This window comes from Lethenteron reissneri, chromosome 62, assembly GCF_015708825.2.
Source record: "Lethenteron reissneri isolate LAM-NWPU_2019-01 chromosome 62, ASM1570882v1, whole genome shotgun sequence".
Lineage (NCBI taxonomy): Eukaryota > Metazoa > Chordata > Hyperoartia > Petromyzontiformes > Petromyzontidae > Lethenteron > Lethenteron reissneri.
In genome coordinates this window covers 493,861-638,039 of record NC_083840.1, presented here as the reverse complement: position 1 = coordinate 638,039, position 144,179 = coordinate 493,861, and the positions used below count along the sequence as shown (strand labels likewise).

The 144,179-nt window shown below is 50.9% G+C and overlaps 2 protein-coding genes across 4 annotated transcripts in view; both read left to right on the top strand.

The window, feature by feature from the left end:
• Window positions 1-34,561: 34,561 nt before the first annotated feature.
• Window positions 34,562-100,338, top strand: LOC133358597 (solute carrier family 2, facilitated glucose transporter member 5-like). 3 transcript variants are annotated; one of them, XM_061576965.1, is made up of 13 exons: window positions 34,562-34,719; window positions 39,379-39,453; window positions 39,975-40,073; window positions 42,285-42,445; window positions 50,494-50,618; window positions 60,237-60,366; window positions 68,701-68,861; window positions 80,368-80,663; window positions 83,169-83,279; window positions 94,112-94,213; window positions 95,661-95,736; window positions 95,856-95,983; window positions 96,511-100,338. In XM_061576965.1, the coding sequence occupies exons 2-13, from the start codon at window positions 39,421-39,423 to the stop codon at window positions 96,751-96,753; spliced, it is 1,665 nt and encodes a 554-aa protein (XP_061432949.1). In that variant the 5' UTR covers window positions 34,562-34,719; window positions 39,379-39,420; the 3' UTR covers window positions 96,754-100,338. The 3 variants fall into 3 exon arrangements, with proteins under 3 accessions (XP_061432949.1, XP_061432951.1, XP_061432950.1); XM_061576966.1 differs by lacking the exon at window positions 34,562-34,719 and adding an exon at window positions 34,744-34,845; XM_061576967.1 differs by lacking the exons at window positions 42,285-42,445; window positions 50,494-50,618 and having other exon boundaries at window positions 34,562-34,845.
• A 25,776-nt stretch (window positions 100,339-126,114) lies between these two features.
• The window catches only part of LOC133358568 (golgin subfamily A member 6-like protein 2), a 74,408-nt gene continuing 56,343 nt past the window's right edge, over window positions 126,115-144,179 (top strand). Inside the window, exons 1-3 of the mRNA XM_061576938.1 lie at window positions 126,115-126,180; window positions 135,862-136,640; window positions 138,038-138,164. Of these exons, the coding sequence (XP_061432922.1) occupies window positions 135,868-136,640; window positions 138,038-138,164 (900 nt within the window). The 5' untranslated portion in view covers window positions 126,115-126,180; window positions 135,862-135,867. The remainder of the gene's footprint in view (window positions 126,181-135,861; window positions 136,641-138,037; window positions 138,165-144,179) is intronic.

Here is a 144,179-nt window from a genome sequence, read left to right as displayed (position 1 = left end):
ATTTTGACGTGGTACCCATCTTTGCCTTGCGACAGGAAAATGTGTTATTGTAGGGCATCGTATGCTGTGTTAGTGTCATAAAATCGTGCAATGGTGTTTTCTTGGTATGGAAGTACAATATCTCTCACAATGTTCCTCCCCCACCGTAAGAAAGCAAGGTCAACAATATTTGGGGCATTGAACCTCCCTGCGTGCTCACCGTTTTGGTGGAAAGTAAAGGTGCGGTATGGCAAATATAAATGGGTGATGTTCCCACGAATGTAACAAAACGATAGACGAAATGCAATGGGCTGTAGCTAAGAAAGTCCAACGTATTTAGCAGTATAACATATTAATCAGCATCGCAGTACTATGTATCAGTGAAAAGCGTGACTTGAGCAATCGAAACAATAGAAATGCATAGTAAACAATGAACCTGAGTTATCTGCACACAAACATTATTATTGTATTATTTGCCACATTATTAGTTTCATAATAGTGTAATATGAGGATGCACCCGGGGGTAACTGGGCAATGGTGATATTCTCTGCCGGCTTCAGCCCGCAGCCAATGGGACGTCGAGCCAGGGGCGTAGCCCTGGGGCTGCATAGCAACATCTAGAAGGTTCCAGGGGAGAGGCTTATGATTGGCTGCGTGGCATCACGTGAGCCAGGTGATTTAAGGGGTGTAGAGAAACAGTTCGTGGTCAGTGTGAAGAGCTTCGAGGACAGACCACGTCTGTGCCTCCGGCACGCCTGCGGCCACATGGCAGACCAGAGGATGTCTCCTGAATGCAATTAGCCAATGGTGTGAGGGAGTGAGGAAAGCGAGTGAACGCCATGCTCGAGTAACGTGAGTAACGTGAGTAACGGGAGTAATGAGAGTAACGGGAGTAACGGGAGTAACGGAAAAAAGGAATCCAGCAGTGTGAGAGAGCTGTGTAAAGGAAGAACGAATAAAGACAAGACAAGAGAATACGATATCGTCCAAAATGGGTTTATTACACTGGTGTCAGAAGTGACTATTGAGACTGCTTGGGCCGAGAACAATGATGTCCAAGCACCTCAAGAAAAAGAACCCACCAGACCCGCCTTCGGACGATGACTCCCTCGACCAGAGCTTGCTGCATCAGGGGGCGACGGCCCCGCTTGCAGTGACCGCTGCTGCGCCGGGCGCCGCGCTGTACGGAGATGCTGGCTCGACTCCGGCTGCGGACGAGGCTTGGCGGCGGGTGGCGGAACAGATTGAATCTCTCCGCGCGGTGCTGTTGAGCCTCGTCACGTTGGTCGCATCGTCTGCAGCCCCGGGATGGCCTCAGGATGCGATGCTGAGTGCAGACGACCAGGGCCTCCTTCGGGGGGGTCTCGGAGGAGACGGCCGCCATTACACTCGCCGCTGAGATGGCAGAGGTTTACGAGCTGCCGTCGGCTGCTCACAGGAAATTCATGCAGCGTCGTCGGGGCCCCGACAAAATGCCTCTTGCGTATCGCGGTGCACTGTTAGCGCTCGCGATGGCTACCTACCCCGATTCCTCCGCCGACCTTCTCGATCCTCTCATCTTTACGAGGACGGTCAAACTGTCGAAGAAAATGGGCATCTCGCTGCCCGTGTGCGGCCATGGGCCGCTGACGTCCCGCTGGGCAGCTTGGTATCTGGACGCCAAATTCAACTTACGCTGTTGGGAGCAGATGGCTGCGTGGACAAGGGACCCGGACAAGGACGGCAAACCGCTGGGGTGGGCCCCGTCTCGTGTTGTACACATTTCGGACGGGTCCAGCGACGATGCCCTTGGCAGCCGCCGCTCCTCAATGGGTGTCGCAGCGCCGGCCGGGGATGCGACATAACTGTGCCGGGATGCCGCGGGCCGGTGCTGAGGCGGCTGGCCGTCAGGCGGCCGTGATGTGCTTCAAGTGTGGCTGCTTGGGCCACTTTTTTCTCGACTCTCCCTCCACCCTCTCTCTCGGAGACGGATCACCATTCTGCTCGGGCAAGTCGGCATGCATCAGACACCCAGCATATTCCGACACCTCTGCATCCCTTCACACCCCGGGGGGTCCACCTGATAACAATTGTGGACACGTAGATTCGGCACCTCGCACTATTACCCAGTGGAAAAATTTGGCTTGGCCGGGTGGTAGCAGCTGCGTTGGGGTCTTTTACGGTGCCAGGCACCATTCAAGGGGTGGACGTCTGTATTTTGGTGGATACCAGAGCGTCGGCCACCATCATTTCCGATGTTTTATTTCACCTGCGGTCCATCCCTGCTTCGCGGGTTCAGCCGACTTTTGACGCATGTATTGCCGCTAATGGGGGTAGCATGGGTATCATCGGACGTGTGGAGGTCCATATTGCCATAGGGAACGTTGCCGTGTCAGGATCGGTCGTTATCTCACGGTCATTGGCGGTTCCCTGTCTGTTGGGCACTGACTTTCTTTGTCGGATGCCTGTTGAGATCTTTGTGGATCAGGGCTGTTTGGAAATGGCTGAAGGACGTAAAATGTTTTTCCTACCGTCCTTGTTGGGCCGCCCACCTCCAGAACACGCTGTTCATGTGCTTGCCGATGTCGCGGTAGAGATCCCTCCTGGTACGCAGATGCTCATGCCATTGCGTTACCATAAACGGTTGGAGGTTGCTGATGCGGCGGCAGGTATTTTGCTATCCCCGTCGAACTCCTTGGCCAAGGCTTTCTCTCTTGTCACGGCTCAAACCATTATTCGGGCCGGACAAGCCCCAATCTTGCAAGTCTTGAATGGGGGCCCGGAACAGGTAGTCATTCCGGCAGGTACAGTTTTGGCCCATGCCACTACCGCCTTTACTGGCCTCGATGGGGCTGCCTGTGTGGGTTGGCTACTAGCGTATCTCGTACCGCTGATTTGGACGATAAATGGATCGCCGGATTGTGCCGGGAGAATTCATCCTTGTTCTTTCAGCAGCGTGATGCGCTGCGTTCGCTGCTGTAGCAGTACTCGGACGTCTTCAGCAAAGATGATTTTAATTTGGGTCGTACCTCGCTCTTGTCACACCACATTAACACTGGTGCAGCAAGCCCGATACGTATGAACCCACACCGCATGAGTCCTGCAGAAAGGGAGCATGTGCGTGGCATGGTGGATGACATGCTAGCTGCTGACATTATCTCGCCGTCCAACAGCCCTTGGGGTGCCCCGGTTGTGTTGGTTAAAAAGAAGGATGGCGGACTTTGGTTCTGAGTTGATTTTCGCCGGTTGAACAAAATATCTATGGCAGATGCTTACCCTCTGTCGCGGATGGACGATTCTCTAGACGCCTTGTCAGGGGCTAAATTCTTCTCTACCCTGGACCTCTCATCGGAATTTTGGCAGCTTCCCCTCGATGATGCGTCGAAGCCAAAACGGCGTTTCGCACGCCTCAAGGCTTGTTCGAATTTAACCGCCTCTCCATGGGCCTGAATGCCGCGCCCGCCTCATATACAATACTTGGACGACGTTATCGTCTTTATTCGCACTTTCGAAGAACACCTTCAATGGTTGAAGGCTGTTTTTCAAAGAATGCGTTCCGCCAATCTCAAATTTAAGCCCAATAAGTGTCATTTATTACAGCATTCCGTCCGTTACCTTGGCCATATCGTCATCTCTGGTGGTGTCTCCACTGACCCGGACAAGACTTCTTGTGTCCGTGAGTGGCCGACGCCCACTTCCATAGGTGACGTGCGACGGTTCATTGGCTTTCCGTCATATCGTCGGTTCGTTCAAAATTTTGCCACACTGGCAAGGCCTCTGCATGTCTTGATGGGCAAGAATCGGAGGTTCAAATGGGGATCGGAAGAGGAACTGGCCTTCCAGTCCCTCTGGGATCGATTGGCTACCGCACCGACGCTTGACTACCCGGATTTTTCACAGCCTTTCATCCTTGACACGGACGCTAGCGACATCGGCATCGGTGCTATTCTGTCTCAACGTAAAAACGGCATTGAACGAGTTGTGGCGTACGGCAGCAGGGTTTTATCCCCCACTGAAACTCGTTATTGTGTCACTCGCCGGGAGTTGCTGGCGATTGTTCATTTTGTTCGCCATTACCGGCCCTATCTTTACGGTAGAAAATTCCTCGTGCGCACTGACCATGCGGCCCTGCAATACTCATTGAAATTGGAACAACCGTCTGGACAACTGTCACGATGGTTGGAGATGTTGCAGGAATTTTCTTTTGACATAACTTACCATAAGGGTACCTGCCATGGGAATGCAGACGGACTTTCCAGGTTGCCTCAAGGTCCTTCCTGTGCCTGTTTGTCAGCCACACATCGCTGCACGGCACCGCCTACCCCACCCCGCCATATTATGAGCGCGGTACCGGAGGTTGACGGACAGGCCGCGCCGGTTGTGACCGACAGCACGCTGCACCTGTCGCGCTCGGTGTGGCAACGTGAGCAGATGGCCGACGCCTCGTTGGGTCCTCTGCGCGATCGGGCAGAAGGGTCGGGGTCTCACTCGTCCTGTGGGAACTCACAGCTGATTACCACCCGGGGTGGGTTGCTTATGTGCAGACAAGGCTTGTTAGGCTGATCGCGGCTGACATCATTCCATCATGATCATATCCGCGCGCTGCATGCCGAGAAGTTGATGCATCTCGGTGTGCAGAAAGCTTTGCTGACAATGCAGAGGGATTTCTTTTGGCCTGGCATGATGGCGGATGTCGTCAAGGCTATCCAGACATGCCAGGAATGTGCGAGGCGGAAACCACTGCGTGAGAAATATATTCCGCCCTTGAAGTCGATTGAAGTGTCGCGGATTAATGAGCTAGTTGCTCTGGATATCCTTGGGCCGTTCCCCCCTTCTGCTAGGGGTAACAATTTCCTCTTGGTTGGAGTTGAATATTTTTCTTGCTGGCCGATGGCCTGGCCCCTGCCCGACCAATCGGCTTCGTCCATCACCGAAGCATTCCTCAATGGCTACGTGATGGACAAAGGTGCTCCAGAGAGGTTACTCACGGACTAGGGCCGTAACTTCTCCTCTAAATTGCTCCGGGATGTATGCGCAGCTTTGGGCACAAAGAAAATATGCACTTCCCCTTACCACCCGCAGACGGATGGAATGGTGGAATGGTTTAACCGTACCTTGTCGGCCATGCTTTGCCACACGGTGAGTGAAAAGCAGATCGACTGGGACTTGCATATTCCTGGCATTCTGTCTGCCTACCGCATGGTCCCGCATGCTTCTACAGGATACTCGCCATTTTTTCTTATGTATGGGCGGAAGAACGTGCCTCCCATTGAAGTGCAACTGGCTACCTCCGTGAAGGAACCCCCCCTGTCCTTGCCTGAACACGTCTGCGAGTTGCTTCGCCGCGTCACGGAGGCACGGGAGGCCGCCAGGCTCGCTATGGCCCGGACGCAGGCCCGGAACGAGCAATATGCTCGTCGGTCGCGACGCGACATTCCATGGGCTGTGGGCGACACGGCTTGGCTCCATTGTCCGCAGGTACCTGTGGATACATCTCCTAAACAGCACAGGCCTTGGCAAGGGCCCGTTAAATTGATAGAGGTTCATGATCCCCAATGCATTCGCATCCAGTCGGGGTTACGTGGCTGGTATGTACACTCGTCGCGGTTGAAACCTTATTTTGCACCATGCACTGGCCCTTCATCCCCACTTGCTGACCTGCCGAGGTCTGATGTGCTCGACGTGCTACCTGGCTTGCCGGTTGATCCCCAAGGGGGACCTGTTCTGCCTCCCACAGACACACAGGCCTTGAAGGACACCGCACCCCCGGACGAGCGCCCTCCAGCCGGACCCGTTCCTTCCATGAAGGACGCTGAGCCTGCCCCGGCACCGCTGCCCTCTCCTGCTGTGCAGTCATCAAGACGACCCCGTTCTGCCGCGGGGGACGGACCGGCATCGCGCACGCGCTCTAAATCACTTCCATTCTGTTAATGTTGATTGTCATGTTGCGCCTTCCTTTCCAATTCTGCATTGGTGTTCCTTATGTTCTCTTAAGTCGCGCATTGTTCGGCGCCCTAATGTTCATTCGTGTTAGTGTTCCTTATCTTCTCTTAAGTCGTGCATTGTTCGGCGCCCTAATGTTCATTCATGGGTTTACACATCTCGGTGGTTTGTTACGGTGCATCGCCCCATTTCCCAGCCGAGACTACTGACTTTTCACACCGGAGGGGGGGGGGGTGATTTAATATGAGGATGCACCAGGTGATATAAGGGGTGGAGAGACCGTTCGTGCTCAATGTGAAGAGCTTCGAGGAGAGACCACGTCTGTGCCTCCGGCATGCCAGCGGCCAAGTGGCAGGCTGGAGGCTGTCTCCCAAACGCCGTTAGCCAGCGGTGTGAGAGAGCGAGGAAAGCTAGCGAACGCCACACTCGAGTAACGGGAGTAACGGGAGTAACGGGATAAAGGAACCCAGCGATGTGAGCGAGCTGTGTAAAGGAAGAACGAATAAAGACAAGAGAATACAATATTGTCCGGAGTGGGTTTATTACAATAGTAAACAATGAACCTGAGTTTTTATCTGCACACAAACATTATTATTGTAATATCTGGCAACTTATTTGTTTCATAATAGTAAACAATGAACCTCAGTTCTTATCTGCACACAAATATTTTTGCAATATTTGCCAACTTATTATACCTACATGACTTTACCGAAAGAACCAAAGAGTATAGTTTCATAATATTAAACAATGAACCGGAGTTCTTATCTGCCCACAAACAATATTGTAATATCTGGCAACTTATTTATTTCATTATTGTAAACAATGAACCTGAGTTGTTATGTGCACACAAACATTATTGTAATATCTGCCAACTTATTAGTTTCATAATAGTAAACAATGAACCTGAGATCTTATCTGCACAAAAACATTATTGTAACACCTGAAACGTATTAGTTTCATAATAGTAAACAATGAACCTGAGTTATTATCTGCACACAAACATTATTATTGTAATATCTGCCAACTTATTTATTTCATAATTGTAAAAATTAACCTGAGTTTCTATGTGCACACAAACATTACTGTAATATCCTGCAACGTATTAGTTTCATAATAGTAAAAAATGAATCTGAGTTCTTATCTTCACACACACATTATTATTGTAAGATGTGCCAACTTATTTGTTTCATAATCGTAAACAATGAATCTGAGTTTTATGTGCACACAAACATTATTATAATATCTGCCAACGTATTAGTTTTATAATAGTAAACAATTAACCTGAGTTATTATCTGCACATAACATTAGTATTGTAATATCTGCCAACTTATTAGTTTCATAATAGTAAACAATGAACCTGAGATCTTATCTGCACAAAAACATTATTGTAATATTTGCCAACTTATTAGTTTTATAATAGTAAACAATGAACCTGAGTTCTTATCTGCACAACAAACATTATTGTAATATCTGGCAACTTATTTATTTCATTATTGTAAACAATGAACCTGAGTTGTTATGTGAACACAAACATTATTGTAATATCTGCCAACGTATTAGTTTCATAATAGTGTAATGCGGGCGCGGGCGACCTCCCGGATGTGACGTCACGGGGAGGTGGAGTTAGGTGACGTGGGAGCAAGGTTAAGGTTCTTAAGAGATGAGACCGGAAGAGGAGGGGAGAGAGAGTGAGACCGGACCAGAGTAAGGCCACGTTGGGCGAAGCCAAGAAGGGTGGCACGGGCGGCCAGCGGTGGCCAGCTAAGGGAGCAGCCAGCGGAGCTGCGAGAGAAGACAGCAGTGGGGTTGCTGGAGAGAAGGCGGTCGAGGAGCTGCAGTGAACACAGCCGGCGAGGCTGTGTGTGGGAGAGGCTACGAGAGCGACGAGAGGAGAGAGAGGCTGCGAGAGCGACGAGAAGAGAAACTGCAGAGAGAGCAGCCAGTGGGGGCTGCGTGAGGGTAACAGCCAGCAAGGCTACGAGAACAACGGGAGACCAACAGGGGAACTGTTGGCGTGACGGGTTAACAGCAGTATCAGTGTCGGTATAGAAATCTTATAGAAGGACAGCCGTGTGGGTTACGAGGAAGAACCGAATAAAGGACACCAAGCCAGACTTCGTGGTCGAGTCCTTTATTACATTGGTGTCGGAAGTGCAACGGCATGTCGAAACAAGTGAGAAAGAAAAATGTTCCAGCGCCAGCATCGGCTTCTTCGTCCGAAGACGAAGACTTCCCTCCAAACATGGATCCTGCCGGGGTGGTGGAGGAGAGCCCTGCTGAAACGAGTGCGGGGACGGGGGTTGAAGATGTAGCCGCAGTGTCAGGGCCGCCGACAACATCAGACGCTGATCTGCGATGGCTGCAGGTGGCGGAGCAACTGGAGACTCTCAAGGACGTCCTGGGCCAATTGTGTCATCTCGTCACCCCAAGGACGGCGACGGAGAGAGCGGAGAGTGCTCCACAGGCCGCCACGGTATCTTCGCTCCCGGCGCCATCGGCCACGCGGCAGGAGGCCGCCATCTTGCGCGTTCCGCGGCGGGAAACCGCCATCTTGACCACGCCGCGGTTCGACGCCATTTTGAATTTGCCACCGGAGGAGCCATCAGCGGAGGGCGGAGTAAAGCGAAGTCGGAGTCGCCATCTCACCACGGTCAAAGAATTCGCCATTGGGGGCGACTGGAGCGCTTTCGCCTGCAGATTTTTGGCGGCGGTCCGTTCTGCGAGATGGACCGATGCTGAGGCCTTAGAAGTGTTGCCGACTCTTCTGGACGACGAATCTGTTCGTTTTTTTCGCTCCATCAAGGCCGAGAAGAAGAGGACATTATACGGAGTTTTTCAAGAAATGGCCGACGCCTACGAGCCACCTGACGACGCGCATCGGCGATTCGCTCAATGACAACGAGCGCCCGAGGAGTCGCCCGTGGCGTACAGGGGTGCGGTGCTTGATTTGGCTATGGCCGCGTATCCAGATACAACACCTGACCTGCTCGAGCCTCTCATCTTGGGCAAGATGCTCGAGCTGTCGCGGGATCTTGGGATTCCCATGCCGGTGTGCGGGCATGAGAAGCTCACCTCCCGGGTGGCGGCGAAATGTCTGGATGCACAATTCAACCTACGACGGTGGAAACAAGTCGCGGCGTGGACAGGGGGGCCCGTCGCAGAGGGTGGCGCTCTGGGTTGGGACCCTACGAAGTCGGTATACGTGCCGGATGGGGGGGGCCCTCAGGAGCTGACGGCCGCCTCGGGGCCATGGTCAAGCCGCGGTGGACCGGCCTCTCGTGCTGCACCACCGATACGAGGCCGGCGCGATGCAAGGCCTGCGCTTCGGCGCAACGACGCCGATTGTTTCCGCTGCGGACGGAGGGGCCACTACGCGAAGGACTGCTGGGCCCGCATCCCGGGTCCGCCGCAACAGGAGGCCTCATCACCGGCCAAGCCGACCAAGGAACCACCGAACCAGGCAAGTCGGCACGCACCAGACACCCGGCAAGGCTTTACACCTCACCCATCACCTTCGTTGTGCGGTCCTAGTGTTGTTGTTAAAGAGAGACCTTCGACGGGGCCTTGTCGCTCTGTGACGCAGTGGCGCAAATTGGCACGGAGGGTTGTCGCGGCCGCTACGGGTTCGTCCACCGTGCCGGGGTCTATACAAGGGGTGGACGTGCGCATTTTGGTCGATTCCGGGGCGTCCGCGACTATTATTTCGGATGTCATTTTTCATCTGTTAGGCATCCCACCCGGGGCCGTGCGTCCGGTTTACGGGTCGTGCGTCGCTGCGAACGGGGGTAGTATGGGCATCGTGGGCCAGGTGGACGCTAAAATATCTATCGGGGATGTGTCGGCCTTGGGCGTTGTGCTGATTTCAAGATCCTTGGCAGTTCCTTGTTTATTGGGCACTGATTTCCTGGCTAAGATGCCTATTTTGATCAAAATTAATGAGAATTGTATTGAACTGCCGGGTGGCCGTCAAATTTCGTTTCTGCCGTTGCCCTGGGGGCGACCTGCTTCGGCCGTACAAGTGCAGGCGCTATCCGTGGCATCTGTTGACATTCCACCTGGTTCACAGATGCTTATTCCCCTGCGGTATCGGAAGCCCCTGCCTAGTCAGCTAGGAGCGGTTGGGATCTTGTTGTCACCTTCAGCCTCGATAACGGCCGGGTTGGCGCTGGTTGGGGCACAGACCATCGTCCGGCCAGATCAATTACCGTTTTTGCAGGTGCTCAATGCGGGTACTGAAAATGTTTGCGTCCCGGCCGGCACGGTTGTGGCACATGCCACCACGGCATTTACGGCTCACGATTGTTCGCATAGCCAGGAAGTGGTTGCTGGTGTTTCCGAGCCTGTGGCTTCGGATGATCGCTGGATTGCTAGCTTATGTGACAGAAATTCTTCCCTGTCTGTGGATCAACGGGGTGCGCTTCACAAATTGTTATTGACGTATTTGGATGTGTTCAGCTTCAATAATTTGGATTTGGGACGCACCTCGTTGCTTCACCATCATATTGATACAGGCGACGCTGCCCCTATTCGGTTGAATTCGCACCGAATGAGTCCCGCCGAGCGAGAACACGTTCGGGGGGCAGTGGAAGACATGTTGGCTGCGGATATTATATCGCCATCAAACAGCCCATGGGGCGCGCCTGTGGTTTTGGTTAAGAAAAAGGATGGCAAATTGCGATTCTGTGTTGACTTTCGAAAATTGAATAAGATATCGGTGGCAGATGCGTATCCCCTGCCGCGTATGGACGACTCCCTCGACGCATTGTCGGGGGCTAAGTTCTTCTCTACACTGGACCTCTCTTCGGGATTTTGGCAGCTTCCCCTTGACGAGCCCTCACGGGAGAAGACCGCATTCCGTACGCCGCAGGGGTTATTTCAATTTAACTGCCTTCCGATGGGGCTGAATGCGGCCCCTGCCACATTTCAAAGGCTCATGGAGCTCGTTTTGACGGGGTTACAGTGGGAGACATGTCTCATATATTTGGACGATATTATTGTCTTCAGCCGCACATTTGATGAACATTTAAGGCGGCTGGAGACGGTGTTCACGAGGATGCGCTCCACGAACTTGAAATTTAAACCAAAGAAATGTCACCTACTGCAACGGTCCGTCCGTTATTTGGGGCACATCGTGAGTGCTGAGGGGGTGTCTACGGACCCGGAAAAAACGGCGTGCGTCCGAGATTGGCCAACTCCGGCCACCGTGGGGGATGTACGTCGCTTTCTGGGATTTGCCTCGTATTATCGAAGATTTGTACCGAATTTTGCGACCATCGCGAGGCCCTTGCACCTCCTTACGGGTAAGGGACGTAAGTTTGCGTGGGGACCGCCAGAAGAGGCGGCCTTTCAGAGTCTGCGTAATCTGTTGGCTACGGCCCCAACATTGGATTATCCCGATTTCGATCAACCGTTCATTCTTGATACAGACGCGAGTGACACAGGTATTGGCGCGGTGTTATCTCAGTCTAAAGGGGGCGTAGAGCGCGTCGTTGCGTATGGTAGCCGGGTCTTGTCGCCCGCGGAAACCCGCTACTGTGTCACTCGCAGGGAACTCCTAGCCGTTGTTTTTTTCCTACGTCAGTTTCGACCGTACCTGTACGGCCGTTCCTTTATCGTACGTACGGATCATGCGGCCTTGCAATATGCCCTTAAAATGGATCAACCTTCCGGCCAGCTGTCACGTTGGTTGGACACGCTACAGGAATTTTCTTTTCAAATTCACCATCGCAAAGGGGTGCGCCATGCGAACGCAGACGCACTTTCCAGATTGCCGCAGCGCTCCCCTTGCAAATGTGCGTCGGGGACGCATAGATGTATGCCCAGCCTATCCCCCCCTCAGCCGCTGGTGTTGGCTGTTGAGGAGTCGGATGCTCCTGTGGAACCGGGGCCGACTGATGGGGTTTTGAATCTGCCACGGTCTGTTTGGATACGGGAGCAGATGATGGATGAGTCGTTAGTGTCCTTGCGGAAGCGATCTAAAGTGGAGATTGGGGGTCCGGTTACGGAGGGTGCGCCGGAAACCGCGATCCGAGATGGTCTGCTCATGTGGAGGGAAGGTCTCCAGGAGCGCTGGCGTCTGGTGGTGCCTGCGTCCCTGCGATACGAGTTGATTAGAACTCTCCATTGTGACACGCTATTACATCTGGGTGTGCAGAAGACCTTGTTGACGTTGCAACGTCATTATTTTTGGCATGGCATGGCGACGGATGTCGTGGGGCACGTCCGCGCGTGCCCTGATTGTGCCCGACGTAAGCCACCTAAACATCCTTATGTGCCGCCTTTACAGTCAATTCAGGTGTCTCGGGTTAATGAATTGGTGGCACTGGACATTTTGGGACCTTTCCCACCATCGGCGAGGGGTAATAAATATTTGCTGGTCGGGGTTGAGTACCTCTCCCGTTGGCCGATGGCCTGGCCGTTGCCTGACCAATCGGCCTTGGCCATTACCAACGCCTTTTTGTTCGGATACGTTATGGACAAGGGTGCGCCGGAGAGACTCCTCACGGACCAGGGCCGAAATTTCTCTTCTAAATTGTTGGCGGAAGTGTGTGCGGGCCTAGGGACTAAGAAGGTCCGGACATCCCCATACCATCCGCAAACGGATGGTATGGTTGAGCGGCTAAACCGGACATTGTCTGCCATGCTGTGCCATACGGTGAGTGAACAACAATCGGATTGGGACCTGCACATCCCGGGGGTGCTTTCGGCGTACAGGATGACTCCTCATGCGGCTACGGGTTATTCGCCGTTTTACCTTATGTATGGTCGGGAAAACGTGCCGCCGATGGATGTGCAGCTGGGAACCGGTGTGAAGGGACCTTGTAAACCGCTCCCTGACTACATTCGGGACACTGTTCGCCGGGTCTCGGAGGCGCGGGAGAGTGTCCGTGTGGCTACGGCCAAAGCCCAGGCCCGGAACGAGCGGTATGCGCGGCATTCCAAGGGGGAATGCCCCTGGAAGGTTGGGGACCTGGCCTGGCTCCATTGCCCGCAGGTGCGGCCGGGTACCTCTCCCAAATTTCACAAACCTTGGCAAGGGCCCGTCCACCTCATTGAGGTTCCTAACCCTCAGTCGGCGCGTGTTCAGATTGGTTCTCGCCGCTGGTTTGTTCACACGTCGCGCTTGAAACCGTATGTTGCTCCCCTACATGATGCTTCATCTCCCAATGTTGCCTTGCCGGGGTCTGTTGCTGCCGACTCTCCCCCGCCTGCGTCCATTGATCTTGCTAGAGCGCCTGTCATACCTGTTCCAGGCAGGCCGGCCTTGACACCAGAGGGGACGAGGCGCCCTGCTCGGAGGGTGCCTGCCAGATCTGCGGGAACTTCAAGCCCTGCAGCCCTTCCGACCCCGCTGCCGACACATCCGCGGGACACGCCCGAGACTGATCCTTCAGGGACACGGGACGTTGGTGGACTTCCAACAGCGACAGGGGGATTTCACCCTGTCACTCCTCAAACTCCATCACGTTCCCGTTCCGCGGGTGGGCCGCCGACCGTCCGGGACGGGCCGGCGACCCGCACACGTTCTAAATCCCTTGTGTTTCGTTGATTGTTACGTTGCATTATTGCTCTTACTGTGTATTTATTGCCTGCTTCTGCTACGTTACTTGATTATTATGTTGTGTTGATTGTTCTTACTGTTATATTGCATGCTTGGTGTCCTTTGGTGTGTCAGGGTCGGTTTCGCCCGCATTACTGTTGGTGTTGTTCAGCCGAGGTCGGCTGGGTTTTTCTCCACGGGGGAGGGTGGTGTAATGCGGGCGCGGGCGACCTCCCGGATGTGACGTCACGGGGAGGTGGAGTTAGGTGACGTGGGAGCAAGGTTAAGGTTCTTAAGAGATGAGACCGGAAGAGGAGGGGAGAGAGAGTGAGACCGGACCAGAGAAAGGCCACGTTGGGCGAAGCCAAGAAGGGTGGCACGGGCGGCCAGCGGTGGCCAGCTAAGGGAGCAGCCAGCGGAGCTGCGAGAGAAGACAGCAGTGGGGCTGCTGGAGAGAAGGCGGTCGAGGAGCTGCAGTGAACACAGCCGGCGAGGCTGTGTGTGGGAGAGGCTACGAGAGCGACGAGAGGAGAGAGAGGCTGCGAGAGCGACGAGAGGAGAAACTGCAGAGAGAGCAGCCAGTGGGGGCTGCGTGAGGGTAACAGCCAGCAAGGCTACGAGAACAACGGGAGACCAACAGGGGAACTGTTGGCGTGACGGGGTTAACAGCAGTATCAGTGTCGGTATAGAAGTCTTATAGAAGGACAGCCGTGTGGGTTACGAGGAAGAACCGAATAAAGGACACCAAGCCAGACTTCGTGGTCGAGTCCTTTATTACAATAGTAAACATTGAACCTGAGTTATCTGCACACAAACATTATTATTGTAATATCTGCCAACGTATTAGTTTCATAATAGTAAACAATGAACCTGAGATCTTATCTGCACAAAAACATTATTGTCACATCCTGAAACTGGCGCCAGTGACAAGAAGTTGTGGGGAACAGTGAATACTGACCTTACCTTGACCCTCGAGAAACTTCGAGGCACAGTGGAGAAGAAGTTGGATAGGATGGAGGACATCATCTATGAGTACTGGGCAGATAGCTTTGGAGTGCAAGAGGCAAAAGGCGGGAGAAAGGTTCCAACCCCACCAGTTTCCAGGAGGCAACAAGAAAGCAAGCGCCTCGTTCAAGAAAGGAGACAGCTTAAGAAACAGTGGAAAAAGGCTTCGGAAGTGGAAAAGGAGGGCATAGAAGCACTTCAGGCTGACATCAAAACCCGGTTGGCATCCCTCCGTAGAGCAGAGAACCTACGGAAACGCAGAAGGCAGAAAGAAAAAACTAGAACTCGATTCTATAAAGATCCTTTCAAGTTCCTTAAAAGTGTCTTCACGAAGGAAAAAAGTGGAGCTCTAAAAACAACAAATAAAGACCTAGAGGAGCACCTGAGAACAACAAACTTTGACTCAAAGCGACATGAACATCTGACCATCCCATCAGATATCCCACCCATTGAACCCCCGGAACATCATATTGAGACCAGCTCTCCGATATGGAAAGAGGTGGAAAACACAGTTCGACGGGCAAGAACAGCATCAGCCCCGGGGCCAAATGGAGTTCCCGTACAAAGTGTATAAGAATGCACCAGACATCCTGAGGTTCCTCTTGAGGCTTATGAGAACAGCTTGGCAAAAGAAGATAATACCCAAAGTGTGGCATAGGGCAGGCGGGGGAGAAGGATGCAGTGAACATCAGCCAATTCTGCCCAATCTCCTTACTGAATGTCGAGGGTAAAATCTTCTTTAGGGTCATTGCCCAGAGGATGGCCGAGTACCTGCAAAGGAATGCGTACGTCGATACATCTGTACAGAAGGCAGGAATATTGCAACATTCCAGCATGATCTGGCACCAGATCCAAATGGCAAAGGTGGAGAAAAGGGACCTCCATGTAGTCTTCCTCGACCTCGCCAACGCATTTGGCTCTGTGCCCCATGAACTCCTGTGGTCTGCCTTCAGGTTTTTTCACATACTGGACGCCATCACAACCCTGGTGAAGTCGTACTTCCAGGATCTGCAGTTCTGCTTCACCACCTCAGAGTTCACCACCTCATGGTAGTGCCTGAATGTAGGTATAATGGCGGGATGTACGATTTCTCCGTTGGCATTCATAATGGTAATGGAGGTTATCATCAGATCCTCAAAATGGGTTACTGGTGGACAGCGAGTCGACTCTGATTTTCGCCTCCCTCCACTCGGAGCCTACATGGACGACATTACAACATTGACCACCACTATCCCATGCACCAGGAGACTGCTCAGAAAACTCGAGGAGAACATCAGCTGGGTCCGTATAAAGATTAAACCATCCAAGTCACTCAGCATCTCGATTGTGAAGGGAGTACTCTCTGACCTGAAATTCTTCATCGGAGATGACCCAATCCCAACAGTATCTGAGCAGCCGATAAAAAGCCTTGGAAGGTGGTATGATGCAAGCCTGAAGGACAAAGACCAGGTGCAACAGCTGCGCAAAGACATCAGTAGTAGCCTACAGTCCATCGACAACACCCAGCTACCTGGAAAGTTAAAGGCCTGGTGTCTGCAGTTTGGTCTCCTACCCGGGTGTTGTGGCCCCTAGCAGTGTATGAGGTTCCAATCTCAACAGTGAAGAAGATGGAAAGAGGAGTCACAGGGTACTTAAATAAGTGGCTCGGAGTGCCACAATGCCTTACCACCATAGGCCTCTATGGAGATGGTTTCCTCAAGCTGCCCCTCACCAGTCTAACAGAGGAATTTAGGTGTGCAAAAACCAGGCTCAAGATGACACTGAATGAATCTCGAGACCCAGTGGTGAGCAACAACGCGCCGACTTTGATAACTGGGCGCAAATGGAGGCCAGGAAAAGCAGTCCAAGAGGCAACAGCAGCCCTCAGACATGCTGACATTGTGGGTCATGTTCAGCAAGGGAGAGGAGGCCTTGGGCTAACTAGCCGCGCTGCTTGGAGTAAGGCCACTGCACCAGAGCGGCGGAAGATGGTAGTGCAGGAAGTACTCCATCAGGAGGAGGCTGCAAGGTGGGCCAAGGCAGTCTCTCTTGCCAAACAGGGACAGTGGACTCGATGGGACAGTGTGGAGAAGAGGAAGATCAGCTGGAAGGATCTGTGGGCCATGGAAGCGAGGCGGTTGAGCTTTTCCATCAGAGCAACATATGACGTCCTTCCAACACCAGTTAATCTTCACCAATGGTATGGTGAAGATCCGGACTGTGCCCTCTGTTCCATGCCAGCCAACTTCAGGCACATTCTCACAGGGTGTAAAACAAGCCTCACCCAAGGACGCTACACTTGGCGTCACAACCAAGTCCTTAAAAACATTGCGTCCGCCCTGGAGGACAAGCGAGCTGCCACCAACTCCCTACCACCCCCAGCAGCATCACACCCCTTACAGACGACCTTTGTCCGCGAAAGGGCTAACCACCGAAGAATGGCTCTACACCATCAGAGCGAGACCAGCTGCGCTTGGCCCGTGACTGGAAAATGCTAGCTGACATTGGCCGGCAACTTGTGTTTCCTCCGGAGATCGCAACCACCACCCTAAGACCTGACATGGTGCTCTGGTCCCGTTAGCTCAAGAAGGTCTTCATCATTGAGCTCACAGTACCCTCGGAGGACTCAGTAGATGAGGCTTATGAGCGAAAACATCTGCGCTATGCCGATCTAGCTGCCGAAGCACGGCATAATGGCTGGAACACAGAAGTCCGACCAGTGGAGCTGGGCTCCAGAGGTTTTGTGGCAACATCTACAACCAGACTGCTTAGAGACCTGGGAATTAAGGGCCAGAGCCAGCGTTCGGCAATCAGAGCTGTATCGGAGGCGGCAGAAGGCAGCAGTCAGTGGCTCTGGATGAAGAGGAAAGACCCCAGCTGGGCCCCGAAGTGAGAGGGCCAGGAGGTTTGCGGTCAACAATGCTTGACTCAGGGAGGAGGACGCCCCTGCCATGCATAGTCCCATGGGATGTTGGCTTATCAACAACAAGGCAACTCCTATGACTAATTGAGAATGGGATGCAAGCGTAGGATCAATCACCGCTGTGCAGCGCTGCCGACCTCGCCCTGTCTGGTTATGGGGGCAATGTCGAACGATGAAGGCCAGGATGTACCCGTTGGCGCCGACGATACACTGCGTTTGCCGCACTCGGTGTGGCTACGCGAGCAGGAGGCCGATGCCTCTCTGGCTCCGCTGCGGAAACTAATCGGGAAACCGAGAGCTCATTTGGCGGGATGGAAATGGCAGATGTTCCGGGGCCAGGACAGACTATTGATGTGTACTGATGGATTGTCTGACCGTTCATGCCTGGTCGTGCCGACATCTCTTCGCCACGACCTGCTCCACGCTCTGCACGCTGACAAATTGATGCACCTCGGCGTGCAGAAAACGTTGGCTGCGATGCAGCAGGATTTCTTTTGGCCCGGCATGATGGCAGATGTCACTGACTTTGTCCGGTCATGCCATGATTGTGCGAAGAGGAAACCGCCTCGGCAATATTATGTTCCGCCACTACGTTCGATTGAGGTATCCCGTATCAATGAACTAGTTGCTCTGGACATCCTGGACCCGTTCCCTCCATCGGCTAGGGGAAACAAATACCTTTTGGTCGGGGTCGAATATTTTTCTCGATGGCCTATGGCCTGGCCTCTGCCTGACCAAACGGCCGCGTCCATCACCGAGGCTTTCTTGAATGGTTACGTCATGGATAAAGGAGCACCTGAAGGGCTGCTCACGGATCAGGGACGTAACTTCTCCTCCAAATTGCTCAAGGATGTATGCACTGCGCTGGGCACAAAGAAAATCTGCACTTCCCCTTACCATCCGCAAATGGATGGCATGGTGAAGCGGTTTAACCACACCCTTTCGGCCATGCTTTGTCACACGGTAAGTGAAAAACAAACCGATTGGGACTTGCACATACCGGGTGTCCTGGCGGCATACCGCATGGTTCCGCACGCGTCCACAGAATATTCGCTATTTTTTCTTATGTATGGCCGTGAGAATGTACCCCCGATTGATGTGCAACTGGGTACGGCGGGTAAACAACCGTCCCCTTCCTTGCCTGATCATGTACGGGACTCGCTTAAATGGGTTACAGAGGCGCGAGAGGCCGCCAGATGTGCGACGGCCCGTACGCAGGCAAGGAACGAGAGGTATGCGCGTCGATCGCGAACTGACATGTCCTGGTTGGTGGGCGATCTGGCATGGCTCCATTGCCCTCAGGTGCCAGTGGGCACGTCCCCTAAACTGCACAGGCCTTGGCAGGGGCCTGTGAGGCTGGTGGACATTCGGAACCCCCAGAGTGTTCGCATCCAGTACGGCCAACGTCATTGGTATGTCCATTTCTTCGCGACTCAAACCCTACGTTGACCCGCGTACTGGCCCCTCATCTCCACTTGTCGACCTGCCGGGGTCTGGCGTGCCGAATGTGCCACTTGCCTCGCCCGTTGATCCCCAGTGGGGCTGTGTTGTACCCCCTGCAGATGAACAGGTTTTGAGGGACAACGAGACCCCGGACGTCCCTCTTCCAATGGGACCTATCCCAGATACGACCGAAACCGAACATTCTTTTTCTTCACCACGGCAACCACCTCCTGAAGATCGGGCGGCGAGGCGACCATGCGCGAAAAACGAAGAGGGTCCTGCGTCGCGTACGCGGTCGAAATCTCTTCCGTTTCGTTAGTAATGATTGCCTTGTGGTCTGTTACCCTGTTGTTACTGCTCTACAGGGGCGCCCTAATGTATGTCTGTTGTTTAATGTTTTGAATTCCTCGGCGCGTAGACGCCTACTCCCCCCCTTACCTTGTTAATGCGTCTCAGACGCCCTAATATTTATCTAAATTGGATTCGGCTTGTCACCCTTTTCCCAGCAGAGACGGCTGACTTTTTACACCGGGGGGGGGGGGGGTGATGTAATATGAGAATATATCCGGCTCACTGACGTATCACAACTCGTCATGGTGATTGGCTCTGCCGGTCCTGGTTTACAGCCAATGGGGGGAAGCCTGGGGGCATGGCCCTGACGTGATGGAAAGGTGACAGCTATAAGGATTGGTTCTGCTGGCTTTGGCTACAGCCAATGGGGAGATGGGTCAGGGGCGTGGACCCGGGAGCTGACGAGGGAGCCTGGAAGATTCGATGCAGGCTAACGAGGATTGGCGGAAACGTACCTACGTGACCCGGGTATTAAATAGGGGTGGAGACGAACGACACGTGGTCAGAATGGGAACGAACAGAGGAAGGGGGCCACGCGGGAGCGGGGCTCCGAGTTGCCACGTGGCAGTGCGTCTCTCTCTGTCTCTCTGTCCCTCTCACGCTGCCTATCAGCAGCGTGAATTAACTGTAACATAAGTTGAATAAAAGACAGATTCCAGAAGTCGTCTCAACGAGCTTTATTACAGTAGTATCCACTGACTCTAGTAGCTACTCACCGTAGCAGTATCTACTGAGTATATAGTAGTATTTAATGACCGTAGCAGTATTAACTGCTGTAGTGATAGTGCATACCGTCGATGTCTGTGTGCGTAAGTCGATGTGTGTGTGTTAGTCAATGTGTGTGCGTGGTGTGCGTGTGAAGAGAACTACTATTTTTAAATTAAGTTACTTATTTTCACACTTATAATGCCTGCGTCTAAGGCCATGTGTGCGTGTGATCGATGTGCGTGTCTGCGGCGATGTGTGTGTGTGTGTAAGTCGATGTGTCTATGTGTCAGAGTCGATGTGTTTGTGTGTGTGAGTCGATATGTTTGTGTGTTTGTGTCAGTCGGTGTGCATGTGTGTTAGTCGCTGTGTATAGCGTGGCTCCATGTGAGTCAGTGTAAGTCAATTACTTTGTGTGTGTGTTTTGGTCCATGTGTGCTTGTGAGTCCATGTGTGTGTGTCTGTACGTACATGTGTGTGTGTGCGTAAGTCCATGTGTGTGTGTCAGTCCATGTGTGTGTGGCTCTATGTGCGTGTGTGAGTCCATGTATGAATTGTGTGGGAGTCTATATGTGTCAGTTGATGTGTGTATGGAAATGTGTGTATGTGTGTGAGAGTCCATGTGTGTGTGTGCGTCGATATGTGTGTGTAAGTTCATATGTGTGTGTAAGTCTATATATGTGTGTGTGTGAGTCGATGTGTGTCTGTAAGTCGATGTGTGTGCGTTGGTCCATGCGTGTGTGTAAGTCCCTGTGTGTGTGTCTTAGTCAATATGTGTGTCTTTGTAAGTTCATATGTGTGTTTGTGTAGGTCATTGTGTGTGTGAGTCTATGTACCATCGGATACTCCACGCGATGCTTACAACGAGCGGAGCGACAGTTGGCTAAAGCACAGCAAGTTGGCACAGTAGGGGGCACAGTTGGTGCATCAGCCAGTCGTCTCAGTCAGTCGACCCGTAGCACCTGGGTCTGCCCCGTGACCTCCTGCCAGCGGGCGTTCGACACTTCACGTGGCCTCAAGGTGCACATGGCCTGGCACGAGCGTCGTGGTGATGTCACCGCCACTTAGTGGCGAATGGCGGTTGTTGTTGTGTGTGCGTGGAAGTCGATGTGTTTCAATGTGGGTGGGTCGATGACTGTGTGTAAGTCCATGTGTGTGTCTGCCTTTTCGCCCGGGCAAACGCCGTGCATACCGACTGTGGTGTGACCTGCTATCGCCACAGCAGCGCATACCGACTGTGGTGGTACCTGCCATCACTACAGCAGTGCATACTGACTGTGGTGGTACCTGCTACTATGACAGCAGTGCATACCGACTTTGGTGGCACCTGCTTTCACTACAGCAGTGCATACTGTGTTGGTCACTGCTATTATTACAGCAGTACATACTGACTGTGGTGGTATCCTGCAATGACTACAGCAGTGCACACTGACTGTGGTGAGACCTGCTTTAACTACAACAATTCATAGCGACTGTGATGGTTCCTGCTATCACTACAGCAGTGCCTACTGACTGTGGTGGCACCTGCTATCACTACAGCAGTTCATACTGACTGTGGTGGCACCTGCTATGATTACAGCAGTGCATACTGTGGTGGTACCTGCTTTCACTACAGCAGTGCATACTGACTATGGTGGTACGTGCTATGATTACAGCAGTGCATACTGACTGTCGTGGTACTTGCTATGATAACAGCAGTGCATAATGACTGTGGTGGTTACCTGCTATGATTACAGCAGTGCATACTGTGGTGGTACCTGCATCTCCTTCATCATCCATTGGCTATCAACTGTTGGTTGTCTTAACATGTTTATAAATGTAAAAGTGACTTAAATTGTTGTGTTGAATGTGAGTTTAATTCCAGTTGCACCTTTGCACAAACATGTTTTTAAAGGAAAATGTCAGGAGTGGGGTTCAAATCTACGCCTCCATTCGGAGACCAGATTTCCCGCGTTGAGCGCGGAAGGCTTCCTCACCTTGAGCTTGGCACGTTAGACAGCTCAGCCATCCTGACCACGCACGCCTCGCTGCATTCACAAACAGCCCTTACGTCGCTTGAGTCTCAAGCCCTGGAGGAAGTCCACCACGGAGACGGAGCTACGAAATCACAAGACGAGTTCAGTAGCTCGAAGGAAATCCGTGAGACATGGCGATGACTTAACTAAATATGCAGTAAACACGAATTGAACAAAACAAAAGACCGTGCAAACACGTTTAAACAAATAAAAAACAATTCAAATTATACTAATAAAATGAATTAAACGAAATAATATTAGTTGAGCTTTCATAGTCCATTGAATCGCTGGCGTAATGAATAATTATGTTTGTAATGGAGACGACCTAGTTTTAACTGATTATATAAAATAAACTGCTTTGTTAGGAGTGGGGTTCGAACCCACGACTCTATTCGGAAACCAGATATCCCACATTGAGCATAAAAGACTTCCTCGCCTTGAGTCTGGCACCTTTGACTGCTCGGCCATATTGACCACAAACACCAACCTATGTATTTGTTCATTAGAGATGGAGCAAACCGTGGGTCACCTTTCATTTCCACTCCGTAGAGTTTTATCAGCCCTGGAGTTTGGTTGAAACTGTTCAGTGCTATTTCTGCATGATTTACTCATTCACAATGGCCAGAATATCGTAGTGTACCCCTAATGCACAAATGCTCAGGTTGGTTTTAGTGGGTGGTATGGCCGAGCGGTCAAAGGCGCCAGAGTCAAGGCAAGGAAGCCTTCCATGCTCAATGCGGGATATCTGGTCTCCGAATAGAGTCGTGGGTTCAAACCCCACTCCTGACAAAGCAGCTCTTTCTCAATAATCCGTTAAAACTAGGTAGTCTCCGACACACGTAATTATTAATTACACCAGCGATTCAAATGACTATGAAAGTACAAATGATATTCTTTTGTTCCATTCGTTATATTCGTATAATTTGCATTGCTTTTTATTTGTTTAAACGTGTTTGCACGGTTTTTTGTTGTTATTCAATTTGTGTTTACAGCACATTTAGTTAGCACCATATCTCACGGTCTTCCTCTGAGATACTGGACTCGTGTTGTAATTTCGTCGCTCCGTCTCCGTGGTGGACTACCTCCAGGACTTGAGACTGAAGCAACGTGATGGCTGTTTGTGAACGAGATATGACGTGTGTCGTCAGGATGGCCGAGCGGTATCCCGCACAGAAAGCTTCTTCACCTTTAGTCTGGTGCCTTAGACCGCTCGGCCATCTTGACCACAAACACCAACCTTGGCATTTGTTCATTAGAGGTGGAGCAAACCGCGGGTCACCTTCCATTTCCACTCCGTAGAGTTTTATCAGCCCTAGGGTTTGGTTGTAACTGTTCAGTGCTATGTCGGCATGATTTCCTCATCACAATGGCCAGAATATCGTAGTGTATCCACGAATTAACGAATTCTCAGGTTGGTGCTTGTCGTCAGGATGGCCGAGCTGTCTAAGGCGCCAGACTCAAGGCGAGGAAGACTTCCGTGCTCAACGCGGGGACATCTGGTTTCTGAATGGTGGCTTGGGTTTGAAACCTTCATCACCTTCATGATCCTTTGCCTTTTAACTGTTGGTTGTCTTAACATGTTTATAAATGTTAAAGTTACTTCAATTATTGTGTTGAATATGAGTTTCATTCAAGTTGCACCTTTGCACAAAAATGCTTTAAAATAGTTTCATTAACGTTTTTGCCGAGTTTGCAAATTGTATGTATTTATTTAGGCTAATGTTTTTTTAGTTCCCTTCTCCGCGTGCTGGCTGACAACGCAGCCAGCTGCACTTGCGCACAATGCCCACTAGGTTACCCCCTAGTAACCAACACACGCCATCGCCTAAGGTAAGTCGCACATTTTTGTATTCTATGCATTTATACAAGACGTAAGTCGCACAAATTAGTATTATAAGCATTTATCTAATTACACTTTGCACTGCTCACATAGTTTGCCCCTAGCAACGCACACACGATCGGCACCAATTTTATTCGCCTTACACATGTGTAATAAAGGACTCGGTCAGGAGATGTAGGTCTCCGTTCGTCCTTAATTTGGGTTCGTGTCTCGCACCCCGCTTGTCCTCGTCCGGACCCGCGCCGCCTCTACCGTGCGCCCCGCGCACGCTCCCTGTGGCCCTCGCCCACCCCACGGCCGCTCCTCTTCCTCCGTGTGCCCCACGCACACCCCGCCAACCACACCGCTGGTCTGTGTGCCCCCCGCACACTCTGCTAGCCGCTCGCTAGCTACGTGTGCCCCGCACACTCTGCTAGCCCCTCCACACTCTGCTAGCTACGACACCCCACGCACACCACGTGGCAAATGGCGCCATTTCTCCGCCACTGCCCAGCGTGGCTCCCTCTCTATTCTCACTCTCTTCCCAACTCCCGATCTCTTCCGGCTCTCTCCTTATATCCTCCCCCTCATGTGACCCTGACTCCTCCTCCCCGTACTGCCCCCGTCCCCGCCCCCGCTCACCCCGTCTCCCATTGGAGCCGAGGTGAGCAGTGGCTCCTCCCACACGCTCCACCGACTAGGCTCCGCCCCCCAATACTCCGGGCCGTGTGAGTGGCGCGGAGGCCAGCAACCACCCTGTTCTTGCTCGCATTACACATGCAACAAAAACACACAAAACACATTAATTTTTCACAGTGCGATGTCCTCTTCTCCTCACCCCACCCCAATGATACCCCAATGCGTCCTGAAACTATTATAGAGCCCCTACATATTATTCTTCTAGCGCTTACATGCCATTATTGTAGCGCGGGGGAGCGGCCCAGTCCCCAGCCTGCCAAGGTCACGTCTCGGCGGGCTGGGAAATCTAGGTGAGGCCTTGGGCTCTGCACGGGACTAGGCCTCACCACGCACTCTGTTTGTTTACTACTTTGTGCTATAGATTCCATTTCTACTACTATACAGTCAGCATGTACTACTGTAGTGCTAGCAGGTACCACCACAGTCACTATACACTGCTGTAATTATAGCAGGTTAGACCACAGTCAGTATGCCCTGCTGCTTTCATCGCAGGTACCACCACAGTCAGTATGCACTGCTGTAATCATAGAAGGTACTACCACAGTCTGTAACCATTGCAGGAACCACCAGTCAGTATGCCCTGCTGTTTTCATCGCAGGTACCACCACAGTCAGTATGCACTGCTATATTCATAGCAGGTACAACCACAGTTGGTATGCACTGCTGTAGTGATAGCAGGTACAACCACAGTCGGTATGCACTGCTGTAGTGATAGCACGTATCCACCACAGTCGGTATGCACTGTTGGGATGAAAGCAGGTACCACCACAGTCGGTATGCACTGCTGTAGTGATAGCAGGAACCACCATAGTCGGTATGCAATGCTCTACTTAAAGCAGGTACCACCAAAGTCGGTATGCACTGCTGTGGTCATAGCAGGTACCAACACAGTCGGTATGCACTGCTGTAGTGAAAGCAGGCACCACCACAATCATTTTGCACTGCTCTCATCATAGCAGGTACCACCACAGTCAGTATGCACTGCTGTAATTAAAGCAGGTACCACCACAGTCAGTATGCACTGCTGTAATCATAGCAGGTACCACCACAGTCAGTATGCACTGCTGTAGTGAAAGCAGGCACCACCACAGTCAGTATGCACTGCTGTAATCATAGCAGGTACCACCACAGTCAGTATGCACTGCTGTTGTTAAAGCAGGTACTCTTTTGTTCTTTCGGTAAAGTCACGAAGGTAGAAAAATTATAGATCACGACGTTTTGATCGCAACGCAAGCATTCGTCATCAGGAAGAGAGGGTTAGCTTCTAAAGGTAAACTGTTTCTAAAAGTTTGAAATGGACGTAGCCCACATGTCCGCAGCCAAAGTTAACGTAAGTGGTGGGCAGTGGCCGCGACGGTGGTGGGTTTTTGTTGTGTCTATACCCTTTTTTTATTAAGAACAATTACAAAAAAAATTTTATATATATTTTTTTATATCTATATATATATTTTTTTTAAATAATGGAAACAACCCACTTCTCCTCACAAGCACACCAGGAATCTATGACGATAAGAATTCGGTCACAGAGAGGTCATAGACATCCAGATGGACAAAAAGATGGATGGACTAACCTCCCAAGACATCTGGAGATGTACAGATAGGGTGCAGAGCATAGATACAACAATTTTTGCAACTCGCGTTTTCCTTAAACGTTTTCCGTACCGAAAAGTAGAAACTTAACAAAGAGAATTAACCAACAAACAATAGTTTTTTTATTATTATTAGTAATTCCCTTATATTCACCGCATACATATTATTTAGAATTATATGTTTCCTACCTACATGACCTTCCTAAAAACTAAAGAGTACGAATTCCAGAAAGCTTAAGTGGAAACATAGTTACACTTAACCTCAGGACATTAAAAAAAATAACTCAGAATAAAACACCAATCTCTGGGGAACTAGACTTGGCGAAACCCTCAAAATAATGATGTGACGAGGATCATTACGAATATTCATTAAACATAGACGAATGATTACCACGATACTAAGACCGAAGGAACTCATAAAAAAATATCAAGAATAAATGTAACACACAGGACCACATAAGGATCGCATACATCTCCTCGACCACCTTTGTCTTCCAGCGGGGTCTGACCTCAGAATGACCCACGCGGGGCAAGCAAGAAGGGAGCAGAAAGGTCACAAGGGGGGGGGGAGGTTGTGCTGACATTCGAGAACATCTGTTTTTTTTCTGTTTGTTTTCTCTCGCAAGGGATGCGCAGAGAGGGGAGTCACGTTTTGAGTTAAGCACAAGCACATATAGCGAATGAGCAGTCTGTCCGAGGCGCGCTGAGTCTCGCAACTCGGCTTGCGACGCGGCGTTGCGACGGGGCTCGCAAGGGAGCTGTGGCAGTCGTGCCTCGAGGAGAGATGGGACGACGAGACGTCGTTAAGGTGACAGTCTGAGTGCAGTCTGTCCGAGGTGTGCTCAGTCTCGCAACTCGGCTTGCGACGCGGCGTTGCGACGGGGCTCGCAAGAGAGCTGGGGCAGATTGTGCCTCAAGAAGTGATGGAACGAGGAGGGGTCGTTCGAGTCGCAGAAGTCTGAGTTCAAACTGGGTCGGGGCTGGGTTTCAGCCGTGCTCCGGCTGGCGGAGCGTCGTGAGGAAACGAAACACCGATGTCGATAGCAGGTGTCGCTTCTCGCAGAACGAAGTTAAGTGCGAGTGAAGCTGGCAGCTGCACGAACAAGGGAAGCACGGAGAGGAGAGAGTGACGAGTGACGACAAGCAATCAACCTGTAAAAGGGCGTAAATCGCCGAGCGTCGATCAAGCGAGCAAAGCAGAGAGCGCGAAGCAGTGGAGAAAGCCTGGTCAAACGGCTGTGAGGAAGAGGACAGCAACATCGAATGCGCAGTGTGTTTGAGGCGCACACCGACCAACGACCCAGTGAGAACAGACCAGACGTCCAGAGCGACGGCGAGCATCGTGCCGACTCAACAATCAATCGAGCAGTGGAGAAGCCGGGGGCTGCCACCAAGAGAGAGAAAGCGCCATCGAATGCGCAGTGTGTTTGATACTCAGACCGACCACCACCCAGTGAGCACAGCCGCGTCGTCCAGAGCCACAAGCCAACACAGCCTGAAGCAAGGGCGAGTGTCCGTGTGAAGTTGGCAGCGATCAATGAGAGAGCGACAAGAACAGCACGACCCGGGCGTCACCGAGCGTCGTGCCAACTCGTCATCTAGCAGTAGAGGGAGAGAGAGCGCAAGAGCAGCACGACTCGGACGTCACCGAGCGTCGTGCCGACTCGTGGAGGAGCTGCGCGCTATCCGGCGACAGAATCATCGCGCACCACGTCGGCGAGTGTGGTGCAAACTCAATCGAGCAGTGGAGAGAGAGAGAGAGCGCACAAGCAGAGACACGCCCGAGCGAGGGAGCAGCACGACTCGCTGCGGCCACGCCCAACCCAGAGAAAACCTCTGGCTGCTGTTTGTATCCTCCCACACCACACAAGCTAACGACACAACTTCCGGCTCTAAGAATTAATTAATTTTACAAGGGGACAACGCACACACCGCACGCACACGAATAAGACTTTCAAAAAAATTATCTTTGCGTTTCAAAAAGGGTTGCCATTTCGAGGTGGTGCGTTCACTACCAACTGATCGTGCAAAGCAGTTGCTGCCGTCGAGTTACATGAATAAGAAATGTTTTAGTCATTCATTTTCGTTAATTGCATAATCTTGCCCATGAATTTATTGACGTATACTTGCTTTTGCATAAGAGAGTGTCATGTGTTTGTTTAGAATTAAAATTGCTTAACACCAAGTCTCGAGTGTTTCTTCCAAGTCCATGCAAAACTGTCTTATTCTTGAGAACTGTATCCTGTGATGAGATCTGAAACTGGAGACCTAAAATAACATAAACACAACATAATAATCGGTAAACGTTTAATCGATGATAATCGTGTTATCCTGATTGATATAACACTGGATAAACGAAGCTAAGCCTAATTATCATAACTGCTCACAGTAACATAATCGCAAGCATCCGCATAAATGACTACGATTATCTCTGCGATTAGCATAATATATGCACATAATTACACACATTATCATAATTTATGCATGTTAATACATATATTAACATAATTAATGCGATTTGCGCATTTTTCGGACAATTATTAATTTTTATTATTTTTATCAAAATTTCATAATCCAACACATACAACATTTTCCCACCAATCAAAGGGCTGCCCAGTAAACATTTGCATGATAATGTAAGATCGTTGAGCGGCCTCCACGGCAGGCGCTCTGAGGTGGCTATGTTAATGTGAGAGATTAGCATGTTAATGGCAGATCGCAAAGCAAAAACCTCGAGCTCGGTGAACAAGGTGGCTGTGTTAGGGTGAGAAATGTAACCTCTTAATGTAAAATCAGAGAACCGAAAATAACAATTAACATCGGAAAGTGGTAGGATGGGAACATCACAGCCAATTACGACTTAAACTGGTTGATGTCCTTCCAATGATTTCTCAGTTTATACCCATCTTCTCAATGTAATTTGTGTCTGTGTCTACATATATAAGGATGGCTTCATGAACAAATCTTTGTTGATAGCCAGTGGGTTTGCAAAGTACCTTCGTCTTAGAGAAATAAATTTCGTCTGAGCCCACCGCATTAAAATAATGATCAGCCACGGCCGAGTTATTGGTCCTACCGTGTTTCAGATCCGCCTTGTGTTCACGAACACGGTCCGAGACATGTCGTTTAGTTTCCGCAATGTAACTACTGCCGCAGACACAACTTAGTTTGTAGACTCTGGGGTATTGCATGTCAGGGATCACATCCTTGACAGATGGGATCAGATCACGAATTTTACGTGCTGTGTTAAATCGAATCTTGTTTGCTCATGATTTTGGAAATATTTTGGTGACCCCTGCTATGTATGGCAAGGTGATGGATTTGATTGGGTCCTCAGATGGTTCTTTCCCAACGGATTGTGTAGTCTGAATATCCATTCATCTTGAGAGCTTTGTGTACGTGTTCCAGTTCACTGGCTATGTGATGATGGTCAGAAATACATCGAGCACCATGGTGTAAAGTTTTTATGAGGGAATTATTCTGGGAAGGATGGTGGTGGGAGTCAGGTTTTAGATATGCATCCGTATGGGTGGCTTTCCAGTAGACAGTGTCTCATTGAGCCATCTGGTCTCCTTTCGATTAAACATCCAAGAATGGTTGCTTGCCATCCTTTATCGAAAGACCAAAAGGATATGAATTCCTGCAGTCACGAAAGCTTTAAGTCAACACATGCAATGTTCAGTGCCACACACAGGACAGAGTGCGATACACATATACAAAGAGTGCAGTATCAAAACCCACCGTACAATGTGACACACAAAACGCTGCAGTGTGAAAAATAGTAAAGTGTCAACCACAAAATGTGGACTGTGACACTGTGCAGTGTGATACACACACGCTTCTGCAGTATGACACAACCTGTCCAATGTGACACACACACAACTCTGCTGTGCAGTTTTACACAAAACGGTGCAGTTTGTCATATACAATGTGCAGTTCGACACACAATTATGGTGTAGTGTCAGATAGACACGGTGCAGTGTGACACACACGGTGTAGTATCACACACATGGTGACGTGTCACACAATCGACGCAGTATCACTCACACACGGCGAAGTGTGACACTGTGCAGTGTAACACACACGGGTGCATTGTGACACGCTGTTCAAAGTGGCACATAGGCTATGCATTGTCACTCACTCTCGACGCAGTGTGATACACATACAGACAGTGCAGTATTAATAATTCATTGTGCAATGTGACAAACAAACCCTACAGTGTGACACACAGTAATGTGAAACACATATTGTGCAATGTGACACACACACGCGGTGCAGTGTCACATACAGTTCAGTGTGCCACATATTATGCAGTGGTAAACACACACTGTCCTTTGTCACACACACGGAGTGCTGTGACACATGTCACACACACGGAGCGCTATGACACATGTCACACACACGGAGCGCTGTGACACATGTCACACACACGGAGCGCTGTGACACATGTCACACACACGGAGTGCTGTGACACATGTCAAACACACGGAGTGCTGTGACACATGTCAAACACACGGAGCGCTATGACACATGTCACACACACGGAGCGCTGTGACACATGTCACACACACGGAGCGCTGTGACACATGTCACACACACGGAGCGCTGTGACACATGTCACACACACGGAGCGCTATGACACATGTCACACACACGGAGCGCTGTGACACATGTCACACACACGGAGCGCTGTGACACATGTCACACACACGGAGTGCTGTGACACACACTGTGCAATGTGACAAACACAGCGCAGTGCTTCGGGTGGCAGGTCGGAGGAAAAATTGTACTGTGGTGGCCAGGAGCGAATCCTATGTGATGGTGTTGGCACAGCGTTACAATTTGACATTTATTACACTTTATAAATGAATGAGTTTTCCAATAAACAACCTCATCACGACTGCCCATGGCTAATTTCCTATTTTAATTGCGCTACTCTTGAATCTCTGGCCTTGTTTATTGACGCTGGGAGAGCAGTCGCGCAGTGAATTGGTGCACTGCATTATTTCCCGAATTCGATTCTCACTCATGGCTACCATCAGTGATGAATTTCGAACAGATTCTGGACCTCCCTTAGCTTGATTCAGCCCCAAATAAGTATCTGGTGTGGTGTGTAAACATCAGCACTGGGGAGATAAAGGCGGCCGGGTGTGGTGATGGTCACCCACAGTGGCGGCTCCTGCAAAATCTCTCAGGGGGGGCAAATGTCTGGATGATTGATAAGGATAAAGTCCACCCATGCAATGGATAAATTAACAGCTTATGCATGTAAAGGCAACTTCACTTCTTTAATATTAATGAAAAATAAAGTGACTCTTACAATACATCTTGTTTGTTTCTATACTCACTATTAATAAAATCCACTCAAGTTTCTTTTATTAAAGATTCCACTAGGTGGCGACAAATTATATTGTTGGATGAAACGTGCTTACGTATGATGACGTAAGCACGTTAGGGCGAGCCCTCCCGGAAGCCATAGAAAATGCATTGCAGCGCCCCCCGGTCGAAAAAAAACATCTTTGAATGTAAGTCTATGGGGCCACTCGGGGCGATTCTCAGCCGGAGTTAAATCGCCCAAAAAGAGGCGGTACTCCACAGAACGTGACATGACGCTGATTGGACTATATCCAGAGGCACAGTGACGGCAAGCGTGACTCTGTGGTTGAATGACATTGGTGGTGCGTCGCCCAATCGCCCTAATGAAGAAACCGCCCCTGGTCACCCACCCATTTGGTGTGCCGCGTCCGCTTTCATAAATACTGCTCGTTAGCAGCACTTTTCCCAACAGTCTATTAAGACTATACGGGGGATCTTTGTATTGTGTGTAAATCACTAGTGGGGGTGCAATGGTATAAGCGAACTGTGCTATGAAATCCGGGCGTGCTGAAATCTATTCCAGGCAACAACTAACACCAGGGGTAACCACAGTCAGGTCTGTCTCAATGTCAGTGACACCGAATAAGGAATTGCTACACGTGGCACCTAGCCACTGTTGTTTAGGCTATCAAGTGAAGTGACATCGCGGGATGTCACTGTGTATGCGCATTTAAAAGAGGTCACGTGGTCTGGGTCGAGATCCTGCTAGAGGGTTCTGGACAGGGGCGGTTTCTTCATTAGGGCGATTGGGCGACGCACCACCAATGTCATTCAACCACAGAGTTACGCTCGCCGTTACTGTGCCTCTGGATATAGTCCAATCAGCGTCATGTCACGTTCTGTGGAGTACCGCCTCTTTTTGGGCGATTTCACTCTGGCTGAGAATCGCCCAGAATGTTCCCATAGACTTACATTCAAAGATGTTTTTTTTCGAACGGCGGGCGCTCCAATGCATTCTCTATGGCTTCCGGGAGGGCTCGCACTAACGTGCTTACGTCATCACACGTAAGCACGTTTCAGTCAACAATATTATTTGTCGCCACCTAGTGGAATCTTTAATAAAATAAACTGAGTGGATTGTAATAATAGTGAGTATAGAAACAAACAAGATGTATTGTAAGAGTCACTTTATTTTTCATTAATATTAAAGAAGTGAAGTTGCCTTTACATGCTTAAGCTGTTAATTTGCCCCCCCTGAGAGATTTTGCAGGAGCCGCCACTGGTTCTGGAAGGTTGTCGTGGCCGGTGGCAGAGCCAGCCACGCCGCAGAGAATATAAGCCGAGTTCCCCAGAGGGACCGGCTGCTGTTTTTCATCCTGAAGAAACCTTCGTCTACGTTCTACCGAGTCTCCAACACGTGGACCTGGACCCGAGCTGTGGTCCAGTCCGTAGTAGCTCGTAATTAGTGTAGTTAGCCTGGTGGTCACCACCATCGGTTGTTATTCTGTTAAGGGGCAGTTACCCCGTGTGTTGGTATTAATAAATGTGTTGCCTCCAAGTGTGCGTCTGTGACTCAGTTGAACCCACTACACAAGTATAACCTCATTGGGCGTCTCATTATCATCCAGTAGAGGTGTTTTACTATCCGGAGCACCTTATTACAATCCAGTTAAATTGGTTAATAGCAGTAATGGACCATCCGGGATTGTGTTACGCACCGTCAGCCATGGCCTGTCCACTGCTGCAGTGGATATGCCATGGCTGATAGTGATGGTGGTGGTGGGGAGCGGTGGTGTCGCAGTAAGTGCAGTGACTCGAGTTCGATTCCTGCTCATGGCTAACACCAGTGACTATCATCTCAACTGATCCTGAGTCTCCTAGGTCGCTTGAGCCTAAAATGAGTATCTGGTGTGGTGTGTAAACATCGTCACTGGGGAGACAAAGGCGGCCCGGGCGTGGTGCTGGCCACCCACCCCCTCGTGTGTCATGCTGGCCTTCATCAGTGCTCACCAAAAGCGCTTGTCACAACAGTCTGTTCAGGCTATAGGAGAGATATTTGTCTTTGATGATGGTGAGAGTTGCAGTCATGTCGGGGGATTGTCGAATCTCATGGCCACACTTCCAACCGCCCGTGTTTTTGTATCGCGCATCGGAGAGTTTCACAGTTTCCTGCAGAGCTTGCGCAAGCTCTGGGCCGGGGTTGATAGAGGGAGAAGCGGAACAGACAGCGTGCATCCCTGTGGGGGACTGCTGAGCCTGACCATTAATGTGCCTAGCTAGCAAGGGTTGTTGTGATTAGTGTAGTTAGCCTGGTGGTCACCACCCGGTTAACTACACCAGTTACGTTGTAATTAGTGTAGTTAGCCTGGTGGTCACCACCATCGGTGTGTTGGTGTTAAATAAATGTGTTGCCTTCAAGTATACGTCTGCGACTCAGTTGAACTCACGACATATGTACAGGTAACAATACTCACAATTAAGTTACCGTGCGTCTTGATTTCATTCCGGCCCCATCGGTTTAGGATTTCATCAAAGGGGGTGGATCGCGCAACTCTATGGGGCCGTCCATAAATGACATCAAGCGATTTTGGATGATTTTTGACCCCCCCCCCCTTCGTCACAAGGCGTCACAAAAAGTCAACCACCCCCTCAAATATGACGTCACAATGCTCTGCCCCCCCCCAAATAAAACATGCTTCAAATCGCTTTAAACTATTGCCATTGTAGCGCGTATTTAATGTGGCGCTGTACTGATGTTGTCGGAGAAAACATTTATTTAAAAGTCTATTTAATTAAGTAGAACGTGTTGTTTATATTTATTTAAAGTTATGCATTTTGATGTGACGTTACATTTATCACCCCCCCCCCTCGTCACACATCGTCATAAATGTCTGACCCCTCACCCTAGGTGCGTGACGTCATTTATGGACGGCGCCATTGATATGACAGCCAGGATGCGTTTAAATCTGGCTTGATCATGGTAGAACGCAAGTAATTTTAATGAATAAAAAATGAAAAAAAAATTGTACGTGTTTTACTTGTTTATCTGTTGATTGGGGGCCCCCTTGTGACTGACTGGGCCCCTATACATCGCGTAACAATGCCACATGAGCCCTGAAATTGCTTTGCTCCCGCAACCGAACGGCCGTGGTGGTAACCCATTGATACTGATGGGTGGATAGAGAGAAAAAGCGGCGTGGGGAGCGATTTAATACATTTGCATCACTTTCAACGGCCACAGGGAGATCGAATCGAATCAGCGACCTCTGCTATTGCAAGCCCAGCCAGGGCTGGCGTGGGTGTGTGTGGCGTTAACTGATGGCCAACTTCCTAATATGGGGGCTACATCGCCTCGCTCCCGTGGCCTTCAGAGTGCACTGGCAGCAGCTGCGCGAGCCGAGTGTGCGAGTGAGGAGTTGAGGCTGCACAGGAGGTAAGGGAGTCATGGGACTCAGTGCGGAACCGCAATCGCTGCTGCTGCTCTTCTGTGTGTGCCGTGGTGGCTGCAGCGGTCACCTCCATGCCATGGCTAAACATAGAGCAACATGGACACAATCAGGTTTGCGACACAGCGTGGGAAAGTGTGAGACAGAGACACGGTGTTAGAGTGTGTGTGTGATACACGGTGTTAGAGTGTGTGACAGAGACACGGTGTGAGTGTGTGTGTGTGATACACGGTGTTAGAGTGTGTGGGTGTGCGTGAGACACAGTGTGAGAGTGTGTGACAGAGACACGGTGTGAGAGTGTGTGTGTGACAGATACACGGTGTTAAAGTGTGTGTGTGAGACAGAGTGTGAGAGTGTGTGTGTGGGTGTGCGTGAGACACAGTATGAGAGTGTGTGTGTGACAGAGAGACAGTGTGTGAGAGTGTGTGATAGAGACACGTGTAAGAGTGTGTGTGTGCGTGAGACACAGTGTGAGAGTGTGTGGGAGTGCATGAGATACAGTGTGAGAGTGTGTGACAGAGACACGGTGTGAGAGTGTGTGTGCGTGAGACAGAGTGTGAGTGTGATGGGCGTGCGTGAGACACAACATGGGAGAGTGTGTGTGTGATACACGGTGTTAGAGTGTGTGTGTGTGTAAGACAGAGTGTGAGAGTGTGTGTGTGTGTGCGTGAAACAGAGTGTGAGTGTGTGCGTGAGACAGAGTGTGAGAGTGTGTGTGTGACAGAGAGACGGTGTTAGAGTGTGTGTGTGACAGATACACGGTGTTAAAGTGTGTGTGTGAGACAGAGTATGAGAGTGTGTGTGTGGGTGTGCGTGAGACACAGTGTGAGAGTGTGTGTGTGACAGAGAGACAGTGTGTGAGAGTGTGTGATAGAGACACGTGTGAGAGTGTGTGTGTGCGTGAGACACAGTGTGAGAGTGTGTGTGTGTGCGTGGGACAAAGTGTGAGAGTGTATGGGTGACAGAGACACAGTGTGAGAGTGTGTGCGTGAGACAGAGTGTGAGTGTGCGTGAGACAGTGTGAGAGTGTATGGGTGACAGAGACACAGTGTGAGAGTGTGTGTGCGTGAGACGCAGTGTGAGGGTGTGTGTGTGACAGAGACACCAAATGTAGTGGGTTCGAATTAGGTGCACACACACGCAGCTTGGAGGCAACACTATTTATTAAACGGTAAGTAATATAACACTGTACATAAGGTGGTGACCACCTTCCTCAACTCACTAACACTCTGGAACACGACACAGACTGGACCAGGCAGGCAACGGCCTGCCTGGCCCAGGACGACGACCCGGGACTTAACGACCGATGATGTCTTCACTTCGGAGTACAGTACAACAGCCTCGCTCTGCGTTCACACCACGCTTATATCTGCTTTGGCGTGGCCGGCTCCGCCCAGGCGTGGCTGGCTCTCTCCAGGCCACGCCTCCCTTCCCAGGACACGCCTCACTTCCCCCACCTCTGGGAAGGTCCGGATCCCTCCACCACGTGACCCCCCAGGCACCCCCTTGGGGCCCCCAGCCCTCGTACGGGCCGACACAGTAGTGACCGTTCTATGTCACTACACTAACAGTGATCAGTGGGCTCACATGATATTGACTTCTCCAAGACAGAGGTTCTCTGCAAGCCATCTGGCTACCATGAGAGATTCGTTCACGAGATGATCCACATATACAAACACAGAGACAACTTCAACCGAGAAGATGGATTCTGGCTTAGCAATCATTGAAAGGACGTAATAAACCATTACGGATCTTAACTGATTGTGTTCACGTTTACGGTGACTTTCAGACCGCGTTCCGCTCACTGGCATTGTATTATCCGCAGGGAATGGATTATTTTCTCCGCTGCAAGTTTCCTCTCCCTATTCTCCCATTGACATATTTCGTTGCTTCCTCTTAGTGTCTTTCACACGACGGTCAATGGTACAGTGTATAATAACAAATAGTATCAAATTTATATGATTAATACAATGTACAAAGTAATATATAGTATCATAATTGTATAGTGAATATACAGCAGTGTGATATACATTAGGGTGGGTACAATCATACATAGTGTAATATTACAATGTATAAGGTATAGTGTGGTTTATAGCAATACAGTATATAATTTAATGTTGGGTTTGTCTATGGCAGTATATAGTACGGTGTAGACTCGTGTGATATAAGAAAATAAAGTTTAGATGGAAGCATATATTTTTTACGACGTAGAATTGCAATGTATTACTTACTGTTAATAACTCTGCTTATTGTAGAGTATATTTAGTATACTGATGATACTATGTAGTTTATACTTTTTACGTGGTGGTTTTAGTTACTGCAGCTACATACTATTAACACTCCTTCCCTTTATTAATGCTACCCCTATCCCCTCCCTTTGATGCTGCTAATCCTGCATAATGCACGGGCATAAGTAGTACTAATCACATAGCTGCATTCCCATATCCCCTCCCTTTGATGCTGCTAATCCTGCATAATGCACGGGCATAAGTAGTACTAATCACATACCTGCATTTCCCATAAATATGCTGAATTCCTCTTGATATGCAAATTCTTTGGTCAAGGCGCCCTTTCCCCCCCCTTCCAACCCAGCTTAAATATATGCTCCAAGCATGGTGCTGTTTCATTCAGACGCTGTCGCCTCGACAGACCTGGTTTTCACCTGAGGACGGCTGCTTGCGTTGTGGCCGAAACGTCGTGAGAATTATTTTATTATGTTTTATTTCTATTATTGTATTACTTCCCTTCTACGTGACTTTACCGAAAGAACCAAGAAGATTTTCTGTACTTTTGAGGCATAAGCTATTTGAAATAACACTTACTACCCAGGAATAAAAAAATAATAAATTTGTTACATAGTGTTATTAATGGAGTTTATTATTAACTTTGCTTTTGTGTCCTGGTCACAAAAGCAAAGTTTGTGGGGAATAATAGCCATTTTCTGTACTTTTGAGGCATAATCAATTGGAAAATAACACTTACTACCCAGGAACATGATTTTTTATTACACTGTGTAACATTTTATTTTTTGCTACACAGTGTAATACCCGGTGCTGTGTGTAAAACATCAGGGTTGGGGAGATAAAGATGGCTTGGCGTGATTCTGGCCACCCACCCCCTCGGGTGCCATTCCAGACTGGTGCCCTCTAAAAGTACTCGTCTCAACAGTCAATTAAGGCCATAGCGGGAGTATTTGTCTTTTTGCGAATGATGGCGAAGTCGTTAATAAACACGATTTCAATTCTCGACTCATGCACACACGCAAACGGCTAACATGAGTTGGGAATTATATCTTAAATTGAAACGCCACGCCTCCTTCACCTTTTATCTGCACTGATCAGCACGGCAAAGTATGGTCGAACAAATTAGTCCTTCATCCATCCAGCAATGAATTAACACAGGGGCTGTGAGTTGCGCCATTTGTGCAAACGATTTTATTGGCTAATGAATGGTGAAAATCAATGACTGCCAAGTTACCGGTAATACATTGATGCGTTAATCATTGTTATGACTAGAAGTACGTGGTGTTATATCCATGGGCACTGTGAGACCTTCACACACTCACACATACTAAGACCGAGATCCCCCAAATAGCCTTCAACAGACTGTTTGGGCAAGTGCTATTAGCGAGCACCTATGAAGTCAGGTACGGCAGCGGCCCCCAAAAATGTTGCACCAGGGACCGGTTTCGTGGAAGACAATTTTTTCACGGACCGGGGGGGGTCATCATTGGGTCTTTCCCCCTTTTCAAAGAAGCTCTCCAGCGACGTTTGTTTTTTTACTTATTTTGGCTAGGGTTAGCTTGTGGGCTTACCAAAACTGTGACTGAGACAAGTGTGCAGTGCGGGAAAGAGGCGCGGATAGAAAGTGGTAAATAAAATAATGGGCGGCCCACACGCGGACTCACCGCTCACCTCCTGCTGTGTGGCCCGGTTCCTAACAGGACACAGACCGGCACCGGTCCGCGGCCAGGAGGTTGGAGACCCCTGCGGTACGGCACATGAGGTGGTGGCTAGCACCACTCCCGGCTACTGTTGTCTCGCAAGTGCTGATGTTTACACACAGCACCAGGCAATAGAGCTGCATTCACTTAGGTGAGGTGGTCCAGGGCCGATTCAAATACTCGCAACTGTTAATTAGTCTGGTCACTGGGTTCGTAGTGCAACGCACTTACCACTGTCATGCACTTACCACCTCGTATGGTGTTCCAGCCTTCATAGGTGCTCGCTAACAGCACTTGCCCCAACATTCTGTTAAATGCTTACGGGGGGAGGGGCGTGATCCACACTGTTCTCTGTCTAATATGTAACAAAGACAAAAGACACAAATTCGCTACGAAGTGGTAACAGTGGTGGTAATGTCACCACAACACCTATGCCAGGCTAGGTACACTTTGAGGCCATCACATGAAGTGTGAAAAAGTCACGGGACAGACATCGGGTGTTATGTGTGGATTGACTGGCTGAGATTACAGATTTACACCATCTAGGCCCCCACTGTGCCACCTCGCTGATTTGTATCCGCATGGCACTTCGCTCGTTTTTGGGAGCGTCGCTTCTCCTGCCCTCCGTTGTTGTTTTCGTTGCAGTCCATGGCGCAGTGCACTAACCATTGTGTCAACACTCCACCCCGTGTGTTTGATATAGGTAGAGGAATCTTCATAGTGATCGTCAGCATTATCAGCAGCGATGGAGCCAAATACGCAAACTCCGAAGCAACGGGTAATGATATGGCTACATTAATCCCCCTCTGGTCTTCACACCTGATTGGCTCACAAGTGACGTTATCCAATTCACCCCTTCTATTTAAGATTGAAACAGGAGGAATTTTCCACATTCTGGCTATTGCCTGATGAGGATAGTTGCAATTACCGGCAAAACGTCGAACTCGAATTATAAATATTGTGGGTTTACTCTATAACACACTGGCGTGCTGAACAAGTAACTAATTTGCATGTTTTGTTTATGTAACAAACTTAGTAATTGGCTGTGTTGGGTAATGGCGGGTTTAACAGTACATATTTTCGCAATCTAACCCAAAAAAACTCTTATGAATCATCCGGATCATCAGCATTATTAGTATCATCATCAGTATCATCAGTATGACCACCACCATCAGAAACTTCAAGACGGTGGTAGTCACACAATGGCGTGAGCCACCACTTACCCCACAGGGCTACACCTTGACCTCTGACCTGCCGTGGTTACTCCTCCCCATGTGTGGTTGAATGGCGATGGCCCAGACTCCATCTCCCCGCCTCCTGCTCATGGCAGTCGCTGCGGGGCTCGGTGGCAGCTTCCAGTACGGGCTCAACCTCTCCCTCATCAACGTCCCCACCAAGGTGCGTATTTCGTTTCGGGCAATAACGCCTTTAATCAATGACGCAGCCTCAGCGGTGCGTTGAAGACGTTCACGGTTCGAATCCAGCAATATCCCTGATTATTAATAATAGTGTATATGTTGCCATTGCTTCACTTGCCGTGGATGTTAAATATTCTGCGGCGTCATTCACAAGATTAGGACATTGTCTGCCAGGCATCAGGGGTCAAATTTAGCCAAATTAAAAAAATTACACCACAAATTACTTAATTGGGTGTGTAGTGGTGATAACTACTCGCTGTTCGCAAGCTGTGAGAGAGCAGTTGGTAAACAAGGTTTTCCCGCTCAATCAAACAGTTAGGGTCAAATGGGGGGTGAGGTAGGATCCAAACGCCAGATTGGGAAGGACCAATCGGAGGGGTCCAAGAGGTGGCCGGGGATTGGTTAACCCGGCCACGAATAGGTATAAAAGCCGGAGCTGCTGAGAGCTCTTGGTTAGTTCTGCTACACGAAGACCCAAGTCGACTGAAGACCCTGGACCAAGCCTTCCAGCCCTTGTCAGGGCTGGGGCTCAGTGTAACCAGTGGTCAGGGGAGATAGGTCCTGGATAGGATCCTGGCTCCCAGCCTTCCTGCCCTTGTGAGGGCGAAGGTCTCGAGCGACCAGAGGACGGGGACCCGCCGGACCAGCGGCGGGTCAGTGTGCCTCCCCTAGGCCCCAGCCGGAGGATGCTAGGCTAGCGGGGGAGATAGCCGGCAAGTCCGGAGTCTGTAGCTCCTCAGGATAACGGGTAAGGGGACCGTATACCCCTTGTGTTAGGTGTAGTAAGTATTGGTGAATAAAAGCGTGTGGCCTCTAAGAAGTCTCCTTCAAGGACGTTACAGGTGTATAAACAGCAGCAACAATCGTTGGTCCCCTAAGGGAAGACTAATGTTCCGGGCCATTATTGCAAATGAGACTCATCCTGGCCTCTTGAATTCTCATGTTGAACAACAAAAGGAACTAACAAAAAAATGTCAATGTCTTTTGTGTATGGTGAGTCCCTAACAGAAACACAACTTTACACAAAAGCTTCGGTCATATTAGATCATGTTTAGAACGGTTATCGTGATCCCGAGTTTAGTTTGTGTGTATAATCGTTTGTGTGTATAACCCTTGATGCAGCTAATCCGGCTGTGACGGTCCCACATGATGACGGAGACTTGTGTTGCCTCCGAAACGTCGTGATTTTTGTTTTATTTTATTTTTTATTAATTTTGATGTTTTACCTACGTGACTTTACCGAAAAAACCTAAGAATATGAATCCTTGTAGTCACGAAAGCTTCAAATCTAGAATTATAATCGTATAGTTCACATACATAGAAGTGTGCAGGAGATGCACCCTTACAATTACATTGAGAGATGCAAAGAGCAACACATAGATTACCAGCACAGTTTAACGACATTATATATCCTGCTAGGGGAGCGGGGCTTAGGCAGGAGACGTCATATATATGTAATAAAGGACTCTCTCTCAGATGTCGATCTCCGTTGTTCTTTATTGGGTTCGTAGAATCTCGATACCACGGCGTCCTCGCTCAGACCCGCGTTCCTCTCGACGACCTCTCCACAGCCCCTCGGCTGCTCCGATATGCAGTCTCCCTGCTGCTCTGTTAGGCAGTCTCCCTGCTGCTCCGCCTTGCAGCCACACCGCTGCTCCGCTCTCTAGCTTCACTGCTGCCCCATATACAGCTAGCCTCCCACAGCCGCTAGCTCTCTGCGTCTGACACCGATGGCTAACGATGTCGACGTCTCCCACTGCGTGGCGACCGCGCCACTCTCTCCGTCCTGCCCAGCGTGGCCTCCTCCTGTTTCACTCCGTCTCAACTCCCCCTTCCCCTTCCGGTTCTCTCCCTAAATCCTCTCTCCCACGTGACCCTAACTCCACCCACTCCCCACGTGACCCAAACTCCGCCCCCCCTCAATCCTTGCTCGCATTACATATAGAAGGGATTATGGACGATGGTCAATAATTATCACGGAGTCGTAGCCAAGGAATGGAACGCATCCAAAGTACATGTAGTGTGGAGATGGAGTGATGAAATCACGTGCTGGTATTATACGGATTGCTGCATCTGCGGATTATAATACATGGCGGGTGGCTTGGCGGATGCATTCATCCAGCAGTGGCTTGAGCATGGCTGCTTAGTAATGACGCCTCATAACACACAGCTGTGTATGTGGGTGTCGCAGGTGGTGCAGGGTTTCATTAACAGCACGTGGGAGTCGCGCTATGGGCACCCCGTGAGCAGTTCCGTGCTCACACTGATCTGGTCCATCATTGCGTCCGTGTTCGCCGTGGGGGGACTCGCGGGGGCCATTCTCGCGGGGCCCATGGCTCAGCGACTTGGCAGGTAAACGTACACGTACACACACATTCAGTGTGTGCACTCAATCACTCACCCACTCACCTAGCCACTCGTTCACACACACTCACCCATACTCGCGCGCATTTAAATGCTCACACATAATAACAAAGACAAAGATCTCCCGTATAGCCTTAACAGACTGTTGGGGCAAGTGTTGTTAGCGAACACCTATGAAAACCGGAACGTCCCACGAGGGGATGGGTGGCTTTATCTCCCCAGTGGCGACGATTACACACTTCACCAGGTAGTGCAGCATGCTTACCGCTACCCTACCACTGCCCACTAACCGCTACCCTACCGCTCCCAACACAAACACACGCACACATATATACATACAGGCATACACCCATGCCCTCACTCACACACTCACTAGCTCATTGTTTCCCACCCATATACTTACCCATTCACCCATTTACCCACTCACTCTTCATTCACCCACTGTTTCATACTCTGACTCACCCACCCACCCATGCGCAATGAATCTGACGGCCTGAGTTTAAATCCTGGCCATGGCTAACCTCATTGACGAGTGATATCTGAACCGGTCCTTGGGAAGCGCTTCGGACGACTCAACCTTTAATGAGTAACTGGTGCATTGCATGTGAACATAAGCACTGGGGAGTTAAAGACAGCCGAGTGTGAGTCTGTGCCGGCCTTTATAGGTGTTTATCTTATTTTATATGTGTAGTAGCGGTACGCGCTGACAAGGGGGGCGCGTGTGTGAGCGCGCCGGGTGTGGCTACATCGCGTGGTATAGTGGTGACGCGCGCTGACAGTGATGGATCACGTGGCAGCGCGTGGTGCGTGGTTGTGTGCGCTGACACAAGATGAAAAAAAGGATCGTGGGGCAGCGCGTGGTGATTGGTAAACTGGAGTGGGTGCTCTCAGCGACGTCCGCATGGGCTCCGCCTCTCCGGGAGCGGAGGACTATAAAGGGGGACGCGCGGGAGCACTCGAGGAGTTGTTAACCAGTGAAGATCGAAGACGGAGTTGGAGAGAAAGGGCCCTGAGACCCCTAGTCCCGCTGTCCTTGTAAGGGCCGGGGCCCTGTGTGGCTCAGAGGCGAGACTGTGGGACCCGCGGTCTGACGTCCATGTGGGGTGAGGCTGTGGGACCCAGGGGTCGAGACTCATACCCCAGCCGGGGTGGGTTCCCGAGAAGCTACGGGGCGGAAGAGCCCGTGGGTGTGTAGCTGGGGGAACCGCGCAGCTTAGGCTACAGTTGGCCATACGTGTAAATAAGTTTGGTGTTAATAAAAGTGTGCTACCCGTTAAGTCGTTTCCCGCCAAGGTACTACATTACAACTGGCGTCAAAAGTAAACCTGTCTTCAAAAGGATGGATACTAGGAAGACTACCCGTACCCACGAGCGAGATCGGGAAGACGACTACGACGTACCGGAACTACAAGCCTCGGGAGGGGAGGACTAGGAGATGCCGACGCCGCAGCACCTCGCGGCGATACCCGACGCTCCGCTCGGGTCCGACACCGGCCTCCGGGATGCACACTCCCGCCTGGCGGAGTTGCTGCTCGCCGCCGCTTCTATTTTGGCGGAAATCACCGCTTCTGGAGGCGGGAGGACGACGACGAGGCTGGAGGAGGGAGCGCGGCCCGAAGGATCCCGCCAGAATGCGCTCCGCGCCTCAAATTTTGAAGTTGGCGCCAATTTTGATGATCCACCATCGATTGGCGGGAAGCGTGGACACCACGTGGTCGGGGACCTCCACTCTACACAGCCCGCGTCATCAGCGCGCGCCAAAAGTCTCCACCATGCACCTGCCGAGGGAGCCGCCATTCTCTTCAACCACAGCGGCGCGCGGGAAAATCATCCATCGGAGGAGGACGACCAAGTCTTCCAACAAAGACTTCCCGCGCTGACTGCGTTCAAGGCTGAGGGGGGCGACTGGGGGGCCTTCCAGCGAAGGTTTCTCGCACATCAAGAAATGTCGGGGTGGTCCGACGCCACCGCCTTACGTGCGCTGCCGGCGACGCTGGACGACGACGCACTCGCGGCCTTCACATCCGCCCCAAGATCGTCCCGCTCCATGCTCCAGGCCGCGCTACACCTCATGGCCAAGGTGTTTGGACCGCCCTCGACCTGTCGCCACCAGTTTTACGAACGGCGTAAAGTGGACGGGGAAACTACGCTCGCCTACCGCACGTCGCTGCCCTGGCGGATGCCGCCTTTCCCCGCATGGACGAGGAGGGGAAGGACGCCATGGTGACAGAGCAGCTGCTGGCGTTGGCCCACGACCTGGGGGTCCCCATCAATACGGCTGACGAAATGGACATCTGCTCCTTGGGGGTTGCTACAAGTATCCATGCACACGAGGTCCTCAAGCGCAAGCGGACGGTCGTCTGTGCATCGGCGGGGATCGCGACACCTGCCTCGATGATCGCCGAGCCTCAGACTGTTCCAGCTCGGGAGGAGGCCTTCACCGTGGCGAGACCGGGGGAGTGGAGATCGGGAGGTCGTTCGCTCATGCGATCGTCCCTCAAGCTGGAGCAACCGAAACCTGTGACGTCTCTCGTCATGTGTTACAACTGCGGCCTTCGGGGTCACGTCGCGGCCGGGTGCCGGGCCCCGCGTCAGCGCGCCACGGGACCACGTCCAGACGACGAACAAGGGCCAAAGTCGTCCCAGCTACCCCCGGCAAGTCGCGGCACCACACACGCTCGGTCCACATACACGGCACATTCGGGTCGCCGCTTCGCGGTGGAGGGACCGCGCATTGGGGCCGGGGATTCGGTTCGGCGAGGGGAGTTCGTACACGGCCTGGGAGCAGTAAAATGGTCTGAGTTGGCCCACAGGATAGTGGCTGCATCAGCCGGGTCGTCCGTAGTAACGGGATTTATTGACGGGGTTGAGGTCCGGGTGCTGGTGGACACAGGTGCGTCGGCCACTATCATTTCGGACCTTATTTATAACATCCTCCCCGTCCAATGTCGATCCCTACTCCCGGTGGACGTACCATGTTACGCGGCGAACGGGGGCTCTTTGGGAATTGTCGGACAGATTCGGGCGACAATTTGTATTGGAGATATTAAATTGGCGGGTCCTATTTTGGTTTCATCGTCCCTGGCAGTTCCTTGTTTACTGGGTACGGACTTTCTGGCTAAAATGCCCATTAAAATTCTCGTCGATCAGGCCTGTATTGAGCTTCCATCGGGTCGGCGTATTGCATTTTTGGCAAGTCCTACCAAAACACGCACGGTTTGTGCAACGGTCCAGGCGCTGGCAACTCAGACTATGCGAGTACCCCCGGGATCGCAGATGCTGGTACCCCTTCGGTTGCGGAAACCCTTCGGGGTGGATGCGGCGGAACAGGGTGTTCTGTTGGGGCCGTCAAACAGAGCTGTTGGGGGCCTCGATTTAGCGGTAGCTCAGACCATGGTGCGGGCGGACAGGAATCCATTCGTTATGGTTCTGAACACGGGGTCGCGACCAGCTGTTATTACACAGGGCACTGTGCTTGCTCACGCGGCGCCGTTACCCATGGATGAGCAGCTCGTTGCACATGTGGATTCTAACCTCGATCCGCACCCTCCATCAGACGAGGATACAGAATGTTTGGACTCGTTGTGTGATGGGTCTAGTAACCTGTCTAGTGTGCAGTTGGGAGCGTTGAGGGGCCTGCTACTCGAATTCGCTGATGTGTTTAGCAGACACAAGTACGATATTGGCTGCACGGACCTGTTGCGCCACCACATAGCGACGGGTGATGCGGCCCCAATTCGGCAGAATCCCTTCCAGCTGAGCCCAGCCGAGAAGGAGCATGTGCAGTCGGCTGTTAATGACATGCTGGCTGCCGACATCATTTCGCCCTCTTCCAGTCCATGGGGTGCTCCCATCGTCCTTGTTAAAAAACAGGACGGGTCCTTGCGGTTTTGTGTGGACTTCCGCCGCCTAAATAAAATCTCGATGGCCGACGCGTATCCACTCCCCAGGATGGATGAGTCGCTAGATGCCTTGGCGGGGGCACGGTTTTTTTTGACGCTTGACCTGCTTTCGGGATTTTGGCAATTGCCCCTCGATGAGGAATCGAAACCAAAGACCGCTTTCCGGACACCAGGAGGCCTATTTCAATTTAATCGATTGCCCATGGGGCTACATTCCGCTCCCGCCACGTTCCAGAGGCTCATGGAATTGGTTTTGTCAGGACTCCAATGGGACACCTGCTTGATTTACCTCGATGACATCGTCGTTTTCAGCTGGACTTTCGAGGAGCACCTCCAACGATTGAGGGGGGTGTTCCTCAGGATGCGTTCCGCAAAATTAAAATTTAAACCAGCTAAATGTCACCTGCTTCGGGAATCGGTGAGGTACTTGGGGCATATCGTTGGCCGTTCAGGGATCTCTACAGATCCTGCTAAGACGCACTGCGTCAGCTCGTGGCCAACGCCAACCTCAGTCACTGAGGTCCGCAGCTTCATAGGGTTTGCCTCCTACTACCGCCGTTTTGTTGAAAAATTTGCCACCATAGCCAGGCCCCTACATGCTTTGACGGCTAAAGGGGTAAGGTTTCACTGGGGGCCAGAGGAGGAGGCTGCGTTCTGCTCCCTTCGGGACGCCTTAGTGCGGGCTCCTCCCTTGTGTTACCCCGATTTCACGCAACCGTTCCTGCTTGACACGGATGCCAGTAACACGGGTATCGGGGGAGTGCTCTTGCAGGTGGTCGGGGGTGTCGAACAGGTGGTCGCCTACGGTAGCAGAGTTTTGTCACCTGCGGAACAGCGCTACTGTGTGACACGTCGTGAATTGCTAGCGATCGTTTTTTTATCCAGCAATTCAGGCCGTATCTCTACGGCCGTCATTTTACTGTTCGTACGGACCACGTGGCGCTCCAGTACGCAATGCGGGTTGCGCAACCCTCCGGTCAGTTATCCCGATGGTTGGAGGTCCTCCAAGACTACCAATTCACGACCATTTACCGTAAGGGATTGCGGCACTCGAATGCGGATGCCTTGTCGCGGTTGTCGACTGGCTCGGAATGCGCATGTCGTCTGGGATCGGCGCGGTGTAAACCCCCTGTCGCCATCCCCGCGGAAGTTCTGCTCGCCGCCACTGACGCTCCACAGGTCGACGTACCTGCCGCTCCCGCGTGCGGGGGCTCGTTACTCGCGTTGCCTCTTATTGAGTGGGGCCGTCTCCAAATGGCTGACAGCTCCCTACTCACGTTGCGTCGGAAGGCGGAGGGTCCCGGGGTGGGGGAGACGGGGGTCGGCTCCTGGGTGGTCAGACAGGGCCTCCTGATGAAGTGGGACAATATGTCCCGGCATCATGTGCTCGTTGTGCCATCTGCTATGCGGGGTAGGGTCGTTCTGGCTGCTCACGAACGACTCCTGCATTTGGGATTTCATAAAACGCTCGCCCTACTCCAGCGGGACTATTATTGGCTGGGTATGGGGAGCGACGTGGCGAACATCCTCAAGGGGTGTGTGGGATGCGCTCAAAGAAAACCGCCGCCGGTAGCGGCTAATCCACCGCTACAGTCCATCCAGGTTTCGCGCACGAACGAACTGGTCGCGCTCGACATCTTGGGGCCCTTTCCCGTTACACCGAGGGGTGACAAGTACCTGCTAGTTGGCGTAGAATACTTCACCCGATGGCCCATGGCATGGCCGCTCGCCAACCAGTCGGCTGCGGCAGTGGCGGACGCCTTTGTCCAGGGCTATGTTTTGGACAAAGGTGCCCCCGAACGCTTGTTAACTGACCAGGGAAAACATTTTTCGAGCGTTTTGTTGCGCGAGGTGTGCGACCTGTTGGGTACGAAAAAAGTGCGTACCTCCCCGTACCACCCACAGACTGATGGAATGGTTGAACGTCTCCACAGGACGATTACTTCTATGTTGTGCCAACAGGTCTGTGACGATCAGGTTGACTGGGACTTACAGGTACCGGGGGTCCTCGCGGCCTATCGAATGGCACCCCATGCGGCGACGGGTTTTTCCCCATTTTTTCTCATGTATGGGCGAGAGGCCGATCCGCCCATGGATGCCCAACTGGGGATTTCCCAGCCACGTGTGAAGTCTAAATTGGCCGATCACATCAAATTTAATATCGCCAAACTGGCTGAAGCACGGGAGGCTGCGAGGTTGAATTCGAGATCTCGCCAGATCGCTAACGAAAGATTGCATGCATGAAAGGTGTATACGCACGATTGGAAACCAGGCGATAAGGCCTGGCTGCACTGCCCACATGCACCGTTGGCTACGTCCCCTAAATTGTTGAGACCATGGAGGGGACCTGTGGAAGTCGTGCGTATTGCGCGACCCCAGTGTGTTCAGATTAAATGGGGAAAACGCCGTTGGTACGTACACCCCTCCCGTCTGAAACCTTTCGCGGCACCACATGGCCTCTCTTTGTGCCGTGACGACCGAGCGTGTGATGTGGCCGTCGACTCGGGGAGGGATGTGTCGCAGTCTGATCCTCACGTGTCTCCGCCTGACCCACTCCCAGGTGTCTCGGACCGATGCCTGCCCCGTGCCTTCCTGGACTGCCGGCGCCACCTGACGGTCAACCGCGTCTGGTGCCGTACGACGGACCGGCCAGGCGGACTCGTGCTAAGACGCGACACTTTTCCTGAAAAAAAAAAAAAGGGGGGGCCCGGGGTTGCATCTCTTCGCTGCGTTCCCCTTCAGCCCGGTCTAATGTCCCGTTCAAGGGGCGGTCGGAAATGAAGGGACGCTGCACGGGTCATTTTTGTACATAGTTTATTGTTGTCACTCGCCGGTTTGTACATATTGTTCTTGTTGTTACGGTGGCGTGTTCTGATTCGTACGGGCTTGCGGAGTTCTTGTTGTGTTGTGTTGTGTTATGTTGTTGTGTTGTTGTGGTTATTGTTGGTGTTACGGGGCACACACGGGGAGGAAAAATTTTTTCTTAGCAGCCGGGCCGGCTGCGAGCTATGTGGTAGGGGGTGATGTAGTGGCGGTACGCGCTGACAAGGGGGGCGCGTGTGTGAGCGCGCCGGGTGTGGCTACATCGCGTGGTATAGTGGTGATGCGCGCTGACAGTGATGGATCACGTGGCAGCGCGTGGTGCGTGGTTGTGTGCGCTGACACAAGATGGGAAAAAGGATCGTGGGGCAGCGCGTGGTGATTGGTCAACTGGGGTGGGTGCTCTCAGCAACGTCCGCATGGGCTCCGCCTCCCCGGCAGCGGAGGACTATAAAGGGGGACGCGCGGGAGCACTCGAGGAGTTGTTAACCAGTGAAGATCGAAGACGGAGTTGGAGAGATAGGGCCCTGAGACCCCTAGTCCCGCTGTCCTTGTAAGGGCCGGGGCCCTGTGCGGCTCAGAGGCGAGACTGTGGGACCCGCGGTCTGACGTCCATGTGGGGCGAGGCTGTGGGACCCAGGGGTCGAGACTCATACCCCAGCCGGGGTGGGTTCCCGAGAAGCTACGGGGCGGAAGAGCCCGTGGGTGTGTAGCCGGGGGAACCGCGCAGCTTAGGCTACAGTTGGCCATACGTGTAAATAAGTTTGGTGTTAATAAAAGTGTGCTACCCGTTAAGTCATCTCCTGCCAAGTTACTACATTACATATGTATAGAGCGCCTTAGCTCAAGGCGCTTTACATAGTTTAAAAGCGGTACAATATTAGAGTAATTTAGATGGTAAGGGCAGCGCAAGGGCCATGGAATGAGTGACCATAACAGAGGGCACTTTGGGTCACGAAAGGGCTACAGGAGAGGGATGTCATGGAGTAGAAGGGCTAGGGGAGGGAAGAAGAAGTGACTGGGCAATGGAGAAGAGGTGAGGCTTTAAGAGAGGAACGGATGGAGGTTAAGGATTGGGACTGCTTATAAGGTACAGGGGAAGTTTATTCCAGCGGTAGGGTGTAAGGAGGGAGGAAGATTGAAAACGAGATTGGGCAGAGGGAGAAGGAGGGACAGAGAGAGAGGCGGGGAGAAAATTGTGAACGAAGCGCATGAGGGGGGATGTAAAAAGAGATGAGAGAGGCTCGCGAACAGCACTTGCCCCAACAGCTTTTGAGGGGTGACACGGGGTTATCCTTGTTTTTGTGTGATCAGGAAGTGCGGTCTCCTCGCTAACAATGCGTTCGCGATCCTCGCCTCTATCCTCATGGGGGTGAGCGACGTCTCCTCCTCATTCGAGCTCCTCATCATCGGCCGTTTCCTCATCGGGGTCAACTGCGGTGGGTGAGATCATCATCAACAGCATGAAGCAGATCCAGATATAAATATATACGTACATATACTGTATATATGCACACACGACAAAGACCCCCTAAAGCCTGATCAGACTTCTGGGGCAAGTGCTGTTAGCTGTTAGTGAGGAGCTGGATGGATAACACTACGCCCGGTTGCGTTTGTTTCCCCAGTGATGTTTACACACCATGTCAGGTACTCATTTTTGGCTCAGTCCACCTAGAGAAGGCCCATGACCGGTTCAAATCCTCACTGCTATTATTATATATGGGCAGGAATGGAACTCCGGTTAGTACACTGCTGTAGTGGTTAGTACACTGCTAGCGCAGTGTACTAACCACTACACTAACCACTGCTATCAGTGCATACACCTATATGTAACGGGTTCCGGAGACACTTGTAGAGGTAAATTCTTTATTACAATCCAACACTCCAACTCTCCAACTCTCCAACACTCCTGATACTCTGTTACAGCCTAGGTACACAGCCTAGATACTCTACTCTGGCTACGCTCTGGAACTCGCCCTCACAAGGTCGTAGAGTCGGGAGTTCCAGAGCCCCACCACTCGCTCTCACAACATCCCAGGGTCTTCAGATGGCTGGTCGTGGGTCTTGGGTCTTGAGCTACAACTGGCCCTGATCGTCCAGGGAGCTCACCTTTTATGCCTAGTCCCCAACGAGGGATGGGGCCGTGTGCGCCCCCAGATATCCCACAGAGCACACACAGCCCCTCCCCTTTGGCGGCGCCAAGGGGCTTAAGCGCCTGGGAACCCAACGCCTGGCGCCAAGAGGCTTAAGCGCCTGGGAACCCAACGCCTGGCGCCAAGAGGCTTAAGCGCCTGGCCCGCCCAGGGTCCCAGAGCCCCCAGCAGCCCCTCCCTTCTTATGTCACTACATATACACTATAGACGACAATAACTCCCAATGATAGCCACTTTGTTCAGCTATCATTTGTGATAGTCAGGTTACTTCTAAAAATAAGTTAATACCTCAGTGGGATTTTCCTGGTAAGATGCGGATAGTGTAGTTGTATTTTGATGTGTTTGGGTGATTTGTTAACCTTTCTTGTACTTTGCACTACGACCATCTTTTGTATTGTTTGCTTTAACGCACGTACCTGCCCCTACTGGACATCTGTGAAAAACGCTTTTATCTCATTGGATTTCTCTAGGATAAATAAATATTCTGATATTGATTTTGTACCACTTTGTGGGGAAGGTCAAGAATGGTTTTCATATGAAAAGACCCACCTCCATCTGGATGTGGAATTTACAACCCCTGGTTAGGCAAGGCTGTCAGCAGATGAGCAGCAATGCCTCAATGCTCATTTCAGCAGAACATCACTTTGAGTTTTAACCATGTTTGACATTTATACGATGCTACTGCTTTTGTTACCAGTACTATGGCTAAAACTGCTATTATAGGCGTGTCTCGCTTAATGAACGAGATACTTTCTTTGAAAATAACTCGGCAAGCGAAAACTTGTGAAGCGATCATCATTTTCTCTTAGACTCCCATGTTAAAACCAGAGCTACGTTTCAGCCCCAAATGTTTCCACTCTTGAACAACTTTCTTAACGTGAGAAATACAAATTAAAATTTTAAATTAAAGTAATAAAACATCAAATGCAACACTTACCACGCATGGAGAACCACAGTGCTTGCAGGTACCTGGTATTTATGTTGTGTGAAGGGTAGTAGATGTTAGTGGGTGGAGAAAGCAGCAGGGGCCATGCAGAACCTCAGGTTCAAATATCACTCGCCACTCATGTTAGACAAGGCTTGGAATCAAACCCTGGTAGCTGGGTTCATAGCCACAATGCGGAGATGAAAAATGGAACTCAACTTCATGTCCATATCGTCTGCAATTAATTAGCGCCGCCATCCCACCCTCCCTCCACCCAATAGGTGGTGGCGGGTGTCATTAAACCCGCCACCACCTGACAAAGGCAATTAGTAAAGTTTGTCACGCAAACAAAACATGTCAATTAGTTACTAGTTCAAAACACCGGTGTGTTGGAGAGTAAACCCACAACATTTACAATTCGAGTATGACATTTCACCGGTAATTACAATCAGCCTCATCAAGTGATAGCTAGAATTGTAGCGAATTCCTCCTGTTTCGATTTTAAATAGATGGGGTAAATCTGATGTCGTCAATGTGAGCCAATCAGGATCTACGAGTATGCAGAGGATATGAGGTACCTGTTATTGTACCTTTGAATCTATCTTTTGAGGAGCGCTAGCGAAGACATGTAACCCAAAAAAACCTCTTATGAACAGTGACAAATTGTATTCATGCTTTGACAAAGGCTTGCAACAGCCGTCAGAGGAAGGACATCTTGCTCCACTGCTTCTCCACATCACTCATGGTTCTGACTTATATACGAATTCTAACTCAATATATAATATCGCCAAGACACTCATTATGACATTCAATTCAATTAGTCAGCATGTGGCCGCATTTGCCACGTAAATATATGCTGCCTGTAGAATGTATTTGATAATATTCATCTTCTTGTTTTTTTCGGTAAAGTCACGTAGAAGGGAAGTAATAAAATAATAAAAATAAAACATAATAAAATAATCCTCACGACGTTTCGGCTACAACGCAAGCAACCGTCTTCAGGTGAAGAATGAGACACTGCCAAGCTAGGAGCTTATATATAAGCTGGGTTGGAGGTGGAAGAAGAGCGCCTTAACAAAAGAATGTGCATATCAAGAGGAATTTAGCATATTCATTGGAAATGCGTAGGAAGTGGGCGGGGGGGTTTCAAAGTCATATTATGCCCATGCATTATGCAAGATCAGCAGCACCAAAGGGAGGGGGCAGGGGGTAGCATTAACAAAGGGAGGGAATGTAAATAGTATGTAGAAGCAATGAAACATGTGAATGGGAGAGCGGTGGCAGGAGACCCGCAGCGGAGCAAATAATCCATTCCCTGTGGAGAACACAAGATACACAGTTAATGCCAGTGAGTGGACTGCGGTCTGAAAGTCACCGTAAACGTGAACAACAAGCAGTTAAGATCCGAAATGGTTTATTACGTCCTTCCAATGATTGCTGAGCCAGAATCCATCTTCTCGGTTGAAATAGTCTCTGTGTTTGGATATGTGGATCGCCTCCTGAACGAATCTCTCATGGTAGCCAGATGGCTTGCAGAGAACCTCTGTCTTGGAGAAGTCAATGTCATGTGAGCCCACTGAATTGTAACAGTGATCTGCCATGGCTGAGGTGTTTGACCTACCGTGTTTCAGGTCGGCTTTATGTTCACAGATGCGGTCCGAGACATGTCCACAGAGGCAACTTAGTTTGTAGACGCCAGGGTACTGTATGTCTGGAACCACGTCTTTTACAGACGGGACCAGATCACGGATTTTATGTACTGTGTTGAATCGGACCTGAATCTTGTGTTTAATCAGGATTTTGGAGATCTTTTTTGTGACCCCAGCAATGTAGGGCAAGGTAATGGTTTTGAAAGGCTCCTCAACAGGATCCTTCTTGATGGTTGGAGTGATGGCTTTACGGATTGTGTAGTCGGAGTAACCACTAGCCTTAAGAGCTTGGCGTACGTGTTTGAGTTCACTGGCAATGTGTTCCTGGTCGGAGATGCATTGGGCTCTATGGTATAGAGTCTTGATGAGGGAGTTCTTCTGGGATGGATGGTGGTGGGAATCCGGTTTTAGGTAGGCATCCATATGAGTGGCTTTCCTGTAGACAAAATTGATCATTGAACCACCAGGTCTCCTTTTAATTAGGACATCCAAAAAGGGTAGCTTGCCATCTTTTTCGACTTCCATGGTGAATCTGATGGCTGGGTGTATGGAATTGATGTGGTCGAGAAATTGTTCTAGAGCAGGCCGGCCATGTGGCCAGATGACAAAAGTGTCATCTACGTACCTCTTCCATAAGGTCGGGTGTAGAGTGGCAGTCTGGATGGCGTCAGTCTCAAATTTCTCCATGAAAATGTTGGCTACAACCGGAGATAGGGGGGAGTCCATTGGGGTGCCCTCAGTTTGCTTGTAGAAAGTTCTATTCCAGGTGAAGTATGTATTAGTTAAGCAGTGTCTCACCAGGGGGGGTACCCCAGTATTCAGTCCTTGATTAACCAAGTCTTCAATGATTGCGATGGTGTCAGACACAGGAACCTTGGCGAACAAGGAAACCACATCAAAACTGACAAGCAAGTCGTCTGGGGACAGGGAAATCCCCTTGATTGTCGATACCAGGTCAGTAGAGTTTAGTACCGCAGAGGTGGTTTTTCCAGTGAAAGGCCGTAGGATTTCAGACAAAAAACGAGCCAGTTTGTAGGTGGGGGAGTTGATAGTAGAGACAATGGGACGAAGAGGTGTATCTTCTTTATGTATCTTTGGCAAGCCGTACACTCTTGGTGGCCTCATTGCAGAAGGTTTCAACGAGAACTGTTTGGTGTGATCAATTAATGCGGTTGAAGCAGAAATGATTTTGTTGGTTTTGGAGACGAGGCTGTTGATGGGGTCTCTTTTTATTTTTGTATAGCTGCCATCGTTAAGTAGTTCCTGAATCTTGTTGTTGTATTCTATGTTGTCCATGATGGCAGTGGCATTGCCTTTGTCAAAGCTTCCGTCTTCAGGTGGAACCGTCACAGCCACGACAGCTGTATCATTTACTTGATACAGCTGTCGTGGCTGTGACGGTTCTACCTGAAGACGGAAGCTTGTGTTGCCTCCGAAACGTCGTGATTTTTTTTTATTTTACTTTTATTAATTTTAATGTTTTACCTACGTGACTTTACCGAAAAAACCTAAGAATTTGAATCCTTGCAGTCACGAAAGCTTCAAATCTAGAATTTATGTAGATAGGTTCAAAGAAATATAGCAAAAACTATGACGTTTCGGTCGCAACACAAGCGGTCATCATCAGGAAAAGGAGCTTCTAAAGCAAACTGTTTATAAAGGTTTAAAATGGGCGTAGCCCAAATGTCAGCAGCGTGGGAACTTGGAAATTTGATTATCTTTGCATTTAGCTGAGATTGAGGCAGCTGAAGAGGCTGTCATGTTATCTACATGTTCCCAATCAGATGTAGAGATGTCAATGTAATGGCGATCGGTATTACCTTAGTGTTGCGGCATCTCTTTAGAAATGTGAGTGACTCGATCAGATGAGCCTTAAAAAATTGAATAGTTGTGTAGAAACCCTCCCCGTAGAGGCGGTTAAATCTTGACTTAAAGCTTTCGTGACTGCAGGAATTAATATTCTTTGGGTCTGTGTTGTAGGCGCATGACAAGTCCACAAAGTCTGTGCCGGTCTTCAATTTTTTATGGAATCCAGCTTCGATGTGTGTCCGAAGGCCCAAAACTTTTGTCACAGCAGCTGCATCCAGGCCAGAATCCCTTGTTCTTCAGGGATCACTGACTCGATAAGGCTGATTCTCTGGAGGATGATGCATTTCAGGAGTTTATAGGTCTTGCCCAGGAGTGATATCAGCCTATAGCTTCCCAGGTCGTCGGTTGGCTATTGCCAGTAACCTCTTTGTATACCAATTTAGCTATCGTTAGGGTTAGTTTTAGCCTTTCGCGGGTATAGTGTAACCAGAAGTACTGTATCATTGGCTGATACCATGGTGCAGGGCAGGCCCGGCGATGGACGCGAGGCAGTGGCACCTCAACCTTTGCCGTGCAAGCATCTTGCAGATAAAGACCCCCAATATAGCCTATTAACAGACTTCTTGGTTCTTTCGGTAAAGTCACGTAGAAGGGAAATAATAAAAATAAAAATAAAATTCTCACGACGTTTTGATTGCAACACAAGCAATCATCATCAGGTGTGAAAACCACAACAATAATTTTTTTGAAAAAAGTGGCGTTTATTTTAACGTTAGCACCACGGGCAGCGACTAGCGGTTGTTCAGACGGACGCTTGTGTTGCAATCGAAACGTCGTGAGAATTGTATTTTTATTATTGTATTATTTCCCTTCTATGTGACTTTACAAAAAAAAACAATAATATGAATCCCTGAAGTCACGTAAGCTTTAAAGCGAAATATATTAACAGACTTTTGGGACCATTGCTGTTATCGAGCACCTATGAAGGCCACTACAGCACACCAGGTCCTCATTTGAGGCTGCGTCGACCTATGGGAGGCCCAAAACCGATTCAGACAATCATCACTGGGGTTTGGCGTGAGCGGGAATCAAACTCGGGTTTCGGGATTCGTAGCACAGTGCGCTAACCGTAGCACTACCGGTCCCCACTCGCATACATAAAAACACAAAGATCCCCCATATAGCCTTAACAGACTTGGGGTAAGTGCTGTTAGCGAGCACCTATAAAGGCTGGCATAGCACACGAGCGGGTGGGTGGCCAACACCATGCCTGGCCACCTTTGTCTCCCTAGTGGCGATGTTTACACATTGCACCAGGTACTCATTTGAGGTTGAGTCGACCTAGGGAAGGCCCAGGACGGGGTCAAATAATCGTCACTGGTGTTAACCGTGAGCGAAAATCGAGCCCAGGTCACCATGCTCATAACGCAGCGCACTAACCGCTACACTACCGCTCCTCACAACTCGCATTATTATATAATGAGCGACTTCCGAGACACGTATTCTCACACTGGGCACAACACAGGCCGATACATATATATACGTCTCCTCTCACTGGGCACAACACTGGGTAATATAAAATACGTCTCTACTTTAGCTACGCACAGCCGACCTCTCTACATAGTCCCATCGCCTACATCCAACCATACAGCTGACTGACTAGCGTGCCGATGACGGCGATGGGAGTAGCGACGCAGCCAGGACCTGGTACCCTGCAACAACCCTGAACCTTCGGTTCCATCCCCCTTATATACCTCTCGGCATGGTTCGGCCCCTCCTATGGCCACGCCCCCTTCCAATACCTTCGAGCAGGTTCCCGGAGCTTCGCGACTAACCTCACCTTTTACCTTTAACCCAGATACGCCCCCTTCTGATTAAATCTTGGCTTAAAGCTTTCGTGACTGCAGGAATTCATATTATTTGGATTTTTCGGTAAAGTCACGGAGATAGAATCAAAGAAAATAACGAAATATTATGACGTTTTGATCGCAACACAAGCGTTCGTCATCAGAAAGAAAAAAGAGGGGGAAAACTGCTGAGGCAGACTGCTTTAAATATTTTATATGGGTGTAGCCCAAGGGTTATAAACGAAGTGAGCAGGACTAGTGTTAATGTGAGAAATTAGCTTACTAATGTAATATCGGAGGGCGACGTTCATGACCAGGGCGCGGAGGTGGCTATGTTAATGTGAGAGATTAGCATGTTAATGGAAGATCGCAGAGCAGCAACGTCGAGCTCGGCGAGCGAGGTGGCTGTGTTAGTGCGGGAAATTGTACCTGTTAATGTAGAATCAGAGAGCCGAAAATATCAACTAACATCGGAAGGTGGTAGGATGGGAACATCACAGCCAGTTATGACAAACTGGTTGATAGCGTTATTCCAATGATTACTCAGTTTATGCCCATCTTCTCAAATGAAGGTGTCTGTGTTTGTATATGTGGATGGCTTCATGAACAAATCTTTGTTGATAGCCAGTGGGTTTGCAAAGTACCTTCGTCATAGAGAAATCAATTCCGTGTGAGCCCACCGCATTAAAACAATGATCAGCCATGGCCGAGGTATTGGTCCTACAGTGTTTCAGATCTGCCTTATGTTCACAAACACGGTTCGAGACATATCGCTTAGTTTCCCCAATGTAACTTCTGCAGCAGACACAGCTTAGTTTGTATACGACAGGGTATTGCGTGTCAGGGATCGCATCCTTCACAGATGGGATCAGATCACGAATTGTATGTACTGTGTTAAATCGAACCTGGATCGTATGTTTGCTCATGATTTTGGATATCTTTTTGGTGACCCCTGCTATGTATGGCAAGGGTGATGGTGTGGATTTGGTCCTCAGATGGCTCTTTCCCAACTGTTGGGGTGATAGCTTTACAAATTGTGCAGTCTGATATGAGAGGCTATAGCACGTGGAGGTATCTTCAATCAGCACGGCGGGCCCATCATTATTTAACCAAGTCTCTGTTAAAAATATGCTATCTAGCTTACGTTCCGTAATGAGGTCATTATGACGAGTGATTTATTGCTGAGTGAACAGACATTGAATAGTGCCAATTCATTTTTATAGGGCTACTCAGGCTCTGCGAGGGAGCGACATTTAGTGGAACATAGATTCGATTACTTACATTAACACCACCACCACAAGATAGTTCATACTGTCCGTGTCTTCTATTGCTGGCTATGTGTGTTACCGGACGGATTTGTATAGGAGTAGCATTGGCATAATGTAGAGGGGAAAGGTAACGTATAGACTTCTGATCAATGCCTCTGTATGACGTGTTGAATGGCGTATATTAGACCAGAAGGATTTGATCCAGTTTCCAGTATTTTCAGACCGGGAGTAATTTCCACCAAAACCCCTATGAATGTACTTATGGCGCCACAGTAAATCATAATTATGCAATATGTCCAAGTCCAATACTTTTTTGCAAATGTTATGTTTAAGTGAAAGCATACCGGAGTGAGTGTACCTCAGCATTTTAGTCCATTGGGGCAAATAGAGTGGATGTCGACCAGATGTCCAACAAAGCTGACAACAAAGAGCAGGCCTGGCTGTTAGTGCGCTGTCCAAGTGGACAGTCAAATTAGCGGTCACAACAGCTCGCAGCAGCAATCACCACAGACTGGAGGTTGCAGGAGCCCACAAACTAGGAGCAGGTCAATTTGAGATGGCAGCAGGCCACAGACTAGGATCAGGCAGCTTAGGTGTGCTGAACAGCTGGCCCTTGTGCCAGCCGCTTTCACGGCACTTTCCAAGAACGTAAACCGCGTGATATTCAAGGGTCTCCTGCACTGTAGGGACAGCTCTGACTCCACTATTCACTTGGCCGTCCAGTGTTTTCTGAGCTGCATTGGCTTCCGGTTACTGAACGACTACATTATAAGGTCGCATTACACAAAGTGCTTGCCACAAATGAACCATAATACCTTGTTGATATTGTCAAGGAACATAAACCATCACGCAAATTCCGGTCATCCTCACAGCGGCTTTTGGCAAGCCATCGAACAAAGATGGTCACTGCATCGCGCCCTTTTGTGGCTGTCTGAAATGCTCTTCCTTCCCATATTAGAAAGATAGTGGAGCTATGTACTTTTAAAACTAGATTGAAAACTAATTTCTGTAAAACAACTTTTTGTGTTTAGTTTGTTGTCCTTCCCCGCACCTCCGATTAACACTGTTGGCTACGTACAGTGCCAACCAATATAAGCTCATGCCCCCACCCCCCAATTCTATAACCTTATCTACTTACACGTGTAGATTCGAACCTCTCAGCCAATCCCGTAGTACTGTGAGGAGCCAATGGGAGGTTTCCTATAAAATTCTAACGGCTGGATGTACTTGAGCCAAGTTTACTGTTTTGATTGTGAGGATTTTCTTCGACATCCTCTAAAGCGTATGCTATTATGCATGCCAATTGCTGCTTTTACTGATGCTATTACTGCGACAAATAACTTTTTCTGTTACTAATGCTATTGCTGCTATTCATGATGTTGTTGCTGCTGATGTGGGTTATCCAGGAGTGGGCCTGAGCCTGCAGCCCATGTACCTGAGCGAGTGCGCCCCACAGCACCAGAGAGGAGCCCTCGCTATGAGCACATCCATCTTCCTCACCCTGGGCATCTTCTGCGGGCAGATAGTCGGGCTACGGTGAGGACCGAGTGCCTGTTTCTATACAGTGTGGAAAGCGGTAGTATAGTGGTTAACGCTTTTATCTATAAACCCAGCACCCTGATTTTCCTTTCCCGCACGGGGGTTGCAAGCCGACTCATTGATGTGCAAAGCGTAGAATGATCTGGGAGACTCATTGAGTGTACAGTACGTGTGTAATGGTTCGATAGAGGCGCACACACTCTCGTAGGGAGGCAACACTATTTATTAACACACCTGTAATTACACTACACATAGGGTGGTGACCACCGACTTAACCTCGCTAACACTCGACACTCGGGTAACAACTGGCGTGGCCAAGCCAGGAGGGCTACTGCTTGGCCACGCTGACTTGAGGCGTCTCTTCACTCTTCATGAGGCGTCTTCATCCTGGACCCGAGCAGCCCCGCACCAAGTGCGGAGGCCGCTTATATGCGCCTCGGCGTGGCCAGGCCACACCCAGACCACGCCCCCCTTCTCGAACCCTCGAGAAAGCTCTGCTTCTGGCCACACGACCCCCAAGGTCCCCCTGGGGCCCCCACATTGATTCGGTCACGTGTCCGGCTGGGTTCACACAGAGTGCCACGGCCTGACACAACCCCCGTGGCACTGATCGACAGCCTCCACACTCCCCGACCTGGCCGTGACGTCATTCCTATTTCCCCAAAGTAGTGACGTCATGTGTGTGTACAGACTCAACACGGTAGTGACGTAATAAGTCACTACACGTGTATGTGGCATGTGTGAGTATATGCTATGTGTTTGTGTACACTGTAAGTGTGTTGTAAGTGCCTTGTGTCCACATTTCTGAGGTGGATGGTCATTAAACGAGATTGTACTTCACAGCAGACACGTAGTAGTGATAGCTGGAATCCAGTATGCAGGACTAAATTAATTTCCCAAACATATTTAGAGTACAACTATACGCAATAAAATAAAGACTAACAACATAATAAACTAAAAGTGTAAAGGAGGACTCCACTGTGGCAATGCATACTCGAGGCTTTAGACACACGAGAGCTCACCCACCTCTGTTTCCTCCCTCTCGATGCCTTATATACCCATCCCAAGCTTTGATCGAACCTTCTCAACCGATGTTTAGCTATTAAACAATCAAACTCTCAATCTTCCAACCATCTCTAACTGAGCCTCCGTGTGTGCTTAGATTTTCAAGGCTTTGAACCCTTAAAACCATTCCATCAATCAATGTATCCCACTCACGGCCCACCAGTCTGGTATGCGTTTGCAGCTGGCCAATAATGCGAGTTGAAGCTTGCATTTGGACGTGGCAGCAATTACAGCTTGATGACAGTTGACCAATAGTATACAAATGCATGCCAATTAGAACGGTGCAGCTGTCGGTTTATGCTATATGTGACAGTGGTTATAGTTAATTATTAAGATGCGTGCACAGCGACCCTTAAGTACAAAGTTAACGTGTGTGTGCTTCTTTGTCGTAACTTAGGTCGGCATGACCCTATCTTGCTGTGCTTCTGTTTTTAATATAACTAAATTGTTATGTCTTTGTGCCCACTTTTCATAAAATGTTCCATTCCACTCACTCAACTCTGGTAAGTGCCAATGCAGATCACAACCTGCACACTAAAGCTATAGCTAACGCTATCGGTCTTTTTCAGTCCCGCTGCCTGCGACTGCCAGCATCTTGGTCAGCACAGCTCTCAGTCTCTCGTCCAACACCCCCATAAGCTCTACATTTCCCTATGCTCCTTTCTCACACTTATTGATTTCCCCCAGCTAATTTGAGTCATATCGGTCAGCAACCTACTTCCCTGGGTTTTTGCCACTTAAAATACCCTCCTTATATATCCCCAGAAGCCCCAACAATGTACATTTGTATCCGAGGCATTTCTTACAACTGTTTGACTCAGTCGCTCTATGCCTTCTGCCACTCTCTGCCTGTGACGTTTCTCCATTATTAGCTGCAGTTTCTCCCTAACCCGGTGGCTGAGTAACACCACAGTCTGACACTCGAACATTATCATCCCCATACTCTTTGGTTCTTTCGGTTAAGTCACGTAGGTAGAAAAATAATAGATCACGACGTTTCGATCACAACACCAGCAATCGTCATCAGGTGGGACAACCACAGCAAGAAAAAACTGCTGAAGTAGGCGAGAGATCTGCCTTGGCACGAGGTTATATAGACCACTGCAGTAGGGGGGGAGAGAGAAGGGGCGGGGGAGGAGGCGGGGCAGAAAGTGGACCCCGCAGCAGCACCCGGGTCACTGGAGTAGAGATTGGAAAGAAATGCACAGAGAGATAGAAAAACACACAGAGATTCGTAAATAACAGCTGACATGGGCAGGTAGGATGGAAGCACAGTCAGTTAAGCCTTTACCTGGTTAATAACATCCTTCCAATGATTGCTCAGTTTGTATCCATTTTCTCGGTTGAAGTTGTGTCTGTCTATATATCTGGATGGCTTCATGAACAAATCTCTGATAATAGCCGGTGGGTTTGCAGAATACCTTCGTCTTGGAAAAGTCAATTTCGTGTGAGCCCACTGCGTTAAAACAATGATCAGCAACGGCAGAGATATTGGTCCTCCCGTGTTTCAGATCTGCCTTGTGTTCGGGAATGCGGTCCGAGACATGTCGTTTCGTTTCCCCAATGTAACTGCTGCCACAGCCACAACTCAGTTTGTAGACACCCGGGTATTGCATATCAGGAATCACATCCTTTACAGATGGGATCAAATCACGGATTTTGTGTACTGTGTGGAAACGAACCTGGATCTTGTGTTTGTTTAAGATTTTGGAAATCTTTTTGGTAACCCCTGCTATGTATGGCAAAGTGATGGTTTTGGTTGGATCCTCAGATGATTGTCTCCCCATGTCTGGGGAGACAGCTTTGTGGATTGTATGGTCCGAGTATCCGTTCATCCTGAGAGCTTGGTGTACGTGCTCCTACTCTCTGGCTAGGTGATGCTGGTCGGAGATGCAATGGGCCCTATGGTGTAGTGTTTTGATGAGGGAATTCTTCTGGGCTGGATGGTGGTGGGAGTCAGGCTTTAGATAGGCATCCGTTTGGGTGGCTTTCCTGTCGATAGAGTGTCCCCAACGAGCCATCAGGTCTCTTCTCGATCAAACATCCAGGAATGGTAGCTTGCCATCCTTTTCCACTTCCATGGTGAATTTGATAGATGGGTGTATGGAATTGATGTGGTTGAGAAATTGGTTCAGTGCTGGCAGGCCATGTGGCCAGATGACGAACGTGTCATCTACGTATCTCTTCCACAAGGAAGGACATAGGGTGAATGTCTGGATGGCATCTGTCTCAAATTTCTCCATGAAAACATTCGCTACCACTGGCGATAAGGGAGAACCCATTGGGGTACCCTCATTTTGTTTGTAGAATATACCATTCCAGGTGCTGTGGTTGTTCCACCTGATGACGATTGCTTGTGTTGCGATCAAAACGTCGTGATCTATAATTTTTCTACCTACGTGACTTCACCGAAAGAACCAAAGAGTATTAATTTCTCCTTTACGTTCAGTCGGACACAGAAAGCAAATCACATTTTTCCTATATAAACATAATCCTACCTATATTTGTGAATTCTACTTTCGCGCATGTTTTCAAGAACCTAACCCTCCCGAATGTCGAGACCTTACTGTACGGGTTTTGTTTTGTATATGTGAGTATCACTGTGAGTATGTGTGTCACTGTATGAGTGTAATTATGTGGAATGTTCGAAAGCTCACTGCAGAGGAGAGGCTGCCACTCCTCTATCGGGAGCTCGCCCGGTACTGGCTGGATCTCTGTGGCTTTCAGGAGGTCTGGTGGACTGACTCTGGCGCCAGTGACCATGAGGAGTAGACAGTGGCTCTTCTTCTGAACAAAATAATTAAGGGGGTGTGGGAGCGTGGCGGTGATGTTTGGGAAGCTGTAAGCCCCAGGCTTTTGTGAGCTCACCTCCCCATCAACCGGAGGCGAGGAGTGGTGGTCGTGGTTACGTATGCCCCCCACCGAAGACGAACATCCGTGGAGGGATGCAGGCAGAGCCGATGAGTCGGATGCCTTCTATGACCTCCTGTCACAGGTGCTGGCTAAGTGGCCACTCGGGATAGAGTCATCTTGTTGGGTGACTTCAATGCCCGAGTTGGTCATGATGCTGGCACCTGGTCTGGAATGATTGGAGGGCATGGGCCAGATCAGCTCAATAACAACGGTAGGAGGCTGTTAGATTTTAGTGCAGCCCATGGGCTTGTAATTACCAACACGTTCTTCCGGCAATGGCGCATCCACACAACATCATAGATGCATGTCGAGTCCAAGCAAGAACATCTGCTGGACTACATAGTGACTGACCGCGGATGCGATCCCATGTCCTTGACACCAGGACCTACCGTTGAGCTGATCTGCCCTCTGACCATCGGCTAGTCATCTGTAAGATGCGCCTGCCATTCTTCCACTCCGGTGGTGGGTGTACACCCAGGACCCCATTCCAACCTAAAGTGACCTGGTCTCAGTTTGCTGATGAAAGTTGCAAGCGAGAATTTCATAATCGCTTGCGGCTGGGGTTGGCATCGTCCCCCACTCCTCCTGATGTCGAGGGTAAATGGGCGAGGTTTAGGACTGTGACTCGTGCAGCTGCAATTGCTGCGTTGGGTACGCGGTCCAGCCCTCCCCAGACACCCTGGCTGACAGAGGAGGTGTTCAGGCTGGCTGATAAAAAGCGACAGGCCCACTCTCATCGGCTACAGCATCCCATGTCAGAGAATGAGGAGGCTTACCGCAGCCTTCGCTCGGAGGTTTGGAGAGCCATTAGGCGCTGCAAGGATGGGTGGTGGTGGCGGGTTGCTGAGGAGATGGAGTCTGCCTCGGTGGCCCCGGATCACAAATCACTATTTAACTCCATTAAAAGTAACCTGCAGCGCCACACCTATTACCATCATTAGGGGAAAAAACGGTGATCCAATCTCCGACCCCCAGGTACAGGTTTGCAGATTTGCTGAGCATTTCTGTGAGGTCCTGGGGGAGGAGAAATCCCTCAGCCAGGAAAACATCGTGGCACAAAGTGGGGATGACCCTGCTGAGGCTGCGGTGCCTCAAATATTGGAAGAAGTCACCCCCTGTCAGTGGCTGGCTGAGGTGCCATCTGTTGAGGAAGTACTGAAGTCTGAGACCAGGAAAGGCACCGGGCAGAGATGATCGCCCAAGCGAAATGCTGAGAGAGGGTGGCGTTTGTGCACAGACTGCCCTATATGACATCATAACAATAGTCTGGACCACTGGATGGGTTCTGCAGGATTTGAAGGATGTCTGGTGGTCCCCCTCTTTAAGAAGGGGGACCGCATAGACTGTAACAACTACATGGGCATCTCACTCCTTAGTGTGCCGGGAAAGGTCCTGGCAAGGATTATTCAACATCGCCTTGCTAGGCACGCTGAGGAGAGGCTTGTGGAGCCCCAATGCGGTTTCAGAAAAGGGCGGTCCTGCACAGATGCCATATTTTCTGTCTGTCTGCTACAGCAGAGGTGTAGGAAATTCCAACAAGACCTACATCTCTGCTTTATTGACCTGGTCAAGGCCTATGATACCATCACTATGCCTGGGTTGTAGGTTCTCCTTCGTGCTTTTGGAGTCCCTGACTCTCTGATCACAATCATTAAGGACCTTCATGATGGTGAGCAGGCCCAGGTAAAGCAACGTGGCCGGGAGTCCGAGCCATTCTCTATTCATCTTGGAGTGCGGCAGGGGTATCATCTGGTTCTGACATTAACACATTTTTTACCACTTCGTTCGAGGTTACCACGGCTGTTTCAAAGAAATCTCCATCTGGCACAGATACAATGGGAGACTGACTGATGCCTAGTGCAGTCGAGAAATATCTCTCTATTGGTCAACCATGTTATTTATGCTGATGATCTGGTGATTGCTGCTCACTCAGAGAAGGAATTGGATGTGCTGTTGGAGCATGCTGGTCCGGTCCTCCTCTGGCAACCTAAAAAAACTTTAAAGATTACAAAACAACCTAGCACGCGTCGTCATTGGCTGCACTCATCCCCGTTTCGACTCACTTGCCTGTCTCCTTGCCCTCCACTGGCTACCCATTGCCAGCAGAGTCACATAAAGATTGCCTGCCTCTGCCACCATGCCTTCACAACTGCCTGTCCCCCGTACCTCTCTTCATTATTGACGACTTGCAGCACAGCACACGAAAGATGCCTTAGCAGTGCGACTCACGACCTCCTCTTGATACCAAGATCCAGGATGGTCACGTCTATGCGCCGCTTCTCGATGGCAGTCTGAAACGCAATCCCTCTGGACATTCGCAGCATCACCTCAATCGTCTCCTTCAAGAGACACTTAAAAACTCACCTCTACAACCATGCTTTCGAGTAACTCTGAGCTTGGCTCCATGCCTCTGATTTGCGGCCATTACGTCCGCAAATTTGCGCGCATTCTGAATTGCATTATTATTATCATCAGCCCCTCCAAAACTAAGCACCTGCCTGGGTATTTTGTGTCATCAAACACTCCACCCCTTCAACTCCCTATTGGCGGGGCAGTTATGGAGAGAGTGGAGAAGTTTCCATCCATACCTGGGCAGTGTGCTCATGACCAGCTCCGGTTTAACAGCAGAGGTCTCACTCCATATCAGTGAAGTGGCATTGTCTTTTCATTGGCAGTGTAACGCTGTGTGGAAGCTACCTGGTCTGTTGCTCCACAAGAAGCTTCAGGTCTTCACGGCCAGGGTCATGCCCTCCCTTCTCTAAGCTTGTGAATCGTGGACCTCCCTAATGTAACATATATGCCAATTAGAAACATTCAGGCTGGCCTGCCTATGATCCACCCTTGCTTTATCCAGGCTGGAATGTGTGAGGAGCTCACAAATTCTTGAAAGATCTGGACACAGTCCCATCGGTGGGCTCCTCTCACAGGCAAGGCTGCGTTGGCTGGGTCATGTAGCCCGCATCCCCAGCCAGCACATGCCCAAACAGCTTTTGTTCGGCTATATAGAGAGACATGAACTAGAGAAGACATAGAATGATGTGGCACGAGACGATATGGAGCTGATTGGACTTGCCAATTACTGGTACCAGCGGCGTTAAGATCAACCTCTGTAGAGGAGGCTCGTGAAGGATGATACTGGGCAGTTGGAGGCAGTCGCCCTCCAGCAACAACGGACGACAGAGGAGCGATGCTCACAACAATGAGCAGAGCGCCAGGCGGATAAATCACAGCAAGTTTGCACAGTAGGCAGTACAGGTGGTGCATCGGCAAGTCATGTAAGGCAGTAAACCCACGGCACCTGGGTCTGTCCCGTGACCTACTGCCAGCGAGCGTTCCACAATTCATGTGGCCTTCAAGCAGAAGTTCGGGTTTTGGGACCAAGGTGAAGACATCTCGCCGCTGCCGCTCAAGCAAGGGACGGACCTCAACTCTCGCGAGTCGACGGGCGAGTGATTGTTTATCCCCCCACCTGGATTGGATGAGCGAGTGGGTCTGAGGGAATGTAGGCGAGTGCAGCGGAGCAGAAGGAGAGCAGCTCTCTGTGAGCGAAGCCTCTGTGTGAGCGAAGCCTCTGTGCGAGCGCTGCTGTGTGCAAGCTCTGTGTGAGCACGACTGTGTGCAAGCTCTGTGTGAGTACGACTGTGTGCAAGCTCTGTGTGAGCGCTGCTGTGTGCGAGCTATGTGTGAGCGCTGCTGTATGCAAGTTCTGTGTGAGCGCTGCTGTGTGCGAGCTCTGTGTGAGCGCTGCTGTGTGCGAGCTCTGTGTGAGCACGACTGTGTACAAATATGAGCGGGACTGTGTGCAAGCTCTGTGTGAGCTGCTGTGTGTGTGCGGAGCTGTGAGTGCGGAGCTGCTGAGAGGAATTTCTGCCACAGGCATGTCAGCGAGGTGTAAAGTAGATAGGGCAAGTTGGTGAACAAAGTGACCGTATAGACCAGGGGTCGGCAACCTACGGCTCCGGAGCCGCATGCGGCTCTTTACGGGCTGATTCTTGACGATATGTACGTATGTACAGTATGTACTCAGATGCATTGCGGCTCTTGAAATACTGAATTTTGTACCGAATTGGAAAGAAATGGCTCTTCTTGTTATTTTGGTTGCCGACCCCTGGTATAGACAGAGATAGTAGTGCCTACAACTGGTGCGAGAGAGAGTATTAAAGTGTAAGCAGGTGGCTTCAACAACGTGTCTGACCGAGTGATTCTGCACGACACTACACTTGTAAAAGGTTTCAGTTTGGTGTTTTAACATCTTAACACCTGTTTTGTTGCCAGAAAAAAGGAGAAAACCCTATTATTATATTTTGGGACTGGCAAAAGAGCTCCCATGATGTTTAAGTATGTCTATTGCAGGGAGGTGCTGGGAGGGCAGCGGCAGCAGCAGCAGCTGTGGGCGGTGGTACTGGCGCTCCCCGTGCTGCCGGCGCTCACACAGCTGCTCGTGCTTCCTTTCTTCCCCGAGAGCCCCTGCTACCTCCTCATCGACAGAGGGCAGCCCCAGCAGGCGCGCCGAGGTCCTTACCCCTCCCTCTTAAAATGTTTATAATCCCTTTCTTTTTTCTTCACGTGACCTCATAACACAATTCTCGTTGTACTCTTGCCTTTTGGCGTTCTCTGGTCTGACACTGGTGAGACAAAGCCATGAAGAAGGCTGTCTGGTGTAAGCCAATCAGTTTCAAAGACAATACATATATTCATCTTCTTGGTTCTTTCGGTAAAGTCACGTAGAAGGGAAGTAATAAAAGAATACAAATAAAACATAATAAAATAATTTTCACGACGTTTCGGCCACAATGCAAGCAGCCGTCCTCAGGTGAAAACCAGGTCTGTCGAGGCGACAGCGTCTGAATGAAACAGCACACGTGCTTGGAGCATATATATAAGCTGGGTTGGAAGGGGGGAAAAGGGCGCCTTGACGAAAGAATATGCATATCAAGAGGAATTTAGCATATTTATGGGAAATGCAGGTATGTGATTAGTACTACTTATGCCCGTGCATTATGCAGGGTTAGCAGCATCAAAGGGAAGGGATATGGGAAATGAAGGTATGTGATTAGTACTACTTCTGCCCGTGCATTATGCAGGATTAGCAGCATCAAAGGGAGGGGATATGGGAAATGCAGGTATGTGAATAGTACTATTTATGCCCGTGCATTATGAAGGATTATCAGCATCAAAGGGAGGGGATAGGGGTAGCATTAATAAAGGGAAGGAGTGTTAATAGTATGTAGCTGCAGTAACTAAAACCACCACGTAAACATAGATGATACTATGTATAAACTACATAGTATCATCAGTAAACTAAATATACTCTACAATAAGCTGAGTTACTAACAGTAAGTAATACATTACAATTCTACGTCGTAAAAAATATATAATATGCTTCCATCTAAACTGTATTCTCTTACATCTGCCACGGCTGAGAGTCTACACCGTACTATATACTGCCATAGACAAACCCAACATTAAATTACATACTGTATTGCTATACATTGTAATATTACACTATGTATTATTCTACCCACCCTAATGTATATCACACTGCTGTATGGCCAATAGTCAATATACAGCAGTGTGCTATACATTAGGGTGGGTACAATCATACATAGTGTAATATTACAATGTGTAATAAAGGACTCGACTACGGTATCTGGCTTGGTGTCCTTTATTCGGGTTCGCCTCCTCTTTCCCCACACGGCTCTCTCGCATAGACTCTCCGCTCTGCAGCCGACGCTGTTGTCGCTGCTGTAGCCTCTCTCTCCTTTCTCCAGCAGCCCCGCTGCTGGACTCTTCGGGCAGCCTCTCCGGCTGCTGTCTCTCCCTCTCGTAGGCAGCCCCGCTGCTGGTCCTCTCGGGCAGCCGCCCCGGCTGCTCTCGTTACAGCCCCCTCGGCTGCTCCTGGTTCCTTCGGGGTCGGTCACCGCTGGCCAACGGTGCCGACCGTACTCTGTGCGTGTGTGGCGATCTCGCCACCCCCAGCTCTCGCCCTGCGTGGCCCCACTCAAGCTCAGTCCTCGATCACTCCCATCCTCTTCCGGTTTCTCCCCTTTAAGACCTGAACCCTTACCCCCACGTGACGTAACTCTTCCCCCTCGTGACGTCACATCCGGAAGGTCATTTACGCCCACATTACACCACCCTCCCCCGTACAGAAAACCCAGCCGTCCTCGGCTGAACAAAACCTCTGACAAGTAATGCGAGCGTAACTGACCCAGACACACCTAAGGACACGAAGCATGCAATAAATATAACAGTAAGAACAACAACACCACATGAACAAGTAACGAGTGAAACCGACCCAGACACATCAAAGGACACAAAGCATGCAATAAATATAACAGCAAGAACAATAACACAACATGAACAATTAACGAAACGTGAGAGATTTAGAACGTGTGCGGGTCGCCGGCCCGTCCCGGACGGTCGGCGGCCCTCCCGCAGAGCGGGAGCGTGATGGGGTCTTAAGAGCAACAGGCCACAATCCTCCTGTCGCTGTCGGAGGCCCACCAGCGTCCCGGTCCCGTGTACCCGACGGCTCAGCCACGGAGGTGTCCTGCGATTGTGCTGGCAGCGGGGTCGAAAGGGCTGCGAGGCTCGGAGTTCCCGCAGTCCTGGCAGGCACCCCCCGAGCAGAGCCCCTCCTCATCTGCGGCGTCACGGCCGGTCTGTCTGCAACAGGCACGACAGGCGCTCTTGCAAGATCAACTGACGCAGGCAAGGGTGAGTCGGCAGCAACAGACCCCGGCAAGGCAACATCAGGAGATGACGCATCAGGTAGAGGAGCAACATATGGTTTCAAACGCGACATGTGAACGAACCAGCGACGAGATCCAACACGTGCCGACTGCGGGTTGGGAACCTCAATGAGGCGGACGGGCCCTTGCCATGGCTTGTGCAACTTAGGTGAGGTACCTGGCCGCACTTGCGGACAATGGAGCCAGGCCAGGTCCCCAACCTTCCAGGGGCACTCCCCCTTAGAGCGCCGAGCATACCGCTCGTTCCGGGCCTGAGCTTTGGCCGTAGCCACGCGGGCCCCCTCCCGCGCCTCCGTGACCCGGCGAACGGTGTCTCGGATGTAATCTGGAAGTGGCTTACCAGGTCCCCTCACCCCCGTTCCCAACTGCACATCCATCGGTGGCACGTTTTCCCGACCATACATCAGGAAAAACGGCGAATATCCTGTAGCCGCATGCGGCGTCATCCGGTACGCCGAAAGCACCCCAGGGATGTGCAAATCCCAATCCGATTGTTGTTCACTCACCGTGTGGCACAACATGGCGGACAAGGTCCGATTTAGCCGTTCGACCATACCATCCGTTTGCGGATGGTATGGAGATGTCCGTATTTTCTTAGTCCCAAGAGCTGCGCACACTTCCGCCAATAATTTAGAAGAAAAATTTCGGCCCTGGTCTGTGAGGAGTCTCTCCGGCGCACCCTTGTCCATAACGTACCCAAACAGAAAGGCGTCGGTAATAGCCGCGGCCGATTGGTCGGGCAACGGCCAGGCCATCGGCCAATGGGAGAGGTATTCCACCCCAACCAGCAAATATTTATTACCCCTCGCAGATGGTGGGAAGGGTCCCAAAATGTCCAGTGCCACCAATTCATTAACTCGAGACACCTGAATGGACTGTATCGGCGGCACATGAGGATGTTTAGGTGGCTTTTGCCGGGCACAATCTGGACACGCACGCACGTGCCCGACGACATCTGTCGCCATGCCATGCCAAAAATAATGACGTTGCAACGTCAATAAGGTATTTTGAACACCCAGATGTAAGAGCGTGTCACAATGGAGAGTTCGGATCAATTCGTATCGCAAGGACGCCGGCACTACCAGACGCCAGCGTTCCTGGACGCCTTCCCGCCACATGAGCAGACCATCCCGGAGAGCGGTTTCCAGCACCCCACCCGTACTCGGACTCCCCTTCTCCCCCGCAGACCGCTTCCGTAAGGACAACAACGAATCATCCAACATTTGCTCCCGAATCCACACAGACCATGGCAGATTCAAAACCCCATCAGTCGGACCCGGCTCCATCGGAGCATCCGGCATCTCGACAGCCAGCGCAACCGGCTGAGGGGGAGATTGAATCAGCGCACACCTATGCGTCCCCGACGCGCACGCGCAAGGGGAGCGCTGCGGCAATCTTGAAAGTGCGTCCGCATTGGCGTGGCGCACCCCCTTCCGATGGTGAATTTGGAAGGAAAATTATTGCAGCGTGTCCAACCAACGCGCCAACTGGCCGGATGGCTGGTCCATTTTAAGAGCATACTGCAAGGCCGCATGATCCGAGCGTACAATAAACGAACGACCGTATAGGTACGGTCGAAATTGGCGTAGAAAAAAAACAACAGCCAAAAGTTCCCTGCGAGTAACGCAGTAGCGGGTTTCCGCGGGAGACAAAACCCGACTACCATACGCCAACACGCGCTCCACACCTCCCTTAGACTGAGACAACACCGCGCCAATGCCTGTGTCACTCGCGTCCGTATCAAGAATGAAGGGGTGATCGAAATCCGGATAATCCAACGTCGGCGCCGTTGCCAGTAGATCGCGCAGGCCCTGAAAAGCCGCCTCTTCCGGCGGTCCCCAACCAAATTTTCATCCCTTACCCATAAGGAGGTGCAAGGGCCTCGCGATCGTCGCAAAATTCGGAACAAATCTCCGATAATATGAGGCAAATCCCAAAAAGCGATGTACATCCCCCACAGTGGCCGGGGTTGGCCAATCCCGGACGCACGCTGTTTTCTCCGGATCCGTAGCAACCCCATCCGCACTCACAATATGCCCCAAATAACGGACGGACCGTTGCAGTAGGTGACATTTCTTAGGTTTAAATTTCAAATTCGCGGAACGCATCCTTGTGAACACCGACTCCAACCGCCGTAAATGTTCATCAAATGTGCGGCTGAAGACGATAATGTCATCCAAATATATGAGACATGTCTCCCTCTGCAACCCCGTTAACACCAGTTCCATCAACCTTTGAAATGTGGCAGGGGCCGCGTTCAGCCCCATCGGGAGACAATTAAACTGAAACAACCCCTGCGACGTACGAAATGCAGTTTCTCCCGTGAGGGCTCGTCAAGGGGGAGCTGCCAGAATCCCGAAGAGAGATCTAGTGTCGAAAAGAACTTGGCCCCTGACAAGGCATCGAGGGAGTCGTCCATACGCGGCAGGGGATACGCATCTGCCACCGATATTTTATTCAATTTCCGGAAATCAACACAAAATCGCATTTTGCCGTCCTTTTTCTTGACCAAAACAACAGGCGCGCCCCATGGGCTGTTAGATGGAGATATTATGTCCGCAGCCAACATGTTATCCACTGCCCCCCGAACATGTTCTCGTTTGGCCGGACTCATCCGGTGCGAGTTCAACCGAATAGGGGCAGCGTCCCCTGTGTCAATATGATGGTAAAGCAACGAGGTGCGTCCTAAATCCAAATCGTCGGAGCTAAACACATCCGAATAAGCCAATAACAATTTACGAATCGCACCCCGTTGTTCCTCGGACAGGGAAGAATTTTCCCTACATAAGTCAGCAATCCAGCGATCATCCGAAGCTCCCGACACCGAAACTCCAGCAACCACACCCTGGCTGTGCAGGCAATCCTGAGCCGTAAATGCCGTAGTGGCATGTGCCACAACCGTACCAGCCGGAACACATACGTGCTCGGCACTCGCATTGAGCACCTGCAAAAACGGTTGTTGGTCCGGCCGGACAATGGTCTGCGCCCCAACCAGCGCCAATCCGGCCGTTATGGTGGCGGATGGCGATAACAAGACCCCAACCGCACCTCGCCGATCAGGCGGTGGCTTCCGATATCGCAAGGGGATAAGCATCTGTGAGCCAGGTGGAATGTCAACAGATACTTCGGATAACGCCTGCACCTGGGCGGCAGGAACAGGTCGCCCCCAGGGCGACGGCAGAAACGAAATTTTGCGGCCACCCGGCAATTCAATACAATTCTCATTAATTTTAATCAAAATGGGCATCTTAGCCAGAAAATCAGTGCCCAATAAACAAGGAACAGCCAGAGATCTTGAAATTAACACTATTCCCGAGGCCGACACTTCCCCGATAGATATTTTAGCGTCCACCTGTCCCACAATGCCCATGCTACCCCCGTTCGCAGCGACGCACGACCCGTATACCGGACACACGACCATCGGTGGGATGCCCAGGAGATGGAAAATGACATCCGATATAATGGTCGCGGACGCACCGGAATCAACCAAAATACGCACGTCCACCACTTGTATAGACCCCGGTACAGTGGACGAACGAGTAGCGGCCGCGACGACCCTCCGTGCCAATTTACGCCACTGCGTCACCGAGCGACACGGCCCCGTCGATGGCCTCTCGTTAATAACAACACCCGGATCGCACGACAACGGTGATGGGTGAGGTGTAAAGCCTTGCCGGGTGTCTGGTGCGCACCGACTTGCCTGTCTTGGAGGTTCCTTCTTTGGCGCGTCCGTTGACGAGGCCTCCTGCTGGGGCGGACCCGGGATACGGGCCCAGCAATCCCTGGCGTAATGGCCCTTACGCCCGCAGCGGAAGCAGTCAGTGTCATTGCGCCGCAGCGCAGGCCCCGCGTCCCGACGGCCCCGTGCCGGCGGTGCAGCGCGCGGGACCGGCCTACCACGGCCCGACCATGGACCCGAGGCGGCCGTCAGCTCCTGCGGGCTCCCCTCATCCGGCACGTATACCGCCTTCTTGGGGTCCCAACCCACGGCACCTCCCTCGATGATGGGTCCCCCCGTCCACGCCGCGACTTGCTTCCACCGGCGCAAGTTAAACTGTGCGTCCAGACATTTAGCTGCCGCCCGGGACGTCAGCTTCTCGTGGCCACACACCGGCATGGGGATCCCCAGATCCCGGGACAGCTCGAGCATCTTACCCAAGATGAGAGGCTCGAGCAGGTCAGGCTTCGTCTCCGGATATGCGGCCATAGCCAACTCCAGCACCGCACCCCTAAACGCCACCGGCGACTCCTCGGGCGCTCGCTGGCGTTGAGCAAATCGGCGATGAGCATCATCGGGCGGCTCGTAAGCATCCGCTATTTCATCAAAAACTCCTCGTAATGTTTTCTTCTTTTCGGCCGTTATAGAACGAAAGAATCTGACCGACTCGTCATCCAGAAGAGTCGGCAGCACTTCCAAAGCTTCAGCGTCAGTCCACCTTGCAGAGCGTACCACCGCCAAAAATCTGCAGGCGAAAGCGCTCCAATCACCCCCGATGGAGAATTCTTTAACCGCAGTAAGATGACGACTGCGACTCCTTGGCGCGCCGTCTTCCAGCGATGAATCCTCCGGTGGTAGATTCAAAATGGCGTCGCATCGCGGCGTGGTCAAGATGGCGGCCTCCCGTCGCGGAGAGCGCAAAATGGCGGCCTCCCGCCGTTCCTCCCCCGCCACGCCCAAGATGGCGTCTTCGTGCCGCGTGGCTGATGGCGTCGACGGCGAAGGCAAGGCGGCGGCCTGTGGACCACCCTCGGCTCTCCCAAACGCCGTCCTCGGCGTGACGAGGGTACACAACTGCGCCAATATATTCTTGAGCGTCTCAAGCTGCTCTGCCATCTGCGCCCATCGGAAATCCGCGTCCGTTGATGCTGACGGGCCCGCCGATGCGGCGACATCTTGATCCCTCGGACCCGCACTCGCTCCAGCCCGGGTGTCCTCCACCAACGCAGCTGGGTCCATCGCTGGAGGGAGGCCGTCGTCGTCGGATGATGAAGCAGATGAAGGCGTCGGAATATTATTTTTTCTTAGTTGCTTTGACATGCCGTTACACTTCTGACACCAGTGTAATAAAGGACTCGACTACGGTATCTGGCTTGGTGTCCTTTATTCGGGTTCCCCTCCTCTTTCCCCACACGGCTCTCTCGCATAGACTCTCCGCTCTGCGGCCGACGCTGTTGTCGCTGCTGTAGCCTCTCTCTCCTTTCTCCAGCAGCCCCGCTGCTGGACTCTTCGGGCAGCCTCTCCGGCTGCTCTCGCTGCAGCCTCTCCGGCTGCTGTCTCTCCCTCTCGTAGGCAGCCCCGCTGCTGGTCCTCTCGGGCAGCCGCTCCGGCTGCTCCCGTTACAGCCCCCTCGGCTGCTCCTGGTTCCTCCGGGGTCGGTCACCGCTGGCCAACGGTGCCGACCGTACTCTGTGCGTGTGTGGCGATCTCGCCACCCCCAGCTCTCGCCCTGCGTGGCCCCACTCAAGCTCAGTCCTCGATCACTCCCCTCCTCTTCCGGTTTCTCCCCTTTAAGACCTGAACCCTTACCCCCACGTGACGTAACTCCTCCCCCTCGTGACGTCATATCCGGAAGGTCATTTACGCCCGCATTACAAATGTATAAGGTATAGGGTGGTTTATAGCAATACAGTATATAATTTAATGTTGGGTTTGTCTATGGCAGTATATAATACGGTGTAGACTCTCAGCCGTGGCAGATGTAAGAGAATACAGTTTAGATGGAAGCATATTATATATTTTTTACGACGTAATGTATTACTTACTGTTAGTAATTTAGTTTACTGATGATACTATGTAGTTTATACTTTAGTTGTTTATGTGGTGGTTTTAGTTACTGCAGCTACATACTATTAACACTCCTTCCTTTTATTAATGCTACCCCTATCCCCTCCCTTTGATGCTGCTAATCTTGCGTAATGCACGGGCATAAGTAGTACTAATCACATACCTGCATTCCCATATCCCCTCCCTTTGATGCTGCTAATCCTGCATAATGCACGGGCAGAAGTAGTACTAATCACATACCTGCATTTCCCATAAATATGCTAAATTCCTCTTGATATGCATATTCTTTTGTCAATGCGCCCTTTTCCCCCCTTCCAACCCAGCTTATATATATGCTCCAAGCACGTGTGCTGTTTCATTCAGACGCTGTCGCCTCGACAGACCTGGTTTTCACCTGAGGATGGCTGCTTGCGTTGTGGCCGAAACGTCGTGAGAATTGTTTTATTATGTTTTATTTTTATTATTTTATTACTTCCCTTCTACGTGACTTTACCGAAAGAACCAAGAAGAAATACATATATTATCAGAGCATATTTTGTTTGCATGTACACCACAAGTATGTGTGGTTAATGCAGACTTGATGCCTTGCAAACTGTATCTATTTGGTGTTTGAGCATCTTAACACCTCATGTTTTATTGTCAGAAAGGGTTAAATCTATTCTTATTTTTCAATACTCTCTTTTAAAAAACTATTCTTTCGTATAGCGTTTGAAAAAAGCCACAGGCTATACTCGTATTATTTATTTACTTTATAAGCCATTTCATAGCATCTCGGGTGGCTGAGTGGAGTCCTGTTATTCTACGAGAATGTAGCTCGTTGCGTTGGACAGTCATCAGTGAGACCCTTCATGGTTTGCACTTCACTGCATTTGCAGTTTGGTTTAATCCTTGATTTTAAAATAATAATAATCCTAACCTATATGTTATGAAACGCCTTTCATATCGAAATATCTCAAAGCACAGAAAAAAATAAACTCACGAGTGTAGATTAAATCTAAGCGAAATAATAGCTGATAATAATATTAAATGACAACTATGCTCCAATTGGCAATACAATGAACAAACTATGCAAAAGCAAATAGTAATGAAACAGTGATATATTCGGACATCAGGAAAAGCCAATGCATAAGCATTGGCTCTCAAATCTTAAGTTACGGGGAAAGCCTGTAAAAATAGGTGAGTTTTAGGGCGTGATTTAAAAAGTGAAACAGACTCAGAATCCCCAATAGAACAATGATGGGGATTCCACAACTGTGGATCCTGGCTGCAGAACGCTCCATCCCCCATATAAAACCACCAGTCTTGCCTTTGGAATGATGAGTAAACCAGAATAAGCTGATCTAAAATTTTTGCAGATATTTAAGAGCCAGCACATTCAAGGCCTTAAACGTGAGAAGAATGATCTTGAAGTCGATTCTGTATTTTACAGGGAGCCAGCCAGTACAGGGATGAAATAATAGAAGCAATATGGTCATACTATTTAGATCTGGTTAAATGCCGGGCAGCTAAGTTTTAAATATGTTGTAATCTATTTAAATATTTTTAGAAACGCCAGCAAGCAAGGCGTTACAGTAAGCCAACCTTGATTAAATTAAGGCATGCAACAACCTCTCGGCATCAGAAAGGAACTATCCACACCTTTCATGTGTTCGGACAAGGTTGAGAGTGGTCCACTGTCGTTGGGGCAGAGATAAACCAGGCTATTCCTTTACCAATTATTCAGTAAGGTTCTTGTTTGGAAAACCTCTGTTTTCCGACATCTTGTGCCATTGGGTGGCAGGCCTCAAGTCCAAGTCTCTATTTACGATGGGAGGGTGGTGGAGATTTCGTGTCGATATGCAGAGGGGGGAACATTTGGATTTTACAAGATCTTTAAAAAATACTCCTTAAGTGTTGCATCATCCCATCAGATTATTGATAGTGGGACAGTAAGACTTCTCCACAAATCTGGCTGTCGCCTGATGAAGCTAGTTGTAATTACTGGCAAAATGTCGTACTCAGATTGTAAATGTTGTGGCTTGGCACTCCAACACACCAGTGTGCTGTTCGAGTGACGAATTGGCATGTACTGTTTACGTGACAACCCTTACTAGTTGGCTGTGTCGGGTGTTGGTGGGTTTTAACAACACATTTATATTTACGCGATCTAACCCAAAATATTATTATGGATAATAGTGGGATGTTTGCGAGCACTGACAGCCACTGCAGTGGTTATAGATATTCGGGAGCCACTGGCCACACCCAGCACAGCATTGATTTTAGTGCCAACGAGCCCAATGTGAGAGCTGTTGCACCAGACATGCTTAGTGCGATTTTCTGCCACATTGATCTCTAAAACATCCCTGTATTACATCCCCAGGAATTCCATGCTAGCTTTTGGATGCTGTTGACTCTGTATTTAATCTTCTTGCTAGAGGCTGTGAGGTGATGGCGACAGCGTGAGAGTCCAGTCAAGGGCGACTCTGAGGTATCTGGGTCTGTGGTCATGGTTACGAAGGGCACCACAGAATTTACCTTGAGTGGCCTCGATCCTTAATTTTTTTTCTCAATTGAAAGGAGGATACTGATGTTTTCCCTGCATTCGGCTTCAAGCATAATGCTTTGAAGTAATTTTCTAGCATTGTTAGGTCCACCTCCAGGGTTCTCTCTGCTTTCTCGCAAGTAGAGACTTGGGTTAGCCAGTGCAATATCTTCTGCATTAATTATTTTGCGAGACTCTTGATAAAATGTTACTGATGTAGAGGTTGAATAATGCCGGAGTCAGGGTGTACTCTTTTATGAGGCCATTATTTAATCTCCTCGTGTGACTTTCTGTCATAACAGTGCACATTGAGAGGTCTGTTAGCATTGCGTTGATTGTATTCTGTAATGCGTTTCAGCAAGCATCTGTCCTTGGAAATATTTATATAGCAGAAATAATAATGAGCAGGACTGGTATGCGTGTAGGCCATGATGAGATAACAGGGCAGGAATATTGGCTTAGGAAGCAGGGCGAGAATACAGAGACGAGATTTTTTGTGCTGATTTGTGTCTCCACATTTTGGGCAACAATCGTTTTATCAAAGTGTCAAATTTTCTAAAAGTTGACACCCGAATAGCAAAACTTTACACAACAGTTTAATTAATATTTTATCAACTTTACCAGAATTAAGGTGACCCCCTTTACTACACACACACAGAACAAATGGTACCAATTGTAGTTGTAAATGGTTAAAACAAGAACTCATGCCCACACACAGAGGTCGCCACAGGATACCCACTACAAGCTATAGGCCACACTAGGCATGGCTTGTAGGAGGATTCCTGCCTTTGGGAGGCAGGGTGTGGGTCAGTCGCCCAATTTTAAAGGGGCTCTAGTGATCTACCATGGAAACATATTTGTTGAATCTCTTTAACTGACTCATCCCAGCTCTAGGCCAAATATTCTAAAATCATGCGGAAGTCACAAAACATAAAATGTGTGTTCTTGTCTCTTTGCAGTGCTCGCATGGTTACGTGGGGGTGATGGCGATGGCAGTAATGGTGGTGGCAGCTGTAGTGATGTTGCTGCTGGTGGTGGTGATGGTAACAGCGCTGATATTGGTCAGGGCACTGGCAGTTCTCCCCTGGAGCACCAACTGGATGAGGAGCTTTTGGCCATGAGAGCGGAGCAGGAACAGATGTCTGGGGGGGGGCCCAGGTCCGTGTGGGATGTGATGAGGGACCGCGGAACGAGGTGGCAGCTTGTCACCGTGCTTCTGCTCAACATCACTCAGCAGCTCAGCGGACTGAATGCGGTGATCCACACAATACCTGCACCTCACGCATTCACTTCTCGAGCAATATAGCCAAAGCCTGATTCAAATGCCAACAATTATCACTTCAGTCGAACCGCCAATAATCCGCCCTCCCGTAATTGACAAATCCTGTAAATTGTAGAAGATTTTGCAATTTGCAGAAGTGAAAATCTTAAAAGAATTGTAGGTGACAGATGATTCATTCCTCATAAAATTATTGAACCATGATGGGAATTACATTTCAATGACAGATTTGTGTTGACCTTCACTTTGGAAAGTGTATTTTTTGTGTGAACATTGTAGACTTTTTTGGGCGTTTATGTCACATAGACTAACTTTGATTACATGATCTTTTGAGTGGTGAGGAGTTTTATACTTGGGTAGTAGGTCTTACGAATTAAAATAAAATCCTTAACTACAATAGGTTCATATGGCAGATTTGTTCCAATTGGGTTTAAGGAGTTATTAGTAAAACCTAATATTCTGCTCTTTGTTCACCATACTAGCCTCTCGTATTTTGTGCCAAGCTTCATACGTCATCGCTCGTAACCCTCGCCCCAACAACCTGTGTAGGTGTAGTGCCCTACCTGTCTAGAGATGTAAGACAGTCCTTGTATGTCAGTAAAGTTAATGTAAATAAATAAATAAACACATAACCTCCAGAAGTAGATATTTGTCATAGTCTTCTGGTGGAAGAATATAAACTAAACTAAAACTAAACAATGTTTATTTTACCAGGTAAGGTCCACTACTGGGATATGTAGGTATTTTTCATAAGTGACCTGGCCACAAATGATAGCTCAGTAAAGTGGCTTATCGTGTGCATATTTGTAGCAGCCAAATACTCTGAACGCATGTTTCTAAATGTGGAGGAAAAACCTGAAGGACCCGGATAAAAATACATGCGACCACGGGGAGCATGTTTGTTTGCATATTTTGCCACAAGTATGTGTGGTTAATGCAGACTTGATGTCTTGCAAAATGTATCTATGTGGTGTTTGAATATCTTAATACCTGCTGTTTAATTGCCAGAAAGGGTAAAAAAAAATCTTATTTTTTCATCATGATCCATAACGTGTTGATCTCATTATAACGTGATCAGTAATTTTCTACTGTTAATGTGACTTAGGTTATTTCATTGGCATGTGATTCCTAGAAATACTTGCATTTTCATGTTGCAGACCTTAGTTACTTTTTTCCTTGACCTTTGCCCTGGAATCTGATTATCTTGATAGAACAGCGGTTTGAGACAAAAGCAACTAAGATTTTGTTTGTATAACTTTTTTTTGCGGTTTACTTTACATTTGGACTGTGACAATTCCAGAGATGAGGTTACATATATTTAAAAAAAAACCTGGCTGGGACTGGACTCGGTCTCGTGTTCATGCAAGTGGTCGTTTGGTCTGTCTGTTGTCGTAGACCCCCATTATAGAAAAAGTATTTTTGGGCCTTTCCAAAGTTTTACAATTTCGCCTTTCAGAGGCGATAAACCCAAACTTATACACACACTACCAACTATACGGGGGGCAAGTATCTATGTGTATTAGCACGCTGTGCTACAAACCCAGCCACCCGAGTTTCGATTCCAGCTCACGGGCAACACCAGTGACGAATATCTGAACTGGTCCTGGGCTTCCACAAGGTCGACTCAGCCTTAAATGAGTAACTGGTGCAGTGTGTAAACATCGCCACTGGGGAGAAAAAAGCGGTCACCCAACCCCTCGTGTGCCATGCCGACCTTCATAGGTGCTCACTGACAGTACTTGTCCTGTTTAACACGTAGACTTTCGTGACCAATATCATCCATTACTGAGGTTTTTTGGGTTAGATCGCGTACATATATAAATGTGTCATTAAAACCCGCCATCACCCGACTCAGCCAAATAGTAAGGGTTATCACGTGAACAGAACATGTCAATTCGTCACAAGTACACTACACCGGTGTGTTGGAGAGCCAAGCCACAACATTTACAATCTGAGTACGACGTTTTGCCAGTAATTACAACTCGCTTCATCAGGCAACAGCCAGATTTGCGGAGAAGTGTAACTGTTTCGTTCCGTATATAGAGGCGTAGATGTGGTGACCACACTTCTACGCTCTTGTGCAAAGTGGGGATGGGGGGTTAATGGGTCAACTTACATTATGCATGTGCATTATGTGAGCCCTTTGATCTTGTTCTTTATGTCTATTGTGTGTATTAAAATAGCCGTACGAACGGTAATCCCTATTGAAGTATGGTTCCCTTCATAGGCATGCATTTAAATAATGTATTATTTGATTATTCGCTTCCACGTAGCACTAAGGCGGTAGCTATCCGAACGGTTAAATCATTTTGATTTCTTTAAATTTCGATAGATTATCTAATTAGTCTTGGCCAGTAGTGGCATGTTTTAACGACACATTTATATATTTACGCGATCTAACCCAAAAAACCTCTATTATGGAGTACTTGTCCTCATAGTCTGTTGAGGTTATACGGGGGATCTTTGTATTTTGGTTTTCAGATTTACTTCTATTCCACGTACGTGTTCAAGGAGGCAAAGATCTCAGAGGAGAAGATCCCCTACATGACACTGGGGACTGGAGCTGCAGAAATTCTCACCGCCATGTCCTGCGTAAGACAGACATAGCAGCTATAACCAGGGTGGAAATGGAATGGAAGGGCCCAGAATGCTGTGGTGGGAGTGAAAATTGTACTCGACTGTGTCGTTGCGGAAGGAACCAGGGACTAGTGTAGCATCAGGTTGTCCACATATATATATGGGGAGGGCCATGGAGGCAAGATGTTAACTACCTCACCTGGTATAAAAGAGGTTCGTAGGTTCGATCCCGACCTTGAAGGCTGTAGATTTTGAATTTGCATGTCTTTCTTCCTGTGATCGCGTGGATTTTTCTCCGGGTCCTTTGGTTTTTCCTCTCCACATTCAGAAACATGCGTTTAGAGTATTTGGCTGCTATACATTTCCACGTGATAAGCCACTTCATTGAGCTATTATCATTTGTGGCAGGTTGCTTGTGAAAATGAGCAATATAGCTCAGTGTGCCTTATCTGGTAAAAAATAAAATAGTTTCATATGCTCTATATACTTCACAAGTGCCATTATCTGGATCTCTAAACTGTATTGTGTAGAGGTGTAATTGTGTATGGGCACGGATGGCTAACAAACACAAGGGGCGTGGTTAGGGCCGTACACAGAGGAGGTGCTCACACCGACGTCCGCACCTGCATCCCCCACGGGCCCATCCCGGGGGCCGAGTACTATAAAAGGTGGTGAGCCGGAGGGCTCGAGGTCGAGTATTAGTTTAAACCAGCGAAGACTGAAGACCAGCTAGAATAGGCCCCGGAGCTCCCCTGGCTCGCTGTCCTTGTCGGGGCCGACCAGGGCAAGCAGGTGGCGTGGCCCCGAGAGCCCAGACTGACGTTCTTATAAGAGCCAGTCTGGAGACTCAGGGTGCCGGGATCCCAGCTTGACCAGGGCTGGGATAGGTAGCCTCCCCTAGCTCCGTAGTGGAGGACTTGGGCGTAGGTTAGCGGGGTTAGATGTTGTGTCTCCCTGTAGCCGAGTGAAGGGGACGATACCCCCTTAAGTACTGTGTGTACCCGTTACTGTGCACAAGTTGGTGTTAATAAATAAGTGTGCCTCCGACCCCGTCGTCAAAGCCTCCTGAATACTTACTACATCTGGCGTCAGAAGTAAACGTTCAACGATGGACACACGAGGGACGACACGTACCAGGGAGTCGGAGATGGAAGACACCACGGCCGAATCGCCACCAGAGATGGCCGAGGTCGGATCGGAGCAGCCGGGGCCGAGTACACCCGCGCTGCTACGACAGGAAGGGGGGGATGCGTCGGCCGAGGGACTTCGGCTGGCTCACTCCCGCCTGGCGGAACTGCTCTACGCTGCGGCCGCCGCGTTGGAAGAAATCATGCGGCTGGGGGCTGGAGGGGCTGCGCGGGACGACGACAGCAGCTGACGCGCGGCGACATTTCCCGCCACCCCGACGCGGCTCGCGGTTAAATTTCCCGCCATCACTACAGTGCGAGCAGAGGGCGGGGCCGGCCCGCGTCAGGTGACTGCTGAGGGCCAAGCACAAGCCGTGACATCATCAACACCGGCCAGCGCGTCAACAACGGAGCGACCGGTGATGCCATGCTCGCAGCCCGCCCACACTGTAACGTATGCTGGGAACGACGGAGCGCGATCCGCAGCCACGGACGTCACGTTACAGCAGCGTCTGCCGCCTCTCAAAGAATTCGTGGGCGCGGACGGAGACTGGGGCGGTTTCAAAAGGCGGTTCATCGCTCATCAGGAGATGGCGAACTGGACGGACGCCGAAGCACTACGCGCGCTGCCGGCGATGCTGGACAACGACGCCCTGGCTACTCTCACCTCGGCGCCTAAGGAAAAGCACGCCACGCTGCACTTGGCGCTGCAGCTGCTGTCAGCTGTCTATGGCCCGCCTTCGGACTGCAGGCAGCTATTCCACGATCATCATCGGGGCGCCAACGAATCGCCCCTGGCCTTCCGGACGGCTCTCCTGGCCCTGGCGAAGGCAGCTTTCCCGCGGATGGACGAGGAGGGAGTGGACGCCATGGTGGCTGAAAAGCTGCTGCTACTCGCTGATGAGCTGGACGTCGCCGTCTTGGCTCAAGACGACGCAGAGATGTCGTCCTTGCTGGTCGCGCGCCACATCCACAGGGGCTTGCGGTCCCTGCGTCGCAAGGCCGCCAAGGGGGTGGCCGGCCATGCCATGGCGGCCACCACCCTCCCATCGGAGGTCTGCGGGGTGGAGCGGCGGGGGGAATGGAGATCGGCGGCACCACAGGCTCGGAACGGACCCAGCCGCCAGGAGCAGCCCAGGCCATCTGGGGCGCTCACACGGTGCTACAACTGTGGCCTTCAAGGCCACGTTGCTTCAGGATGCCGGGCTCCCCGTCAGCGCGGGGCGACACCTCGTCAGGACGCCGCACCGTCTCCACCCAAGCTCCAGCAGAGAAATACGGCGAGTCGTGGCACCTCACACGTTTGGCCCATGCACACATCTGACACACACTCACGCGCTGAAACGAACAGGGTTCGAAAATCTACGGCCGTTGCGTCGGATTGTTCTGAAATGCGGCGAGCGCTCCAACCGGGTCAGTGGTCGGCGCTCGCCCATCGTGTCATTGCAGCGTCGGCGGGATCGTCGGTCGTGGTCGGTCATATTGATGGGGTAGAGGTGCGGATTTTAATTGACACAGGGGCATCGGCGACCATTATATCTGATTTGATTTATAACATCCTTCCCATTCGAAGTCTTCCCTTGCTCCCCATTGACGTGCCATGCTATGCTGCTAACGGGGGCTCGCTGGGCATCATTGGGCAAATCCGCGCCAAAATTTGCATTGGAGACATTAAATTATCCGGGCCTGTTTTGGTTTCCTCCTCACTCGTGGTTCCGTGCCTGTTGGGGATGGATTTCTTGGCCAAAATGCCCATTCGTATCTTGATTGACCAGGGGTGCATCGAGCTCCCGTCGGGCCGACGTGTTACATTTTTGTCTTCTCCCGCCACGGAGCGTCGGGCGTTTGCCACCGTGCAGGCGCTCGTGACAAAAACTGTGCGCGTACCCCCGGGGGCTCAGATGCTCGTCCCTCTTAGGTTGCGTCGGCCGTTTGCTGAAGGGGTTGCGGATCGGGGGGTCTTGTTGGGACCATCTCGGGCCGGGGTCAATGGACCCGATTTGCTAGCGGCTCAGACCATGGTGAAAGGGGATGGGGACCCCTTCATTGCAGTCCTTAATGTAGGATCGCGAACGGCCGTGGTTCCTCAAGGGACCGTGCTTGCACACGCAACGCCGGTACCCTATGAGGAACCACTCGTGGGTCACGTAAGCACCGACCCTCCGTCGCGACCACATTCGGACTGTGATGACGGATGGCTGGATGCGCTTTGCGCGGGATCAGTGGACCTGTCCGACTCGCAGCGTGCGCAGCTGCGAGTTCTTCTGAACGAATTTGCCGACGTTTTTAGTCAACACAAATTTGATATTGGTTGTACTAAATTGCTGCGACACCATATTGACACGGGTGACAGCGCACCAATCCACCAAAATCCCTTAAGGTTGAGTCCCGCCGAAAAGGATCATGTCAAATCGGCTGTTGATGACATGCTAGCCGCCGATATCATTTCCCCTTCCAACAGCCCGTGGGGTGCGCCGATCGTTTTGGTGAAAAAACACGACGGCTCACTGCGGTTTTGTGTCGACTTTCGGCGATTGAACAAAATTTCTGAGGCAGATGCGTACCCGCTTCCTCGAATGGATGAGTCGCTCGATGCCTTGGCGGGGGCGCGATTCTTTTCCACCCTGGATTTACTTTCTGGATTCTGGCAGCTTCCTCTGGATGACGAATCCAAACCTAAGACAGCTTTCCGTACACCGCAAGGCCTCTTCCAATTTAACCGCTTGCCGATGGGCTTACATTCTGTGCCAGCAACTTTTCAGCGGTTAATGGAACTGGTCTTAGCAGGCTTGCAATGGGATTCGTGTTTAATTTACTTGGACGATGTCATCGTCTTTAGCAAATTATTCGATGAACACCTCCAGAGGTTGCGTGCTGTTTTTCTCAAAATGCGGGCTGCCAATTTGAAATTTAAACCGCAGAAGTGCCATTTGCTCCGCGAATCGGTGCGGTATTTGGGTCACATTGTTGGGCGCTCGGGGATATCCACTGATCCCGCCAAAACGGAATGCATCAGCTCCTGGCCAACTCCCACCTCGGTGGGAGAGGTCAGGAGTTTCATTGGGTTCGCGTCGTACTACCGACGGTTTGTGGCTGACTTCGCTACGATCGCGAAACCATTGCATGCCTTGACGTCCAAGGGAGTCAGGTTTCATTGGGGGCCGGAGGAGGAGGCTGCTTTTCGCGCCCTCCGGAATGCCCTGGTGGGGGCTCCGCCGTTGAATTACCCCGATTTCTCACAACCCTTCTTGCTCGATACAGACGCAAGTAACACGGGCATTGGGGGCGTGCTGTCCCAGCTCATTGGGGGCGTAGAGCATGTGGTGGCTTACGGTAGTCGAGTACTGTCTCCGGCGGAACAACGGTACTGCGTTACCCGTCGGGAATTATTGGCAATTGTTTATTTCATTCAGCAGTACCGCCCGTATCTGTACGGTCGGCGTTTCACCATCCGTACAGATCATGCCGCTCTACAGTACGCCCTGCGGGTTCAACAATCATCGGGGAAGTTGTCTCGATGGTTGGAGATTCTCCAAGACTACGACTTTGTCACCACATATCGTAAGGGCGTCCGCCACACGAACGCTGACGCCCTGTCGCGGTTGCCACCCACTTCGGAGTGCGCCTGCCTCTTGGGTTCGGGGCGTTGTAGGCCCCCGAACGTGACCACCGATTCGGTCTTCGTGGCCGCCGCCGATGCGCCTTCGGCTTCGGGTCCTATCGAGCAAGAAGGGAGGGATTCGTTGCTGGGGTTGTCGGTTGCGGAGTGGGGACGCCTCCAAATGGAGGACACCTCCCTCCTCGCTCTGCACCGTCGCACCGGGGGGGTTGGTCAGGGGGTGGCAAACGTTGACTCGTGGGGGTTGTTCCAGGGGCTTTTAATGCACTGGGATGGAAAATCCCGCCGCCAACGGCTCGTGGTGCCTGCTGCATTGAGGGGTAAGGTGGTATGGGCTGCGCATGAGCGGCTCCTGCACTTGGGGGTTCACAAGACCTTTGCCACGCTCCAGCTCGATTTCTTCTGGCCGGGCATGGCAAAGGACGTGGGGGATCTCCTGGGGTCGTGCACGCAATGCGCGCAGCGGAAGCCACCAGCTGCAGTCCATAAAGGTTTCCCGGGTTAACGAGCTCATTGCTCTGGATATTCTCGGCCCATTTCCCGCTACACCCAGGGGAAATAGGTATTTATTGACAGGGGTCGAATACTTCACGAGATGGCCTATGGCCTGGCCCCTGGCCAACCAGTCGGCAGCAGCCATCGCGGAGGCCTTTGTCCAGGGCTATGTCCTCGACAAGGGTGCTCCGGAACGGCTGCTGACTGACCAGGGTAAGAATTTTTCGGGGAAACTCCTCCGCGAGGTGTGCGATCTCTTGGGTATTAAGAAAATTCGGACCTCCCCGTATCACCCACAAACTGACGGGATGGTGGAATGGCTGCATCGGACTGTCACGTCCATGCTGTCCCAACAGGTATCGGAATCCCAGACAGATTGGGACCTTCGCATTGCCGGTGTGTTACAAGCCTACAGGATGGCTCCCCACGCGGCCACCGGATTTTCCCCTTTCTTTTTAATGTATGGCCGCGAGGCTAACCCCCCTGTGACGACCCAGCTGAAGCGCTCGGCGCCTCAGGCGAAGTCTGCCTTGTCCGAACACGTTAAATTTAACATCGCCAAATTATCTGAGGCGCGGGAAGTGGCCGTGCAAAATTCTGAACTCCGCCAGAAGGCGAACAAGAGGCTTCGGCTGGGGTGGGTACATGTGTTCAAATGGAAACCAGGGGACAGGGCATGGTTGCACTGTCCCCAGGTGCCGCTGGCGACCTCGTCAAAGTTGGTACGGCCGTGGCGGGGGCCCGTGGAGGTCGTACAGGTCTTGCGGCCGCAATGTGTTCACGTCAAATGGGGGAGGCGTCGGTGGTACGTGCACCCCTCAAGGTTGAAACCGTTCGTTGCGCCGCCCCATGGTTCGCACACACACACGCATGGCCAAACGTGTGAGGGGTCCGCCGACTCCCCGACGTCGCTGCTCTCGCCTAACCTGACATCAACTGTTCCATCTCCAGGTGCAACAGGAGTGATGGGTCCATGCCCGCCAACCCCTCCCGGAGGGGTCGGGGGTCACTCGGCAGCGAAGCCAGACTCTCTCGCACCCGGACCGTCAACAACCGCCACTGAGCGTGCCGGGACGGGCCCTTGTGACGGGCCCGCCGCGAGAACGCGCGCCAAAATGCGCAGACTATTGTGAGGTCGGCCGTTGGGGGGCCCTTGCGGACAGTGGGGGGAGGCGTCCGGAGTGCGTGTATATATGTTGGTTTTGGGGAATGGGGTATTTATTTGGGGGGGGTGCGTCGGGTTATTTTTTTTCTCTTCCTGTTGTTGTTGTTATAGTTGTCATTGTTCTTGTTAAAATTACGCGAGGCACACACACGGTTTTGGGGAGGGATGCACCTTTATTCTGATTTTTTTTGCAGCCGGGGACGGCTGCGAGCTGTACAGGGGGGGTGTGATGTAGAGGTGTAATTGTGTTTGGGCACGGATGGCTAACAAACACAAGGGGCGTGGTTAGGGCCGTACACAGAGGAGGTGCTCACACCGACGTCCGCACCTGCATCCCCCACGGGCCCCTCCCGGGGGCCGAGTACTATAAAAGGTGGTGAGCCGGAGGGCTCGAGGTCGAGTATTAGTTTAAACCAGCGAAGACTGAAGACCAGCTAGAATAGGCCCCGGAGCTCCCCTGGCTCGCTGTCCTTGTCGGGGCCGACCAGGGCAAGCAGGTGGCGTGGCCCCGAGAGCCCAGACTGACGTTCTTATAAGAGCCAGTCTGGAGACTCAGGGTGCCGGGATCCCAGCTTGACCAGGGCTGGGATAGGTAGCCTCCCCTAGCTCCGTAGTGGAGGACTTGGGCGTAGGTTAGCGGGGTTAGATGTTGTGTCTCCCTGTAGCCGAGTGAAGGGGACGATACCCCCTTAAGTACTGTGTGTACCCGTTACTGTGCACAAGTTGGTGTTAATAAATAAGTGTGCCTCCGACCCCGTCGTCAAAGCCTCCTGAATACTTACTACACATGGGAGGAAAACTTACATATAAGTGTATAAAAGGTATGAGAATATTTGTTCGTTCATTCGTTTCTCAGTCCGCTTGTCCTGATGAGGGTCGTGGTGGCAACATGTTGAGTAGGGTGGTCCAAACCTCCCATTTCCTGGCAACAGACTCTAGCTCCTAGGGAATTCCCAGGCATTCCCAGGCCGACATAGTCCCACCAGTGTGTCCTGGGCTGGCCCCCGGGGTCTTTGCCCAAACCACCTCAACTGCCGCCTCTCGATCCGGAGGAGCAGCAGCAGGACTCTGAGGCTCTCCCGGATTACCAAGCTCCTCACCCGATCACAGAGAGTGAGCCAGGTAACACTGTGGATAAATCTAATTTCGGCTCCTTGTACCCGTGATCTCATCCTTTCGGTCATTACCTAAAGTTCATGACCATAAGTGAGGGTGGGAATGTAGATCGACCTGTAAACCGAGAGCTTATTGGTCGAGAACTCAGCTCCTGCTTCACTACCATGGAACGGTACAGTGCCCGCAACACAATGCCACACTAATCCACCAGCCGATCTCCCGCTCCCATTATCATCACTCACGACAGAGACCCCGAGGTACTTAAACGCCTCCACTAAGGGTAGCTGTTCCCCCCCTCACTTAGAGAAAACAATCCACCATCTCCCGGGAGTGAACCATGACCTCAGATTTGGAGGTGCTGATCTTCATCCCAGCCACTTCAAACTCGGCACCAAACCATTCAAGTGCACGCTGGAGATCACAGACAGACGAGGCAAAGAGGACGTCATTTACAAAAAGCAGCTACGCCACCTCTATGCCTCCATACTAGATACTCTCCATACCTTGGCTGCGTCTTGATATCCTGTTCATGAAAATCACAAACAGGAGTGGAGACAAGATGTACCCTTGGTGAAGTCCAACACCCACAGTGAACGAGTTTAATTTAACACCAAGAATACGGACAGAGCTCTCACTCTGGGAATAGAGGGGCTAGATAGCGCACAAAAGCGGCACCGGTACATCATACTCTCGCAGCACCTCCCACATGACATTGCAGGGAACATGATCATATGCTTTCTCCAAGTCTACAAAGCAGAGTTAGACTGGAGAAGCATACTCACATGACCCCTCAAATATCTGTGAGAGGGAAAAGAGCTGGTCCATTGTTCCACGACCATGACGGAATCCAGATTGTTCCTCTTGAATCTGAGGCTCGCCCACCGGGCGGAGCCTCCTCTCCAGCACGCCCTCTGGTCCCCTTTTTTTAAAAAATGGGAACCACGTCCCCAGTTTTCCAATCCAGAGGTACTGTACCTGCCTTCCAAGCAACATTGAAGAGGCGTGTTAACCACGACACTCCTACACTGTCCAGCGCTTTTAACAACTGGGCGAATCTCATCCACCCCTGCAGCTTTTCCATTACGAAGGCCCTCTCAACTGCTGCAGCAACTTCAGCAGTCGTGATGTATCCAACCATCTAGCTGTTTCCAGAGCTGCCTCCTGAGCAGAGGGGATGTCCACCGGGTTGAGGAGCTCCTCAAAGTATTCTTTCCACCTCTAAACTATCTCCTTAGTTGAGGTCAATGTTATGCCACCATTACTGAAAACAGCCTGGGTCATGTCCCGTCGACCACTCCTACAGGATCAGGTGGTTTTCCAGAACATCTTTGAGGCTTCCCGGTAATCCCTCTCCATGACCTCTCCAAACTTTTCCCATGCCAGGGCTTTCGCTTCAGCGACTGCTGCAGCTGCCGCCCTCTTAGCAAGCCAGTACCTCTCAATCGAGTCTGGATACTGTTTTCTGAGCATAGCTAGGAAAGCCTCCTTCTTTAACTTGACAGCTTCCGTCATCACTGGTGTCCACCAGCAGGTCCTAGGATTGCCACCATGACAGGCACCAACTGCCTTCAGGCCACAGCTTTTCACAGCTGCATCCATAATAAAGGTCCTGAACATTGTCCACTCGGACTCAATGTCCACGACCTCCCCTGGACTGCAGTGTAAATGTTTCCGGAGGTGGAAGTTGAAATTTTTCTGCACTGGGTCTTCCGCCAGACGTTTCCAGAAAACCGGAACTATTCGTTTGGGCCTTCCACGTCTATCTGGTCGGTGCCCCAAGCATCGGATTCAACTTACCACTATGGTGAACATGTAACAGCTCTGCCCCTTTCTTAACCTGAGTCTCCAGAACATACGGCCTTAGGTTCAATGATACAACTATAAAGTCAATAATTCACCTTCGGCACACTTATTAACATCCTTCTGTTTGAACATGGTGTTTGTTATTGACATTCCGTGACTAGCGCAGAATTCCAATAACACCTCACCATTCTGGTTCAGATCAGGGGGGCGCATTCCTCCCAATCACGCCTCTCCAGGAATATCTATCGTTTCCCCCGTGAGCTTTGAAGTCGCCCAGTAAGACTATGGAGTTGGTAGATGGCACTCTGTCGAGCACTGCACCTATCGTCTCCAAGAAGGCCGAATAATCTGAACTGCTGTTTGGTACATAAGCACCGACAAGAGTTAAAGTTTTCCTGTCTGAGAACCAAAGTCTCATTGGCGTGACCCTCTCATTCACTGGGACAAATTCCAACTGAACAGCACCCAGCAGGGGGCTTCTGAGTATCCCCACACCCGCCTAGGCCTCTCACCAGAGGTTACTCCAGAATAGGAGAAAGACCACACCCGATTGTGAAGTTTGGATCCAGTGCCAATGCTGTCTGTGGAGGTAAGACCGACTATATTTAGTCAGTACCTTTCCACCTCCACCAACTCTGGCTTCTTCCCCCCCAGTGATGTAACATTCCACATCCCAATAGCTAATGTCCATCGCCAAGGTCCAGTGCATTTGAGACCATCCCTCTCCCTGCCATACAGGCATCGCACCCGCCGCTCACCCTTCGTCCTGCGGATAGTGGGCCCACAGGATGGCACTACGTAGTCATTTCGAGCTGGGCCCGACCGGGTTACATGGGTCACCTGGCCACCAGGCTCTTGCTGGTGAACACCACCCCGAGGCCTGGCTCGAGGGGTGTGTCCCGGTATCCCTTGTACGGGCAAGGTTCTCTGATTTTTGTATTGTTTAACCATTCATGAGCAGCTTTTTTTACCGTTATTTTTCTAGAACCTCCCCCCAGAGCGTTTTACCAAGGGAGACCCTACTAGGAGTACAAGACTCCAGGCGACATAGCTCTAAGGGTCATTATAACACACAGACCTCACCACCACGATAAGGTTACGATCCTTCGATGGGGGTATGAGAATATTTATATAACAAGTTACATATTATTTCTATATTATTTATAAATGAACATGCTGTAACAGGAAACTAAATTATATGTATTAGTCAATGTTCGCTTTCACCACCCCCATGTGCTCAGGCTCAGTTTGTATGATCCAAATCCAAAATCATATATTCCCATTTCCAGCCCTGGCTGAGAACACAGAAAAGATACTGGCACAGCAGCTATAGTACACAGAGACAATGACAGCTTCAGGGAATGTGCAGTGTGTAAATATCACCATTGGAGATACAAAGGGTGTTTTGATGGCCAACCACCCCCTCCTGTGCTGTGTTGGTCTTAATAGATACTCGAGAACAGCACGAGGCCAACAGTCTGTTAAAGGCTATTACATGGGGGATCTTTCTCTCTGTGTGTAGGGCATGCTGGTGGATTGCCTGGGCAGGAGACCTCTGCTGCTGTGTGGCTATGTTCTCATGTCGCTTTGTTGTGCAGCCATCACCGTGTCTCTGGCACTTCAGGTAGGAGCAACAATCTCACAGAAAATGCAACTACTCCCAGGGCCAAATTATGTTTTAAGGGGGACACGAGGCTATTATAGTTTAATGGGGACCCTGTTTGTACAAAATGCAATTCCTTCCCTTGACTGTTTCCATCACCCACGGCTTAATGCCAAATACTCCATAGCTATTCACATTGATTAGTTTAGTTCCAGCTTTTAAAATGTGACGTACGAAATGCAAACCTGAATGAAAATTTTAAATGAACAAAACTTTAAATTGTGTTGATTACGTTGATGGTGGCGAGATGTTAATTACCTCGCCTAGTATACAGGAAGTTGTGGGTTCGATCCAGACCCTGACGCCTGTGTATTTGAACTTTCAATATCTCTCTCCCCCGTGGTCACATGGATTTTTCTCCAGTTTCCACATTTAAAATCAACATGGGTTTAGTGCGGCCTGGAAGCGTATTATCAAATAAATACAATTACAATTCCTTATAAGGGAAACAAATACCAATGAATAACAATTGAATGATTACCAATCTATATAATTACAATACCCTCCCCCTCCTTGCCTCGAATCACTGCACCATATTTAATTGAATTAAACGATGACATCACCCTGATGCTGCTCTATTTAAGACCGGAAGCAACAGGAGAGCTTCACCATTCTTGCCCGATGAAGCTGATTGTAATTATCAGCGAAACGTCGTACTAAAATTTTAAAAATTAACCCGTAAAAACAAAGTTTTTCACTATAAATCCTTTATATGCGTGGCGGCTAGAGTCGTCTCGTCCTCTGGCTTGAGATGGCTGCCACCTATGGGTCAGATGATTGTCTGCCACCATTAAGCAATTGGTAAATAAATGTTTACAAATTTTCCCCTAAACAGTGTAAAATTTTGGAAAAAAATTTCACACGAATTAATTGTCACGCACAACGACTCTGTGTGCAAAATGTCAGCTCGATTGGATCACTGGAAGTGGGTTAAAAAACGACCGAAATATTTGCACGGTCGTAAGCAAGCAAGCAAGCACGCAAGCAAGTGAACTTAATATAAAGGATTTAAAAATGCTGTTGATTCTCTCTTCAGCACACCGGTGGGCTAAAGAAGTCAATTAATTTTGTCCTTTGAATACGTGACACATTTTTTACTGTTTGGCCGTGTCAGGTGGTGGAGGGTTACGACACAAAATTTCGATTTAAAGCTTTCGTGACTGCAGGGATTCATCTTCTTGGTTCTTTCGGTAAAGTCACGTAGAAGGGAAGTAATAAAATAATAAAAATAAAACATAAAATAAAACATAATAATATTTTTATTATTTTATTACTTCCCTTCTACGTGACTTTACCGAAAGAACCAAGAAGGTTACGACACATTTATAAACAACGCGATCTGACCCAAAAACCTATATTATGAATTTCATGATGATGTGGCGTTATTTTTCCTCTCACCCTGGCACAGGAGCGCTCTATCTGGATGCCTTACCTAAGCGTGGCTCTCATCTTTGCCTACATCCTCAGCTTCGGCATCGGCCCCGGTGAGGAGAGGTCTCGCACGTGGTGATGAGACGACACGTGTCACTTCAATCACGATAGTTGCTATCATCGTCATCATAAACCCGCGTGTGACCCCTACGTGATCCCTGCGCGAGTCCAGGAGGGATTATGGGGATCTTGCCAGCAGAGCTCTTCATGCAAGACTCACGCTCGGCCGCGTTCGTCATCAGCGGCAGCGTCAACTGGTTCAGCTTCTTCCTCATTGGCCTCCTTTTCCCTTTTCTTGTGGTGAGAGCGAATGTGTAAGCGAATGAAAGTTGGTGGCTTTGAGTGAGAGTATGAGGAGTGAATGTGAGCGAGTGCAAAAGGGCGAGTAAAGAGTGTCTGTGATAATTAGTGAGAGTGTGAGAGTTAGTGAGTGAGAGTGAGTTAGAGTATGAGTGTGAGTCATAGTGAAAGTGACGGTGAGAACAAGTGCGAGTGAGTCAGATGCTTGCTAACAGCTCTTGTCCCAACAGTATGTTGAAGGATATATTTGGAATCTTTGTCTTTGTGTGTGAGGGAACGCAAGAGTTTAAGTGTTTGCGTATGAGGGAGTGTGTGAAAGTGACTCACACATTAACAGTGTGAGTACAGTGTGAGTCAAACCAGCAGTTGATTGGTGATGCTAAACACAACATGCCTTTTGTGTTTACTTTGTTGCCATTTCTCCCGTACCTCCGATTAGCGCAGTTGGCTACGTAGGGTGCGAAATAAGTTTAACATAATACACACATGCTACTGCTGATGCTTATTTCTGGTTTTGCCCTTATCAGGAGGACATGGGGCCCTACTGCTTCGTGTTCTTCATGGTGGACTGCGTCATAGGGACTATTCTTGTGTGCATCCTCCTCCCTGAGACAAAGGACCGGTCCTTCGTCGAGATCTCTCGTCTCTTCCACGCAAGAAACTACGGCCACGCGCAGCCCCTCTCCTCCTCCTTGGCCCCTACCACCGCCATTGCCACGTGCCAGATCGAGTCTGCGCCGCTTACGCAAAATGACCAGCTCGAGGAGTGACCGGGGATGTGCGTTGGTTTTCAAAAAGCTCACGTTGATTTCCTGCTGCTCACGTTGAGCGTTGAAGCATTTATTCTCATCTCCCGTTTATAGAACCTGCAGAGTCGTTGGTGGGAATTCCACATTCTTATGGTAAGGGTGGAGTTTCTCCACATGACAACCATTTTGATCTTCCCCCACAGCATGATATTTTTTTTATCGAAGGATGATGGGCCAAAGAAACGCACTAACCGACTCGCAACCTTCCTATTGCGAGCTGCTCGATCACTCTACCCACTGATCCACCAAACCAGATTTATTTGCCATAAAAGTTTAAATATAAAACTTAAAAAAGTAAACTGTAGAGGTGGAGACAGATGCCTTGGTGGCTCTGAGTTAAGAGTGCTGTGCTGGTAAAGCTGTGATCCTGGGTTCAAATCCAGGTATCATCCACTGCCTGCGATTTAAACTGGGTTCTATTGTGTAGTGACGTGATGGTCTCAGCCCAGTCACGAATGACTCGCATAGAGACCCATGATATTAAATTCGGTTCCGCACTTGATTTAGAAAAAGAATCCATCTCTGAGCATTAAAACGTCGTTTTGACTGTCACGTGACAAGCATGGCATTAAGTGGCAAGGGTGGGTAGGAAAGTGCTACTCTCTACTCTATAGATTAGAGGTCACTTGAAGGAATCTCAGAGGTAGCTCTGTGATATTCACATCGCAGGCCCTGCTCTTGGGTTCCAGTAGCTCAGCAGCTGATGATCGTGAGGGTTGGGGAGTTTGACCGGACCTCTATCCAACCCCTCGTAAAGCATTCCAGCGCACCTGAGCTCCGGGCATCACAGCCACTCCCCAGCACAGTCAACCGAATCAGGGAGCCACTGACTCTTCCAAAATACACTTTAATAATTAAAACAACAACCAAACATCACATAAAACAATTACATCATCCAACCCACTCACATCTCCCCGAGAGTTCCCCAACTGCACAATGGAGTCTTGACTCTGGAAACTCTTCCTGGCCTTATGCAGGAGCAGCTTACAGCTTTCGACTCCTGGGCTCTGATGCAGAAGCAGCTTGCAGCCTCAGACCCCAGCGCTCTTATGCAGTGAAGATACGCTGGTCAATAGTTTCAGTCGGGTGAATGCTGGAGAGACTCGCGGTCTTCATACTCAGCGATACTATAGACGTCGAACGCCCTCTGGTCACAGGTTGCAGAAATTTAGAAGCCTAGGAGGTTCATCAACAGTGAACTCTCCCTTCTTGAAAGTGCACGGTGGAGGCAGGATCACCACGCAAACGCCACAATGGCTGAGAGCGGCCTAAATACCACTCAGCCTGGCAAACTCTGGAACCTGAAAATAATATACTTCCTGTAGCAAACAATCTGCGTGAAAACTCTGGGACAACCTGTGAATAACATTTCTCCTGGACCCCCTCACTCTATATATATGTTGAACTTCTTTCGGAACGTACGTAGACAACCACGCTAAACGGAGGTGCGGTGGAAGGACAACAAACTAAACACAAAAACCCCTTCTAAAGAAATTCGTTTTCGATATAGAATAAAAGTGCATAGCTCGAGTGGCTGCCAAATATCAGCAGGAAGAGCATCCCAGACGAGTGAGACTTTATATTGTATTCGTTTGGCAAATGTAAGCCAATGCAGCCCAGTGAGTACTGGACAGATATGGTCGGATTTTGCAGTACCCGTCATGACACGTCCCAGAGAATTGTGTACACACTGCAGCTTGGTAATGTTTTTGCCAGACATCCCATAGAGTAGTGAATTGCAATAATCGAGCCTTGTCGATACTATACTACACGCAATCGAGTTGTCGATGGTATGACTCAATAGTGGTTGAATGTGTCGTAGAGCCCTGAAATAAAAATTGCAGGACCTGCCTATATTTTGCACGTGGTGATCAAACGACATATTCGGGTCAAGTATGGTGCTGAGGCTCTTTAGAAGAGTAGAAAACTGAATCCTGGAGTCCAACCACCACACCTGATGCTCCCACAATTTGTTTTCGCCTGAGTGCCAAAAAGCAGAGCCTCCGAATTTTCTGGAATAAACAGCATTTCGTTTAGTGAAAACCGTACGTGCACCGCTTGCATGCAATGTTCGAGATTACCGAGGCTCTTCATATTTAACTTTGACTTCACTGCGGTGTACAATTGTGTACCATCAGCATATTGATGGAATTTGATGTCATGCGATGAAATGATATCAGCGATCAGAGAGACGAATGTTGAAAATAGGAAAGGCCGAGGACGAACCCCGATAGTATACCACTAGGCACTGCATAGGCGATAACTGTCATCGACCATCTAGGTATGAGTCAATCCACCCCAGTGTCATATCTGATACACCAAACCTTGACCTTAGATGTCCGATGAGTATCTCAAGGTCAATCGTGTAGAAGGCGGTTGAGAGATCGAAGCTAACCAATGCTGCGGTTTACCAGTCGCCTATCATTTTGTCGAGGTCATTAGTGATCTTAAGTAGAACCGTCTCAGTGCTGTGGAACTTCCGGTATGTCGACTGCAAAAGTTGGAGTAGTGTTACTTGTGCCATTCTGAACTGGTCTGTAAAAGATTTGCGAGGTGGACAATCGGCAATGCAAGCACGCCTGAACACGATTCGAGAATCGACGTGTGGATGTAGTCGATCGGCGACGTCTCATTTGGCAGTTGTGCAATGAACATCGACACCTCTGCCACCGACGTTGATGCAAGGGTCTCGAGTTTTGCATTGGTTCCAGGTTGATCAAACTCAGATCGCAAACCAGGAGAATGCCTTGCCTTGTAATTAGAAAAATCAATCTTGATCATTGCTTTTATTGGCAAAGAATGTCGCAAGTACTGTGGACATACCGGGCAGCAGACCCTTCATAACGTGCCACAGAGCATAAGGGTCACGAACCGAGTCATTGATGTGCACAGCATAAAACGATCTGTGAAACTCAATAATGAGTCGGTTGGCAAATCTACAAGCCGCTCTGTAAGCGAGTCAGACAGGCTCGAAACTAGTTTTCTTCCAAAAACATTTCAGCCTCCTCCACATCTGCTTTGTAACAATCACCTCGGGTGACAGCTATTTACTGTGCACATTCCCTGTTCCCTTTGTGCTTGTTCGGCTGGACAGGAGTTTATCAAGAACAATTTTCTAATTGAGCTCCAAATTAATCGACCGTGTACCTGAAATATTCAGAAACAACCTTCGAAACTCCCTCACTCTGCCTGAAAACTGAAATATAAAATATGATCACACGCATGCGCCAGTACTCTACTCTTAAACTGTTTAATTTTGAGAAACACATTAAACAGTTAACCACTTTACCTGGAATCTGAATTATCATTGGTGTAAAATAACGTTCTGCCCTGAACTCTCCTGATAACCATTAAAAAAGTATCTAATGGCTATGGCCCCAATGCATGGCTCATATGTACACCTGGGGGAGGAGGAGCGGCCCGTAAGGGTCGCAACAATAATGACGATAATGCTGTTGTGTGCCTGACTGGAGCCTGCAAATGCCACAGCATGCGCCGGGTAACGTCATCTTGTGCGGCTTGAATCAACGCTCGATGATGCATGCGTGTGCGTAGTTCCTCGGGTTCAATAAACAATGTATGAAGTTGACTGGTGATCATTGGAGATTGCTACAAGGAAAATACACCTCAGGCATCATAGTGTAATAAAAGGACTCGGACACTTCCTTCTGTCTTCGTGTCTTTTATTGGGTTCTCGTCCTCACCCACACGGCACTCTGTTATAACTCTGTATTTGTAGCCCCCGGCTATTCACTGCTATTATAGCTCCTTCTTCCCTCTGACTCTCTGTTTCATCTACTGTAACCTCCTCCCTGCAGACTCGCTGCTACCTCTATGCAGACTCCCGCTGCTACCCCTATGTGCAGACCCTCTGGCTGCTACCGTATGCAGACCCGCTGCTGACTCTGTATGCAGCCCCGCTGCTGACTGCAGCCTCCTCGCTGCTTCGGGTCAGTCACCGCTGGCCAACGGTGCCGATCCTCGCTCCCCCGTGTTCGTGGCGATCTCGCCACCTTCCGCTTCGCCCTTCGTGGCCTCTCTCTGTTCCTGGTTCCCCGTCACTCCCTATCCTCTTCCGGTCCCCCCCCTTCTATACTCAACCCCTCTCCCCCCACGTGACCTAACTCCTCCCCTCATGACGGCACCTCCGGAGGGCCGTTTACACCCGCATTACATCACCCTCCCCCATAAAGAAAATCCAGCCGACCTCGGCTGAATTGCAACCTGAAAAGCAATGCGGGTGTAAAGGGCCAACACGTAAAAAGACACGAAGCATGCAAGAACAATATAACAATGAACACAACACAACACAATCTAACGAAACGTGAGGGATTTCGAGCGAGTACGGGTAGCCGGGCCGTCCCGGACGGTCGGCAGCCCACCCGCCGAGCGGGAACGTGGAAGGGTTTTAGGGGCGACGGGCGCAAGTTCTTCCGTCGCCATTGGAGGCCCGCCACTGTCCCGCTCGCGTCCAGAGACATCCCGTACTCGCGTCCGCGGAGGGATAGGAAGAGCTGCAGGTCCCGTGGGTTCCGCGGCACCGGTCGGCATCCCACGAGCGGAACGTCTTCCTCCCTGCGCTGTCACGGCCGGCTTGTCTGTGAAGGGTACGACAGGCGCTCTCGCAAGGTCAGCAGACACAGGCAAGGGCGAGTCGGCAGCAACAGACCCCGGCAAGGCAACTTCGGGAGATGACGCATCCGGCCGCGGGGCAATGTATGGCTTCAACCGGGATGTATGCACGAACCAGCGCCGCGAACCAACCTGAACACGCGCCGACTGTGGGTTGGGAACCTCAATGAGGCGGACCGGACCTTGCCACGGTTTGTGTAATTTAGGAGAGGTGCCTGGCCGCACCTGTGGGCAATGAAGCCAGGCCAGGTCCCCCTTCTTCCAGGGGCACTCCCCCTTCGAACGTCGGGCACACCGCTCATTCCTGGCCTGAGCTTTGGCTGTAGCCATGCGGGCTCTTTCCCTCGCCTCAGTGACACGGCGAACGTTGTCCTGAATATACTCAGGAAGAGGCTTAACAGGTCCCCTCGCACCGGTTCCCAACTGCTCATTAATCGGCGGCACATTCTCACGGCCGTACATAAGGAAGAACGGCGAGTATCCAGTAGCCGCGTGCGGCGTCATGCGATACGCCGAAAGCACCCCAGGGATATGCAAATCCCAATCAGATTGATTTTCCCCGACTGTATGGCACAGCATGGCGGACAGAGTCAGATTCAACCGTTCCACCATCCCATCCGTTTGTGGGTGGTAGGGGGACGTCCGTATCTTTTTAGTTCCCAAAGCCGCACACACCTCCCCTAACAATTTGGACGAAAAGTTACGCCCCTGATCTGTAAGGAGCCTCTCCGGCGCCCCCTTGTCCATTACATACCCAAATAGAAAGGCGTCAGTGATAGACGCCGCTGACTGGTCAGGCAAAGGCCAGGCCATCGGCCAGCGAGAGAGGTACTCCACCCCCACCAGTAAATACTTATTTCCCTTAGCGGATGGCGGAAAGGGTCCCAAAATATCTAACGCCACCAGCTCATTAACCCGAGATACTTGAATCGATTGTATCGGCGGAACATATGGATGTTTAGGTGGTTTACGGCGGGCACAATCGGGACACGCGCGAACGTGACTGACGACATCCGTCGTCATGCCGTGCCAATAATAGTCTCGTTGCAGCGTCAATAGGGTTTTCTGCACCCCCAGGTGTAAAAGTGTGTCAAAGTGCAAAGATCTAATCAACTCGTACCGCAATGACGCAGGCACAACGAGACGCCAGTGTTCCTGTATCCCTTCCCTCCACATCAGTAACCCATCTCGGAGAGCAGTTTCCGAAATACCACCCGCACCGAGTTCCTTACCCGCCTTCTCCGTTCGTTTTCGTAACGACACCAAAGAATCGTCCAACATTTGCTCCCGAATCCACACAGACCTCGGAAGACGCAAAATCCCGTCAGCCGGTCCCCCATCAACCGGTCCCGGTGTAAGCGGAGTTTCGAGAACATCCACCGCCAGCGCGACAGGCTGAGGGGGGGGCTGAGTCGGTCCACACCTATGCGTCCCCGACGCACACGCACAAGGGGATTGTTGCGGCAACCTGGACAGTGCGTCCGCGTTAGCGTGACGCACACCCTTCCGATGGTGAATTTGGAAGGAAAATTCTTGCAACGTGTCCAGCCATCTCGCCAATTGCCCGGATGGCTGGTCCATCTTAAGAGCATACTGCAAGGCCGCATGGTCCGTGCGGACAATAAACGACCGACCGTACAGATACGGTCGAAATTGGCGGAGAAAAAACACAATAGCCAAAAGTTCCCTGCGAGTGACGCAGTAACGGGTTTCCGCGGGAGACAAAACTCGACTCCCATACGCCACCACACGCTCAACACCACCTTTTGACTGGGACAACACCGCCCCAATACCAGTGTCACTCGCATCAGTATCCAGAATGAAGGGATGTTCAAAATCCGGATAATCCAACGTCGGCGCAGTAGCCAATAAATCGCGCAGGCTCCGAAACGCCGCCTCCTCCGGCGGTCCCCACACAAATTTATGCCCCTTCCCAGTAAGGAGATGTAAAGGCCTGGCGATAGTAGCGAAATTCGGAACAAACCTCCGATAATATGAGGCGAACCCCAAAAACCGACGCACATCACCCACCGTGGCCGGGGTTGCCCAATCCCTGACACACGCAGTTTTCTCTGGATCCGTGGCCACCCCGTCCGCACTAACAATATGTCCCAAGTATCGAACGGAGCGTTGCAGTAAATGACATTTCTTAGGCTTGAATTTCAAATTAGCAGAACGCATTCTGGCGAATACAGCCTCCAACCGCAGTAAATGCTCATCAAATGTGCGGCTGAAGACTATAATATCATCTAAATAAATGAGACATGTCTCCCACTGCAACCCCGTCAACACCAACTCCATCAACCTCTGAAAAGTGGCAGGGGCAGCATTCAACCCCATCGGAAGACAGTTAAATTGGAATAACCCCTGCGGCGTACGGAAAGCTGTCTTTTCTCGCGAGGGCTCGTCAAGGGGGAGCTGCCAGAAGCCCGATAAGAGATCTAGCGTTGAAAAAAACGTAGCCCCTGACAAGGCGTCGAGAGAATCGTCCATACGCGGCAGGGGATACGCATCTGCCACCGACACTTTATTCAGCTTCCGAAAATCCACACAAAATCGCAATTTACCATCCTTCTTTTTAACCAACACAACAGGCGCGCCCCATGGGCTATTAGACGGAGATATAATATCCGCTTTCAACATGTCTTCCACTGCCCCTCGAACATGCTCACGCTCAGCCGGACTCATCCGACGCGAGTTCAACCGGATAGGGGCAGCGTCCCCCGTGTCGATATGATGAGAGAGAAGCGAGGTGCGTCCCAAGTCCAAATCGTCCGAGCTAAACACATCGGAATAGCTCGATAATAATTTATGAATCGCACAACGCTGCTCGGTGGAAAGGGCCGAATTTTCCCCACATAATTCGGCGATCCAACGATCATCAACCCCACCATCGTGTGAAACACCACCCACAAGCCCCCCGTCCGGCAGGTCACTCTGGGCCGTAAACGCCGTAGTGGCATGTGCCACAACGGTACCAGCTGGCACACACACGCTTTCAGCACTCGCATTTAACACCTGCAAAAACGGGCGCTGATCTGGACGGACAATAGTTTGTGCCCCTACCAGCGCTAAGCCGCCCGTAACCGCGGCGGACGGCGACAGCAAAATCCCAAAAGCACCCTGCCGACCCGGAACCGGCTTCCGGTATCGTAAGGGAATGAGCATCTGAGAGCCAGGTGGAATATCAACCGAAACTTCCGATAGCGCCTGCACCTGGGCGACAGGAGCCGGCCGCCCCCAGGCGGACTGTAAAAATTCCAATTTCCGGCCCCCCGGTAGTTCTATGCAATTTTCATTGATTCTAATTAGAATGGGCATCTTAGCCAAAAAATCCGTACCCAACAGGCAAGGAACCGCCAGGGACCTCGAAATCAACACAACGCCCGAGGCCGAGACACCCCCGATAGAAATGTTAGCGTCCACCTGTCCCACGATGCCCATACTACCCCCGTTCGCAGCGATGCAGGAAGCGTAAGCCGGCCTCACGGCCCCCGGTGGGATGTTCAAAAGATGGAATATCACATCCGAAATAATGGTTGCGGACGCACCGGAATCCACCAAAATACGTACGTCCACCCCTTGGATGGACCCAGGTACAGTGGACGAACCGGTAGCGGCCGCGACAACCCGCCGAGCCAGCTTACGCCACTGCGTTATCGAGCGACAAGGCTCAGATACTGGCCTCCCGTATTTTACAACATCCGCGTCGCATAACAACGGCGATGAGTGAGGTGTCAGGCCTTGCCGGGTGTCTGGTGCGCACCGACTTGCCTGTGCCGGAGGGTCTTTCTTTGGGGCGTCCGCTGTCGAGGCCTCCTGCTGGGGCGGCCCCGGAACCCGGGCCCAGCAGTCCCTGGCATAGTGGCCCCGACGGCCGCAGCGGAAGCAGTCGACGTCGGGGCGGCGCGCAGCGGGCACCCCGTCCCGACGCGGCCGCGCCGGCGGCGGAGCCCGCGGCCCTGGCCCGCTTCGAGCCGGCCACGGAGTGGAGGCGGCCGACAACTCCTTTGGGCCGGTCGCATCCGGCACGTACACGGCCTTCGTAGGGTCCCACCCTACGGCCCCCCCATCGACGACAGGACCGCCCGTCCACGCCGTCACCTGTTTCCAGCGGCGGAGATTGAACTGGGCGTCCAAACACTTGGCCGCGGTCCGGGACGTGAGTTTTTCGTGACCGCACGCCTGCATGGGAATGCCGAGATCTCGGGACAACTCCAACATCTTCCCCAAGATGAGTGGTTCCAGCAGGTCAGGCTCCGTCTCCGGGTAAGCGGCCATAGCGAGTTCCAACACGGCGCCCCTGTACGCTACAGGTGACTCCTCAGGTGCGCGTTGCCGCTGCACGAATCGGCGATGGGCGTCATCCGGTGGCTCGTACGCGTCCGCCATTTCCTCGAACACCCCTCGCAGAGTTTTCTTCTTCGCAGCTTTTATAGAGCGAAAAAAACGAACGGACTCATCATCAAGAAGAGTCGGGAGCACCTCCAGTGCCTCAGCGTCCGTCCACCTTGCCGTACGTACCGCCGCCAAAAATCTGCAGGCGAACGCACTCCAATCGCCCCCGATGGAGAACTCTTTGACGGTTGTAAGGTGACGACTGCGACTCCTTGGCTTGCTTCCGTCCGTCGCTGACTCTTCCGGCGGTAAGTTCAGCAAGGCGTCGCAACGCTGTGTCGCCAAAATGGCGGACGATCCTCGCGGCGGCCCCAAAATGGCGGCTTCCCGCCTTCCGTGGTGCGCCACGCCCAAGATGGCGTCTTCACGCCGCGTGGCCGATGGCGGCGCCATCGAAGACGACCCGGGCTCCTGCCGATCACCACCATCACCTTCCAACGCCGCCCTTGGCGTGACAAGGTCACACAACTCTGTGATGACGGTTTTTAGGGTTGCCAGTTGCTCCGCCATCCGGATCCATCTTAAATCTTCGTCCTTCAACGCAGATGGGTCGGACGAAGGGGCCACCTCCTCGACACCCGGGCCCTCACGGATCTCTCCCTCCGCCGAAGTGAAGCCGACCTCAGGAGGAAGATCGTCGTCGTCCGAAGATGAAGCCGACGCCGGGGATGGAATATTCTTTTTCCTCAGTTGTTTCGCCATGCCGTTTCACTTCTGACTCCAGTGTAATAAAAGGACTCGGACACTTCCTTCTGTCTTCGTGTCTTTTATTGGGTTCTCGTCCTCACCCACACGGCACTCTGTTATAACTCTGTATTTGTAGCCCCCGGCTATTCACTGCTATTATAGCTCCTTCTTCCCTCTGACTCTCTGCTTCATCTACTGTAACCTCCTCCCTGCAGACTCGCTGCTACCTCTATGCAGACTCCCGCTGCTACCCCTATGTGCAGACCCTCTGGCTGCTACCGTATGCAGACCCGCTGCTGACTCTGTATGCAGCCCCGCTGCTGACTGCAGCCTCCTCGCTGCTTCGGGTCAGTCACCGCTGGCCAACGGTGCCGATCCTCGCTCCCCCATGTTCGTGGCGATCTCGCCACCTTCCGCTTCGCCCTTCGTGGCCTCTCTCTGTTCCTGGTTCCCCGTCACTCCCTATCCTCTTCCGGTTCCCCCCCTTCTATACTCAACCCCTCTCCCCCCACGTGACCTAACTCCTCCCCTCATGACGGCACCTCCGGAGGGCCGTTTACACCCGCATTACAATAGTAAGACGTGGACAAGTAGCCTAGAAGGTTGAGACGGGTGGAAGTGAACGAATCTATCAAGTTTGGGGTTCAAGTCAAAAGCCAGGCGTTTTATTTATATATATATATATTTGTGTAGCTCCACCTTGCATACAAATGATGTAGATTGTTGGATGAAGGTGATTTTAGCGTTTAGATAAGACTGGATGTTAGAGATAAATCAATCCGTGGCTCACACGTAGCCAGGGAGACGTAGGTTTATTTCTTTAAAAAATGAAATCAACACGTTTGTTAATAACACCGTGGCCTTTAAAGGGAAAATGTCGGCGATGTTTTGGACAAATGGCCATTCTTAAAAGCACAACAATACTTTGGCATTTACGTGCTAAGCAAAAAGGCGATTACCCAAAACGTCACCTATTATATATTTTTTCTTTAAGGCCACAGTGTTATTGATTAATGTTTTCATTATTAATTTAGGTTATGCACCGATGCCAACGCAGCAGTATCAGATGGGTGCAATGGGAACGTGTCGCGAAACTAGTTGAGAGAGTTATTGGTGTAAGGAGAACGAGCACTGGGAAAATCAGTCTATGGGGGAGAAAAGTGGTCCAGACACTTTCCCAATCAGGGCCTACTCATTGTGTGAAGAAGATGGCATTCAAGGCACCCTATTGGCTGTACTTTAAAACTTTTTTTATATTTATAATGTCATTGTGTGCTTCCTCTGGGTCACAGAGTACAGTTGATCATCGATTATCCAGCGCGAGATTATCCAGCTTCCAATAGTATCCGGCGGTCCCGAGCCGATCCGGCAAAACTAGCAAAACCCGACACATGCGGATTTTGTTTGCAACCTGCCATGACGCCTCTGAGGCGCTGAAGATAGCAAGAACAACACGAGGAAAATGTACCCAGATAAAGGGTAACTGGGTCTCCATTACCCTAGATCTAACCCCGGTGGACTCGAGGATGAGAAATCTTCTACCCTTGCACAGGGACCTGGTGAGGAGAGAGGGGATACGTTCCCAACTACTCTATCCGGCTAAATACAAGTCCATGTCAGTTGAAAAAATGTGACCTTCTGACCCCAGGAGAAGCGATGGCGAGCAACGAAGTGCAGGAGATCGATCGTACAGGGCCCCGAGGGGGGATTTGGGATGTTGTTGAATTGGTATGCTGGAGGTGGGGGTCCTTCGGACGGCGCAGGCGGCGTGGGCTGGGACCGCAATATCGGTGCCCTGGCGACATGACACGACTGACTTTCTTTGGCGGAGCGACCCGTGTGCCGGGGGCTGGGTGAAGGTGGTGCGGGGCTCTCCCCCACCCCCCCCCGCCTTTCCCACCTCTATGCCCCCCCCCCCCTTCACAAGGCAGTGTGGAAATGCTTCGATGCCTTCTTCTTTCTTCGATAAGAATGCCTGATATGATATAGTTTACACTATAAACCGGTAAATCACAGTCGATTGGCTGGTCTATGTGGTGAGGTAAAGTGTGGGTACCTTCCAACTCTTTCAACACGTCTGGCCAGTGTGAAAGAATAGACCAAATGCCCTCTAGCGCGTCCTCTAGTGGCCGCAAGCAAGCATAGATCATACAAATGCATTGTACCCAGTGGAACAGATGTCGTCATTCGAGCCCTCATAAACTGAGGGCTCGACTGGCTGCATGGATTGTGGCATCATTGGATCCTGTGGGATGGAGACCACATGTGGAAGGTTTCCATCCAGCTATGGACAGAACATAGCTACTGATGACATTTTTCCTGAAACATTTATCTGCTTTAGTTTTTTTTAATTTTCCAAGGACCTATCACCACCTATCAGCAAGAAGGTCAATACCGCACGTCGCAACATGCATACATGAGAAAATACTCAAAAATCCCAAAACGAAAATGTATTTACAATGCAGCAGAAATCTCCAGCCACCATCAGAAATGTTGTTAATGAATAAATTGACCTCCAACCTTCCAAAATGAATCGGGTGGCGATATGGCAGTGACAGGAGTACAACCCAGACCCGGAGCCTGAAGTTTACTGAGGCCATCAATCCGACTAGACAGCGATTCAAGAAACCTTACAAGGAGATGTACATGTTCCGCCACAATGCAAGCACTAAAGTAGACCAATAATATGTATCCGTTCGCAAATACCACCACGAACTTGAACTCTACTTAAAGATTCAACCCTGCGATGCCACCGTTGCTTACCACATATCCAACCGCACGATGCAAGACCGACGGGACATGTTTCGCAAAATTCGGATGAATCACGCCAACAACAGATGCACGGTTCACGTCACCAAAATGGGTCATGGACAAGAAACCCACCAACGTTTACGTCATCTTCACGCCCAAAATCTCCGGCCGTTAGATGCAACAATATAAACTGACACATGACGATCTGCAAGAACTAAGACATAGATCCCCCATGTAACCATAACAGACTGATGAAGCAATGTGCTGTTGAACACAAGGGGGTGACCAACACCGTGCCCGGCTTCCTTTTGTGTCCCCAGTGGCGATGTTTACACACTGCACCAGGTTCTTATTTGAGTCGACCTAGGGGAGGCCCAGGACCGGTTCAGATAATCGTCACTGGTGTTGGTCGTGAGCGGGAATCAAACTTGGGTTGCCGGGTTAATAGTGCAGCACAATAATCGCTACACTACCCCTCCCCACTATGCTCCTAGTCTTCTAGCATCATCACCCAGAGTCTCTCCAATACTGGATGAAGGCCTCCCCAAGCCTTTACTAATACATCAGAAGCAGCGGCCATGACCTAACCACTGCTGGCTGATTAGCCATACCTCACCACGCTGGTCCATGCAATGCTCTCTACGTGGCCTCTGATCACGGCCCTCCACCAACACCAGTGGCTTTTGACAAAGCACGCGGGGCTGCTGCCCTTCACAAGATCGGCAAAGTCACGTAGAATGGAAATAATACGTGACTTTACCGAAAGAACCAAGAAGATGAATCACTGCAGTCACGAAAGCTTTAAATCGAAATTTAAGATCGGCAAGTTTACAGAACCACGCGCAACTGGCACTCAGGAGCTGGCACCGGAGCTCTGTGGAGTAGCGAGGCTGGCAGTGCCACTGTGCGCGCACATGGGGGCACCAAGGGGGGAGCCCCGTGGACACGAAGGCCGGCACACGGAGCTGGAGGTGGGCGGCGGAGTGAGCGGCGGAGAGCTCAACGTGGATCCGGGCACTGCCCATCGGCACCAACAGCACGCCCGAGGCCGCGACCACTCATCGACGTGGAACGGCGCTCTGTGCCGCTCGACCAAAGGAGCCGAGTTCCAAACAGCAGGGCCACCTCTCCGCCCACGGAGAACACCCCTGTGATGAAGAGCATGGAGTTGAGTCTCGCGCCGTGCGTCTACATCACCGCGCGTAGGCCGAGACCCCCAGCTGCTCTGCTGCAATATGCCAGCGACAGGAGTACAATCCAGATCCGGAGCCTGACGTTTACCGAGGCCAGCAGCTGCTCTGCTGCCTCAGCCATTGCTTTGGGAGTTCACTCTACGAAGACCCAGTGCTGTGGCCATGGCCTCAAGGATGGGCTCGTGCTCAAGAGCGGTCTTCCCCTGGCTGGTGCGTGTGGTGCTACTGAGTTGCCTGGAACAGCTGGTAGAGCGGACTACACCGTCACTCTCACCTCATCCATCACACACATCGCACCTCATCAAACAATGGCATCTCCCATGTTTTGTGAATTGTCTTCCTTCAGTTTACAATGTTCTTCAATTTCATGATATTGTTCGTTCCTGTCACCCGTAGAATACATTGTGAAACTATTAAAATGTATATGGTCGATTAGGTCAGGTATTGAAACGAATCCTGGTCCCATTACTGCCACATTTTCTCCATCACAAACACAGACAGGATCTTGGCATTGTCCATGTCAACATTAGAGGCCTCATAGCTACATTTAAACAATTCAAAATTGTATTCAATATTTTTTGTCTGGACATCTTCTGTCTGTCTGAAACAAGGCTTACCTCGTACATCAATCATAGCCTCGTATAATTTGAAGGCTATAATATATTCAGATTACATAAGCAAGAAGAGGAGGTGTGACAGTATATGTGGAAAATGACCTCCCTTGTATACAACTAAATACTGTATCTGGCCCAGGCTCTTTTGAATGTATCACGCATGAGCGTCATTTTACTCCAGGTAACCAATATTTTACCCTGTGTTGCTATATATCACCAAATAGCAAAAACAATAAATTCATCTTTATTTAAAGCTTTCGTGACTGCAATAATTCATATTCTTTGGGTCTTTCGGTAAAGTCACACAGATAAGTTCAAAGAAAATAACAAAAAACTACGACGTTTCGATCGCAACACAAGCAGTCGTCATCAGGAAAAGGGGGGTTAGCTTCTAAAGACAACTACTTATACAGGTTTGAAATGGGCAAATGTCAGCAGCCAATGCCAATGCAAGTGGTGGGCAGCGACCGCAGCGGTGGTGGGCTTTTCACCAATCAAAGGGATGCCAGGAAAAAAATTAGAATGTCAATGCAAGATCGCCGAGCATACTTCACGGCGAGTGCGCCAAGGTGGTTAGGTTGATGTGAGAGATTAGCATGCTAATGGCAAATCGCTGAGCATCCTCTACAGCGAGCGCGCCAAGGTGGCTATGTTATCAAAAAAGATTCGTTCATGAAGCCATCCATATATACAGTATAGACACAGACACAATTTCAACCGAGAAGATGGGTACAAACTGAGCAATCATTGGAAGGACGTTATTAACCAGTTTAAGTCATAACTGGCTGTGATGTTCCCAGCCTACCACCTTCCGATGTTAGTTGTTATTTTCGGCTTTCTGATTTTTTTACATTAACAGATTAAATTTCTCACTAACACAGCTACCTCGCGCGCCATCCTCGAGGCTGCTGCTTCACGATCTTCCATTAACATGCTCATCTCTCACGTAAATATTAGCCACCTTGGCGCACTCGCCATGAAGGATGCTCATCCATACTTTATCTCCGACTAAATAAATTTACCCAGTAAATTTTCAAAAGTGGGAGTTTTAATTAACCATATCAGGACAACGATTGGCAAATGAAAGCAATGCTGAGGTATACATTGCATGGGGTGTCAATGGTCTATGTCACAGATGTGCTTTGTAACTCCGGTGATAGGAACATCCCACAGAGCAGATATATTTATGGCGCTGAACTCGCCCGTATGAGCTGATGCCAACGAGCTATAGAACATGCGCCCGGCAAGTATGAATCAGGAGTAATACAGTAAAAAATTATTTAGAGTTAGAGTTTGGAAGCTGACACGGAGGATAGGTATATGGAGGTACATTCAGCTACCTGAGATGAGTGAAATGAGATATGGCTCATAGCATTCTTACGCCGAATAAAGACCCATCATTGACTGTCCCCGCCCCAATAGGAATGAATGGGGAATAATAGATAAATACGTATATTTCCACGCTTTCTCGGGAAGTGTAATCAAACAGTGAAGATCACCTTCTCTGAGCTGATTCCAACGAACTATAGCTCACGTATCTCGGACGCCGTATGTCGTGAGGTATAACTCGCACGGAGTCGCAATGGGAGATGGAACATGTTCCTATCCCAAATAAAAAAAATTGGAATCGAATGGATTCTTTTTTACCCCCTCCTAGATGGTGAACGTGGTCATATGGTGCACTAAGTTCCACTTGTTAAAACACTTTTCGACTCAGAGATATTTGGCTTTTAACCGTAATGCTAATTCCCATTAGGAGTTTGCACCAATGGCTATATCTCCATCATAGAGAGGGATTTTTTGGGTTAGATCACTAAATGTGTAGTTAAACCCACCACCATCCGACACAGCCAATTAGTAAGGTTTGTTACGTAAATAAAACATGCCAATTTGCTACTTGTTCAACACACCGGTTGTGTGTTGGAGAGTAAACCCAGAACATTTCCAATTCTAGACGACGTTTAATCAGTAATTACAACCAGCCCCATCAGGCGACAGCTAGAATTGTGAAGAAATCCTCCTGTTTCGAGTTTAAATATGGGGATAACTGTGACGTAACCACTTGTGAGCCTATCAGGTGCGAAGACTAGAGGGGGGCAGGGTTAATGTAGTCATATACATTACAATGGATATATATTATTAGTTGGGTTATTCACAGTTACATTAACGGTGTACATTCTGCCGTTCATGGGCCCAAAAATCGCAATACCTGTTATTGGCTGCTCACAGTTAATCACCATCTCGAAATCGCATAGCGGGAAAACACACTTTGCTGGAAAGATCCCGACAGGCGGACTTGAAGAAAGCAATCCTTGGCCCGAAGGTCTACCATGCGAGAGTTGGGAGTTGCACGCTGGTACAAATACCAAAATGGCCGATTCTATCAAACCAATATGGCCGCTCAGATTGACATTTGTTTTTTTACAGCTTCTTCATTAAAATGGGACATTGTCAACGTGCCAAATTTGGTAGACGGAGAGTTTTACCACGGTCAATATCTCCACACACACACCAATTTGGAATCGGGAAAAGTAAAATAAGCCCGTTTATATTTTGTCGCTTATGTTCCCGAGCCACGGGTCATCCCTGAGGGCTTATCAGTTTTAAAACAAACCTTCGAAGAGAATGTATATACATCTCTTGGTATATATAGCTTTACGAACTCTTACACGTTGTGGAAATTAGCAGAAGCAGCCTCCTGGCTGCGATGCAATGAAATTCATTATTCAACGTGACTCTTTGTCACGGTACCACTGTTAAGGCCAGTTCTTCCCACAAGAGGGCGATAACTCACCAAATGGCTCAGGTTTCCCTTTCTTTTAAAGGACCGCACGCTTGTAGCAAGATTCCCATATAAAAATGGGCCGACTTAGCGTCCTTTGCTCGGCCGGGAAACGAGTGAAGTGAACCGGCTGGCCATGCTCCCCATGGTGGGTGGGAGGGGGGGTGTCTACCGAGTTATAAAAACAAAATTCCCATCCTGTCCCCTTTCTAAGGTGTGCCTCTCTCGAGGGTTACTCCTCAACAAATGCCGTTTTCTCTGGTTAAACGGAAGGAAGTGATGGGGAACACTTGTAACACCTTTACATGTGCCCCAAAGACAACGATTGGCAAAGGAAAGCAATGTTGATCGCCGTCACATTGCAGTGACATTTTCCCCGTTACAGGTGTAGAGGTGTAATTGTGCATGGCCACGGATGTAGAGGCGTAATTATGCATGGCCACGGATGGCTAACAAACACAAGGGGCGGGGTTACGGCCGTACACAGGGGAGGTGCTCGCACCGACGTCCGCACCTGCATCCCCCACGGGCCCCTCCCGGGGGCCGAGTCCTATAAAAGGTGGTGAGCCGGAGGGCTCGAGGTCGGGGCTCAGCTTTAACCAGAGAAGAAGGAAGACCTGCTAGAATAGGCCCCAGAGCTCCCCTGGCTCGCTGTCCTTATAAGGGCCGACCAGGGCAAGCCGGTGGCGTGGCCCCGAGAGCCCAGACTGACAAGCCGGTCTGGAGACTCAGGGTGCCGGGATCCCAGCTTGACCAGGGCTGGGATAGATAGCCTCCCCTAGCTCCGTAGTGGAGGACTTGGGCATAGGTTAGCGGGGTTAGCTGTTGTGTATCCCTGTAGCCAAGTGACCCGTAATTACTGTGTGTGCACAAGTTGGTGTAATAAACAAGTGTGCCTCCGATCCTGTCGTCAAGCCTCCTACATACTTACTACATCTGGCGTCAGAAGTAAAACGTTCAACGATGGACACACGAGGGACGACACGTACCAGGGAGTCGGAGATAGAAGACGCCACGGCCGAATCACCACCAGAGATGGCCGGGGTCGGATCGGAGCAGCCAGGGCCGAGTACGCCCGCGCTGCTGCAACAGGAAGGGGGAGATGCGTCGGCCGAAGGACTCCGGCTGGCTCACTCCTGCCTGGCGGAGCTGCTCTACGCCGCGGCCGCCGCGTTGGAGGAGATCACGCGGCTGGGGGCTGGAGGGGCTGCACGGGACGACGACAGCAGCCGACGCAGGGCAACGTTTCCCGCCACCCCGACGCGGCTCGCGGTTAAATTTCCCGCCACCACTACAGTGCGAGCAGAGGGCGGGGCCGGCCCGCGTCAGGTGACTGCTGAGCGCCAAGCACAAGCCGTGACATCATCAACACCGGCCAGCGCGTCAACATCAGAGCGACCGGCGATGCCATGATCGCAGCCCGCCCACACTGTATCATCTGCTGGGAGCAACGGAGAGCGATCTGCAGCCACGGACGTCGCCTTACAGCAGCGTCTGCCGCCTCTCAAAGAATTCGTGGGCGCGGACGGAGACTGGGGCGGCTTCAAGAGGCGGTTCATCGCTCATCAAGAGATGGCGAACTGGACGGACGCCGAGGCTCTACGCGCGCTGCCGGCGATGCTGGACAACGACGCCCTGGCTACCCTCACCTCGGCGCCTAAGGAAAAGCGCGCCACGCTGCACCTGGCGCTGCAGCTGCTGTCAGCCGTCTATGGGCCGCCTTCGGACTGCAGGCAGCTGTTCCACGATCGGCATCGGGGCGCCAACGAATCGCCCCTGGCCTTCCGGACGGCTCTCCTGGCCCTGGCGAAGGCAGCTTTTCCACGGATGGACGAGGAGGGAGTGGATGCCATGGTGGCTGAGAAGCTGCTGCTACTCGCTGATGAGCTGGACGTCAACGTCTTGGCTCAAGACGACGCAGAGATGTCGTCCCTGCTGGTCGCGCGCCACATCCACGGGGGCTTGCGGTCCCTACGTCACAAGGCGGCCAAGGGGGTGGCCGGCCATGCCATGGCGGCCACCGCCCTCCCATCGGAGGAGGTCTGCGGGGTGGAGCGGCGAGGGGAATGGAGATCGGCGGCACCACAGGCTCGGAATGGACCGAGCCGCCAGGAGCAGCCCAGGCCATCTGGGGCGCTCACACGCTGCTACAACTGTGGCCTGCAAGGCCACGTGGCGTCAGGATGCCGGGCTCCCCGTCAGCGCGGGGCGACACCTCGTCAGGACGCCACGCCGTCTCCACCCAAGCTCCAGCAGAGAAATACGGCGAGTCGTGGCACCTCACACGTTTGGCCCATGCACACATCCGACACACACTCACGCGCTCAACTAAACAGGGCTCGAAAATCGCTGCCCGTCGCGCGCGATTGTTCTGAAATGCGGCGAGCGCTCCAACCGGGTCAGTGGTCGGAGCTCGCCCATCGTGTCGTTGCTGCGTCGGCGGGATCATCGGTTGTGGTCGGTCATATTGATGGGGTAGAGGTGCGGATTTTAATTGACACGGGGGCATCGGCGACCATTATATCTGATTTGATTTATAACATCCTTCCCGTTCAAAGTCATCCCTTGCTCCCTGTTGACGTGCCATGCTATGCTGCTAACGGGGGCTCGCTGGGCATTATTGGGCAAATCCGCGCCAAAATTTGCATTGGAGACATTAAATTATCCGGGCCTGTTTTGGTTTCCTCCTCACTCGCGGTTCCGTGCCTGTTGGGACGGATTTCTTGGCCAAAATGCCCATCCGTATCCTGATTGACCAGGGGTGCATCGAGCTCCCATCGGGCCGACGTGTTACATTTTTGTCTTCCCCCACCACGGAGCGTCGGGCGTTTGCCACCGTGCAGGCGCTCGTGACAAAAACTGTGCGCGTACCCCTGGGGGCTCAGATGCTCGTCCCTCTTAGGTTGCGTCGGCCGTTTGCTGAAGGGGTTGCAGATCGGGGGGTCTTGTTGGGACCATCTCGAGCCGGGGTCAATGGACCCGATTTGCTAGCGGCTCAGACCATGGTGAGAGGGGATGGGGACCCCTTCATTGCAGTCCTTAATGTAGGATCGCGAACGGCCGTGGTTCCTCAAGGGACCGTGCTTGCACACGCAACGCCGGTACCCTATGAGGAACCACTCGTGGGTCAGGTAACCACCGATCCTCCGTCGCGACCGCATTCGGACTGTGATGACGGATGGCTGGATGCGCTTTGCACGGGATCAGTGGACCTGTCCGACTCGCAGCGCGCGCAGCTGCGAGTTCTCCTGAATAAATTTTCTGACGTTTTTAGTCAACACAAATTTGATATTGGTTGTACTAAATTGCTGCGACACCATATTGACACGGGTGACAGCGCGCCAATCCGCCAAAATCCCTTTCGGTTGAGTCCCGCCGAAAAGGATCATGTCAAATCGGCTGTTGATGACATGCTAGCCGCCGATATCATTTCCCCTTCCAACAGCCCGTGGGGCGCGCCGATCGTTTTGGTGAAAAAACACGACGGCTCACTGCGGTTTTGTGTCGACTTTCGGCGCTTGAACAAAATTTCTGTGGCAGATGCGTACCCGCTTCCTCGAATGGATGAGTCGCTCGATGCCTTGGCGGGGGCGCGATTCTTTTCCACCCTCGATTTACTATCTGGATTCTGGCAGCTTCCTCTGGATGACGAATCAAAACCTAAGACTGCTTTTCGTACACCGCAAGGTCTCTTCCAATTTAACCGGTTGCCGATGGGTTTACATTCTGCGCCGGCAACTTTTCAGCGGTTAATGGAACTGGTCTTGGCAGGCTTGCAATGGGATTCGTGTTTAATTTACTTGGACGGTGTCATCGTCTTTAGCAAATCCTTCGAGGAACACCTCCAGAGGTTGCGTGCTGTTTTTCTCAAAATGCGGGCTGCCAATTTAAAATTTAAACCGCAGAAGTGCCATTTGCTCCGCGAATCGGTGCAGTATTTGGGTCACATTGTTGGGCGCTCGGGGATATCCACTGATCCCGCCAAAACGGAATGCGTCAGCTCCTGGCCGACTCCCACCTCGGTGGGAGAGGTCAGGAGTTTCATTGGGTTTGCGTCGTACTATCGACGGTTTGTGGCTGACTTCGCTATGATCGCGAAACCATTGCATGCCTTGACGTCCAAGGGAGTCAGGTTTCATTGGGGGCCGGAGGAGGAGGCTGCTTTTCGCGCCCTCCGGAATGCCCTGGTGGGGGCTCCGCCGTTGAATTACCCCGATTTCTCACAACCCTTCTTGCTCGATACAGATGCAAGTAACACGGGCATCGGGGGCGTGCTGTCCCAGCTCATTGGGGGCGTAGAGCATGTGGTGGCTTACGGTAGTCGGGTACTGTCTCCAGCGGAACAACGGTACTGCGTTACCCGTCGGGAATTATTGGCAAATGTTTATTTCATTCAGCAGTACCGCCCGTATCTGTACGGTCGGCGTTTCACCGTCCGTACAGATCATGCGGCCCTACAGTACGCCCTGCGGGTTCAACAACCATCGGGCCAGTTGTCTCGATGGTTGGAGATTCTCCAAGACTATGACTTTGTCACCACATATCGTAAGGGCGTCCGCCACACGAACGCTGATGCCCTGTCGCGGTTGCCACCCACTTCGGAGTGCGCTTGCCTCTTGGGTTCGGGGCGTTGTAGGCCCCCGAACGTCACCACCGATTCGGTCCTCGTGGCCGCCGCCGATGCGCCTTCGGCTTCGGGTCCTATCGAGCAAGAAGGGAGGGATTCGTTGCTGGGGTTGTCGGTCGCGGAATGGGGACGTCTCCAAATGGAGGACACCTCCCTCCTCGCTCTGCGCCGTCGCGCCGGGGGGGTTGGTCAGGGGGTGGCGAACGTTGACTCGTGGGGGTTGTTCCAGGGTCTTTTAATGCACTGGGACGGAAAAACCCGCCGCCAGCGGCTCGTGGTGCCTGCAGCATTAAGGGGTAAGGTGGTATGGGCTGTTCATGAGCGGCTTCTGCACTTGGGGGTTCACAAGACCTTTGCCACGCTCCAGCTCGATTTCTTCTGGCCGGGCATGGCAAAGGACGTGGGGGATCTCCTGGGGTCGTGCACGCAATGCGCGCAGCGGAAGCCACCTGCTAGGGGGTCCAACCCTCCGCTGCAGTCCATAAAGGTTTCCCGGGTTAACAAGCTCGTTGCTCTAGACATACTCGGCCCATTTCCCGCTACACCCAGGGGGAATAGGTATTTATTGACAGGGGTCGAATACTTCACGAGATAGCCTATGGCCTGGCCCCTGGCCAACCAGTCGGCAGCAGCCATCGCGGAGGCCTTTGTCCAGGGCTATGTCCTCGACAAGGGTGCTCCGGAACGGCTGCTTACTGACCAGGGTAAGAATTTTTCGGGAAAACTCCTCCGCGAGGTGTGCGACCTCTTGGGTACGGAGAAAATTCGGACCTCCCCGTATCACCCGCAAACTGACGGGATGGTGGAACGGCTGCATCGGACCATCACGTCTATGCTGTCCCAGCAGGTGTCGGTATCCCAGACAGATTGGGACCTTCGCATAGCCGGTGTGTTGCAGGCCTACAGGATGGCTCCCCATGCGGCCACCGGATTTTCCCCTTTATTTTTAATGTATGGCCGCGAGGCTAACCCCCCTGTGACGACCCAGCTGAAGCTCTCGGCGCCTCAGGCGAAGTCTACCTTGTCCGAACACGTTAAATTTAACATCAGCAAATTATCTGAGGCGCGGGAAGCGGCCGTGCAAAATTCTGAACTCCGCCAGAAGGCGAACGAGAGGCTTCGGCTGGGGCGGGTACATGTGTTCAAATGGAAACCAGGGGACAGGGCATGGTTGCACTGTCCCCAGGTGCCGCTGGCAACCTCGTCAAAGTTGGTACGGCCGTGGCGGGGGCCAGTGGAGGTCGTACAGGTTTTGCGGCTGCAATGTGTTCGCGTCAAATGGGGGAGGCGTCGGTGGTACGTGCACCCCTCAAGGTTGAAACCGTTCATCGCGCCGCCCCGTGGTTCACACACACGCATGGCCAAACGTGTGAGGGGTCCGCCGACTCCCCGACGTCGCTGCTCTCGCCTGACCTGACATCAACTGTTCCATCTCCAGGTGCAACAGGAGTGACGGGTCCACGCCCGCCAACCCCTCCCGGAGGGGTCGGGGGTCACTCGGCAGCGACGCCAGACTCTCTTGCACCCGGACCGTCAACAACCGCCACTGAGCGTGCCGGGACGGGCCCTTGTGACGGGCCCGCCGTGAGAACGCGCGCCAAAACGCGCAGACTATTGTGAGGTCGGCCGTTGGGGGGCCTTGCGGACAGTGGGGGGGGAGGCGTCCGGAGTGCGTGTATATATGTTGGTTTTGGGGAATGGGGTATTTATTCGGGGGGGTGCGTCGGGTTATTTTTTTCTCTTCTTGTTATTGTTCTCTTTGTTCTTGTTAAAATTACGCGAGGCACACGCACGGTTTTCGGGAGGGATGCACCTTTATTCTAATTTTTTTTGCAGCCGGGGACGGCTGCGAGCTGTACAGGGGGGGGGTGATGTAGAGGTGTAATTGTGCATGGCCACGGATGTAGAGGCGTAATTGTGCATGGCCACGGATGGCTAACAAACACAAGGGGCGGGGTTACGGCCGTACACAGGGGAGGTGCTCGCACCGACGTCCGCACCTGCATCCCCCACGGGCCCCTCCCGGGGGCCGAGTCCTATAAAAGGTGGTGAGCCGGAGGGCTCGAGGTCGGGGCTCAGCTTTAACCAGAGAAGAAGGAAGACCTGCTAGAATAGGCCCCAGAGCTCCCCTGGCTCGCTGTCCTTATAAGGGCCGACCAGGGCAAGCCGGTGGCGTGGCCCCGAGAGCCCAGACTGACAAGCCGGTCTGGAGACTCAGGGTGCCGGGATCCCAGCTTGACCAGGGCTGGGATAGATAGCCTCCCCTAGCTCCGTAGTGGAGGACTTGGGCATAGGTTAGCGGGGTTAGCTGTTGTGTATCCCTGTAGCCAAGTGACCCGTAATTACTGTGTGTGCACAAGTTGGTGTAATAAACAAGTGTGCCTCCGATCCTGTCGTCAAGCCTCCTACATACTTACTACACAGGAATATCAGTTAGGAATCTGTAGGGGAAAATGTGTATACAACGGTTGTGCTTACCCTCCTGAATTCGTCCACGAGTCGCCCCTGGACAGGCTTGCTACTAATGACACATGTGAAGTTATATCATTAATCGGAGCCTATCATTAAAATGTTTACTTATAATGTCCTCAGTGGCAGGATCACATGTGGGTCTAGTATATAGTACTGCCTCGAAATAGAACACGTAGCTAACGGAGGCAATTAGCATTTACCAGCATTGGTTCGAGCAAAGGCTGACAGCTGATGAGACACTGCATGTCGAAACTAAGTCCTTGCCTATAGAAATCTGGCAGTGCATCGGCATTGGTTCAAGCAAAGCCTGAAAACTGCTGATAAGAAGCTGCACGTCGAAAGCAATCCTCGCCTACAAATATCTGGCAGTTACACCAGCATTGCTTCAAGCAAAGCCTGACACTGGTGATGAGACGCTGAGAGTCGAAACCCAGCGATTGCTTCAAATGGAGCAGTCTGCACGACCGACCGTGCCACTGTGCATTGCAGCTGCACCGCGGCGAGGTACGAGGCTCCTCCTGAGCGGGGGGAGGGGGGGCGATGCAAGATCCGACTGTGGGCCCCCCTCCTCCTTTCTGCCGACTTACTTTTTACTGAAATAGCTACAGATGTGTTTTTTACTCCGTATACAATATGTATGCCAATATGTAAGATAATTAACCAATTGGCACGTGTTGTTTACGTACCAACCCTTATTGATTGGCCGTGTCGGGTGGTGGCGAGTTTAACGACACACGATCTAACCCAAAAAACCCTTTATTATGGATAACATTGGTCGCGAAAGCCTACGTATTAAATCGCTATAGCTGTTCCTGCAGTGTGTGCAAACCATTGTATATATATCATACACCGTCTGCTTTACAATGGAAAGTCAAGATCTCGTAACGTTGTTTTCAAGAGTTGTCGAAATTAGCCAAATATGAAAAAATGCCATTACAAATCACTCCATTGGAATCAATACAAATCGATACCTTTAATCGCCATTTGCCACCAAGTGACAGTAACGTCACAACGGTGCCTCTGCCAGGTCAGGTGTAGTTTGAGGCCACGTGAAGTATCGAAGGCTCATTTTTCGGTTCTTTCGGTAAAGTCACGTAGAAGGGAAGTAAGAAAATAATAAAAATAAAACATTATAAAATAATTCTCACGACGTTTCGGCTACAACGCAAGCAGCCGTCTTCAGGTGAAGAATGAGACACTACCAAGCTAGGAGCTTATATATACGCTGGGTTGGAGGTGCAAGAAGAGCGCCTTAACAAAAAGAATGTGCATATTAAGAGGAATTTAGCATATTCATGGGAAATGCGTAGGAGGTGGGCGGGGGGGTTTCAAAGTCATATTATGCCCATGCATTATGCAGGATCAGCAGCACCAAGGGAGGGTGTACGGAGTAGCATTAACAAAGGAAAGGAATGTTAATAGTATGTAGCTGCAGTTACTAGACAACCACGTAGAAAACTAAAGTATAAACTACATAAAAAACTAAAGTATAAACTGCATAGCACCATCAGTGTACTTACTATACTCTACAATAAGCTGAGTTACTCACAGCAAGTAATACATTACAATTCTACGTCGTAAAAATTATATAATATGCTTCCATCTAAACTTTATTCTCGTACATCACACGAGAATACACCGTACTATATACTGCCATAGATAACCCCAACATTAAATTATATGCTGTATTGCTATAAACCACCTTATACATTTTAATATAACACTATGTATTATTCTACCCACCTTAATGTGTATCACACTGCTATATGTTTACTTACAATTACGATACTATATATTACTTTGTACATTGTATTAAGCATATAAATGTTATACTATTTGTTATTATACACTGTACAATTGACCGTCGTGTCAATGGGTGAGTCGTGGGGGGAAAACTTGCAGCGGAGCAAAGAATCCATTCCCTGCGGAGAATACAATGCCAGTGAGTGGAAACGCGGTCTGATAGTCACCGTAAACGTGAACACAATCAGTTAAGATCCGAAATGGTTGATTACGTCCTTCCAATGATTGCTAAGGACGTAATAAACCATTATTTTTATTATTTTATTACTTCCCTTCTACGTGACTTTACCGAAAGAACCAAGAAAATGAATCCCTGCAGTCACGAAAGCTTTAAATCGAAATTTATCGAAGGCTCGTTGACAGGAGGTCATGGGACAGACCCAGGTGCCATGGGTTGACTGACTGAGATGAGTGGCCGATGCACCAGCTGTACCCCCTACTGTGCCAAATCGCTGCATTTAAGCCGCCCGGCGCTCCGCTCATTGTTGTGAGCGTTGCTCCTCTGCCCTCCGTTGTTGTTGGAGGGCAACTGCCTCCAACCGCCCAGTAGCATCATTGACGAGCTTCCTCCATAGAGCCTGGTCTTAACACTGCTGGCACCAGTCTTCAGAAAGTCCACTCAGCACCACATCCTCTCGTACCGCATCAGTCCATCTCTTGCACGAGTACGTAAATTCGTGCCGATTTGTCAACACCAAATGCCAGCATGGGCAAGGCAGCAAAACAACAACAAAAGTCCCACACCAAAAAAACAACAACAGTCCCAGACCACAGCAAGACAACACGGTATGTGATGAGTCGCGCACACGGATTGGACATGTTCCTCCTAAGGCAACCATCGGGTAAGCGAGTGAATGGGCAACTCGGAGAGCATGGGCCAGGGGATGGAAAACGCGGCATCGATGATTAGGCCCGTCTATCCAGCCAAACAGAAGCTGCTTGGGCATGCAGTGGGTTGGGCATGTGGGCTCCATGACCCAGCCAACGCAGCCTTTCCTGTGAAAAGAGCCCACCGATAGCACTGTGTTCAGATCTTTCAAGGATTTGTGAGCACCTCACACAATCCAGCTTGGTAAAACCCAGGCCAGCCTAAATGTTTATAATCGGCGAAGATGTTCCATTAGGGGGGTTCACGTTTCACAAGCATAGAGAAGGGAGGGCATGACTGTGGCCGAGAAGATCCGAAGCTTCGTGTGGAGCGACAGACCAGGCAGCTTCCACACAGCATTACGCAGTGATGCCCATTTGTGAGCGTTTAGACCTCGACTAGCTTTGTTTACATTCTGTTTTCTATATTGGCAGTGGAAATATCTCTCTTGCAAACTTCGTGACTTTTAATTATTTTTCAACTTATAAGTGAATTCGATTAACAGTTATTTCGGTTAACTGGAGTTTTCGTGGAACGGATTAAAAACGTTAACCGATGGACTACTGTAATAATAATTCACCTTTGCTCAAATTCAAGAAATCTGTATAACTGACAACTTCTATTAGTGCTCTTTGTTGCTGACCGCATGACATTTTGAGCCTCGATTATTATCCTTCGGCCGTGACTACCCGTGCGTCCTTACATCCAGGCAAACTTAGTTGTTCTAATGCAATATACGACAGTAGATCTTAACCTTGTTTGGCTACTGCTGTACCCCGTTTGTTGAATGTGGTTTCTACCGAGTAACACCCTTGCTTGACCCAACGTGCTTCTGAGAAATTAACGTAATGAATAAAGAACATACATTTTTTTTATTCCATTTTGTGAGGTTCTTCTTAAGTAACTGCAAGTGAATACAAAAAAAAAATCAACGGATGCTCGTGCGTAATGTGTTCACGCTCGCTGGTTACACTTGGAAAACCAACATTGTTTACGATCAATGAGTTTAGAAAGGTCTTGTATATCGTTCTAGGTTACCATATGGGTTTACATTTTAGGGGCCGTCTATAAATGACGTCACGCGATTTTTGACGATTTTTGACCCCACCCCCATCGTCACACGGCGTCACAAAAAGTCAGACCACCCTCCCCTCTCAAATATGACGTCACAAAGCTCTACCCCCCCCCCCCAAAAAAAAAACATGCTTCAAATCGCTTTACACTATTGTCATTGTAGTGCGTATTTAATGTGGCGCTGCACTCTGATGTTGTAGGAGCAGCAGCAGCAGCAGCAACTTCTGCAGCAGCAGTAACTGCAGCTCCCTTTGATGCTGTTAATCCTGCATAATGCACATGCATATGCAGTACTAATCACATTCCTGCATTTCCCATAAATATGCTAAATTCCTTTTGATATGCAAATTCCTTTGTCAATGCGCCAAGCTCGTGTGCTGTTTCATTCAGACTCTGTCGCCTCGACGGACCTGGTTTTCACCTGAGGACGGCTGCTTGCGTTGTGGCCGAAACGTCGTGAGAATTGTTTTATTATGTTTTATTTTTATTATTTTATTACTTCCCTTCTACGTGACTTTACCGAAAGAACCAAGAAGATGAATCCCTGCAGTCACGAAAGCTTTAAATCGAAATTTAAGTAGAATGTGTTGTCTATATTTATTTAAAGTTGCGCATTTTGATGTGACGTCACATTTCTCAACCCTCCCCCCCCCCATTCGTCACACATCGTCACAAATGTCTAAACCCCTCCCCCCTAGGTGCGTGACGTAATTTATGGACGGTCCCTTATAGCAGTTATTCTCTAAAGACAGATTAATACATGATTATTCATGTGACTATTCAATGATTATTCAATGACTCTCACACACGATATAATTTCACGCATTTACAAATCACCTCACGTACCCCCAGGGTCCCGCGTAAGCCCGGTTGAGAGCACCACCGGACTATACTTCGGTATAGAGTAGTATGATTATTGAAATAAAAAAATCGAGTTTTAACGGAAATCGCGATTATACGAATCGATTCATGGGAATCGCCGGGAGCGCTCGCGAGTTGCTTGAGGCGGCGATCACGGCAGGCCCGCCGCGTGACGTCACGGAGCAACAGCTGATCGCATTCCACACGTGGAGCCCCCAAGAGGAGACTGCGCGTCGGAGTCTCCACCTCCTGCACCTCCTCTCGGGATCGGTCTCTCGTCTCGGTGGGGGGCGGTCCCCTCCGCGCTCGCCCCCATCTCTCAGCCCCCCCCGCCGCCGCCGTGTGTGAGGGTCGCGTCTCTCGTGGCGGCTAGGAGAAGGTGAGAAGCGTCGAAGAGCCGCGTGGGCGCATTCTGATCGGGGTTGCTGCTGCTCGTGGTGGTGGTGACGGCGCAGTGGTCGCTGGTTGATGAGTGGCAGCGGCGGGCTATTTATATCTGGGAGGGGGGGACAGGGAGAGAGACAGGGCAGGCGGAGAGAGACAGCGTCGGGAAGAGGAGATTGGGGGGCACAGGAGAGAGACAGCGGAAGAGTGAACGCACAGTGGAGAACGCAGAGTGCGTGCGGGTCAGCATTGCACACTCCACACTCACTCACTGCAGCACTCGCACTCACACTCACTCACATTCACTCACACTCACTCACACTCACTGCAGCACTCACTCACATTCACTCACACTCACTCCAGCACTCACTCACTCCAGCACTCACTCCAGCACTCACACTCACTCACATTCACTCACACTCACCCCAGCACTCACACTCACTCACATTCACTCACACTCACTCCAGCACGCACACTCACACCTTACTCACATTCACTCACACTCACTCACTGCAGCACTCACACTCACTCACTGCAGCAATCACACTCACTCACATTCACTCACACTCACTCACTGCAGCACTCAAACTCACTCACATTCACTGCAGCACTCGCACTCACACTCACTCACATTCACTCACACTCACTCCAGCACTCACTCACTCCAGCACTCACACTCACTCACTGCAGCACTCGCACTCACACTCACTCACATTCACTCACACTCACTCCAGCACTCACTCACTCACATTCACTCACACTCACTCACTGCAGCACTCGCACTCACTCACATTCACTCACACTCACTCCAGCACTCACACTCACTCACATTCACTCACACTCACTCCAGCACTCACTCACTCCAGCACTCACTCACTGCAGCACTCGCACTCACACTCACTCACATTCACTCACACTCACTCCAGCACTCACTCACTCACATTCACTCACACTCACTCACTGCAGCACTCGCACTCACACTCACTCACATTCACTCACACTCACTCCAGCACTCACTCACTGCAGGACTCACTCACACTCACTCACATTCACTCACACTCACTCCAGCACGCACTCACTCACTCACTGCAGGACTCACTCACACTCACTCCAGCACTCACACTCACTCACTGCAGCACTCACACTCACTCACTGCAGGACTCACTCACACTCATTCACATTCACTCACATTCACTCACACTCACTCACATTCACTCACACTCACTCCAGCACTCACTCACTCACATTCACTCACACTCACTCACTGCAGCACTCGCACTCACACTCACTCACATTCACTCACACTCACTCCAGCACTCACTCACTGCAGGACTCACTCACACTCACTCACATTCACTCACACTCACTCCAGCACAAACTCACTCACTCACTGCAGGACTCACTCACACTCACTCCAGCACTCACACTCACTCACTGCAGCACTCACACTCACTCACTGCAGGACTCACTCACACTCACTCACATTCACTCACACTCACTCCAGCACTCACACTCACTCACTCCAGCACTCGCACTCACACTCACTCACATTCACTCACACTCACTCCAGCACTCACTCACTCCAGCACTCACACTCACTCACTGCAGCACTCGCACTCGCACTCACTCACATTCACTCACACTCACTCCAGCACTCACTCACTGCAGCACTCGCACTCACACTCACTCACATTCACTCACACTCACTCCAGCACTCACTCACTCCAGCACTCACACTCACTCACTGCAGCACTCGCACTCGCACTCACTCACATTCACTCACACTCACTCCAGCACTCACTCACTCCAGCACTCACACTCACTCACTGCAGCACTCGCACTCACACTCACTCACATTCACTCACACTCACTCCAGCACTCACTCACTCCAGCACTCACACTCACTCACTGCAGGACTCACTCACACTCACTCCAGCACTCTCACTCACTCTCCAGCACTCATTCACTGCAGTACTCACATTCACACTCATTAACACTCACTCAGTACTCACACTCGCTCACTCAATCTCCAGCACTCATTGAATGAATTACTCACAATCTCATTCCATAATTCACACTCATCTAAGTCTTCACACGAACTTACTGCAGTATTCATATACTCACTCTCCAGCACTCATTCACTCCCTCACATTCACGCCAGCACACTCTCAAACACAAAGATGCCATGTCTAGCCCGAACGGACCATTCGAGCAAGAGCTCTTAGCGAGCACTCTGTAACTTGCTGATCCGCCCTGCTCTCCATTCTGTGACAAGGGGCTCTGCGTAGCGCATCGCATTCCTCCTGCAGTAGGAATAAAGATTCTGATTCTGAAGGTCAGAACGGCACATGATGGCACCAGACCCGGCTGCCATTGTCTCTCAAGTGCTGAAGTTTACACACCGCGCCAGGAACTCGTTTGAGGTTGATTCGATCTAGGGGGAGGCCCAGGACTGGTACAGACAATCGTCACTGTTGTTGGCCGTGAGCGGGAATCGAACTCGGTTAGCCGGGTTCGTAGCGCAGCGTAGCGCAAACCGTTACAAAGATCTCCCCTATATAGCCTCAAGAGAGAGTACGCATGTGTGTTGAACTTATGTCGCACCGTACGTAGCCAACCTTGCTAATCGGAGGTGCGGGGGAAGGACAACAAACTGTTGAGGCAGATGCGGTTAGCCAGCGCCTACGAAGGCGGGCGCAACTTTCCAAACAACCGAAGCCATCACGAATCTCTCTCGATATGAGCCGATTTCACCATCGCTCCATTCTCCGCGACTAACGCAGCACTATCGGGTGCGCGTGGTTCCATTCCTCGCTTGTCACCGCTCCATTCTTATTCTCTCATCAACGCCCTCCTCCTCCCTCCCTCCCTCCTGGTGTCTGGATGTCGTTCCGTACGTACGTTTTCCCCCACACTTTGCTCACTCTTCGGTTGTCTGTTCCGTCTTGCCCTGTTGATGTTTACGTCTGCGATCCGCGATGAGGATCGGGGTCAATGAGTTACATCGATACAAAACACAACAAACGATATGAGAGCAAGATAGAGAAAAATGTAAGCAAGTCGCTCAAGTAAATCGTTATGAATAAAGTATAGACGTACAACTTGCACGAGTACGTACATTCATGCTGATTTGTCAACATTAAATGCCAGCATGGGCAAGGCAGCAAAACAACAACAAAGTCCCACACCGAGACAACAACAGTCCTAGACCACAGCAAGACAACACGGATATGTGATGAGTTACGCGCACGGATTGGACATGTTCCTCCTATGTCCTAAGGCAGGGGTGGGGAACCTTTTTTTCTGCCAAGGGCCATTTGGATATTTATAACATCATTCGCGGGCCATACAAAATTATCAACTTAAGAATTAGCCTGTTATATTTCGTCAAACATTTAATTAACTCGCCCCTAATGCAATGGCTGGAACTGCTTCTCTTTGGCGAGGCGTGTGATGTTAGCTGGTATTGATGATGTTGCTACTCGCAGCTGCTTTTCCAGGTTTGCTCCTAGATTTATTTAATTTCGAGTCCCGCCTGCGATTGCCTTGGCAGGGTCAGATCCAAATGATTTCGCGGGCCTCATACGGCCCGCGGGCCGGACGTTCCCCACCCCTGCCCTAAGGCAACCATCGGGTAAGCGAGCAAATGGGCAACTCGGAGAGCATGGGCCGGGGATGGCAAACGCGGCATCGATTATTTGTTTCCGATATCAGTGGGGTGGTGGTGGTGGCGGCTCTGGTGCACGTGGCAGCTGTGATCCAGCACTGTGGAGGCAGCAGCCGAGGGTTGATGGAGCACCACACAGATGGGGTGAATCTCCCATCCCGTGAGTGTTGAGTGGCCGTACCCTCTGGCTTGCCAGGAGAAGGCGGTGCAGCCAAGTGTGGACGAATCTCCATCTGTTCCATCTCCCTTCCCGTGGGCATTGAGGAGCCATACGCTGGCTCATCAGGAGAAGGCGGTGCTGTGCCGTCTATGTGGGAGTGTTTCCCCATCGCACGTTTTCTCCAGGTGCTCTAATTTCCAAAGACCAAGATCCCCCGTATAGCCTGAACAGACGGTTGGGGAAAGTGCTGTTAGCGAGCACCTTTGAAGGCCGGCATGGCACACGAGGGCGTGGGTGGCCAGCACCACGTTCGGCCCCCTTTGTCTCCCTCGTGAGGATGTTTATACATCGCACCTGGTACTAATTTGAGACTGAGTCGACCTAGAGTAGGCTCAGGGCAGGTTCAGATAATCGTCAGTGGTGTTGTCGACCTAGAGGAGGCCCAGGGCAGGTTCAGATAATCGTCAGTGGTGTTGGCCGTGAGCGGGAGTCGAACTCCATATGCCAGATTCGTTAGCGCACTAACCGCAACGCTACCGCTCCTTAATAGCTGCAGTTTCCATCGACATATAAACACATTATTTCGCCAATAATGCTGTCATATATAGAGCATCTCAGAGCTTGGGCAAATGTTGGTAGCACCAACTCCTCATCCCGTGGCTGCTGCTGCTTTCCCGCTCGTCTTTGGTTCCTCTAAAAAAATGTTCATGGAAGCTGATTCGTAAGTGCGGGTGATCGTAAGTCTAGGACTGCCTGTATCAATCACATAATTTTGTAAAATATACTTAATATTTTGGTGGAGTTTTGGTGGTACTGGAGTGGGGTGCACGTGGTAGTGACGGTGGAGTAGAGGGCACGTGATGGTGGAGTGGGGGACACATGGTGGTGAAGTTGGAGGCACGGTGGTGGTGGAGTGGGGTGGTGGAGATGTTGGAGTGGGGGGCACGTTGGTGGTGGAGTGGGGAGCACGTGGTGGTGGCGGTGGAGTTGGGGGCACGTTGGTGGTGGAGTGGGGGACTCATGGTGGTGGAGTGGGGGGCACGTGGTGGTGGCGGTGTTGTAGTGAAGGAGTCCGCAGCTGCCCTCCTCCCCCACAGCGTCGCGAGCTTGACTCGCTGAGCGAGACCGAGTCTATTTATAGAGCATGCCTCTCGATGTTTCTGGACCCCCCCCCCATCACCTACAGTGGACAAGGGGCCAGCGCCTCACTCAACGACGTGGGAGAGAGAATTCATACTCCTTGGTTATTTCGGTAAAGTCACGTAGTTCTTTCTACCTACGTAACTTTACCGAAAGAACCAAAGAGTATGGATTCCTGCAGTCACGAAAGCTTCAAATCAAGAGAGAGAATTCACTTAAGCGGCGATGCAGAGGAGGCGACACTTGCGCCACACAGCCAGAAGCCTGCAGGGCCTGTGTTCGATTACGGTTATCCACTCTTGCCTGTTACAACTTTGACAATAGTCCTGTTTATTTAGGCCTTTGGGCCTCTGTTCGCCACCGTGGGCACCACGGTAGTGAGATGTTAACTACCTCGCCTGCTATACAGGAGATCGTGGACTCGACCCCGATCCTGTCGCCTGCTGTATATTTGGAGTTTGTGGTGCCTCTCTCCCCATGATCGTGTGGATTTTTCTCCAGGTCCTGCGGTTTTTCCCTCCACATTTTAAATCAGAGTGCATTTAGAATATTTGGCTGCTATAAATTTCCACTTGATAAGCCACTTCGTTGAACTATTATTTGTTGCCAGGTCATACCTGGTAAAATAAAAAAAAGGATTATTTTAAATATCCCCCTTATATCCTTAAACAGACTGTTGGAGCAAGAGCTGTTAGAATCACTTATGAAGGCCAGAACCTTGCACAAAGGGGGTGGGTGGCCAGAACCACACCCCAGCCACCTTTGTCTCCATAGTGGGGATGTTTACACGTAGTCTCGAGGTACTAATTTGATGCTGAGTTGACCTAGGGGAGGCCCAAGAGCGGTTCAGATATTGGCCCTGAGCAGGAATCGAACTCGCGTAGCCAGGGTCATAGGTCGGCGTGCTAACCACTGCGCCACAGCTCCCTCAACACACGTGTAGTGATTGACTCGGAGACACTAAGAGTAGGAGGCACTCTGTTTATTAACATGGCCTGACAGTTAACACTTTGTAACTACGGTTCCCAGTCAGGACAGCTGGTAGACTGCCTGACTGGTGATGCCGAGACGGTGAAGACGGAGACGACGGTGAAGAATCTAGCAGCATGACGGGATCCCAATCCACACGACAGCCCCAAGGTCCCCCCTCCAGGGGCCCCTCTTATACTGTCAGCGTGGCCTGGCTCCGCCCCCGGCCACGCCCCCTTCTGGAACCTACTAGCGGGTTCTCCATGTGTCCCTTCAGCGACCCTTTCCCTAGATCCCTCTCTGGTCTATCACCTGGCCTGCTGTCAGTCAGGGCTGCTGTAAGCTGCAGATCCCCTTCCCCACCAGCAGCCAGCACTATGCTGCTACGTGACTGATTCCATGTCACTACATACGTATAAACCAAGAAAAAACATAGATAGTAATTATGTTTGCTGTACTCACAACGATGCACCAAAACCTCGCAAGCTGCCTCCACACTGCTGGATTCCAGGACAGCCACGTGCAGCAAAGCCAGAGTAACACATCACATTATTCAGCTTCTATAACATACACCTAGAGTTTGTTGAAACTAAAATGGCAATTAATTGCTAAGTTTAATGACAATCGAAGGATGTAATATTTAAAAAAAACGTGCTGCGTGGTGCTATGCTGGTAAGCTTGGAAGGCAGGTATTTTATTGCTGTATTTGTGTGATCGCGTAACGTCATTGTACAGGTTCGATATACACAGTCACTAACTTTTCATTGCATACCGTAACATTCATAACATTGCTTCGTGATAATTGTGTGGATAACCATCAGGGCTCCTGAGTTAATTTCACGTATCGCGAAGCCTGAGTTGGGCCTAATCAGTCGACTGAACATCTGTGAAAACTCATGGACGTCTGTTAAAAATAAATGTTTAGCTCATCGGATTTCTCCAGTAGAAATTTAATGTAGGAATTTGGGCGGGAGACGACTTGACGGGTAGCACACTTTTATTAACACCAACTTCACTAACACGTGTGATCCACTGCAGCCTACGCTACGCGGTTCCCCCGGCTACACACACACGGGCTCTCCCGCCCCGTAGCTTCTAGGGAACCCACCCCAACTGGGGTCTGGGTGCCGACCACTGGGTCCCACAGCCTCGCCCTTACAAGGACGTCAGGCCGCGGGTCCCACGGTCTCGCCTCTGAGCAGCACAGGGTCCCGGCCCTTACAAGGACAGCGGGACTAGGGGTCTGAGGGCCCTATCTCTTCCAACTCCGTCTTCGATCTTCACTGGTTAACAACTCCCCGAGCGCCCCCGCGCATCCCCCTTTATAGTCCTCCACTCCCGGGGAGACGGAGCCCATGCGGACCTCGATGTGAGCACCCACCCCAGTTGACCAATCACCACGCGCTGCCACACGATCCTTTTTCCCATCTTGTGTCAGCGCACACAACCACTCACCCCGCGCCGCCACATGATCCATCACTGTCAGCGCGCGTCACCACTATACCACGCGATGTAGCCACACCCGACGCGCTCACAAACGCTCCCCCCTTGTCAGCGCGTACCGCCACTACAGAAACAAAGATTCTGATTCTGAGAGCGTAGTTGAGCCTCTGTGCGTCAGGCCTATCTGGCGGAGCACGTCGCAGAGCCTGCGTCTGTCCTGGTGATGCACTGAATATAAAATAAAGCACAATGCACCCCTGATGTTACTTAAATGTTTTTAAAAATATAGCATGAGGATTTAATTATTATTATTTAAGGACTGCAAAAGCAGGGGAATCGCTTGTTTTTTTCAGAGGATACTGTCGTGGACTTTTAATGGACGCCTTGCGACCCGATTTCAAGGTTAATAAGAAATGAGGGCAAGGTTTCGACTTTTATCACGCTCGAATCACTTCGCTTTGTGACATTCGCCACGAATTGTGGCTGGACAAGGTCATAATCGCTTCTGCCAAGCCTGTTGAGATCCCCCAGACCGGATCATCACAGTGTTTGGTGTATTATTAGCCACCTTTGGTATATACAGTCTGGAATTCTTTTAACGCGATAGTAGTTGCGTTCCTGAAGAACACCGCGTTATGAAAAAATCGTGTTATAATATGAAATGTAAGGTAAAGCACAGTCCACGATAACACGTGAGATGCGTACGCAGGCTGAACCAAGACTACTGAGGCGCTGAGGTTAGCATCTAGAAGCATCCCGCCTTGTGTGATGCTACGCCGAGGCAACCGTACGACTGCTTATTCCTACTCGAGCGATATAATTTCGTTCGCTCGATCGCATTATATCCAATTCGCATCCGTATTATAAGAAACATTGTTACCGAATACATTCATCGCGTTATATCCAATTCGCGTTGTGAAGACACGCGGTGTTAAAGGAGAACAGACTCGATTGTGTAGAGGATTCTATGACAATAATTATGATTCAACGTGTTTAGCCAGGGAAGCCTCATCGATCTTGATTAGAAACTTTCGTGACTGCAGGAATCCATACTCTTTGGTTCTTTCGGTAAAGTCACGTAGGTATAAAATAAAATAAATCACGACGTTTCGGGCACAAGACAAGCGTCCATCATCAGAAGCCTCATCGAGTCTCAATTTTTTTACAGGAGAGGTCTTGCAGTTTTCGCAGTTGGGGGAGGGGGGGCGATGTTTCTGCTGCTTCATGATCCCAATTGAGTAATTTCCAGGAAGAAGCAGGGAAAAGTGTTGTGACCTGGATTAATGATGGCTTCTGATGGTTCTCTTCGGTGAATCGATGGCGTCGTCACGCAATAATGTGTGGTGCTTTTTCAATAAGTGTACCTGCTTGACAGCTCGTGTATGAACATCTGGAATAAGATAGAATTTAATTTGACCATGTCTCAGGGTTCAGCAGCAGTATATATTTATAATTTCACACATCATGGTGACTATGATTTCTTGCATTTTCATTCTGGCTTCCTTGATCTTGTCTTAGAGATGCTTCACAGTTTCAAGTGGAACATCGCACTATGTAATTGTTGCGAAATCTGGCTGTGAGAATTGCTCTCTAATTTTACAAGTGAGTGTGTGAGCGAGTGGTTGGGTGAATGGTTAAGTGAGTGGGTGAGTAAGTGGGTGAGAGTGTGTGATTGGGTAAGTGGTTAGGTGAGTGAAAGAGTGGTTGAGTGAGTGGTTTAGTGAATGGTTAAGTGAGTGGGTGTCAGAGTGAGAGTGTGAGTGAGTGCTTGAGTAAGTGAGAGGGTGAGTCAGTGGATGAGAGTGTGTGATTGGGTAAGTGGCTAGGTCGGTGAGAGAGTGTGAGTTAAGCATTGAGTGGGTGAGTGGGTAATTCAGTGGGTGAGAGTGTGTGGTTGGGTGGGTGAGAGAGTGGTTGAGTGCTTGAGGGAGTGAGTGTTAGAGTGAGTGTTACAGTGAGTGAGTGTTAAAGTGAGTGGGTGTTAGTGAGTGAGCCGAAGCAACAATCGGCGTGTTGTCGGTAAAACGCTTGTCACGCCGCCTGATAATTAAATTATTGTGGCTGTGTCGGGTGGTGGAGGGTTCTCGAGGAGACAGACCTCTTCAGATGATTCCGTAGCAGCCTAACCCGCAAATCAATTCCCAATAATATCGCAAGCATGCACTGACAATGTCTGCGGTCCCTACACGTGAAGTGCCCGAGTCTGAACTCTGTTTTCACGACACCTATATTTAGACACGTGTTTTTGTGTCTGCTCTCTGTGCACTCAAATCCTTCAATTTGAGCATTCAAAACATATGCTCCTCTGTGTTTCTCTCTGCTGTACCGTGTCTCTGCTTCTCCTTGTGCCTCTCTGCTGCTCCGAATCTCTCTGCTGCTTTGTCTCTCTCTGCCGCTCCGTGTCTCTCTCTCTTCCGCTCCGTGTCTCTCTCTGCCGCTCCGTGTCTCTCACTGCCGCCCCGCGTCTCTCACTGCCGCCCCTGCCGCTCTGCGTCTCTCACTGCCGCTCCGTGTCTCTCTCTGCCGCTCCGTGTCTCTCTCTAGGTGGCGATGGCCACAGAGGAGGGGGACGGGGAGATGACGCACGCAGACGAAAGGGTGGAGAGCACGGCGAGTCGAGCCGGAGTAGGTGAGCCTGCAGACAACAGGGAACGCCCTGGAGGAAGGGATGAGCGCCCTGGAGGAATGGAGGAGTGCCCTGGAGGAAGGGAGGAACGCCCTGGAGGAAGGGAGGAACGCCCTGGAGGAAGAGAGGAGCGCGCCAGAGGAAGGGAGGAACGCCCTGGAGGAAGGGAGGAACGCCTTGGAGGAAAGGATGAACGCCCTGGAGGAAGGGATGAGCCCCCTGGAGGAATGGAGGAACGCCCTGGAGGAAGGGAGGAACGCCCTGGAGGAAGGGAGGAGCGCACCAGAGGAAGGGAGGAAAGCCCTGGAGGAATGGAGGAGCGCCCTGGAGGAAGGGTGGAACGCCCTGCAGGAACGGATGAGCGCGCAAGAGGAAGGGTGGAGAGCCCTGGAGGCAGGGAGGAGCGCCCTGGAGGAAGGGAGAAACTCCTTGGAGGAAGGGATGAACGCCCTGGAGGAAGGGATGAGCGCCCTGGAGGAAGGGAGGAACGCCCTGGAGGAAGGGAGGAGCGCCCTGGAGGAAGGGAGAAACTCCTTGGAGGAAGGGAGGAGCGCCCTGGAGGAAGGGAGAAACTCCTTGGAGGAAGGGAGGAACGTCCTGGAGGAAGGGTGGAGCGTGCGGACAGCAGCCAGGCAGATGACAAGTCGGACGTGCTCTCTGTGCAATCTCGCTACCTCCGCAGTGGCTCCTTCAGCCGGTGAGACACCGAGACACAGCTCACAGAGACAATGAGCTGAGACAGAAACAATTATACACTCGGGAACAGACACTGAGATGCAGGGACACAGCACACAGAGACACTGATATACTAAGACACAGACCCTGAGACATACACAGTCACTGAATCTTCTTTCATATGGCTGGTGTAGATGCAGAGCAGTCACTACAATTTCACATTCAGGTGGTCAAGCCAGTCAGGAGTAGCGGAGTGTATCACCGCAATCAGGCACTGCGTCGTTATACGTTGTACGGTCTGTTCTTGGTGCCCAGAGTCGCACACTGGAGAGTTTTTAAGGTTACATTTGATCCTCATGGCGGTACCCTCTGTACCAAATATAGAAAAAATGGCCGAGGCAATTCAATATTTTATTTCTGGGACACGATTTTTTTCCAGGGGTATTCTTCACTCCGGGACTGGGGTACCAATCAATCCGAAACCGGTGCTACTCTGCCAACCATTAGCATAAGAAATCCGTTATCGAAAAATCCAACATTGAATAGTGCATCGTGTACAGCTCGCCGACATGAGTCGATTGCCGCATCGCCGACCATCAACAGACTAAAAATTACTGCATCACGGAAATTATGCGAGAGCCGGAGTACTATGGAACCCCGGGGTACCGCCATAAGGTTCATTTGTGCATCATCAGGTATCCACATCTGATATGGTTTGTGCAGTGGATGCGGTTTTGGGTGGAGCATGAGCTTTGTGGAAGATCAGACCTAGGGATCTTCATCATTGGGTCCTCCACAACAAGGTGGTGTTTGTTTGTGAATTCTTTTGAACTCCATTCAGCTCTCCAAGCTTCATTGCGGTTGAACTCGCATCGTTAAAGGTTAAGCGCATGAGTCCAAAAAGGCTTACGTGAAGTGGTGATGAGGAGCGTGATTGAGGTCCTGATGAATGGGAAGGTGACTGGTATGGAGGGCATCCAAGACGTGGGTTTCTTGGAGCGTCAGGATATTGATGTTGCGGGCGTTCATTCAGTTCGCGAGCTACGCGGAATTCGCCCGGGAGAGTCCCTCAATATTCAGTTGGAGGATCCTTGTCCCAGCATCTATCTGGCGCTTTGTTTTGCCCTGAACAAGGCCTTTGGTGTGGCTTGTGCTGTTGCTCCCGATGATCGATGTTCAGTCGCCGCGTTGATGCCGTTCGTCTTGATTTATCACTCAACAAAGTGGGCCGCGTGAAGGGTTGCCATCTCTCGTCACTGAATGAGACGCAGGGAATGAGACACAGGGAATGAGACGGGGAATGAGACACCGGGAATGAGAGACAGGGACACTGCAAGAGACGCAGAGACACAGCACGTATACTCACACGTGACTGGTACGAGGTCTGTGCGATCTCTCCCCTGCACTCCCTCCCCGCAGGTTCTCCGTGTCCTATGACACAGACACAGAGAGCATCCACATGGAGCCCATACACCTCTCCTCGAGCCTGGCCGCAGCGCAGATCATCAAGGAGGGTAACGAGCGCGGACACGCCCTCATCTACCTTGTAGCTCCGTGTGTGTGTGTATCACTCATCTACTCTGTAGCTCCGTGTGTGTGTCACTCATCTACCCTGTCGCTCCATGTGTGTGTCACTCATCTACCCTGTCGCTCCGTGTGTGTGTGTGTGTCACTCATTTACCCTGTCGCTACGTGTGTGTGTCACTCATCTACCCTGTCGCTCCGTGTGTGTGTGTGTGTCACTCATCTACCCTGTCGCTACGTGTGTGTCACTCATCTACCCTGTCGCTCCGTGTGTGTGTCACTCATCTACACTGTCGCTCCGTGTGTGTGTGTCACTCATCTAGCCTGTCGCTCCGTGTGCGTGTCACTCATCTACCCTGTCGCTCCGTGTGTGCGTGTCACTCATCTACTCTGTCGCTCCGTGTGTGTGTGGATCACTCATCTACCGTGTCGCTCCGTGTGTGTGTGTGTCACTCATCTACCCTGTCGCTCCGTGTGTGTGTGTCACTCATCTACCCTGTCGCTCCGTGTGTGTGTGTCACTCATCTACCCTGTCGCTCCGTGTGTCACTCATCTACACTGTCGCTCCGTGTGTGTGTGTCACTCATCTACCCTGTCGCTCCGTGTGTGTGTATCACTCATCTACACTGTCGCACCGTGTGTGTGTGTCACTCATCTACCCTGTCGCTCCGTGTGTGTGTGTCACTCATCTACCCTGTCGCTCCGTGTGTGTGTGTCACTCATCTACCCTGTCGCTCCGTGTGTGTGTGTGTCACTCATCTACCCTGTCGCTCCGTGTGTGTGTGTCACTCATCTACCCTGTCGCTCCGTGTGTGTGTGTCACTCATCTACCCTGTCGCTCCGTGTGTGTGTGTCACTCATCTACCCTGTCGCTCCGTGTGTGTGTGTGTCACTCATCTACCCTGTCGCTCCGTGTGTGTGTGTCACTCATCTACCCTGTCACTCCGTGTGTGTGTGTGTGTCACTCATCTACCCTGTCGCTCCGTGTGTGTGTGTCACTCATCTACCCTGTCGCTCCGTGTGTGTGTGTCACTCATCTACCCTGTCGCTCCATGTGTGTGTGTGTCACTCATCTACCCTGTCGCTCCGTGTGTGTGTGTCACTCATCTACCCTGTCGCTCCGTGTGTGTGTGGATCACTCATCTACCCTGTCGCTCCGTGTGTGTGTGTCACTCATCTACCCTGTCGCTCCGTGTGTGTGTGGATCACTCATCTACCCTGTCGCTCCGTGTGTGTGTGTCACTCATCTACCCTGTCGCTCCGTGTGTGTGTGTCTCATCTACACTGTCGCTCCGTGTGTGTGTGTCTCATCTACACTGTCGCTCCGTGTGTGTGTGTCACTCATCTACCCTGTCGCTCCGTGTGTGTGTCACTCATCTACCCTGTCGCTCCGTGTGTGTGTGTGTGTCACTCATCTACCCTGTCGCTACGTGTGTGTGTGTCACTCATCTACCCTGTCGCTCCGTGTGTGTGTGTATCACTCATCTACCCTGTCGCTCCGTGTGTGTGTGTCACTCATCTACCCTGTCGCTCTGTGTGTGTGTCACTCATCTACCCTGTCGCTCCGTGTGTGTGTATCACTCATCTACCCTGTCACTACGTGTGTGTGTCACTCATCTACCCTGTCGCTCCGTGTGTGTGTGTCACTCATCTACCCTGTCGCTACGTGTGTGTGTCACTCATCTACCCTGTCGCTCCACGTGTGTGCGTGTCACTCATCTACCCTGTCGCTACGTGTGTGTGTGTCACTCATCTACGCTGTCGCTACGTGTGCGTGTCACTCATCTACCCTGTCGCTACGTGTGTGTGTGTCACTCATCTACCCTGTCACTCCGTGTGTGTGTGTCACTCATCTACCCTGTCGCTACGTGTGTGTCACTCATCTATGCTGTCGCTCCGTGTGTGTGTCACTCATCTGCCCTGTCGCTACGTGTGTGTGTGTCACTCATCTACCCTGTCACTCCGTGTGTGTGTGTGTGTCACTCATCTACCCTGTCGCTACGTGTGCGTGTCACTCATCTACCCTGTCGCTCCATGTGTGTGTGTCACTCATCTACCCTGTCGCTACGTGTGCGTGTCACTCATCTACCCTGTCGCTACGTGTGTGTGTCACTCATCTACCCTGTCACTCCGTGTGTGTGTGTCACTCATCTACCCTGTCGCTCCGTGTGTGTGTCACTCATCTACCCTGTCGCTACGTGTGTGTGTGTCACTCATCTACCCTGTCACTCCGTGTGTGTGTGTGTGTGTCACTCATCTACGCTGTCGCTCCGTGTGTGTGTGTGTCACTCATCTACGCTGTCGCTCCGTGTGTGTGTGTGTGTCACTCATCTACGCTGTTGCTACGTGTGTGTGTCACTCATCTACCCTTTTGCTCCATGTGTGTGTGTGTCACTCATCTACCCTGTCACTACGTGTGTGTATCACTCATCTACCCTTTTGCTCCGTGTGTGCGTGTCACTCATCTACCCTTTTGCTCCATGTGTGTGTGTATCACTCATCTACCCTGTCGCTACGTGTGTTTGTCACTCATCTACCCTGTCACTCCGTGTGTGTGTGTCACTCATCTACCCTGTCGCTACGTGTGTGTGTGTATCACTCATCTACCCTTTTGCTCCGTGTGTGCGTGTCACTCATCTACCCTTTTGCTCCATGTGTGTGTGTCACTCATCTACCCTGTCGCTCCGTGTGTGTGTATCACTCATCTACCCTGTCGCTACGTGTGTGTCACTCATCTACCCTGTCACTCCGTGTGTGTGTGTCACTCATCTACCCTGTCGCTCCGTGTGTGTGTGTCACTCATCTACCCTGTCGCTCCGTGTGTGTGTCACTCATCTACCCTGTCGCTCCGTGTGTGTGTCACTCATCTACCCTGTCGCTCTGTGTGTGTGTCACTCATCTACCCTGTCGCTCCGTGTGTGTGTCACTCATCTACCCTGTCGCTCTGTGTGTGTCACTCATCTACCCTGCCGCTCCGTGTGTGTGTCACTCATTTACCCTGTCGCTCCGTGTGTGTGTGTATCACTCATCTACCCTGTCGCTCCGTGTGTGTGTGTCACTCATCTAGCCTGTCGCTCCGTGTGTGTGTGTCACTCATCTACCCTGTCGCTCCGTGTGTGTGTGTCACTCATCTAGCCTGTCGCTACGTGTGTGTGTATCACTCATCTACCCTGTCGCTCCGTGTGTGTGGATCACTCATCTACCCTGTCGCTCCGTGTGTGTGTGTCACTCATCTACCCTGTCGCTCCGTGTGTGTGTGTCACTCATCTACCCTGTCGCTCCATGTGTGTGTGTGTCACTCATCTACCCTGTCGCTCCGTGTGTGTGTGTATCACTCATCTACCCTGTCGCTACGTGTGTGTCACTCATCTACCCTGTCGCTCCGTGTGTGTGTGTCACTCATCTACCCTGTCGCTCCGTGTGCGTGTGTTACTCATCTACCCTGTCGCTCCGTGTGTTTGTGTGTATCACTCATCTACCCTGTCGCTACGTGTGTGTGTTTCACTCATCTACCCTGTCGCTACGTGTGTGTGTGTGTCACTCATCTACCCTGTCGCTACGTGTGTGTGTCACTCATCTACCCTGTCGCTACGTGTGTGTGTGTCACTCATCTACCCTGTCGCTCCATGTGTGTGTGTCACTCATCTACCCTGTTGCTATGTGTGTGTGTGTCACTCATCTACACTGTCGTTCCGTGTGTGTGTCACTCATCTACCCTGTCGCTCCGTGTGTGTGTCACTCATTTACCCTGTCGCTCTGTGTGTGTGTGTCACTCATCTACCCTGCCGCTCCGTGTGTGTGTCACTCATCTACCCTGTCGCTCCATGTGTGTGTGTGTCACTCATCTACGCTCTCGCTCTGTGTGTGTGTGTCACTCATCTACCCTGTCGCTCCGTGTATGTGTGTGTATCACTCATCTACCCTGTCGCTACGTGTGTGTGTGTCACTCATCTACCCTGTCACTCCGAGTGTGTGTGTCACTCATCTACCCTGTCGCTCCGTGTGTTTGTGTGTCACTCATCTACCCTGTCGCTCCGTGTGTGTGTGTATCACTCATCTACCCTGTCGCTACGTGTGTGTCACTCATCTACCCTGTTGCTGCGTGTGTGTGTGTCACTCATCTACCCTGTCGCTCCGTGTGCGTGTGTCACTCATCTACCCTGTCACTCCGTGTGTGTGTGTGTGTATCACTCATCTACCCTGTCGCTACGTGTGTGTGTCACTCATCTACCCTGTCGCTACGTGTGTGTGTCACTCATCTACCCTGTCGCTACATGTGTGTGTGTCACTCATCTACCCTGTCGCTCCGTGTGCGTGTGTCACTCATCTACCCTGTCGCTCCGTGTGTGTGTGTGTATCACTCATCTACCCTGTCGCTACGTGTGTGTGTCACTCATCTACCCTGTCGCTACGTGTGTGTGTGTCACTCATCTACCCTGTCGCTCCATGTGTGTGTGTCACTCATCTACCCTGTTGCTATGTGTGTGTGTAACTCATCTACCCTGTCGCTCCGTGTGTGTGTTTGTGTATCACTCATCTACCCTGTCGCTACGTGTGTGTGTCACTCATCTACCCTGTCGCTACGTGTGTGTGTGTCACTCATCTACCCTGTCGCTCCGTGTGTGTGTGTATCACTCATCTACCCTGTCGCTGCGTGTGTGTGTGTCACTCATCTACCCTGTCGCTACGTGTGTGTGGATCACTCATCTACCTTGTCGCTCCGTGTGTGTGTGTGTGTGTATCACTCATCTACCCTGTCGCTACGTGTGCGTGTCACTCATCTACCCTGTCGCTCCGTGTGTGTGTGTCACTCATCTACCCTGTCGCTACGTGTGTGTGTCACTCATCTACCCTGTCGCTCCACGTGTGTGCGTGTCACTCATCTACCCTGTCGCTACGTGTGTGTGTGTGTCACTCATCTACGCTGTCGCTACGTGTGCGTGTCACTCATCTACCCTGTCGCTACGTGTGTGTGTGTCACTCATCTACCCTGTCGCTACGTGTGTGTCACTCATCTACCCTGTCGCTCCGTGTGTGTGTCACTCATCTACACTGTCGCTTCGTGTGTGTGTGTCACTCATCTAGCCTGTCGCTCCGTGTGCGTGTCACTCATCTACCCTGTCGCTCCGTGTGTGCGTGTCACTCATCTACTCTGTCGCTCCGTGTGTGTGTGGATCACTCATCTACCGTGTCGCTCCGTGTGTGTGTGTGTCACTCATCTACCCTGTCGCTCCGTGTGTGTGTGTCACTCATCTACCCTGTCGCTCCGTGTGTGTGTGTCACTCATCTACCCTGTCGCTCCGTGTGTGTCACTCATCTACACTGTCGCTCCGTGTGTGTGTGTCACTCATCTACCCTGTCGCTCCGTGTGTGTATCACTCATCTACACTGTCGCACCGTGTGTGTGTGTCACTCATCTACCCTGTCGCTCCGTGTGTGTGTGTCACTCATCTACCCTGTCGCTCCGTGTGTGTGTGTCACTCATCTACCCTGTCGCTCCGTGTGTGTGTGTCACTCATCTACCCTGTCGCTCCGTGTGTGTGTGTGTCACTCATCTACCCTGTCGCTCCGTGTGTGTGTGTCACTCATCTACCCTGTCGCTCCGTGTGTGTGTGTCACTCATCTACCCTGTCGCTCCGTGTGTGTGTGTCACTCATCTACCCTGTCGCTCCGTGTGTGTGTGTGTCACTCATCTACCCTGTCGCTCCGTGTGTGTGTGTCACTCATCTACCCTGTCACTCCGTGTGTGTGTGTGTCACTCATCTACCCTGTCGCTCCGTGTGTGTGTGTCACTCATCTACCCTGTCGCTCCGTGTGTGTGTGTCACTCATCTACCCTGTCGCTCCATGTGTGTGTGTGTCACTCATCTACCCTGTCGCTCCGTGTGTGTGTGTCACTCATCTACCCTGTCGCTCCGTGTGTGTGTGGATCACTCATCTACCCTGTCGCTCCGTCTGTGTGTGTCACTCATCTACCCTGTCGCTCCGTGTGTGTGTGGATCACTCATCTACCCTGTCGCTCCGTGTGTGTGTGTCAC

Coding starts and splice junctions, on each gene's coding strand:
- LOC133358597 (XM_061576965.1), top strand. CDS start 39,421: ATGGAGCCAAATACGCAAACTCCGAAGCAACGG. Junction 40,074..42,284: donor TCATCAACGTCCCCACCAAG/GTGCGTATTTCG, acceptor TGGGTGTCGCAG/GTGGTGCAGGGTTTCATTAA. Junction 80,664..83,168: donor AGCTCAGCGGACTGAATGCG/GTGATCCACACA, acceptor TTTGGTTTTCAG/ATTTACTTCTATTCCACGTA.